At 42.0% G+C, this 121,919-nt stretch overlaps 11 protein-coding genes and 1 long non-coding RNA gene across 39 annotated transcripts in view; 5 read left to right on the forward strand and 7 right to left on the reverse strand.

Annotated features, from left to right (window-relative positions):
- The window catches only part of vps50 (VPS50 EARP/GARPII complex subunit), a 62,587-nt gene extending 26,016 nt beyond the window's left edge, over positions 1–36,571 (reverse strand). For 5 of the 6 annotated variants that reach the window (XR_013297764.1, XR_013297763.1, XR_013297762.1 and 2 more), the window contains exons 1-26: positions 36,423–36,571; positions 35,524–35,592; positions 30,901–31,023; positions 29,817–29,888; positions 28,015–28,068; positions 25,608–25,678; positions 24,920–25,037; positions 24,794–24,829; positions 24,483–24,565; positions 21,286–21,328; positions 20,131–20,229; positions 18,611–18,751; positions 16,536–16,668; positions 13,573–13,664; positions 13,410–13,504; positions 12,816–12,914; positions 12,528–12,618; positions 12,241–12,423; positions 11,572–11,690; positions 10,674–10,780; positions 9,872–9,993; positions 7,802–7,879; positions 7,243–7,323; positions 1,874–2,022; positions 1,572–1,668; positions 926–1,084 (exon numbers count right to left, since the gene is read on the reverse strand). Coding sequence is in view for 3 of the 6 variants with exons in the window: in XM_077590258.1 (XP_077446384.1) it covers positions 926–1,084; positions 1,572–1,668; positions 1,874–2,022; positions 7,243–7,323; positions 7,802–7,879; positions 9,872–9,993; positions 10,674–10,780; positions 11,572–11,690; positions 12,241–12,423; positions 12,528–12,618; positions 12,816–12,914; positions 13,410–13,504; positions 13,573–13,664; positions 16,536–16,668; positions 18,611–18,751; positions 20,131–20,229; positions 21,286–21,328; positions 24,483–24,565; positions 24,794–24,829; positions 24,920–25,037; positions 25,608–25,678; positions 28,015–28,068; positions 29,817–29,888; positions 30,901–31,023; positions 35,524–35,592; positions 36,423–36,455 (2,547 nt within the window). In the remaining 3 variants the exon portion in view is untranslated. The remainder of the gene's footprint in view (positions 1–925; positions 1,085–1,571; positions 1,669–1,873; positions 2,023–7,242; positions 7,324–7,801; positions 7,880–9,871; positions 9,994–10,673; positions 10,781–11,571; positions 11,691–12,240; positions 12,424–12,527; positions 12,619–12,815; positions 12,915–13,409; positions 13,505–13,572; positions 13,665–16,535; positions 16,669–18,610; positions 18,752–20,130; positions 20,230–21,285; positions 21,329–24,482; positions 24,566–24,793; positions 24,830–24,919; positions 25,038–25,607; positions 25,679–28,014; positions 28,069–29,816; positions 29,889–30,900; positions 31,024–35,523; positions 35,593–36,422) is intronic. The other variant, XM_077590259.1, reaches the window with a different exon arrangement.
- Positions 36,572–37,014: 443 nt separating this feature from the next.
- Positions 37,015–44,137, reverse strand: hepacam2 (HEPACAM family member 2). Its single transcript, XM_077590732.1, has 9 exons — positions 44,022–44,137; positions 40,491–40,850; positions 39,379–39,666; positions 38,902–39,201; positions 38,570–38,695; positions 38,464–38,485; positions 38,083–38,108; positions 37,790–37,863; positions 37,015–37,705 (listed from the first exon to the last, which is right to left on the reverse strand). Exons 1-9 carry the CDS (start codon positions 44,083–44,085, stop codon positions 37,595–37,597), a joined length of 1,371 nt encoding a protein of 456 aa, XP_077446858.1. The 5' UTR covers positions 44,086–44,137; the 3' UTR covers positions 37,015–37,594.
- A 5,249-nt stretch (positions 44,138–49,386) lies between these two features.
- LOC144067112 (uncharacterized) lies at positions 49,387–58,577 on the reverse strand. The gene is made up of 3 exons (XR_013297838.1): positions 58,496–58,577; positions 51,449–51,646; positions 49,387–50,929 (listed from the first exon to the last, which is right to left on the reverse strand). It is a non-coding gene; the product is annotated as an uncharacterized LOC144067112 (long non-coding RNA).
- cdk6 (cyclin dependent kinase 6) lies at positions 54,939–74,572 on the forward strand. 4 transcript variants are annotated; one of them, XM_077590614.1, is made up of 9 exons: positions 54,939–55,358; positions 56,124–56,465; positions 58,766–58,901; positions 63,874–64,041; positions 69,528–69,637; positions 72,154–72,204; positions 72,283–72,418; positions 73,092–73,279; positions 73,431–74,572. In XM_077590614.1, the coding sequence occupies exons 2-8, from the start codon at positions 56,242–56,244 to the stop codon at positions 73,242–73,244; spliced, it is 978 nt and encodes a 325-aa protein (XP_077446740.1). In that variant the 5' UTR covers positions 54,939–55,358; positions 56,124–56,241; the 3' UTR covers positions 73,245–73,279; positions 73,431–74,572. The 4 variants fall into 4 exon arrangements, with proteins under 4 accessions (XP_077446740.1, XP_077446737.1, XP_077446739.1 ...); XM_077590612.1 differs by lacking the exon at positions 54,939–55,358 and adding exons at positions 55,677–55,768; positions 55,946–56,032 and having other exon boundaries at positions 73,092–74,572; XM_077590611.1 differs by having other exon boundaries at positions 54,940–55,358; positions 73,092–74,572.
- A 1,042-nt stretch (positions 74,573–75,614) lies between these two features.
- fam133b (family with sequence similarity 133 member B) lies at positions 75,615–79,035 on the forward strand. Of its 2 annotated transcripts, none has more exons than XM_077591163.1 (11): positions 75,615–75,782; positions 76,392–76,489; positions 76,727–76,805; positions 76,877–76,984; positions 77,049–77,075; positions 77,194–77,271; positions 77,364–77,438; positions 77,512–77,553; positions 77,627–77,698; positions 78,163–78,213; positions 78,298–79,035. In XM_077591163.1, the coding sequence occupies exons 1-11, from the start codon at positions 75,759–75,761 to the stop codon at positions 78,391–78,393; spliced, it is 750 nt and encodes a 249-aa protein (XP_077447289.1). In that variant the 5' UTR covers positions 75,615–75,758; the 3' UTR covers positions 78,394–79,035. The 2 variants fall into 2 exon arrangements, with proteins under 2 accessions (XP_077447289.1, XP_077447291.1); XM_077591165.1 differs by having other exon boundaries at positions 77,515–77,553.
- A 435-nt stretch (positions 79,036–79,470) lies between these two features.
- LOC144067245 (progranulin-like) lies at positions 79,471–82,528 on the forward strand. The gene is made up of 5 exons (XM_077590836.1): positions 79,471–79,628; positions 79,706–79,843; positions 79,920–80,090; positions 81,347–81,493; positions 81,836–82,528. The coding sequence occupies exons 1-5, from the start codon at positions 79,533–79,535 to the stop codon at positions 81,977–81,979; spliced, it is 696 nt and encodes a 231-aa protein (XP_077446962.1). The 5' UTR covers positions 79,471–79,532; the 3' UTR covers positions 81,980–82,528.
- An 86-nt stretch (positions 82,529–82,614) lies between these two features.
- ankrd28a (ankyrin repeat domain 28a) lies at positions 82,615–94,522 on the forward strand. 4 transcript variants are annotated; one of them, XM_077590815.1, is made up of 29 exons: positions 82,615–82,770; positions 86,333–86,416; positions 87,184–87,262; positions 87,861–87,931; positions 88,092–88,292; positions 88,368–88,455; positions 89,032–89,174; positions 89,238–89,345; positions 89,413–89,517; positions 89,923–90,001; positions 90,078–90,192; positions 90,271–90,353; positions 90,423–90,486; positions 90,702–90,770; positions 90,850–90,990; positions 91,062–91,173; positions 91,237–91,263; positions 91,522–91,596; positions 91,670–91,871; positions 91,957–92,044; positions 92,119–92,236; positions 92,311–92,530; positions 92,606–92,693; positions 92,764–92,847; positions 93,197–93,345; positions 93,417–93,499; positions 93,566–93,648; positions 93,718–93,809; positions 93,870–94,522. In XM_077590815.1, the coding sequence occupies exons 1-29, from the start codon at positions 82,744–82,746 to the stop codon at positions 94,166–94,168; spliced, it is 3,177 nt and encodes a 1,058-aa protein (XP_077446941.1). In that variant the 5' UTR covers positions 82,615–82,743; the 3' UTR covers positions 94,169–94,522. The 4 variants fall into 4 exon arrangements, with proteins under 4 accessions (XP_077446941.1, XP_077446940.1, XP_077446938.1 ...); XM_077590813.1 differs by lacking the exon at positions 82,615–82,770 and adding an exon at positions 84,958–85,548; XM_077590814.1 differs by having other exon boundaries at positions 90,271–90,486.
- btd (biotinidase) lies at positions 92,992–99,919 on the reverse strand. Of its 13 annotated transcripts, XM_077590821.1 has the most exons (10): positions 99,153–99,514; positions 98,692–98,841; positions 98,454–98,605; positions 98,206–98,383; positions 97,455–97,985; positions 94,557–94,830; positions 93,854–94,478; positions 93,686–93,766; positions 93,178–93,402; positions 92,992–93,113 (listed from the first exon to the last, which is right to left on the reverse strand). In XM_077590821.1, the coding sequence occupies exons 1-6, from the start codon at positions 99,351–99,353 to the stop codon at positions 94,561–94,563; spliced, it is 1,482 nt and encodes a 493-aa protein (XP_077446947.1). In that variant the 5' UTR covers positions 99,354–99,514; the 3' UTR covers positions 92,992–93,113; positions 93,178–93,402; positions 93,686–93,766; positions 93,854–94,478; positions 94,557–94,560. The 13 variants fall into 13 exon arrangements, with proteins under 13 accessions (XP_077446947.1, XP_077446959.1, XP_077446948.1 ...); XM_077590833.1 differs by lacking the exon at positions 99,153–99,514 and adding an exon at positions 99,770–99,919 and having other exon boundaries at positions 92,992–93,402; XM_077590822.1 differs by having other exon boundaries at positions 92,992–93,402; positions 94,166–94,478.
- Positions 99,383–100,216, forward strand: LOC144067249 (distal membrane-arm assembly complex protein 1-like). Its single transcript, XM_077590841.1, is given in 2 exon segments — positions 99,383–99,960; positions 100,020–100,216. Coding segments are annotated over 2 exon segments (294 nt in total). The 5' UTR covers positions 99,383–99,778; the 3' UTR covers positions 100,132–100,216.
- Positions 99,949–114,268, reverse strand: snx13 (sorting nexin 13). 4 transcript variants are annotated; one of them, XM_077590818.1, is made up of 26 exons: positions 114,131–114,268; positions 112,212–112,298; positions 111,014–111,215; positions 106,882–106,994; positions 106,720–106,822; positions 106,562–106,651; positions 106,129–106,250; positions 105,945–106,063; positions 105,781–105,885; positions 105,603–105,691; positions 105,443–105,526; positions 105,239–105,377; positions 105,088–105,176; positions 104,916–105,021; positions 104,655–104,848; positions 104,414–104,518; positions 104,185–104,355; positions 104,046–104,115; positions 103,719–103,861; positions 103,454–103,561; positions 103,271–103,381; positions 102,836–102,997; positions 102,692–102,763; positions 102,324–102,538; positions 102,145–102,257; positions 100,281–102,011 (listed from the first exon to the last, which is right to left on the reverse strand). In XM_077590818.1, the coding sequence occupies exons 3-26, from the start codon at positions 111,023–111,025 to the stop codon at positions 101,776–101,778; spliced, it is 2,871 nt and encodes a 956-aa protein (XP_077446944.1). In that variant the 5' UTR covers positions 111,026–111,215; positions 112,212–112,298; positions 114,131–114,268; the 3' UTR covers positions 100,281–101,775. The 4 variants fall into 4 exon arrangements, 3 of the variants coding, with proteins under 3 accessions (XP_077446944.1, XP_077446943.1, XP_077446942.1); XR_013297873.1 differs by lacking the exons at positions 111,014–111,215; positions 112,212–112,298; positions 114,131–114,268 and adding exons at positions 99,949–100,096; positions 110,695–110,912 and having other exon boundaries at positions 101,097–102,011; XM_077590817.1 differs by lacking the exons at positions 111,014–111,215; positions 112,212–112,298; positions 114,131–114,268 and adding an exon at positions 110,695–110,912 and having other exon boundaries at positions 100,281–101,349; positions 101,762–102,011.
- Positions 114,269–114,291: 23 nt separating this feature from the next.
- twist1a (twist family bHLH transcription factor 1a) lies at positions 114,292–118,338 on the reverse strand. The gene is made up of 2 exons (XM_077590837.1): positions 116,694–118,338; positions 114,292–115,891 (listed from the first exon to the last, which is right to left on the reverse strand). The coding sequence occupies exon 1, from the start codon at positions 117,361–117,363 to the stop codon at positions 116,737–116,739; it is 627 nt and encodes a 208-aa protein (XP_077446963.1). The 5' UTR covers positions 117,364–118,338; the 3' UTR covers positions 114,292–115,891; positions 116,694–116,736.
- A 604-nt stretch (positions 118,339–118,942) lies between these two features.
- Positions 118,943–119,936, reverse strand: LOC144067248 (fer3-like protein). Its single transcript, XM_077590840.1, has one exon. It carries the CDS (start codon positions 119,444–119,446, stop codon positions 119,177–119,179), a length of 270 nt encoding a protein of 89 aa, XP_077446966.1. The 5' UTR covers positions 119,447–119,936; the 3' UTR covers positions 118,943–119,176.
- Between the last annotated feature and the right edge of the window lie 1,983 nt (positions 119,937–121,919).

The raw sequence follows: 121,919 nt of genomic DNA on the forward strand, positions 1-121,919 counted from the left end.
TATTTACTTTCCGACGGCCTTACAATAGTTTCTTACTTCAGCATTTTCTCAATGAACTCATGTGGAGACTTCGGCATCTCCATGCCACTTTAAATGCAAATCAATGTCATTGTTGACTGCTAGTGATAAACCTGAGCTCATGAATAAAATATCCCCCCGCGTCCAGTACGACAAAAAAAAAAAAAAAAGTCGGCACGCTAGTTTCAATCAATGCTCACGGCACAATTATGTATGTGTATGTGACAAGTTGTTAGAGGGGGTTATTAGCACCCTTTGGGGTGGAAGGTACATGCTAGTTGTAATATGCACCGTGTCAGTCCATCAAGCAGATCGAATTGACACCATAAGGGATTTTGGTCCAGACTGCGAGTCGGGGATTTGTACCCGAAGCATTTAGCCGCGGGTAAAATTAGCAAGGCTTAAGTTCTGCCAACCGTGCGGGAATTCAAGCGGTGGCTTGAAGTTCTTTTTCAGGAGGAAAATAACGTTTTGCTTGGAGTGGAATGCTTTATTATGTATGATTCTATTCATAAATGTATAATCTACAGACTTTTAGGGAGGCTGTGTGCTTTGTGACCTTTTGTGACCTTTGGTTCTCCGCCAACCCCAATGCAAAATGCATGATGTGAAATGCATATTTAGTGGGTTACTTTCAGCAGAAAATGTTCCAAGTTTTACCTGTTATGTTCACTAATTGGTTGCCGTTGATGGAGATAGATGAGCGACTTGACTTTTTTAAGACCAATTAGAACAATGAAACAATAAAATCGGATACAGACATTTTAAATTTAAGGAATTCAAAGTTCAGCAGAAAAAATGAATTTTTTTAAGACACTTTAGCAAGAATAGCAATTTTGCTAGTTACAAGTAGCTGAGCAAGACAATAATGTTTTAAAATAAGTCCACATTTGATTAGGATCATTACCTTTAGTAGGACATCCACATATATGTTATGCTGGGACATGATCTCTCGGATGTCCCATTTGACGCCCGACATCAGAAGTAACATCTGCTCGTAGTCAATGGCTTTGGCGGCCACGATCCAGTAAATGGGCTTCCGCAGTTCGCTGGCTGTAGACACAGTCTGGCAAGAGGAAGAAATTATTTCAATTTATGGCTGTCTGTCATAAAAAACTATCGGCGTCCAATCCATTTGTCCTCTACCAGTTCAAGTGTATTGGACGTTTATTGTCTTAATTGGTGGTTAATGAGTTAAGTGGGTGGTAATTTAGTGACTTTCCATCATTTTAACAACTCAAATGTCAAACACAACTGGATGATTTTTGAGTGACGTATCACGCATCGATGATGATTTCTCCGGAAGAAGTTGGTTTCTTGAAAAGCAACAACTCTTGTGGAATAAATGTCTTGGAGAAAGCAACCTCCAAATACAATATTGTGCAGGTGCACTGGCATTTAAAAGTCAAATATATCATGAATAAAGAAAGGTGTGCTTGATCACTCAGCTTCTTTTTTCCGCAATGGGAATTTCGCTCAACTCATCTGTTGTTGACGCTAATGCATATCATTTACAATAATAAGGCAAAAAAAGTGCAGGATTTTATGTGTACCTGGGAATAGAACTGCTGCAGAAAAGGTTTCTTGGCAGCAGGCATCATGGTGTCCAAATGGGACTGAAGCGACTCAAATTGCTCAGCCAAAAACACACTGGAGGAAAAAAGAAAAAAGGATAAATAATGTCACTTTTATGACCATATAATTCACCTTTTATAATGCCCTTTGGAACTTCTTTCTTGCTGTATATTGTTTTTGTAAAGATGTACCTGTGCCTGGTGACAGTTTCATCTTTAAAAAAAAAAAAAAAAAAAATTCCCAGCCCTTGAAAATTAAAATATTTTGTGGAGGTACGTACAGTGACTCCGTGGCGACCACTCTCTGTGCCAGTCCATACAGAGTATCGCTGTTGCTGAGGACCACCATTTGGCTGAGGTGGGGGCTCGGCACTTTCTCCTTCCTGTCTTCTGAAGTACCGTGCATAGCTGCATTTTCATTGCTAGCCTCCTGGAAGACAAACGCGTGCAAATGAGTATGTTGTCAACAGCGAATATTCGCATTGTTTTCATTCACTGCCATTGACGGTAAGAGATATCTAATCCATGTTGACGGGTAGAGGCTGAAAACAAACTTTTTTTGCTGCTCCTGCATTTAATCTGGATTGATCTGGCCAAAAGGGTTGACGATCATTGAAAGGGATTAGACGTCTATGCCAGCTATTGACTTGAAGAGCTTCAAAAAGATGAATTTCACCTTGCCATGTTGAAAAACGTTCACCGGTGATAAAGGTATGGATTTCAAGTGACACAATCAAGACTGTGCAGAGAACTGAAAAGAATGTCAGAAGAGGGTGGAAATTGTCTCTAGAAAACGCAATATGGCCACATGATAACCTTTGGTCTTTTTGCAAAAGAGCCTCCGGCAGATCAACGGCAATCACGCGACTCTTAAACAACTGTGAGCTGCGTTGCAATCATTCGTATTCACTTGTTGGCATCCTCTTATTACGCTCACTTCAGGGCGGAGTGGTTGAAGTTCTTTAGGTGACCACTCCAAATGCAAGGTAGACTTTTAAACAAGAAAAACATTGATGTCTCTATATTTGTAGTAGCAGTAGAATAGTAAGACATTCATAAAAAAGTTTTGGAAGTTTGACAAACCAACATTTTGCTGACAGGAAATAGATTTAGTATATGTAGCGTTCAAAGTCACGACTGGGGAAACTTTAAAACTGCAGGGTTTATTTCTTAATGTAGGCCAATAAACGGATAGTATTGAATTTCAATGAGTGTTCTTTTAAGGGTTAACAGTTTTATAGACAAATGCAAATCATGTGTGGCACTTTGCTTTTGCAAATGAAATCTTACTTTAGATGAAATGCTCCATTGGATGAAATATTGATGATAAACGTCTTTCTTAATCCTGTTGTATTTATGAGGAATGCAGTTGCATTTGTGGGTTTTGGCAAGAATTAAGTGCAGTGGCTTCAGACTTTCCATTTAAAATTATTTGTTAAAGTTAATTTTAGACAAACTACCCAGTTTGAATTAGCAAACAAAACAGAAAAACAAATACTTGCACGATGTACCTATCTCTGTGTTACCATGGATTTTGGTCTATACAACTTTTCTTTTCTTTTCTGTGAAACTGTACTTGATTTACACGAAGCAGCTGCTCAAAATATTACATAGGATTTCAGTTCTTCACTTTCCAAGAAAGATGTAAGTTGTTTTTCCCATAAAATTTGTACATCCCACACGTGAAGAATTCTCAGAATTTTGATGACGATTGACTAACCTGTGGTTGAACTCCTGTCAATTTTTCTTTTGACTTGAATTGTTATTTTATGTTATTCCAAGCCACAGATATTATCGTATTTATGTTAAGCACAGGAGCACTAAATGATATCTTTAAAAAAATCTAAGGTGTTAATTAGTACGATATAAACGTGACATTAATGCATGTTTAGGAATAAATTAAGTACCTTCTACGGTTTCAGATACATCTATGCAATTACTGTAATTATCTAATCAGGACTTGGAGTAGCAGGAAATGATCGCTGATAAGAATTATAATTTAGAATCTTCTTTTATTTGAGTCTGATCTCATTTGAAAGATCAGAAATAAGAAAAATGAATGCAAGATAATTTCTAATATCTAATTTGTATTGTAATCATAGTGCAATATATCCTTATTAGTTTAGAAAACCATTTCCCCCCAAAATATGACACATTTGCACATAATTGGAACAATGAATAACATTCTAACATTAATTCACTTGATGTTAATTGAGGTTTCATCGTCTGTTTATTTTTTTGCAATAGATATCAGAAAGTTCCGTTAGCATAAAATGTATACAGTTTGCTCGCCTGAGCTCCTGAAAACACAGCAATGTTTTCTCCGCAATCGCATAACATCCATCTAAAGCCTCCGTGAAGAATTCTTAACTTGAAGCTGACATCGAGTCGTAAGGAAGAGCTATGTTTCGGTCATTTATATTCCGCAAACGGAGGGAAAGTTGTTTTGTTTCAGTCTGTAGGTATTAATGCTACTCACACATCTTTCTCCCATGTGGACCGCCAGCACTGTAAAAGACGAGGCCATCAAAGCCCAAGAGCTTATCTACACTTGCGTAATGATTAGAAAATGCGGGATTGAACTCCCGTTGGAAATAAAGGAAATATACGGAGAATGCGTGGCGATTGATTTCCAAACCGAGAAGAGGAAAATCACTATATGAGGGAGATCAGAGATGGGATCACGCCGTTCGCCTGTTGTCGTTGGGACTAAAACTGATGAAATGGGAAGGCGGAGGGTTTTGCTTGTTTGAAAAGAATTCTTCAGAAATGCATGAAAGAAAAATAAACAGAAAAACTGTGGGATTTTTTTCACAGCATGGAGAGATACGTGGAATTCATTCCAACGGAGAATCCTAGTTTGTTCGTTAAGTGAACTTCATTACATCAAGTTGGGAGTACTTGGCAATTCTAGTCACAGTCAAATAGCATAAGTATTCAAAAAGGTTTCATCATGGGAGAATTTAATGAATATTTGAAGATGCTTATCTGGTTTTGTTCAGAGTATGGGACGCTACATTTTCCAGTCCAGTTTTGAAACTTGGGGATTATAGTTCTGCATATGTTTGATGTATATATATATATATCCAATGTTGAAAATGATGGTAATTTGCAAAGTTGCATATTCACTCTTGGTTCTGTATCTCTATTCTCCACGTTTGTTCCATTTCTTTTTGAGTTGCATTTTTGAATAAAGAACAACACTGGGTGTGTTTCACACTTAACAAAGAAAACAGCGCCAACCGGAAAATGCATTCAGGCTATCATTCTGTGTGTCCAGGCAGCTAAACAAGCAATTGAACAGGAGTAATTGTATTCAGTTTTCAAATAATAGCTTTTAGCAGGGGATACCGAATGTGATCTCATTGGCCAAGTGTCTCAATGGATCAGGATTGACTGCTTATTCCTCTCCAGCCCATTCCATGGAGAGCCATGGTCTGCGCAAGTGGACTTGCTGCAAGGCAATTACTGCCAAGTGGATCTTTTTGCACTTCTTTATCACGCAACAACTGGAAAATTTACCTCTCATTAGACGACATTAAATGAAAGCCCTTCATTGATTTTGTTTTGACAACCGCTGGGGCCTGGGGGCCTTCTAGAGCGACAAATATTAAGTGGAGAAAAAGGGCATGTTGTTCTACATTAATATCCCAAAATTCACAAAATCCTTTTGTTTATTTAACGGGGCATTGACACTTTTACTAATCTGAGCTAATCTTTGTCTAATGCTTGCGAATGAGAGAAAAACTGTAATTTATTTTGACTATTACATGTGTGTGATGTCTGTTGCTAATCAATTTATCTTTGTAATCAATTACTTTGAATTGATTTGCCTCAAATAAATCTGCCATGCTTTGTTTTTAAGTATTATTGTATTGTATTGTGTCAATCTAATGGTAGATTCATTTTCCTTGAGATGATTTGCAGAGGAACAGCACATCTGTGCAATTGTTCATTGAAAATCCAAGTATGACAGCTCCAAATGTTGCCTAGAGCAATTGGGCTCTCAACAGCTGTCACAGCGGAACTTTCAAACAGGGGCAACGTGGGAGCAGATGGGTCTCGGCCATGAACTTGATTAGGCCGCCTCATGAAATCAGCCCAAAACATCATTGATCACTCCGTTAGTTTACACAGAGCATCTGATCCCAAATCGCAAGAAAATGGCGAAAAGGACTATTGCTTCTACTCAAAAGAGACACACAGAAAGAAACGCAAGCCAAACTAAAGAGCGGATGATTTTTTATTCCAAATGCCTTTTTTTTCCCCCTCTGCGGATCTTCCAATTTAAGATGAGACCACTCTGTACCTGAGCCGAAATGAGACGGTAGGGCACACGTGGGACTCTGAGTCATTACCGACGAGCTAGCTTACGGATCAAACCGCTGCAACGTCAAATAAGGGGAGCAAAACCGCAAGGATTTGACAGCTCGATTGAAATGCAGTGTATAATTAACTTTATAATCTGCCTGCAAATGAGGTCCACCCCTAGCCAATCTCTGGAGCATGCAGTGGATGTATTTGCTTGCAAGCACAAGTACCCTATACAAACTATATCATAAAAAGTAGGATTTGTGTTCACGATGCCAGATTAAAAAAGACACGTTTTTGTGGAGAACTTGTAGAATATTTTATAATATATTGCAATCATGTCGACTATACTATTTTTTAAGTGTGTTTAGGTGGCTTCTTTATTTTTTGTTTCAATTTGAAAGTGGTCATTTTCTGGCGCCTAAAATATTGCAGCAAAGATTTTAATGGCTGAAGTGAACATTTTGACTATCTGGCATATTCATGTGACCCCCCCTTCATTTTATTTTTTCTGCCAATTTAACATTTTTTTTTCTACACCTTCCTCCTGAGGGCCTCCTGAAAGCTGCGAAGACTGCAACAAAGTCATCAGCATTGCTATCACAGCAAAATGCCATTGTGCTGCAAAATCAAATGTTTTTTCAGGCAAAATAGTCCCTATTCCATTTTTCAATATAGATGTAGGGAATTTGGGTCAGAGCAAATAGATTACGTAGACTTGTGTATTTTTGTATAAACACATGTTTTATCTTGTAAAAGTGTTTATCCCACTCCTCCAATTCCTTTTTCAATGGTGTAAATAAAAATGTATTGTTATCATTTATACGATATGAAAAATGGTTGAGGAGACCTATAAAAATAACAACCATTATCATTGGACACAATCAAAATGTTACTAGAAGTTTCTATTTCAAAAACTTCCGTACAGCGAAAAAAAAAATGACACCAGGGTCATGACGGTAGGGAGTGAAAAAAAACAAAAAAATGGTATTAGGAGGGTAAGCCCAGCATTAAACTAATTGTCATCATTGAAGGCCCTAATGGAACAACACGTCCAAATCCAACCTGCTCTGGTCACTTAGAGGAAGGGAGCTACGCGTGTGTGAGTGACCACCCACCACATAATAACGACCCGTAATGTATTTGGTGGCAACATTGGCTGAGGCTTTCTCGCCAAAAAGGCCACGCACATGGCCGGGGGACGTGACGCGAGAGTAGTGAGGAACGAGCATAAAAAGGAGAGAAATGGACGGCGGAGCATGTTTGTGTCAGAAAATGAGGTAATGAGCAATTGGGAAACAGAGAGAGGAGATGCTGCATTTAAGTGTTTAAGTCCTACCATGTCGATGAGGCTCTCCTGTATCCGGTTCAGTGTGGTTCGCAGTCTACTGCTGATAAGGCCCAGACCTGATGATTCATACTGCGGAATATAGATTCACATAATGTTAGCGTCAGCAACACCTTTCCTACTGGATAGCACGCACTTCAGAGAAGTGTGAAGGCATGCCACACGTGTACACATCTCATGTGGGATGGGGAAAGGAGCGTCTTTTACTTTGGGCTTCAAGCTGACTCCGTGTCAACAGGGGGATACATTCACAATAACGATCGTGGATGACAGCGGTGGAAAGTGAAGGGAAACATTGCAAAAACAACACAAAGAAAAGGCAACTTCTCCTAAAGGTACTTTCAGATGCACTTGGTGTTACTTGAGGGATCACACACAAGTACTGACTACACTGTAATAAATAAATAAAAGTTACATTTACTTGGTGAACAAGTATATGTAATTTTTACAGACGTTTGTTAATTTGATGGTTAACCTTTTACGGTTTTCACGTTGCCAGTATTTACTGTAACTTTTTTTTACAGTGTAGTGTGTGGAATTCTACTCTTACCAAACAAGCCGGGCCCACCATACGGGCCGTGCCCGACTCTCTGCCACTGTGAGTGGGCAAAGATGGGCTTGGGACAGACTAAACATGGCGGAAAAGGATCAAAGTAAAGCACAAAAAGAGAGTCAAGTTAAAACTTGAAGGCTGAAATTAAAACTGCAAAAATTGGAGTCCAATATGAAGGGAGAAAAATAAAGGAACTCAATTTGGAATGGGCCTTAGAGCTGATTAATCATAAAGGACAAAGACAGTTGGTGGGCTATATATAAAGTTACATAATCCTTAGAGAGAGCAAAAATGGGCAAATAAAACACTCTGATCAGTTCTGAAAACCTATTTCGGAGTTAATGGCCAAAAATAATTATAATTTGAATATCATTTACAAGTTTATTATTTCAATAAGAATACAGAAGAACTTTGCCATCTTTTGAAATTCAGAGTCTGTATGTTTATGGTTTCAAAATCCGTTGCACCATCTGTTTCTTAGGTGTTCCTGCCAAAAACTGAATGCAAAACAATTTCACTCCAAGTGCTTCTATGGTCATACAATAGGCTCACTGAGTAGAAATGACAAATATTTATACATATTGAATAGTTGGTCATCTCTTTTCCCAGTGTACATGAATGCACTCTCATCTCAGTTTAGTCTGTAATTTGTCTCTCTCCAATGAGAATTTCAGCAAAACATCCAAGTCTCAACTACCGAGTCCAAAACTGCCTTCCCACTAAATCCAAACAGATGAACGCCTGATTATTTATGAAGTCTCTCCTGAGAAAATAATGCAACTTTAGCATATGTGTGACCAGACTTAGTTCAGCGGTTTCTCCCAGCCAATATAAACACATAGTGGGCTATTTACCCTTTTGAATATTAATGCCAGCCGTGACTCTTTAACCGGAGAAGTCAAATAGATCCATCTTCATTCCGGCAGTGACGAAAGAGCAATTACCGGGTCAAAAAAAGCAGCATATGCACGTGGCATAGGGGCTGTTGAAAGATTCATAGCGGGATTAGCATTTTACCATTGAGGCCTCACTAAGTGGGACTATTAATGAAATGGGAACGTTCATGAGATTGCACTCAATGAGGACACATGACGGGAAGGCTGTGTAGCGCCGGGCACGAGGAGGACAAGATTCGACGAGAATGACTTCTTTTAGCTTCGCATGACATGCGCACAGCAGCGTTAATCATTTCTATTAGAGCAGCCCCTGTGGAGCGTTCATCCTCTTTAAGTCTTCCACACAATAGGCTAGAAGTCATTTTGTGCTCGCTAAGAATGGTGAAAACACACAATTGTCTTTTGTTTCGTTGAGAAGGCCACTCTACAGTGTAAGAAATGGCTGGGTTGAGAGACTGTAACCTATTATTTAGATGGAATGTGTCGGAATAAACATTCGGATTTCAGGCTCTAGGGAAAATAACAGTACGCCTTCTGTCGTCATGTTTTATGACCTTTCCATTATGTTAGCCACAGTAAATTGAAGTTATTTTTGAAATCACATTTTTTTATATAGGGATTAGAAGGGATTAAAAGGTAACAATACAAGCACCATTTTTTTGGCGTGGCAGTTTTTCAAATTTGAGTCTTAAAGGAGAATAGACACCAAAGTACTTAAAAACATGATAGTCAGTAATTCACTAACGTTTTGAAAACAAACATCTCAATGAATTACCGAGTTTTGCTATCTTGGCCTGTCAAACAATAATTTCAAAAACCCAGATACTTGATTTTATTACTGAGGTACTTTATTATATTTAAATATTACACATTTTTGTTTAGGTTTATGCTCCTGTTTCTCCTAAAGTCAGTATGACACTACAGAGCCAAAATACAGACTATAGTCACTATTTTTGGGAAAAATCTATAAAACAGACCAGGGAATTCTCTCTCACTGTCGTTCAAGCGCTCAAGCGCTCTCAGCGGGGCTACTGCTACAGATAAGGCATACCAATCTGTCAAAATGAAAAAGAACCTTCAACTTGCCCTGTCAAATACTCAGTGGGTAGGGAAGAGAATATTCAGTTCCCTTTGCCGCAGGGTACTGTATCAAGCTAAAAAGTCATTTTACCATGTCATTTCTTCCAAAGAAGGCGTAAACAGCGTAGAGGTAGTAGTCAAAAAGCTGGGACACGCAGTGGATGACATCGAAGGCGATTGGCTTCAGAATGCTCATCATCTGCATGTATTTGCCTGGTGGGAAATATACACAAAAAAACAAAAGCATTTAGAAAGTGTTCCAATTTTGTAATTGTAATTTTTGGAATAATGTTTTTTTATAATTAAAAGGTAATGGGACCGCGAAATATTTGAGGCAATAAATATTTTATTTTATAATTTTCAAAGAATGAAGTGTCTCATGTAAAAAACATAGGACAGTAAGTGGACACCAATAATACAATTTGGGTTTAAATTTTACCTTAAGAAAGAAAAAAAAAATGTTAAAGAAAGTTTTGTGCCCTTGACGGCAATATATGTCCAATCATTTTGGACTGGCAGTGAATAATAGCTGCCAGCCTCTCTGAGTCCACAGGGATTCAACATCATTTAATCGAATTTGCAGAAAATTAAAATTGTAAAATTACAATAAATGATATGCCGGTGGAGCAATGGGGACCTTAGCTGGAGCCCGTTGCATTTGCATACTTAGTAATGTCACGCAGACATTTAAGCACCTCTTTAAAAGAGCTGGGGGCAAAGGCTAACTATTATCATTGCTTCTCAGTCACACGGGCAGCAGCCCAGAGCGCAACGTGCTCATGTGTGAAAGAGTTAATTAGCCAGAATAACGGCAGACACAGAGGGGTGAGGGAAATAACTAAATGGATCTGAGAAAGAGAATACCGATTTAAATGCTTGACAAAAGGACTCACCTACGAGCCGGATGACGTTGAGAGTTGTGTTGGTGAGGATCGGGGCGTTGGTCTTATTCAGGTTGTAATCGGACCGCTTCTTGCTTTTTATAGTCTCCCGAGACACACTGAGAAAGGGAAAAAAAGGGTTCCAACCAACTTTATTATTCCTTCACTAAGGAGCGGAAAAAAACAACTTTAGATGGGTTTGAAATTGTTCTAATTGATCCATCAGAACCCATAGGGTGAGGAAACGGGACCCCTGACTTCCGTCATTGAGCTCAACATTAACCAGCAATCATTTAATTACTGAACGAGACCACCGTGACCTATTTGATAATTAACCATTAGCTGTCCCTGTTTAAAACAATCGGGAATTAGCATTTTGGTAGCTGGAGGCTAACGTACGTGAGGGAAACCGTGCTGGGAAAATAGATTGCGAGTTCGATTCAACTTGCCACACAAAGTTTAGTAAATGTCCAATCTATTTGAACGGAGTCAGTGCCTACGTATTTCAATAATAGAATGGAAACAGACATTAAAATGCAGACAAAATCATTCAAACTTAATTTCCAAGAGAAAAAAGGGGGAGCGAACCATCTTGAATATAGCAACAACAGTTACTAGCCCCTTATCACTAATGTGGGAAGAAAGAGAATTTTTCATGATTTCATGGTAAGCTTCCTCCCCGCTGAGCGGGGTTAAGAGGAGGTGAGCTAAAATTAAACATGGAAAGCATTTAAAATTGAACCGAACATACCACTTATCCTCATTAGAGCGGCTGCTGAGCTTGACCGTCTTATTTTTTGGCATTTCTGCCAGTTAATATCAAACTACATCTAGCAGAAATGACAGACACCTAGCCCTTATCATGAAACGCCACTGGTGTCACCACCCGGCTTGGAACAGTGTGACTGACCTCTTGAGGGGGACGTCTCCCGTCTGCTCGTCCACGTAGTCCTGCTTGAGCTCCTCGGGGACGTCGCTGTCGCTGTCGTAGTCTTGATAAGCGCTCTTCTCCAGCTCGTCAGATTCGTACTTGAGAAAAGAAACGACAAAATGGGGAGACCATGATGAAAAAAAGGAGTGATACAGTAAAGAGGGAAAATGCCAAATTGATAGAATTCAAAAGGAGGATCAAGTGATTGTGAAGGTCTAACATTTGGAATGTAAAACATTAGACGGCTCTTGCGTCAATGGCCGCCAATGTTAAAACCTTTGTTTGTCCATTACATTGAAAGCCATTGAAAATACACCTCTTTTCAAATTTGAATAATCCCGCAGCGATTTTGCACCAATTAATCAACTTGTCTCTTTATAAACACAGAGGTGAATCTCAACAGGTCGCCTCATTAATTAGTCATAGCCATCTCAGTAATGTTGATGCTGACTTGACTCATTAGAGGGTAGAAGCTGTAAAACTGTCAACACTAAACAATTGCAGATGCTCTATGTACACGATGTACTTTATATCATACAGCTTTAACTATTTATACAATTAGAGTGCTATGGGTTTTATTCAAACTAATTACGAATACTCTGAATAGAATACTTTATTTTCTTTCTAGGGTTTTTTTTTGGTTCTCACCCCAGATGCCAGCACATCCTCTGTTTCTTCCTCTTTCTGCTCAACATGCATTTCAAAGGGGTTTCCCTCTTGCAGGTATTGCTGGAATAATGAGAGCTCTTCTTGAATCTGGATGGCAGTGGACTCATTCTTTCTGCTTGGGGAAAGCGACGGGGAGCGACACTTGTCCATAAATTTAAACTCCTAGGTTTGGAAAGAAGCGACAGGAAAGCAATATAAGAATGCGCAGACAAACCGGAACGCTTGGTCGGAAGTAATAAATGACCAAAAGGAAAAAAAAAACCCACATGTAGCTGCGAGATGTTAAAGTTCGACTTGACAGGGCAGAGTTCCCATGTTTCATTTTCCAGAAACATCCGCAGCTCCTCCAGCCGTGCCCTGAAAAATTGGAAAAGCAAGTCGAAAAAAGCAATAAGTCACAACTTTTAAAGTCTTCAAAAATAAAAAGCTTTTGTTCATTCGTTGCTAGCCCTTCAACTTCAAATGTTCACTTTTGGCAGGTCTTGGATTCGCTAGCGAGAGCACAAAAATGCTATGGGTGCAAGCAACGTTAGTTTTTATTATGATTAAATTACCTGTGATAGTTTTTAAAGTAGTTGACACTCTGGCGTTTTATGGACTCTTGCAGGACCTCTGATTTACTGTTGCAGAATTCCTCACCCACCTGCATCAATCTAGGAAACGATACAAAAATAAGCATTTGGAACTTGATTGATGACTGTAACAAAGATAAAAATGTGAATGAATTATGAAAGTGTCATCCAGGAGTATTGTTTAATTTCCCTACTGATGTGTGCATGATTGACTTTGCTGTCAATCATGCACACAACAAACAGAATTTGCAAGTTGTCACTCCAGTTATATATAAAATTAAGATTTCTTGCTGCAGAAACACACACAAATGAATTCTAGTTATGTACAATGTGATGATTTTACACATTGTCATACACAAGATATCAAGAGCTAACCTTTTTCTCTGTGAATCTATTAATGATCTTTAACTATTGCCATGAATACCAACAACTCCTAAAGCATGTGACCAGTATTTGAAACACTGAGCGGTTGTGCGCATTTCTATTCTCTCTCAATTAAATATGATTAAAGTTAATTAACAGATAATAATGTTTGTATAGCCGCATTGTTGTATCCGCACATGTTCAACAATTTACCTGCTGATCACATCCAATACCACAATGAAGTCATCATATTTAAAGTTGGACATGTCAGTCCCCAGGATGTAGGCCTTCACTTTTAACTGGACATCCTGAGGAAAAGCGACTAGACGTCATTTGTGGTAACAAATGGAGTTTATGAAGAAAATCGGCAGCCGACCTGCCAAATTCGTGTCAGTCCGTGCTCCAGCTTCTTCTTCACGTAGCCGCGGTCTATCACCAACTCATCCGACTCTGCATGGGCCGCATCCTCTGCGCATTTTTACAAACAGATTTCCTCACTTTAATATTGTTGGGTTGTGTAGTTTCAAAAAGCTTTCCATGACTGACATGCGCAAGGCTGGAATGACAGTCGTTTAAGTTGCGTTTGTTGTCAGGCGGTGCAATGAAACCCGCTTCTTGTGAGTCTAGACCACCGCCTTGCTTCCCATTCCGAATGGTGAGGCGAGGTGAGCAAGAAGCACGAGTGATTGATGAGAGGACCCGAAGATGGGTCTGTCAAGGTCGTTTTCAATAAGCGAGCAAATTCGCAGACCAGAGAAACGGAGTGAAACCCTGCTTCAGAAGGGATCATTGAGATTTCTTTTGATAGATTTCTCAAAGCCCACAGGAAACATTTGAGGTTCTCTCTGATGCTAATACTAAGAAGAAGAAATATATATATAAAAAGAGGGCCAATAAAAACCAGGTCATTGGGAGATATTTTGCCATATTGTGCGCAATGACAATGCTGCTGTCATATGGTATAATAGGATTTAAGCACGTATTGGTCGGTATATCAAGAGAACACAAAAGAACAGACATGCATGTTTCCTTCTTTCCACTAAAAGATAACACACTAGATACATATATACATTAAAAAAAGATCAATTGTGCCAAATCAACCAACAAACATCCTCAGGGTTCTCTTGCTTCACATATATCTTCAAAGTATAACTGTAGTTGTCACATATGAGCAGGCCAATGTAATCCCCACTGAACCAGAGTGAAACTCTGTGAGGAATACAATTAACAGAACAAAAGATCTCCTCCACCTTACTAAAGATTCCAAACCAAATTAGTTGGATTCTCAAGATGGATCAAGTCTGATGTAACAACTTCGCATTGGTTGAATTTGTTCTGATATCTTACAAAGCCTGTCAAAATTTCTCCTCGTCCTCTTATTGACCAATTTTTAAACTTTTTTTTTTTTGAAAATCATGTTTTTTTAGACACTTGAGTAGGCTTCATTCAGTATGAATCAGTTTCAGGTTTGTCCATTTCTTTACGGTATCTGCACAACTATTTATCATGAAAAACAACAGGAGTAATAATGCCAGAATTTATGCAAATGTGGAAAAAGTCCATTACGGTTCTATATAAAAATATGGATTGACACAAGGAGCAAACAGCATGTAATAGAACTATTAATATTGTGGATTTCCTACTTGTTGTTACTTAACATTGACAGCCATTGACAATGATTGATGTCTACATAATCAGGTACATAACTGCAATGACATTATTACAACCCAAGCATAACCCTTTATAGGTCATAAATAAAATCCGAGGCTTGCGTTTCGTGCGCCTGATCCTTTTTGTCGGTCAAACTAGATCAAACGTTTAGGCAGCCAATGAGTTAAGGGTTAAAAGGCACCTGCCAGAGGCCCGTAAAGCCAAACATGCCACTTTTATCCATCATGACACAACCTTGACCTCTAATCCTGCTGGCCTTCATTGCGAATGAAACAGATAGCAGTGATAACCACAGTGTCAAATTGATCTTGTCAAGAAGGAAGATGACCCTGACTGGAGTAACGTCCAGTGACAACCTCTCCTTTCATAGCGCGGCAAGATGAATTAGCCCCACATTACAGTGAACAACTCAATATATTAAGTGCTAAACAGGACGGACAACGGGGGAGGAGCAATCTTTAGAAATTGCGACTGTTATGACACAGGTGCCCTTTTAGGGTGAGCTGGAGGTCAAAGTCACCTCAAAACGTGGTCGGATAAACGACATGGTACGTGCGCAATCAATCGCTACGGCGACATAGGATGAGCGCATTAGCGAAGACTGTAAATGCAAGACAAAGACTGGGCAGGGACACCTTTATGCAGAGGTGAAAGCCAAACAACTACTGAGAAGATTGATGGCACTCTTGGCAGGAAACGGGGTGACTGTCCTTTCTTTCACCAAGATGATGGCATGGACTGAAATACTCAAAGGATGTTTCTCAAATGTTTTGAGCATTCAGAAGTAACATGGAAGCAAGTCATACTGATGTTATGTAATCCTTGGAACTTTTTGTGAACTCATTCAGTGGCATGGACATCAATGGCAGTAGATGATGAAAGTCATTGAATTATTTTATAACATTTTGCAATGTAGACAACAATAGCAGAACTGACTGCGCATTAAGATTAAGCCTACGATGTACAGGTCCACATTTTTAAGCATTAATAACCATGAAATACGTCAGAGCGAAATCTTCTGATAACATTAGCATGAAAATGGAACAAAGGCAAAGTCGCCCGTGACATATTTAAAGACACACAAAAAAAGAACTGCATCATTCCAATAGGTATCTAGAACACAAATGGGTCACTTCCATTATGGTAGTCATTTATGTGCACTGGATCTATATTAGGACTAGACAGAGAACAGATCTAACAGACCACTGCTCATTGTTAGATTTTTGCATAATATACCTATTATGTATAACGTACTGACATGCACTGTCTTTTATTTTTATGCAAAAAAAAGCCTGACTTTAACTCTTTATTGTTCAATAACCTCTAAACCAAAAGCAGCCATATCACAATTCTTGGTAAAAGTACACAGACAATAAAAGTGCTTAGAGTGACTCGAGCTTGGCTGATTATTCTCTTCGAGCTAAGACCTGGCCAAGCTGTGTATAATGCCAACATCAAACAGGCAGAAAAGATTAACGTTCCGCAGAGTGTGAATTGTGTGTCAATCTGACCCCATTTTCACCAAGCCTTTGACGCCAAACTGATTCTATCATTTACTTATTGATCTTATGTTACCGAGACCAGATTTGGGCTTTTTAAAGATCAATGTCAGAAACGATGACGAAATTATAGCTTGAAAAATGACGGTGCTTCAGAACAGAAGGGTACCTGGTGTGGCCGTCGTGGCCTGCTTGTCGTGCTCTTCGTGCCAGCACATGGTGCGGTGGTAGCTCAACATCACCTCCCACAATGCTTTGCATAGATCAGTTAAACAAGGAATGTAGCTGTCCAGTGTGATATGCTGCAGACAGACAGACAGCACTGTCACTAAAAGGTTATAAAACTACTTCCACATAGCCTGAAGGAAAATGGAACACACATAGTTGAAATAAAATGCCTACATATGCTAATGCATTTTATATCACATCTAATCAACGCTCGTTATTCCGAGATACTGTAGGGAAACATCTCATTTCTGTGTCATGACCAACGTGCTGATGGAGCTAATAAATGCGTGGGCTTGTTATGATATGTAATTAACCAGAGAGCCAAATGAGTCTACATTTGATTTGTTATTCCGGTGAGGAAAAATACAAGATTTTCCAAATGGTTGCGAATGAAGTACCTTTCAAAGTGAATTAAATGAATTTATAGGATTATTGTGGGGCATTATAGAGAATGAGAAAATCACAGTCAGATTAAATGTTAGAGAGAAAAAAAGCTGTACACAGACAAAAAATGTACTAATATGAAAAGGAGGTTAAAGAAAGAACCAGATGTGCCAATTGATGCTCCATAGTCTTCACAAGTCAACCATGTCAGCAGCATGTTGCCAAGCAACTGGGGCACTGGGAGAGGTGTGAGCGTAAATGGATCTGTAGTGTTTTGATGAGAAATAGAACCTCCGTTTACAACTGCTGAACACAATGAAAGCCGGTTTTGTTGCTTGGGTCAACCTTTCTTGACAACACCATTACAACCAATAAAGCTAACAGGTTTTTTTTACAAATTCTGTACAAACTGAAAACTATCCATCCAACAAAAAGGATGAGCTGACATTTACAGAGAAACAATTTGGATTATTTAAGAACCTGAAACGTCAATTCATCATCTAAATGCTTTGATGATACCTAAACCAGATTAGAGAATTGGTATGGATATGGAGATTCTCCATGGGAACACAGTTTTCAACTATTTATAAATTTAACAGGCATGTCTCCGAAAATCATGAAAAACAAAGACATCAATTTCCATCAAGATAAAGAAAAATGCTGATCTAGGCGCTTGGCATTTTTTAATATGAAGAAGTCCATCAGCATGAATAGCAAAGCCTGTCAGTGACTTCAAGATAAAACAGGTCAATCTTATTAAAATAATGACAAACAGCAAAGACTGGATGTCTGTCAATTAAGATTCAAATCATTTGGAAAAGGAGGGTGGGCAGCCATCATTTGCCGCTAGCATCTCAGTCTAAATGGTTTAAACGTCTATCGGCATGCATGACACTCAATACGTTGAGTGATTTGACTCAAGTACATCCGTTACAAATTATGGAATTGAATTAAATGATTGATGTATACTACATATTAATCACGAAAAATTGACATTGATTCCAGATGCAGCCAATGTTGTGACTTGGACGTCAATTGGCGTCAATGACACCGAATGAATGTATTATTAAAACTCGAGAGTTAAAAGTAAAAGAATTTCCAGTCGATTGCCTTCCAATAAATGGAATAGGTTAATGTCAAACAGACCATGGGATTGCTACGGAGTCTGGCCAATAATAATGAGACAATGATGTAAAATTAATGCAGCCTTTTCCATAATCCTGGCCTCTCAGAGGCTTCCACTTGCCTTTGAATTTTAAGTCACGTAATTATAAAGGCGCGTTTAGAAGGTATAGCGTTAGCTCAACCTTGCTTATCATCGGAACCAAGAATCAACGTGTTGAAAACTACTTTTATTTCTGTGCATTCAGAATATTGAGTGTGAAGAGGAAAACGATCACAACTCAAATATAGCGTGAAATGACACTGAAACAAATTCTCCCCCAGCCAAAGGCAGAAAGAAACTCTACATATAACCTTCTTCGGGTTATTCTCTAGGAGGGTATCCAAGCAATTGGCCCCACTAAATTCCCGATAAATTGACCATAGCTATGGCTTCTAAAGCTGATTTTTTTTGGAAAGTTTAAAGCGCAGACATAAAAATTGAAATTGACATAACGGATATTTTCTTACCGTACATAGATCTTTATACTGCATTTTCTGAAACTTGGTATCGGCGTTGCCAGCACAGAGCTCGACGTATCCCAGCACCACTTGGAAGACTGTGTTGTGGATTGCTTGGGTGAAGTGCATGTGCAGCTGGTCCATAGCCGTCTGCAAAGAATGGCAAACACAAAGTTAGGAAACAATTAAATCAAGACTAGATTTTTCATCTGCCTGTGTGCAATGCTGAAACCAAATTGCCATTATGTGACATTGCCAAGCAAACTCCACAACAATAACATTGCCCTGTCGTGCACTAGTCTTTCCTGTTCTCCCTCTAAGTTCCCTGTGACTAGATTGTAACGTTACTTATAGTCAGGTAGAATAGATATCTAATCATATTTCTGTTTCCCAATTATGTCGGTCAACCCTTTTCCATCCTTTTGAAATAAACATACAATAACTATATAAATTGAGTAAAAAAAACAGAAAAATGACCCACATTGTAGTTTCTAAGAAGAAGACATTTATACATAGAGAAGAGAAAATTGTTATGCAGCTACTCATTACAAAAGCATTGGCATTTCAGTCAACCCCTAATAGCTTTTTCTCCATGGCAGAGATGCATTATTGTCCAAGCCCTATTAAAAAGTCATCAGCAAGCGACACTGTTGTGACATATTCCTTTGTTAAGATGACCATGGCCTCTGCTGCTTTCCGTTGGCTGCTATTGACAGCGATAGACGTCCAATCCCTTTGGACAAGGTTAGCTGGCTGAAAGTCGTCCTTCACTTACAATTTAGATCTCTGAGCAAAGTAAGCTGCCATCGTTTTTCAGAGAGGATTTAGCATTTTATGTCCATTTTTAAACATTTATGTTTTACATTACACGGAATAGCCTTTAGGCTGTTCCTAGCCACGTGCAGTGAAGCAGATTGATTTTACTTTCTTGCGACAGATTGCTACTGAAATAGGTTTTGCTTAATTTGACTGCCATAGATGGGGATAGACGTCCAGTCCATTTGAACAAATGGGTGTTGGCAACGACTGAACTGGTGCAAATGATTTGGATGTCTAATACTGGCCCAAAAAAGCAATCAATTTTGGTTCAAACCATTATACTTAAGCTGCACAGTCGTGTTTCTATCTTAAAACGATTTCTGACACTTGTCGAATATTCTCCCATCGATGCCTCATCAAAATGTCTTAGCAATTAAACCACTGAGTCTATTTGTTCAACTATTGATCCAATTAATTGAAGCTATTCAGATGAGACATTTTTTTAAACTGAATATACATTACATTTTGCGTGCAAATATTTATTGAGAGAATAGGAACTCTTGTAAAGATGTTTGGATGATTGCAACCTTCTGCTAGACTATTAGCCCAACCTTGCGGTTGTCATTTATCTCGCAAATACCGTGCATGACATTCACACTCAATCCAAATTAATGGAGGATAATAAGTCAATGTTGAGGAAGAAACAAGGATTAAGCACTCGTCAGTTTTGGACCATTTCCACGACCTTGAACTAAAGGGCGCCAACTCACCTGGGTCTTCCCCAAAAGTGTGTAGGCCAGCTGCACTTTAGTATAGTGTGAAACATCAAAGTGTTTGCAAGTCTTTGACAGGGCAACGTCAAGCTGCTCCTGGAGGTGGAAACAGATGAATGACAAAAGGTGGGGGAAGAACCAGATGGATGACAAAGGGCAGGGGAAGAAACAGAAGGGGTTAGCCACATTAAGACCTGGGATTTTGAGAGATGTGCAGATGTGTGGCTCAAACACAAAGCGGCGGATACGGTAATTGGGTGCGGATGAAAGTGGCTGCGTTTGAAAAAGAGGTGTAAAGATACAAGGAAAGGGAGGTGTGCTAATAATGACCTGCCATACTGATCCGACCAGTGCTGACAAAGGCAAAATGTTCTATCGATTCATGCTTTAACACTGCGTATAAAGCTCCAAAAATAAACTAAAGTCAATTTCTTTGTAAATAAAAGAATAAAAAGCTTTGAGTAAAATCAACAAAAATTATCAAAACAACTCACTGCCATTGGCGGCACAAGAAGTTGAATCTATCTTCATTTAGCACGATTAAATTATCAATAGATTAATCTGTTTTTTTTTACTTAATCCGTAACAAAATTTGAACAGTTAAACTAATAAGATTAACTTGCTTGCTGCCATCAACATTCACATGAGACTGTGTAAAATGTGTGTGTTCTGCAAACACATTCCACAAAAACTCATCTAAGTGATAATTTTTCTTGTACAAACTGATTAGTGAAATTAGTCTTAAGGATTTTCCTTTATTTATAACCAAAGCTGACAGGTAAACAACATGCAGTTCCACCGATGGTTCTGCAATATTTGCGTCCTCGCTTGCATTCATTTTTTTGTGTACAGACAAACCAAATTGATCTATTCGAGTGCAGAAGCAGCGGTGCACAGCAAATTGCTTTGCATATCTTTTATCACACTGGAATATTGCAAATAACTGAAGCTGGTATCATTTACATGCTTTTGTACTTGACTTTTGGGCCAGTCAATATTTGGATTGAGCCAGAATTCAACAGTCAAAGCTTCATCTGAATGGATAACTTCTCAGAAAGTTAAAGCATCGATCCAAACACTTTATCAGGTCAAAAGTATTTGAAGTGTTATTGGTTTTAATAATTCAACTGTACAAAATAATTGAGAGAGTACCTCTATTTGCTCCAGAGTGTCTTGTAGTTTGGAATTCAACTCACTGCGGAGAGAAAAAGCTGAATATTAAATCTGTAGTTCATAACGAACTAAAACAAACAAAGAAAAAAAACATAACACCTAATTTTTCAGTGGCATAAATAGGGATAAACATCTTTGATTGCAATTCTATAACCGTCAATGACAGTCAATAAATTAAAGTAATGCGATAATAAGTTTAGAGGATACAAAAGATTGGATTGGTCATCTATCTATGGAGTAGAGTAAATGTTTTAGAATACTAGTGGATTTCCTACTTCATAACGCTTCAAAATGTCGTGCGGATGACAAACAAACGCCTACGCAACCTTGACTTCGGTGAAGCTGTTATTTAATAACAGGGAGTGCTTTCAACTCAAATGTAAAGAAGCAACATCATATTTTTCTCATCCCAGGACACCCCTATAATCCCCTTGTGTCCCCCTTACCACGCACCCGGTCGTAAATATCCTTTGTTCCAAAGTCTCCCTTCTTATGTCCCTGCTTTTTTGGGGTCTTTTAGGGGTAAGGCCGTTCTTGTGTTGGGCCTTCTGAGACCGCTAGCAGCCTGGAGGAGAATGTGTCCTTAATGAAATTGCTAATTAAGCTTCGTCGACAGCAAGTGAGAAAACTTCAAGATTGCGTCCTTACACGTTGCTTTGATAGCATCGGAAATAAATAAAAGGATTCCAAAACTTGCTATTGGACAGTTTGAAACTAGTTCAGAGTTGTCAGGGGAGAAAGGGCACCCGTGAAGCTGAAATAATCAGCAGTCAGTCCACCACCACCGGGCACATCAACACCGGTGCGACATTAGCTGTGCTGCCAAAATCAAGAGGGATCAAGGTTAATGAGTCGCTAAACAAGACAACAATGTCGAGAAGTTTGGCTGTGCCGATCAATAGCCATGACTACTGAAGAACTTTACATCTAAGTGCCCACACTGAAAACCCCAGAGTACACTTGGCTATGTTCGACGCAGTGGGTTCACCGTAGCGAACACTCGTGCAGGATTGGAAATATATGTGAATAATATAGTCTTTCTATACGTATTTAGATGCCTACTTACATAGTGGGACCATTCGGTGATCGCACGGAATGCATAAATAACAAATGAGAAGGAAAACCTAATTAACAACCGGTTCCCTGCAGGGAACTCGAAGATCGAGACGTAGTCATGAGCGCATAGGAGAGGTTTTTTTTTACACGCACATTTTCAATTAGAAGAGACAATACAGTAGGTCTGGAGGCGAGTCCCTCACCGGTGCACTGCTGACTGGATGAAAAAAAAGGATATCCGTGCCTTTAAGGTACTGGCCCAAAAGCTGGTTGCTTACGAGAATGCATTTTTTTGCAGTGGTCAGGAAAGACCCTTTCCGTATCACAATTCTTTTTTTTTTTTCATCTAATAAACACGGAACAAATAAATGTGAGTCAATTAAACACCGAAAAAAATAAGACAAACAGGAAAGTCAAGGCCAAATGTAATCTACTCCTGAAATTGAAAGCAGAAATGATATAAAAGGAAGAAAACTCTATTTCACCTTTTAACTGCATTGAAAAAAACTCCATAGAGAGGAATAAGAAAACAGTACAACCATGAATAACTAATTATTTTAGCGCTTAGGGATAAATGTGTTAAGTAGTTCTAAAAAAACTGTGAGGCACAAATAGATGTGTCTGATGCTTTCTTAACACAATGAAACCATCAGCAAAAGTGGCTTGCTAAGCTACGTTACAAAAATACCGTTGGATTTGAATTCCAATTGCCAATTAGGCTACACTAACCGACAGCATGAGGGTTCCGACTTTAGAGTCACTCTGTTGGCTTTAGGGAACTCTTCCCCTTCCCCTTCGCCCCCGACAAAAAGCAATTGATGAAAATGCACCCAGACAAATCACTACGCACTGGAACAGTGTTCTTCCAATAACAATATTGAATTCTAAAAGGCAAGGGACACAAACATGGCGGGGGCATTCGGGAGGCAAAATCCCCACGTAGGACATTCAGTGGCGCGTAGCAAAGTGTGCCTACAAGGTTAAATCAAATTGCAGTTGGGTGGGCGGCGCTATTAGAGCCAGAAAAGTTCAGTAAAACATGCAGGATAATAGTAACTTTCAAATACTCATGTTGAAGGTTTCTATTTCACTATTAAAATCCATTCTTCGCATAACACTAAGGAAGATTTTGGACCTTCACCAAGCTTTCACAAAAAGGATTGCCGTGTTTGCGTTTCTAATTACAGCACCGAACAGAAATATCAATTTCTAATCAGCGACAAGTCGACACCCACGCGACTTTAATCACATCAGTATCAACTACATTTTGACGCCGTGAAAACCCTTGGTGGCCAATACTGTATTGGACTATTTAGTATGCGGGCACCTCTTGACCATATAATCTCAAAGGATTCCCTTCTGCATTCAATGCCAATAATGACAAATTAATGTCACGGTGAAGACAGAAATAATTTCCAAGCAAAATAAGAGCAGATGCAGGGAGAGGAGAAAAGGGGCGAAGGGTTTGGCATTGTAATTTCCAGTGTAATGTGTGCTTACTGATCATTAGTCATCTTGTCACTTAAGCCCAATTGTTATAACTAAAGTGTTCAAGTGTAGTGTTTTCTGCTTGCACTCTTAGTGTTTGGGGTATAAATGATATGTTCTCTTTTTAATGACAGCAACTAATATTCAAAAAAAGGACATGGACCAGGATTTAGTCTTCACGCAGGGAGATATGAAATTTCTTCACTTATCAGCAGCTGCACTGAAACGAAATCTCTTTTGAATAAGCACATAAAGGGTAATAAACAATAGTTGCAGTCTTGATAGCTGGCCAAAAAAGGACTTTGTGGGGAATATGAATAGTAAATCAGCACTGGATTAAAAGAAAACAGAGTTAAACGTCCATTCTATTTTGATTGGGGGAGGCTCATTGGCTGCTTCTGCAATTAATCTAAATGAATCGTGATTAATATTGCAATACATTAATATGATTAAACATTTTTACCTTGTGACCAAAATTTGTAACAGATGTAGTACTTAAAAGTCAAATCAACACAAAATATGAAATAAAAATGGTCAACTGATTGGCTGCCATTGACGGATCGCATTTTGACTGGGAGTCAAAATGGAGATGACTTCTGTGGCCGTAGCAGACAATGTTTTATGTGCTATACCTGATGCAGCTATAATGTTTGAACGTGCTCGCAGCCTTCTGACATTCCAGACAAAGTTGAATAGCACCAGGATAGTCTTCCTCCTGTGGAGAAATAATGCATCCGTAATTACAAAAACAATTTGTCAAATTCTGGTACTTTTGAACAGCTTAACATTTGACAAGTTACAAATGTCAGTGGCAGCTATATAGATTTTATTTGCTCCAACTGGTCTAAGTAAAAACAGGTTGCAGTATTTATCAGTGATTAACTGTCAATCTAGAATCCAGCTACGATTGGCATGTGTGTCAATGTATGTTAGGCGCATTTACCTCGAGCATTTCGCTGAGACGTACATCTGTTCTTTGCTGTCATGGGAAGAATGGTTAATGTACACTTTGCTAGATTTCAATGTGGTTATAGGGAGTATTCTTGTGTTGAATATATATATACTTTACCAGCGTCTTGATGGTCCTTAAAGACTTGAGGAGGCCTGTTAAGAGCTGTCTCTTTCTCTGATTGGCTAATAAGCCCAAACATGCTTCTGTGAATCCCTCCTTTGACACACTCAATTGCCTTAACAGAGAAAAAAAAGTCACAAGACAACATTAAAGGGGAGCTCATTTGCTTCATTGTATCACTTTGTTTCAGCTATAGAATCCTACTTTTAAAAATTGTTTCAAAAGCACTAACTATATTTAGATGGGCGAGCTATGTTGTAAACAGAATGAAACGCACAGCTTTATTTGCATATCAGATAGAAATCCAACCCTGAACAATAAGTCAAGGATCTTTGATTGCAAGGCTGATTGTGCAGTTATTCTAGTCAACAACAAAGTGAGAAACATTTCTTTTGTACTGAACATACTGTGTAATTAGCATTCTTATTTAGCCTCGGGGTCTACTGTTCATCATTCTGCCCAAGAGTAAAAACAGTACTGTGACAGTTTTAATTTTGTTTTCAATTATTTTTTTCCATTTATGGTAAGCATATTGTGTGCAGCTGTCCTGACTTAACACAATGTCGATAACAAATTGTCATCTTAAGCTTCACAAGCCGAAGAAAATCAAAGACGGCGAGAGAACGCAAGAGTGCGTTTGTAGATTTAAAAATGAAGATGAAATATGATCAAAGCACACCATTACCTTCTTGCATTAGTGCAAATGACAGCGGCTAGTTGTAGGTTAGTCTGTAACGCCGTCACTCTCTCCAGTTCCTGGCAACATAAACCAAAAGCGCTTCACACTTCAAGTCCTCTTAAATGTTAAGAAGGAGCCTGAGGCAAAAACATTGATTCCTCTGATGCAGCCATTTATCAAACACATCGCTTCTTCAACTCTCAACTGCAATGTAAGCACACATTATGACAGACGGGATGATTCCCGCTGAGAATGCATTGAAAATTTGAGCTTTGACACCATTAGAGCAAAGGAAACTAAGTGCGGACTGAAACGACAATTACAGGATTCTTTTTTGTTTGAGGCTTTTCAGACGTTAATGTGAAAATCAATGAGCGTCTTCTTTAATTTTAAATGGTACAGCAAAAACCTGTGAAAACAAAAAGTTAGTTTAAAAAAATGCATAGCTACCGGCAAAATTAAAAGTACTAAATCATGCCAGAACACACAAAGCTTTTATTGGGTTAGCTCCATTAGGAATACCAAAAATATTATATTTAAGATGAATAATCATATTCAAATCAACTTCAAAAGATTCACTACCATCCCTAAAATGCCTTTATGACCTGTGATTAGTATATTGTGATTATTTGTGTTTATAATAGAACTACAGCCACATCAGACGGATTGAAAGCCTATTGCCGTCAATGGTAGAGAGAACGTTAATCTTTTTAATTCGATTTCCTCATGTTGATTTGACTAAAGTAAATCAGTTACAAAAAACTTTAATTACATCGATTTAATGGTAAATTAAGAACAACTAATTGAGATTTATTTCTCAAAATGTGCTTTTCCTCTTGGTACTTCTCTAATCAAGCTTTCTTTGCTTCATGGCACACTGCAATTAATAGATGCAATCAATATTGGCAAATCATTTGTAATGGTTGCCTGATAATCTAATGTCTACATGTTGACTAAAGTAAACCATTACCAACCTTTTTCATAACATAAAATTGAATTAGATTCATCTACGTATTGCTGAATCAATCTCAATCAACGTTATTCATAGCTTTCTGTGTTTTACGAAGCACTGGGCGATTATTTGAGCCACTGTTCCAACCCGCTTCACACGGGTTGGAAGCTTATCACCGATAATAGCAGTGAACGAGTTAAAACCTCAAACAGTGAAAGCACATGAATGACAATAGCCCCGCCCGGCCTTCACGTAACCTTCCATTCTTTCCGAGTGCAAGCGGCGGGCGCGTGTAGCTGGCGGGCGTCAAGAGTGATCAGACCGAGCCGGAGCAGAAGGCTACTCCCGCCGTTCCTATGAATCACATTAGATGCTTAGCAGACCATCATTCTAAGCTCCGAGCCATGGGTTTAAATGTCTGCACAAATTATGTTTCCACTGACGGGCGATACGCGGCACGCGAGCCACGGAGAGAGGAAGCGCCGTGGCCGCGGGCTGCCCATTTTGAAGCAATATGCATTTCTGTTTAGACGGTGCAAACGATCGTATAGACTTGATAAGAAAAGATCAAAGAGGTGGAAATGGTGGCGGTAGAAATAAAATGGCTAAACATAGAAACAGAAACTGCCTTGGCCATTTAACATGTAATCCTAAATCGTGAGAAAAAGAAATCCCTTTTTTGGCTCATTTTTAAATGAATGCAAAGGATGTGGAAGTGCCCTCTGAACTCTGGAGCTTATTTTGGCGACCATCTTGTGTATGAGGGCTGAAATGGGGGGAGGCGAATGCCCAGGCTAATAAGGTCTGCTGTCATTTGGACGCAGCCAAATCACCGCGAGGGTCACAGAAATAATGACGGGTTTACTATTCACAGACTGACGTTCGGATGGCTTTGCAATAGGAGTCATCAGAGTGCATTCGCGCAATCTGGACCAAAAGACTCGCTGACATGAGAAATGGAGCTGATGGCACTAAAAGTGTGTATATTAAAATAACTCATCAGAAAATATAGTCATGTTAAGCCTTACCAAAATGACTTAACTCATTCAGTGCCATTGATGGTGAGAAGACATCAAGGAGGGAGGATAGGAAAGACTATGGTATAGCAGGGAAGGATGAACGTGAGGTTTTAACTAATAGGTCACCATTGAGTGCGATGGACGTTCAATAAATTTAGACGGGTAGGAGCCGGCAGCAATTGATTGTTGCCAGCTCTACCAGTCAAAATGGATTAGATGTATATCGCTGTTAATAGCATCCAGCATCAACCCCTTGTAAAAATAAAAAATAGCATGGAAGTCCCTGTGGTGAAAATTACAAAAAGGAATAAAGTAGAAACAAACATGTTTGGGGTGAAGACAGATGAAAGTCAAGTTCTTCGTTTAATAGTCCTTAACAGACTCCATAAAAATGGCTGGCAATGAAATAGTTGAGGAATTTTTTTAAAAGGGTTTGTTTTACCTTGACATAAGCCGGCTGTTTCTCCAGAATGAGATCTGCAACCTTTCGAGAAACCTAGAAAGAGAAAGAGCAGAGAATTAAAGCAGAAAAGCTTCTCCCAAATGTCAGCAACAAAAACAAATAAAACCGATATCCAGGTTTGAAACTGCCCTGAAACTTTTCTGACGCACCTCACACATGCATTGATTGCTTGGCCTGAAAAGTCGTGTGTATGCCTTCTCACGCAAGTCCTTACTAAGATTCATGGCTCAATTAGAGCTAAATTAGCTGACACTAATTAGGGAAGTGAATGTATCCAGCAGCTAAAACACTCGAGCTTGGTCGTGATGATAAGACAGCTCGGAGCACAGCAAGAGAATCAACTCCATGCCCTTACAGAGCAAACAACTGGTCCATTTTAGATATAAATATGTTGCCAAATTCACTCTTTGTCAAGTTCCTGTAATGCAGTTCAATACAGCCAGTGAGTGCATAAGCTCCACTGGTGTAATTTACTGATTCAATGGTTCACAGTTTTATATAATGACTTCTACTCTCCCTTAAATTGTACATTTGGCGTCGAGTCACTTCACTGCCCCTCGCGCACTAACTTGAAATTCCTATTCCGAGGTGAATTTGAGCAAGCAGACGGGCTTCAGGCGACGGTGTCAAAGTTTTCCCGCGACATGAGAAGAGATCGGTTTTACCGGCGCCTTATCTACTTGGCCTCCTCTGGTATTAGCTCGGCGGCCGTTTCTGTGGAGGAAGTCAAAGTGCATCTCCGGATTACGCCAGTTTTCGCAGCGCCTGAGGTTTCACCGGGCGCAGAGGCAATTAGCTCAGAGATGAACCTCTGCTGGGATTGAGCCAGAAATGCCAATTAAGCTCCGATGCAGACGAGGCAGATGTCTCCCAAAAACCACACGCAACAGCGGATTTGCGTGAAATGGCAAATGCGCGGATCTGTCATCTAGGTTCTGACGAGGGGGATCCTTTAATGCGAGCGCATTAAAACGGCGTCATCACTTACAGCACATATTTATATAGAAGCTCTAACTGAACAATAGGGCTACCGTGTTACGTCGTGATTGGTCACTGCGACAGTTGCCATGGCTATTCGCCTGAGGTGTGGGCAACCTGTGTGTGTAAGATTACGGGGAAAGCTACTACTCCAAGTGTTTACCAACATTTACCTGTCGCTAAGCCACAGGCCACAAAGTCGGTGCTTTTCTCAATTTAAAAAGGCTGCCTGGCAACTAACATGTCAAAGCCACGGGAGGGAGAGTGGCTTCAAAAGAGAAGCTTGATGGGAAAGGAAGAGGGCAGTAGCAAAATAATGGGCGTAAATGAAAGCAACAACCGAGCAGATTGTAAATGTACGTGTAATCTTTTTGGCCTTCCCGACTCCTGTGAAAAAAAATATTTAACAAGTGCACTGGGATTGTTTCTGGCAGTACCACCAGTAGGGCTTTTAATTATAGATGTCAGATTTAGTGTGGCCCACATTGGCTTTCCTTCTAAAATACATTGCTTTCAGATTTCATAACTTTTTAAGGAATGATATATTTTTTTTTAAGGATTTAATTAATGTCAGTCCATTGTGGGTTCAATCGGAATTTGTTAAGATTAATTCCAGATAATGTGTATTTCTTCTGGCTAGTTCCTTCTGAAATATTGAATTTTATCATCTATGGCAGTGAAACATGATCACTAAATGCCGCTCAACAAGTGTCAGTGGGAGTGAATGATGAAAATATTTAAGATAGCCATTAATTTTAATCACGATTTTGATGGTATACATTAAAGGTGTGTTTGTAACTCACCGCTGCCTGTTGTTTCTTGAGTTTGTCTCGGCACTCTTCCAACTCCAGCAGCTTCAACTCAGTCGGGAGTTTCTAAATAGGCACAGACAGGCAACAAAACTTTTTTTATCATGCAGCCGGTGACAGACACATTGCTGTTTTTATCCTTATGTATCCTGCTGCTTCAAAACAGATCCTCATTAGAAAAAGTTTGAACTGGGAAGAGGCAGAACCCACATAGGAGTTATCTTAATTCAAAAATCTATCTCGTGAAGCATTCAAATGAGCTTGGGATGCTCTCGTTGATCTGACTTAGTCAGTGGAATGTAAATAATTAGCTCAATCCGTAGACTTTGTAAGATCGTGTGTAGGATGAGACGAGAAGGCAAAGGACATTTATTTAGTAAACAGCAAACAAACTCAGCTCGGTAAAGAAGATATTACAATTCTATGCCCCAGAGGATGATAGGTAATTACTTTCCCCTTGATTGAGAGTCTCATTTCAGGTAGTGTGGTTAGACCAAGATAAATCTAATGAGATTTCACACCCTCCTTCTGTTCAGTGGATACAATCCATCAGTCTGGGCGTCAAAGAGGAAGTGGTGGCAGCTCAGGTGAGAAAACCAGGAAGCGCAAGGAGGCGGCGCCGGCTCACAAGCCTTGCAAAACTGTATTGCTATCGGTGGTCTTGATGGAATTACCGAATCGAGGGGAAGTGGATCCCACGGGCCCACCTCGACATCAATTTTACAGGAGAGTGACTTGTCATTCATTCCGTTAGTCGAGCGCTTCAAAACAGAGACTATTGAAGGATGTGGGAAAACAGACGAGAAGTCATTTCAAAGTTTTAAACTGCCCCCGAGAACGTTAAAAAATGGAGACGTAGAGGTTGAACAAAGAAAAGATGCACTAGAAATCGGCACATTGAATAGGGAATAAAAACTGGCTAAAAGGGGGGCTATTGTTTAAGAGGTCTGAGCGAAAAAGTAGTAAACGTGTTAGGTTTTTAATTACACATACGTCATTTTAGTATTGTTGCAACATTCCAATAAGCATCCAATGAGAATTAATCAACTGTATGTAAGTGGGTGAGTTTGAATACAACCTCCAGTTCGTGCTGCACCATGTCAAAAGAGTCGTCGGAGAAATAGACCTCCTCGATAGCGTCGATGATCTCCTGCTCGGCTTGAGGGTCAACGGGTTGCTCCCTTAGCTCTCGCAACTCCTCCTGAAACACCAAAACACACACAAACACATCTTCAGAAAGTTCCCACATAGCAAAATGTCACAATGTCGTTAGAAAGTAAGAAACAATGAATGAACAAACATTAAAATACAATGGGAAAAAAGGACGAGAAGGCACTATAAAGAACATTGGAGTTACAAAAGGAGTTTAGCAGGGGTTAAGGACGAAGTGAGAAAGAGGTTGAACAGAGAGAAGATGGATAACAAGAGGGAATATGCGTGCGCTTTGGTGGAAGATTACATGTTATTTCACTGGGCTGCTCTGGTGAGTGACGGTTATCGATAGAGGTTGTGAGGAACAATGGAAGGAAATGAAGGACTAAAAAAATACAAAAGGAGATTCTCTGAGAGAATCGTAAATGCTACTGATTAACATGCAGTGCATCCCGGAACAAAATTATTTCAGAGTCGAAGCACTCTCATTTGACTGTGTTAATGAGCCGGCTCTTTGTGGAATAGTTTGCCCACCTCTAGATTCAACTCATTTCCCAAATAATTTCGATTCGTCCTCTAAATTCCGCAGATAGTTGCGCCACGGCAAGCTAATCAAACAACTGTCACTACAAAGCCAAAAATGTCAGTTTGCTAGAGGTGACGCTGATGAGATGAATTAAGTTTTGAAGCCCATAGAAAAACAAGCGCATCTGAAACCCATACATTTGAGCACCCATTAATAAAACATCCCACACATTGGAAGGTAATGCTGACTGGGACTTGTTTTATGTTTGGAATCAATACATCGAGGCATCAGCACATTCCGATATACCACAACTAAAAGTGGACTTGGGAAAGTTGGAGGCGGATTTATGGGGGATGCATGCTATCCATTCCGCAATTCCTATTTGATTAATTTATTCACGGGCCATCACGATTGATCGCTGCCAGAGTCCCAGTTCAAATGGATTGGACGTCTGTCGCTGTCCATGAGGTCATCTGTTTGTTCTAACTTTTTATGTTCGTTTAAATCAAGTAATGGTCAATGGCATTGAATGAGTTAAAAGGTACAAGCAACAAATCAATCAGATAATATTGTAATATTTATATTTGCGCAACATTTTGCTGAACAAAGATAGAAATGTGCAGCAGCAGCAAAAAGGTCATGAAAACCACAACCAATGGAACTCACTTCATCACATTGGATAGATTTTTAAATAACTTTATTCATGGCTAACAAAATACGGAAATTCTACATAGGTTTAGTTCACATTTATTTCAATGTTGTCGTGTTTTGCCTGCGTTTTAAGTGACTAGCTCCATCTAGTGTTAAAGTTGAGATGTGAAAAAGAATGTAGGCTGTGTGGTTTAAAGATTCAATGACATTTTCATACTCTGCTGCCAGCCAATAAGGACTGAGAAGCGGACCGCAGTTGACCCACGAGCCATAGTTTGGACACCCTTGATTTAGTCTTTGTTTGAGTTGATTTAATGCGAATAAAGCTGTTACTAAGTTTAGTCTATATTTGAAAATACATTTTAATCACCTTAATTTGTTCAATTAACTGATAAATGACCAACCCCCAAAAAATGCATTTTCCCTGTTAATTAAAAGTATCACGTCAATGCCAGCCAATGAGTAAACAGTAAAGCTCATATCAAATACTGTGGAGAGGGTGTGTGACTGAGTTAAGAAGTGAGCAGCAGCCACAAGGGAAATGTGTGGGTGAGTGCATGAGATTGGAAAGGTACGGGAGATCACGGTCCGCCGTAAAAAAAAAGGTGGGTGGGAAATCAACCCAAATGAGAGAGAATGCGAGGGGGGACGGTGGGAGGAGGCGATGACTCATGCCTGCTGAAAGTTCTAGTAGAAGGATGAGACAGAGGGATGAGCAAAAAAAATTAAAGTGTTTTTTTTTCATGTTTTTTTTAAGGCTTCAGCTTCCCAGACGTCTCTAACTGAATGAATCAATAGGATGATTTTTTTTTTAGGCTATACTATGCCACATGTGAAGGGAAGCTTTGATCAGATTCAACTATGAATGAGAAGCAGCTAAAAAATCAAAGACAAAAAAGACCATCCTCGTTGCAAATCAATGACATTCACATCTCTTTTTGGATGAAAGTTAGAAATCTATTTGCATTCAAATTGCAGGCGATATTAAAGATTCAAAGGGAATATCAAAGTGAGCTGTAAATGACAACAATCAAGAAAGGGATGAAAAACATAAACAGAGACGCAATTTTCAATGAAATGAAACCAATCTTCAGACATTTTATGGCGAAAACTGAAATGCGAAATCACAAAAAACCTGGAGTAACTGACATATTTTGTAAGGACAATTGAATACTCGTGTGAATTTGAAATAATAAATGCAGAAACTGAAACTATACTAGCAGCGCGAGTAAGGCCAGCCATCTGGTGGTGAAAGAGTGTAACTGCATTTTACATGTATAGATTTTTCCATTGTTTTTAGTAATTAATCCATTGCCGTTGTCAGTGACATAAACATTTTAATAAAAATCTATATTTAAAAAAATGTTTATTGTTCTTAATGTTAGAAAATGCTAAAAAAACAATATTAAAAAAGACAATTATTAAAAAAAAAAATCCTATTATCCTTATTAGGGTGGCCATTTAATTACCTTAGAATTAAAAAAAAGAATAAAATCAACTAAGGAGTGCTATTGGAAGGCATAACCAGACGTTAATTTCATGAAATTGATGTTTGATTAATTTACAAAATGTATAAAAATGAAAACAAATATATAAATTTAAAAAAGATAACTCATGCTAAAAACAACAATACTAAATATTCATTTAAAAAAATATCTTTAAACAATCGTAATTAGCAGATTACTCGATCAGACGTAGCAGCACCATACATTTAATTTTCAGGCTTAACCAGCGTATCATTCCTTGCTTAAAAAACTTGGAATCATCCTCCAAGAGATTCGTGCCGCATCATTCATCCTCCATCATTGAGCCAGATGTCGCTCTCAACTCCTGGTGGCGGCCAAATGCTTCCAATCGTGACTCATAATGCAAAAACGCTGCCAAGCGGTGAGAATTATGAAAAATAAAAGGCAATTTTGCAGCCATATGGTGTACCAGAATAAGAATCAGCGCTTGCCATTTTCCCTACGGACGCACCCAAGTCGCGCTTCAGGAAAATGAAAGCTGCCGGCAGCCTCGGGATAAAACAACGTCGGGTCTTTAATGCACTTAATAAGCCTTGTTTTTATTTTCTTAGGCACGTGTCTCAATCCCAGTTGACCTGGAGCAGAAAAAGGCCGTCTGTCCATCGGGAACACTAATGCTTCTTCCGCAATAAAAGTCAGATATTTAATTACTGCCTGCGCTGTTAGGTACACATTGTAAATGAAACTCTGAACAAAAAGACAGCCATGCATTTTGTGAGTAGATATGTGCTTATTATAAGCCTCCAATTACAATCTACAGAACAACCATAGCAGATCAGGCAATGTTTGTTTTGTGTAAAACAGGTTTGGCATGTTGATAATAACATGTACTGATAGTTTTTTTTTAACTCTAGTTGGTTTGAATGAATAGATAGTTCTAGTCCAAATGGTTAATGATTTATTACTTTTAGTAAAATTTAGGGTTGCCCAGCAATGAGTTTATTTTAGTTTGGAATTTTAAAAAAAATCATTTGTTCTAATTAACGTTGTCTCAATGACATATTTTTGCATGTAACCCCAACTCACCTTATTTTTAGGATCTACCAAAACTTTTTTTTTGCAAATCAGTTGCACAGCACAAAATAAGGTTGTAAAAAATGTGACGTTTAAATCATTTTTTCACCAATAAACGTATCTTTAACAAAATACAATACTAAATACACTGTTAAAAGAAGAAAACATTTGAAAATCCAAAACACAACATCCAAACTGTGCTAACTGCATTACAAAATCTTAGATTTGACATTTTTACACTAGTTCCAAGCTTTTTCACTTTTTTATCACTAGTTCTAATTATCAAATATTGGGAATTAAAAAAACAGCTTGCACTCACTGCAAACTTGTTAAAAAGTTGACTTTTCAAAATAGGTTTGTTCATTTATATTGAGCATTGTACACAATAGAGGGGAGAAATCTGCTGAGTCACCTCAAGTGACTGTGACCGATTGTGTTAGCATTCTAGCTATAAAAAAATACGTGCTAGAGCAGAACTTATTTCACACTATGAGCTCTGATAAAAATGTAGAAGACTCCTTAAGTCAAATAAATGTGTGCCTTTAAGTATAATAAATGTGTGCCTTTAAGTATAATAAATGTGTGCCTTTAAGTATAATAAATGTGTGCCTTTAAGTATAATAAATGTGTGCCTTCGGTCTCTTTTATGTCAAGGGAGTGAAATGTAATGAACCACAGCAGTAACAAGGTAACACTTATGCAACAGAAGTTTGGGTTCATATGACATTGTTAAAACCTCACAAGTGTAAAACATTGTGCATTTTTATTGTACATTGAGAGAATAAGGAATGAATTATAATATTCCTGGGTTTGATTTCAGAGTTAAATTTACCTTGCTTGGGATGCTCAAGTTTTCCACAGGACTGATGTCTGTTATGCTCTCCTGGGGGCTTTTCAGGCCCTGTAAAAAAATATACAGTCAATATAATACAAAATAGGGAAGGACAATTGTTACATATTCTGAATTTATTCGAGTTTATTCAGAAAATGTTACCTTAATGAGCTCTGCTCTCTAACAACATGGCGGCCGAGTAGTTTCTTTACAAAAGCACAAACCCTGTCTAAAGACTTTTTTGACAAATGAGTCTACTTTCTGCTAGTAAATGGAAAATATGCTTTTGTATTTTAAGCGTATGACAATAAACTATCGTTATTTTAGGTTACAAGTTGAATTTGTTTTGCCTGCTCATAACTCTATATTCTCCTACTTCTCGAGAATGAATGGAAATCAGTTTTAAATTGTTCCAGCCGGTCCAAAATACGTAATGTAAGAGAAAATTCGTTGAAGAAACCCAATAATATTCTATACTTGTTTACAAATATGTAAATATAATAATAAAACCATTCAAACATAACTAAAGGAGGAAAGTTAGCACTTCCTCGTGGCTTACATTTTACGTCTTTGTTGGCTTTTCGTCGTCTTCAAATTCCATAATAATAATAACATTAAAAAAGCATTGTGACTTCTCTTGATGAGTTTTGCTGTCTTCGAACTACAGTTAATATTACAATTCAGCTAAAACAAAACGTGGTTCGGACATTTTCTGTCAAGATTTTTCCAGGTATAACTTCAAAGAAAAACCGCTCCTACGGCGGCAAAATGTGTCATTTGATTGGGTGATAAGGCCACCTGTCAAATTAGCTACTAGCCATTGGCATGTTCTTCAATAAGCTTGCGACAAACGCCAACCGAGAAACTTTAAATAGATATTATTAGTTTATATGACTTACCTGGCGAGTCATTAGAGATTTTATCTTCTGCATTGTAGCGCTGGAACGTAAACAAGGAACGCAGAAATGGAGGCAGCTATGTTTTCATGTTAGCATTGCGTCTGCATCAGTACGAAAAGGAAGCCGCGGTCAGGGGTCACGTGACTCGGGCGTTCCAAGCATTCTGGGAAATGTAGTGTTTTTTTATTCGATGACGATATTTTTGGGCGAATGTCAATTATAGTAGCTTGGAACTAGTGTCAAAATATAAGATTATATCAGGCACTTAGCATAGTTTTTAAGTTGTGTTCTGAATTTCAACATATTTTCTTCTCTGAAGTGTGTATTTATTCGTAGAAAATGTAAAATATAGCTAAAACATTTATCTTTTTTTTAAATAATAACATCAAAATGACTGGAAACTGGGGGGAAAGGCAAAGAAGTAAATATGTAGATTGAATTACATGCAACAGCACATAATTTGAATTACTGCATTACTTTTGCTTTAAAGCAGCAGACAACAACGATGTTTAGTTCCTGGTTAATGAATCCCCAGCTATTTCCCAGTCAAATGAAGGTGAGGGACCTCTCCTTTAGGTATTCAACATTCGTGTTTAAGAGTAAAACTTCAAACTGTCATTTTTATTCAAATAAAACTTAGATGTGTATGCAGTGTATATTCATTTTAACCAATCATTTCCTCTTTTTCAGCTTTGCAGAAAATGCTACATTTATAGAAACAGGGTCTAAAACAGGTATAAATAAATCTGAAGGAAATATAGAAAAAGGACAATATACGTAAAATCAATTCATGTACAATATTTACACTTTGTATCACACATATAAATTACAAAAATACCTAATGAAACACTCTCATAAAATTCACCATCTTGGAAAACAACTTGAAATTTTTCAATAACAAATACTGTGCGTGTATTCAATATCTTAAATACAAGCCCTATGCTTTTAAAAATGAACATCATTATATTAAAACTCATCTTAATTTTTCATCTTCATCGGACGTCTATAAATGTGAAAGAGTTGATTAAATATCGGTGGTAGACAGCTCACGATAGGATTGACTACACACTTGTACAATATCTCTCTCGTTTGTGCAAATAGAGTCACCGCAAACGGTGCCTTTGGCTTTGACGAGTCCCAAACACATACACAAACAGCCCATTTCTTCAAATTCACTGGAGCAAATTGTGCCCGGGGCTTTCGGGAACGTGTCGGATCACATCGTAGATTGTCGTGTTTGGATCTTGAGTCGACTCCAGGCGAGCCAGAGATCTGCACGATGCCTGCGGAATAGTCAAGTGTGAATAAAAACAAAGCTAAAGAGATATTCTTGGGCAAATGTACTTGGAAATGACATGTAAAATTACCTGGGTGGATTCCCTTCTGCCAGGTGTAGTGATGAATTCGTAGATCCCAAAGTCTTCGCTAGCATCCTCGTGGCCTGTTAAAGAAAATAGTGGAAAATCCGAATATGATTAAGCAGCATTTAAGTCCTATAAAGTAAACCACTGAGTAATTGCTAAAAAAAATGTATTGAGGATCTAGACTGAATCACAGATTAATGATGTATGAAATAGCGCAATTAGAATTTTTCTAAATGCATATTGTCAGGTAAAATGTATGTTGGTGTTGGTGGGTTTTTTTAGAAGTAGCGTCTTACCTGATCGATGTGGATCTGAGATGGGTCTGGCAAAAAAGAATCATCGTCAATACAGTTTTAAAAATATAATCAATTATTGTCATTTTACTGGGGAAATAAATAAATATTTGTACAAGTCACAGGCCAAATCATACTATAGGTGCAATTCACAGTAATAGGTTTGATTCAAGAAAAACTATATACTATACATATATAAAAGAATGATAATAATAATGTGGCTTTTTATCATTAAGACAGAAAGATTTTTTTTTTTAAATTACCAAAAATAGTGAAGATTAGTAGTACAGAAAACTACTGACTGAGTCATTTGTCCTAACAAAAATCAAATCAATTGGAGGAGTATCCTGGCAGTGAATTTGAATTCCCACAATTCCCGCTTACCTTTTATAAATCTTCATGAGCACTGCAGATGAAAACACAGAATTATGTGTTTTAATAACAAAAAAATACACCATGAGTATGGGGGAAGCATAAAAAGCCACCCAACCTCTTTTTGGGTGACAATCTTTCCGAAAAAAGATGAGCAGCATGCCGCCAATGACAAACAAGGAACACAGCGCGATCACAGCTAGCGGTGACACAGAATTCTCCCCCTGGGTGTGCTTCTTCTTCCCTGCAAAGAAAAGAAATAAAATTCCGGTTAAAGCCTAACCACCCGCTTATCAACCGAGCCTTTCGGCGACATCGCCAAGACAACCCACTATCGATTCAACCCGCAATAAAAGCCGCTTCACGTATACCACAGCTGTCATGCAGTGTTTACTTTCCCACACGGGCCTAGCCACAAAGACAAAAAAAAGGCACGGGCCGCCCACGTACCTGTACCCAGACTGGCCACCACTAGGGTGAACTGGGTTTCGTCTTGTTTTTGGGTCACGTTGTTGAAGGCCCGGCACAGGTAGTCCTCGGCCTGGGCTAACCGGTGGGAGAGAACCTCCAAGCGAGGGCCTTCCGTGATAATCTGCGTGGCGTTGGCGCTCTTGGAGATCCACACGTAGCTGTTGGGGGGGTTGGAGTCGGCCCGGCAGTGGAAGAAGACCAGTTCTCCGGGGTTGATGGTGAACACTTCGCCCGTTCGGAGGCCCTGGTCGGAGTTGACTTCCAAATTGTAGGGACCGTCTGCAAAGCATTTCACATTTTTAAATGAGTCTTCATTGTTTTGGTTTTAAAATCGACAACAATTTGATGAAGAATGGCTTTGTGGACAAATACGAGAGCAAAAAAAATGCATTTCTTAGCATACAATTACGAGTAATGTAAGGATGTCCTGTTTTTTTTTAACGAATCTTTACTCACAGTAGACTGTAAGTTCCACAGCAGTTTGGGATTTCTCCCGGCTGATTGGGTTTTTAGCCTCACAGCGGTAACTCCCCTTATCCTCCTTTTTGACGGGACTGATGAGCAAGGTGGATTTGTCTTTGGAGAAGTGATATCTGTCACTGACACCCAGAGGCGTATTGTCTCTAGACCACTGAAACACAACCCTGGTTCCTCTTTCCACCGAACACGTCCACGTCACGTTGGCTTCGTCCTCCACCACAGAGTAAGATGGGGTCTTTTTAATAACCGGAGTGGATACAGGAACTGAAAAACAGTTTTTAAAAAGGGAAACATTTAGAGCACAGGTGTCAAAGTGGCGGCCCGGGGGCCAAATCTGGCCCGCCGCATCATTTTGTGTGGCCCGGGAAAGTAAATCATGAGTGCCGACTTTCTGTTTTAGGATCAAATTAAAATGAAGAGTATAGATGTATATTAAATTTCCTGATTTTCCCCCTTTTAAATCAATAAGTGTAATTTTTAATCCATTTTTTCTGTGTTTTAGTTTAAAAAAATCATTTTGTAAAATCTAAAAAAATATATTAAAAAAAAGCTCAAATAAACATTGTTTTAGATACTATAAAAAACTGAATATTCAGGGCTTTTAATCCAGTTCTTTTAATCCATTTATTTAAAAAAATCTAAATATTACATCTAAAATGGTCCGGCCCACGTGAAATCAAGTTGGCGTTAAAGCGGCCCGCGAACCAACCCGAGTCTGACACCCTTGGTTTTAGAGGGTGGTGACTTTCAAGTACCGTATTTTTTGGACTATAAGTCGCTCTTGAGTACAAGTTGCCCCAGCCAAAGAATACACAATGAAAAAAATATGCATTGGCGTTTTAGTCAGACTTTCTTCAAAGCAAACATAATACATTAAAGTAACAATAGAGAAATGACAGGCTAAATGGGCATCTGTTAGCATAACGTTTCAAAAATAAATCAAACAACATAACAGGGTGTCGGTGGTGGGAGAGAAAAATAAAAACATAAATCGCACGTGAGCATTAGTTGCAGGCCCAGCCAAATTATGAAAAAGGTGCGTCTTATAGTCCGGAAAATACAGTAGGCAGATTGACTTTCGAACTTACCATCAACCGTGACGTGCACCGTGGTCTCCTCTTTGAAAACCTGCCCCGATTGGTTGAGAAACTCAATGTTAAGGTTGAGGTTATAATCCCCCTCGTCCTCCAGGTTCAATTCCCGTATCAGCAAGGTCATGTTTGGCGCTCTGAAGACCACGTGGTCGCGGTGCGTCATGTCCGTGATGGCCGAGTCCTTGGTGAACGTCACCAGCGTGGTTCGGACGCCGCCGGGGGTGGTGTGAGACCAGGTTCCTTGGATGTCGGCCTGGTCTAAATCGAAATATGTCTGCACCGGGAGGAGGAGCGAGCTTCCTTCGCTGGCGGGATACACGGACCAAGGGATGTCGATGAAGATTGCGTTAATATCTAACAGGGAAAGACAAAAATAAATGTGATTTCACTTTTTTAAACAGTGTTTTACCATTGGCAAGTCCTCTCAGTTTGAATGAATTGGACATCTATTATTGTCAATGGCAGGCAATGAGTTAAATTATTTATAAAAAATGAACTTAAGATTGTTACTAGGGGCTGTAACAAGCATTTATTTTTGTTTTTATTAATTGAATTTAGTTTGTATTAACATTGTATTGAAACAAAAAAAATATCATTAATTGTCATTTTAAAAATAATAATACACATTATGATAAATGCTCATGTTTGGAAGTTTTGACCAAAAATACTCAAAAATAGTAGTTACTGAGTGACCACTGTCCCTGAAAGGGTTAAATAGAGGTCGAATGTTTCAGAACGAAACAATAACAAATCGAGATTGCCTCTATCTACTATTAATTAATTAATATAAATATTTAAGTCAAACATTGGCTGTTGACTAAGAAAAAAAACAGTGCTGAGCTACTTCTTATTTGAGGAAATTCAACATCCAAGGCCCAAAAAATGGACACGTCGAGTGTAGTCTTTATTTTTGTAGTCTAAAAATGTATACGTTATCGGATCGGTATGGGCAAAACACATCTTGAAAAAAATGGAGTCCCTAGTCTAAAGTGTTATTTGGACTTTCTGCATCCTTTTCTCCATCTTGTCCAGATCCTCTAACTGTAATAAGTTAATATTGACACAGCTCAATCCTGCCATTGTTGCGTGACGAGTGCAAGACCTGTCTTTCAAGCTATCTCCGCGCAAAACAAACACAACGCGCTAGCTGCCGAAAGTGGCCGGATCACCGTTGATCCGTGGCACCTTACCGTCGAAGGTAGTTGCCACGAAACTGTCGCTCAACGACAGTCTTAACAAGTCAACAAATCATGTTTCGAATAACGTGGCCCGAAAAACCCAACATTTGGTCCTTGCGTTACATAACTTTTCACCACTAATTCTTTCCACGCCGTCCCCTAAGTTGGAAAAGTGACTTTTTTGGATTGTGTTGGGTTCCAGGCTGAATTATGAGCAGCATGTGAGGGGGTGGAAGTGCGACAGTGAGGCATTAAATTGCAAAGAGACTGGCTGTTTTCTCACAACGAGGTCTCGGAATTGTGCTTTTGTGTGTTTTTGTTTCATTCAAACGGGAAAAAAATACGGTGTTTTTGCATGGGTTTGGTTAACGTGAAATATTTAAATGTAGGCACTGGTGTCGTATACGATAGAGCATTAGTTGTGGCACATTTTGATCGCCATGTAGGCCTATGTGGAGTTTGTATGTTCTCCCCGTGCCTGCATGGGTTTTCTTTGGGTGCTCTGGTTTCTTCTTACATCCCAAAAAACACTAAATTGTCATCAGATGTAAGTGAATGGTTGTTTGAGCAATGTGGTATTTTCTCCCCCTATTTATCACGTAAAAATTAGATTAGATTAGATTACTTTATTCATCCCATATTTGGGAAATTTCACTGTCACAGTAGCAAGAGGGTGAGAATACAGACACAGCAAAATACATAGGTTAATAAATAAATACATAAAATGACATGAAAATTATATTTTTGATGTTTTCAATTAGTTTGTTCATTTAATTTGAAGTCAATTATTTATTGCTTTGTGTTTGAATGGATTTATACCTGTTGTTGGTTCAGTATTACGATACATATGGTCTACTTCATCATAAAAATAGATAGTATATAAGATAACTAACTTCTTATAAGTAAATAATTGTTGCCAATTGTGAGGTGCTACATACTAGTAGTATTTGAAAAATATTAAAAATTCCAAACATCAAGCACGTGTCATTAAATGTCCGCTAACTTCCATTTTACAGTTTACGTATGTATTCCCTTCTTAAACCTCAATTGATATAACAATACACGAATAAAAGTATAACATCTACGTCACGGAAATGAACCTTTTCTCGTGATCGACTCAAAGGTGAGCATTTACCACAACGTTCACATAGCTTTTTTTTTACTACCTCTACTTTCCGTTCTCCTTATCAACCCCTCGCTAGCCGTTAGCGCTAAATAATAGATGCGTCCCCCACACCCCTACGACACGTTCTTCCAGGCCCACAGGCAACTTTTTGTTTGGACGTGGTCACAATCAGGCGCGTGGCCGCGTTGACGGCAGCTGCGTTGACGCGCTGAAAAGACAAAATGAAGAGAAGTGTGCCAAGACTGCGCTTAACTGTTGTCCCCAAACAAAGTGGTCATTGTTGTGGTCATAAGCTGACAGCGATGGTGGAGATTGCGCCACACGCACGCACGCACACACGCACTTTCAAACAATTGGTTAGTAGAGGCCCGTACATACACGCACGCACCTGCCTGCTTCTTATCGCCCTCTTGGCTGTGGAAGTTGTTTGGATGCTAAATAAAGTCAGCCGGTGCGTAAGATAAGGAAGGAGCATCTACTTAAGGAATAAGGATGTGGATGTGGCTACACTTTTTTATTTAATTATTTTTTGGAGTATTTGTTCACATCAAAATGATGCAAATAAACATAGGCAATGTTTAATCATATCCAGACTTTTAATTTCCTCATGCAGTTTTTCACAAAGGGTTGAACTTCATCATCATCAATGTCAGTGCAGGAGCTCTTATCTCATTGGCTGCCATTGACAGGTAGTAGGCATTGAATAGAGGGGCTGCCATATTGCAGCAGTCAAAATGGATTGGACGTTTAGCAATGGCACTAAAAGTTCCAAAAAGCGTCTTCTTACACAAAATGAGGTCAATCCATCTCATCTCAATTCGTCACCATTATTCTCACAACCAATTCATGTTGTCGAACAGCTTTTTAAAATTATCAAATGTTTGTTTCAGTCAAATAAGTCCGAAAATGTACTTGACTTTGACAGAAATCGACATTCAAAGCACTTGACTGAGAGCGATCCAATATAAAAGATATCAAATAACTCGCATACAGTACGAATCAGTAACTAAAATTTTATTCTAACCCTGACAAGTAGTGAAAGAACTAATTTTAAAACATTTTTTGGCTTCTTATTTCTTCAATACATCATATATAGTCATCATCAACACTGACACTTCCAAATATTGCTTCTTGTTTACCATTTTTATGGCCAAAACACGCAAATACTTCCCTCATTCTTTCACCCCCGCCGCTCGACATCATTCCGACAACAGCGCTTACCTGTCAGGAGGACTAGAAGGAGGCAAAGTTGTAACATTCTCCCTTTGGCCTCCGTGGCCTCCATCTTATTCTCATGGGACTTGAGAGAACTGAGGGAGGATCTCAGGAGGCGCCGGAGCGCCAAAAGTTGAGGGAGGAGAGAAGTGGCCACTCCATTTGCCAGGGAAATGAGATGAGCAGGCTCCGCCCACCTGAAATCAGGTGGGGGTAGAAGAAGACGTCCACTTGGAAGAGTGACAACACCCTACAGAAAAAAAGTCCTGCCCGAGGCTGCCGATGGTTTCATTTCATAGGCGAAACTCAAACGTCAACGTGTAAACTGATCTGCTTCGGTTATAGAAGAAGAAAAAATAGGGGACAGACGGCACGCTTGTTAGTGTGAAATTTTGTTTTGTTAGAACTACGTGAGGAGGAAAAAGATACTCTGCCCGGCAACATGGTTTCATCGCCTTGGGAAGTGAAAAATATCAAAAGACTAAATGATTTTTATTGTAAACTGTCTGATTGAATTGGGGGAAAGCTGCATAGGATGCTGGGTAAATTATTTTGTGGAAAGAAAATGGCTGTCTTTGCTAGTTTTTTGCCGTCATTGGCAGTGGATGAGTTGATAGAGGCTATGGAGGTCAAAGGTCGTCAATGAGTCAGTTATTTGCAACAAATTTATTTGTGTTTATTTGACTCAAGTAAATCCGATGCAAGGTATCTGGAGCTTTAAGTTAAATCCTATTAATCTGTTGATAGATTAATCACATTAAAAGCAGTTGCAGTATGTCGCCATTATTAAATCTTGATTTCATCATTTACATGTTTTGATGAATCTCCTGAATTAAATGTTGCAAGCCGTCTAAATACTTTATTTAATCGCAGAGTGACTTTTTGAAGACATTTATAGATCATAAATTACAAAAAGTGGCCAAATGTTTCGGTCATATTTATGTATGTATTCGTGTAAGACTAGTGCAGCCAACTGCGAGTTGCAATTTCACCACTAGAAAGAGCCATTGCACCGTCTCCATCATATCCAAACTATAGTAAGTCTTCCGTAGTGAATTTCTTAAACTCGTTTAGACTAAGCCAACTATTTTTATGGCATTCCACGCTTCGACGTCAGCGCTTTCCAACTGAACATTTTATTAGAATCAAAGCTTGGAAAGTTAACTTTATTTATAATTTCATCATTTCCTGATCTTGTGATGCCATGAGATAAGCTATAAACGCTTAAAAGGCATCCTGCTTACTTTTATTTGATCTTATGACTCTAAAATGACACCCACTATCCATTCTTGAGGTTTAATTCGCTATTTATTGAGTTTTTTTTAAAGATGGGTGTGAATCATTTATGGCTGAACAATGGCCTCCCAGTTCAAATGGATTAGACGTTTATGTCCGTCAATGAGTTCAAGAAATTGAAATGCGTCATGAAACGACGTTAAATTCCCATAAAACCCATACGTAATATTCAGAAGACTAATTAAGACATATTTTTAGATATCAATTCACGTCAATTGCAGCAGAATTATTGAAGTTGACACGCTGTAGGAAACTAAACTTACATATTAACTCACATAAACAATGTATTTAACCCATTCATTGCTATTGGCTGCAATGGAATTCCAAGAGGGAAGACAGGAAAGACTAGAGTATGTCAGGGAACGGACCAATCCGTTTTGAGGGGGAGGCCTAACAAAGCCCGAATCAAGTGACTGCGTTTGGGCACATTTCGGAAAAACAGATTACGAAGCGTCCTACTCCTCTGAAGGCTTGATTATTTTTTTCCTTTAATTAACATTGGTCATGCATTTGAACGTCACTTCACTTTAGACAAATGGACCTGGACTGGAATGACCCCGCATTTCTGTCCCAGGCGAAAAAGTCCTTCAAACTCGAGCGGCCCGAACTTTTTCTCCTTTGTTGATCCTCGCCGTCATTGCCGCTTACTGGAAGCCTTGGCGTGCATCTGCAGGCGCTCTTAGCAGACACAGCACAGCAGCCCACATCAAGGCCACTCTATTGGCACGTGGACTAGTGTGTGTGAGTGTGTGTGTGTGTGTGTGTGTATGTGGTGCAGTCGTTAGAGTGGGGCCACATTGGGTGTCACTGGCCCGCTGCGATACGGGCCTGCATATCTCTGACGAGTGCGGTATATTTTGAACAAATGGACTTTGATTCCTGTCGAAGCGAAAGCCAGCTCCAGCGCGGCCGGCTCGCCGGCAAAGAAGTGGGGTGGGAACGTTGGCCTGGAGTGCGAGCGGTTCGATTGGACGCCTACGTTCCATTCACACGCTAAGATTTATAACAGACGGAAACTAGCGACGCTGTATGCACATGTTGCGAACTGCGTGGGTGTGTGTGTGTGTTTGTGTGTGTGTGTGTGTTTGTGTGTGTGTGTGCATGCACTTAAGTTTGCACAGGAATGACACTTTGTTCAGCGCCGCCGCATTTAACCTTTGTCACTCTTTCAAGGGAGGGCGGCTGCTTTCATGAAGCCAGGATAAGGAAGTCAACTTCATTCATAACTAGAAATGAATAGTCAAGTAAAATGATGTGGCAAAATGCTGAATCGAGTGAAATAATGCACAATGTTGCTGGCCAAAGTGAAACAATGTGGAATGTTGTTGAACTGAGTACAATCCGAGGTACGGTTGGATGAATTGGAATAATGTTGAAGGACATAGAATAGTGATGAAGAATGTGGAATGAAGTGGAATAATGTTGAATGTTGTGGAGTATTGGTGCGTGAAGTCAAATGATGTGGAAAAAGTTTGAAGGGGAAATCGTGTGGAAGTATATGTTGGCTGAAGTTAAGTAATGTGGAATAGAGTAGAATGATGTGGGAAAATTTGAAAGAAATGGAGTAATGTGGAAAATACATTGTATTCAAGTTCAATGATGTTGAATAAAGCGGAATAATGTGGAGTAAAGTGGAATAACGTTGAATAATGTGGAATAACGTTGAATATGTGGAATGATGTGGACTGATGTTGACTGAAGTGGAATAAGTAATAAAAATAATAATGACTAATAGAATCATGATGATTGCTGAAATAATTGCAATAAAGTTCAGTAGTGTGGAATTATTTGGAATAAATGTTGAATGAAGTGGAATTAGTTGGAATGAATGAAGCGGAATAACGATGAATGAAAAGGGGAAATGTGTTGAATGACGTGGAAAAAAACCAAGTGTCTTAGAATAACATTGATCGAAGCAGAATAATTCTAATTGAGAAATGAATTATGTGGAATAGATCATTTCCTGTTGATTTAGTGTCACTTTTCAGTCGATTTTGAACAAATGCCAGAGTTAAAAGGCAAGGGAACTCATTTTTTAAAAAGCCCAGCAACTTTATTCATGCTAATCTGCAAGTTTCCTTTGTGCAGTCAAAACAAAAACATATAAGTGACCTTTTTGTACTTTTTCCTTGAATCCAAGATGCACGCACAGACGAACATGCGCCCAGCTGTGAGTTTTGGAGTGTTTTTGCGCGTTTGACAGTGTGAGGTGGAAGAAGCCGAACCCTTTTAACGCATTCCATTATCTGGCGCCCACGCACTCGACATGTGACATGCAGCCAATGACAGGAAGTAAGGCAATGTCAACTTCTGGCTGTCTGTAACTCAGATCCTCTTCTGTGCAAGTGGCCAACGAACTATGGCGAACGGGTTAACCAACGTACTCGCGGCGATGACTCACAATCAACAATTCATGTCAGTCAATCAACATAATTGCTCATTTGATTGCTATCATTTGAAAACATGGTTTTGAATTTCAGAACAGATTTTCTGACAGATGAACATCAGCAATTAAAAAGATGAACTCATTTGCTGCATGCTCATTCCATCCAATCGTGATGATGCCAACCCTCCCACTTAAAATGGATTGCAACCCTGCTAGGACTCTTACAAACGTTAATATGAATTTTTTAAAAGGGTTTAGCCAGTGGAATATAGTTTCAGGTTACTTGCGATTAATTAAAATTAATGGTTGAAAATGTCTTCCTGGTTCGAATGATCGCTGCCAACCCCCCTAGTCGAAATGGATTGGACAACAATCACGATCAAACAGTTTTGGAAGCAATTTCTATTTTATTGACGATAATTGGACTGTTATCATGCTGTATTTAACCACATAAAGGAGATTAATTTTGCATCCATTATGGTTCCTTCTTGAATAGACTTCCATCGCCGTCAATGGCGGCCGATGAGTTCACGGTAAACGTTGGGTCTCGCACTCGATGACCCAGCGAAGAAAGTGCAAAAACAAATGTCCTCACATGGCGCAGGTGTGTAGCACTCAATCTCCTATTGTGCAAAAAGGCGCAGCTAATGAGGAAGCGGCAAAAACGCTCAACGTGAAGTGTGGAATGCCTTCGTTAACATTGACCTCACGCGCAGAAATGAAAGGCCACGTTTATAAGCGATTTCCCCGTCGGCCGACAAACGCGAGACGCCTTTCATCCGACGCGCACATTTCAGAAAAATGTGCTGTTTACCTCACAAACTCAACTGGCGTGTGTTTGTGCTCGCCTGGCCTGGCACGTGTGCGCATAAAGAGGCGAATGGACACAACCACCTCTATGTTCGCTCCTGCAATAAACTGGCTGCTAAGACACGCTTGGAAGCCGCTATTCGGGGCATTCCACATTTAGAGGGCATTTTGCCTTTCAAAGTCTTCCAAAATAAGGCTTAGCCTTTCACTTTTTTTACCTTAAGGCTACATATTCATTAAAAATGGATGATAAAATGTCAATCTGCGTCATCTTTTACAGATTTGGGAAGCTAGCGGATTAGCTCGCTGTTCTCACCAACAAGAAACGCTTTAAAAAGTTGAGAATTTTACAAATAATGACAATTGTAGGTGAGTGGTTAGGGTTAGGGTTCAATCCTACGTGGGTTTTGAGATTCCTGTGTGGGGTTTTGCGTGGGTTTTCTCCGGGTATTTTCTTCCTACATCCACCCAGCATGCATGCTAGGCGGATTGGACGCTCGAAATTGCCCCTAAATGAGTTAGCCACCGAGTCAGTGTGTCCAAAGTCAGCTTGGCTGGGCTCCAGCACCCCCTGTGATCAGTATAAGGATAATTGGTACAGAAAATGAACGATTTAATATTGTCTTTTTCGAGTCATAGGCCAAACAGTGTTGCTAAACTACAAATGCTAGCTTTTACCGTACAAGCTAGCTTGTTGAATTCATTTGAATGACTAAAGTACAATAAATGTATATTGCTTTTACTGACCCTTTTCTTCATTTATCTAAGGATTTTCCGTCTTATTCTGATCAAAAAATACACAAAATACAGTATAAGTTTTGCTTTTATTGCAATATTTCTGCCCACGCCTTTTACTAGTTAGCCCAGCACACTCCCCAAATAAAAGATAGCATCGTTCCTGTAAGAAAAGACATGAGCGGATAAGGAATTCTTCTTGTGAAATCATAAGGCTTTTCATGTGTGGAAAATAAACATCTGATTTCATCAGTCAGTGGTGTTAAGTCAATAAAACACGCCATAACGGTTGATATCAAGAGTTTTCTGCCCATGCGCGGGTGTCACTTGAACAGAGCCCGGGGGCATCCAAGTGGATCGAGACAGCTGGAACCGAGGGGGGACGTGGAGGACAATGGCACTCTCGGTTAATCATTCATTGTCTTAATGAACGGCAGCGAAGGTTCTTTTTGGCCGAAAATAGGTTTGCTAACTCGTTGTGGCTTTGTAACTCTTCAATCCGCTCTGACTGGGAGAGTTTGACATCGACCATTCGCTAAAAACAAAACAAAACATCATTTACTACTTGCTAGGATTCCAATCACTCATTTGTACCTGTTCTTAATTAATAAAAAATGCTTAACGTTGAATTGCTGCTAGCTGAATGGGGTTTGGGTCATAAAATAATGAATGCCAACAAAAATACAATATTATGAATTCCTAACATGACAAAGTGTCATAATAATATTAAGGACAGCCCTGTTATAAAGGTACATTCCTAATAGAATATTAATCCCATTCACTAGTTTAACGTTAGAAGATCATTTGAATACAATCTATTTACAATACGTATATTGGGTTGATACTGTTGCTAAGGTTATAATCCAAACTACGCTTTATCATATTCAAAGATAGTTCTCCTATCTTTCTTAGCAGCAACAATATGGTTCATTCTAATTTCTAAAATCTACTTAACGAAGTGGCCGGCGAGTGTTTGTTGACCGTTCCACCTCGGTTACCAAGTGGCAATGATTTGGGGTTACTACATTGGTTACCATGGTGACCAGTAAAGCACCATAACACATCTATACTGTCTTTTTTAACCTTGTATTTCAACCCGCATGATTTCACTTAATGGACTCTCAATACCAAACGGGACCAACCAGATCTTATCTAATAATGCCATATTCCACTGCCTTGAATGATATCGCTCGCAATCGCATCCAACTTTTTTATCCGCGGATGTCGTCAGCGGCGGCGGAGATTTGTGTGTATGTGTGTGTGTGTGTGTGCGTGTGTGTGTGTGTGTGTGTGTGTCCAGTTCTGGCCCTCCCCATCTCCGGAGGCGGCAGGTGTTCCTGTGTCCCCGGCAAAAGAGCAGGTTTTTATGTCGCCTCCTCTAGCTAGTGGCTTGGTTGTCATAGCGATGGCCCAACAGAAAGAGGCTTGTGTCTGGGGGCCTGCGGAGGGACGAACGACGAGGACAAGGGAAGAAGAGAGAAGGGCCTTTGCTTTACGTGCGCCACGCACTCCAACAGAAAGCGCCAGAGAGGAAAATCAAGCCAGGGAGATGCTCAAAAAAGCACAGATGGTCCACTGGCGTCCCGTCAGAAGCTGCTGCTTAGATCAACTCCGTCGTCCACGGCGAGAGACGTTGTCCAATGTGTTTGGACTGCCATTGGGTGATCGATCATCTTTCAGCGCCGATCTGTTTTCATGGTTCATATATATAAGTAAGCAAGGGGGAAACTGCGCATTTTCTGCAATTTAAATAAATTCATCTCAAACTACCTCATTATTAATGAGGTTTTCATTTTTTTTAAATTCAGACCAAAGCATGGAACAGTCAAATCCACACAAATAATTAATACAATGATATTCTCCAATTACCGTATTATGCTGTTTAATATACCCCCCCCCCCCCCCCATTTAATATTCCTGGGCATATTAAACGGCAGGGGTATATTAAATGGCGCACAAACGGGAGTCTCAAAAAAGCAAAAATCATTTAATATACCTATATATTAATATATTATATATATTAATCAGCATAATACGGTAATGGCAATGAATCTAACAATAGATTCACGTGTATAGAATAGTTAAACAAATTGCAGTGCATCCAATTAAACTATGAGATTAATCTACCAACTATTAATTTGATCCATCTATCAAATGAATCATTTTAGGCTCATTTTTAAAGTCACTCTGGCTCTTTTCACACTACCTGTTGCAAAGACATCCCCAATCCAAGAAAGACCAAAATCCATCTCCCCTCTTGTCCGCACGCCAGCGCCAGCGTGTGCAAGGAGATCTGGCAGCGACTGCGAGTCACCTGCCCCTCATTGGCTTCTGCGGCCCCCCCATGGGAGCCTTGTAATTCTCTATTGGTTGAGCTGATGAGCAGCTGCCACACGCGTGCTCCCTAGAAACACACACAAGGATACAATAAAACACACATAGCGACTGTCTTTGCACTTTGGGTTAACTTTCCATTATTGACTTGGACAGACGAATTAAGACAAATGACAACTGTGGCACATTTTAACTAGGAAAAAAAAAGACTTTTTGTTATCTTGCTAAAACTTGTACTGCCACACCTAAATTAGGGCTGTCAGATTAAATGTGTGTTTTACTGAGGACAATGTATTCATTCATAATAGTCACATCATTTATTTGGATTTGAACTAAACTGAACTCTCTTGACCGCCATGATGTATGTATATATTTTATCAGTGGTGTTCCGTCAGTTAGCTTCCTTTCATTGCTTTTCCCCCTGGTTGCACTGCTTCCAGATGTGTGTTTTCATATTGAAGCATTTAACCAATCACATTTCAGCCATTATTTGTTGACAGGGTCAGAAATCTGCCTCAAGGCCTTCACAATCAGTTCTGCAGGCTCTGCTGCATTAAACAAGCGTTGATAAGACTGTTGCTTTAACCAATCAGAATTCGATTTGGTGACACCAAGGCCTTCTCGCAGGCATAGGGATACGTCATCGCTTTCACCAACTATGATTGGCTAGTGATAGAGTGGACTAGCCAGAGCTAGCAAGCTGTATCTGTAGCGAGCTGCACAAGCAAATATATTGTTGTGTTGATTTAATAGCGGTTTTGTCAACCCGCAATGGCTGAAGGAGGAAAATAAATGGATTTGTTTGCAGATTTACTGTCAGAGCCGTTTTCAAGACGGACTTTTCAAGAAAAAAAAGCTGGACATCATTAAGAAAGGTCGGACAACTCCAAAGCAAGCAAGCCTGTCACAACCGGGAACGAACATTTTCAGCACTAAATCGAATAAAAACGTATGCCAGAAATACGACAGGACAGGCTCGACTTTCAGCATTAGCTTCGATGGCGATAGAAAAGGAGGAGGAAAGAAAGGAGGATGGATATTGTGTACAGTTAAAAAAGATTTTTGGTGAGTAAAATATGGCTATATTCCTAAATAATATTTCAATTGTATGAGGTTATTACTGATGCGACTTTATGTCGCAGCTGTAGCTGCAGTAGAGGTTTTATAGCCATAAAATAGTTTTTGAGGGTTGGATTGATTCCGATAGCTGAAGGCGTCACTAGGAAATTCACGGACCGCCACTGTATTTTATGTATAGAGTGTGACAAGCCCTGGTGTCAAATTATTTAAATAAAAGGCCAGCTACAGGCGTGTAAGCTGCAAAAGCATGGGAAGCATTTACTGGATGAGAACATCACTCCAAAAAGACACGAGAACAAGCTAACCGCTAGCTCGAGTTGGTCCATCTTGTTAGAAAACCAGACAAATTAGCATGAAAAAGAGCAACTCACAATGTACCAATTACTGTAAATGTGCAAATTTACATATTTTTCCCTCATCATTGTTGCAGGCAAATCCTTCTTGATAGCCATTCCCCGGCTTGAATATATTAGCACGAGGGATTCTTTTCTCGGGCTGCAAAACAAAACAATGATCAGCGCTGTGTGTGGTAAAAAGACCTCAAAACGTTTACGCTAACACATTGCGAAAGCCAACGTTGGATATCATTTCCCACATCGACGGCCGTGTCACTGTTTGACAATGTAATATATTTTCTATCGACTTTCCGCAGTCTGTGTTTATCTTGTGAAAGATAATCGCTTTCTGGAGAAAAGGGGGGTGGGGAGGTTCTTTTTAGGGGCTCCCTGGCAATAAGGCCGTGAAAAGTATTACGGATTGATGATACAATCTGTCTTTTCTTTTACATGCACATCAAAAAACTGCATTCAAATAAATGGAAATGGGCGCGTTGCAATCTCCCGTAAAAATCAAAACAAGAGAAAGTCATTCCAGAAGTGTGAAAGTGTGTATGGTCAGTGATAGTCTATCAAAGATCTAAAACACTCCCATACGCAGTTATGAATCAGAATGCATGTTGCTGCAAGGCCGCATTTGGCAAATCAGCTCCGTGTTGTGAGAATCTGCCACCGGCGTCCCTCGCGTGGAGGAATGCTGTTTGACGGAGCCACTCCTTTACATTTTATATCAATGTAACTTCAAAAATCTCGTGCGCGCGCACATTTTCTCACAGTCAACATTGGCTTCGGCCTCTTTAAAGGTGTGCTTGTTTCCTCTGAAAAGCAGAAGCATAGACACATAGACACCTACATTTTTAACTGTCTCAGTGCAATGCAAAATTGACAGTTAATGAATTAATTTTCATAAAAATGATATTTCACGGCCAAAAGGAGCAGCTTTGCTAAGGTGGACATGTTTGCATGCAGTTGTTCACAAATTGGTAAACCTTCATTTCATGTGCCGTGCAAAGGTCAAGGGGGTGCTGGAGCCTACGAGGATTGATTGCAAGGATGGGTCTTTATTCTTTATAGATAGGTCCATTTATGAAATGTTGTCGCTAATAAAATTCATTTCCTCGTTGAAAGAAGACCAAAGATGACGGAAAAAAGGACAGTCGAACCGTCGTCCAATCAGTTTTGAAGCTTTCTCTCGTGAAAAATTGGATCAGTTGGAGCTCGGCCAGATGGATATGAGTATTATCATCGTAGCGGATATTTGGAACAATCAATCTTGCGTTCCAGGTTAGGGTGCGGCAAGAACGGAAGACTAATTTGGATCTCATTTCATGATCAAGTCTTTGATTTCTGTCCATCATTTCAATGTCACTTGCTGTAGTATTTCATAGCACCTTTACGTTTGTTTTGTTTTGGTAAATTAGCCAAAATTGACACTAGCCTCCAGAACGTAAACACCGATTTAGCGGAAGCGACCTCGTGTTTGCAATTTTTGTTACGGGGGCCCAATTGGACTTTTTTTTTAAATGACAGCCGGGGCAGAGGAGCGTCCCCAAGTCACAACCCGAGCCCCCTGGGCCTTGAACCTGACCCCTTCAGGAACATCCAGGTTGAGCGCCGCACATCGCAGCACCCCGCTGGCGCATTGTTTACCGCCGCAGCCCCTCAATGGCAGCTCGGGGGAGATAGATAGTGTGGCCGTCCAGCCAATAAACCTCCGCCGTCCCCCTCCCCGACCCCTGCGGCGCTCCGGAGTTTGACACGGGAGACAAAACCCGCCGGCGAGGAGGACTATGAATGGTAAAAGCGCCGAGGAGGCCGAGGGGAGAGCAAAGAGGAGGCGGTGTGCCTTTGTAGTCGGGGAGGAATGCGGAAATGTCCCCGCTCCGTGTCAAACCTCTCTGAAGGGGGTCAGGCCACATTCAGCCGGCGTGGGAAAGCCAGGCGGAGACGGAGCTCACACGGCCGAGCGGCATGGGCCTGTTTGGGGGATATACGCTAGCGAAAAAGGGGGGAACCTAAAGAGGAGCGTGGCTTCGGAGGGCTTGTATCACGCGTTTGCCTTTGTCCCGCGTACCCCTGGTTGAAGCGAGCTTTCGAATAAACCCTCCTCCTCCTCCTCCGCCTCCGCCTCCTCCACCCCCGCACCCTCCGCCTCCTCCTCCCCGCGTTTGTGTGTCCCTGCTCGGGCTGGTGCAGTTTGAGGGATGGGGGGTTAGAGCATGCACCGTCCGACGACTACCTGTGTGGCCCCCGCATGGAGGACAGTGGACAGGGGATGCGTTTGAGCGACTGCTTTTTCGGTCGGAGACCCCAGTGCCTCCTCACCTTAGCGGACATGCCGACATATTGTTGACAACATTAAACGAGGTAAACACGGAAAGTTGTGCTCCATGTGATACCAAAGTCGCCTTTAAGCGTAGCCTCGGTTTCCGGTAATGTTATCCGAGCAAAAGTGAGCATTTGAACGCAGCATTTGAATTTATTTTAATTTTTTTAAGCAATTAAATTCGGTTAAACAGTCGTGGCTGTTATTTAAGAATTCAAACGTGGCGAGTGCAATTATGGAAGTTATTAAATAAGGCTCGAGGTGTAAAAGGTGAGTTTTTTCTGCGTTTTAAAAGGACTTGAGGCTGTTGAAGTTTAGACAATGCAGCCTGGAGACAGCCACGTGCTCGTTACGTTTGGGTGGCCTCAGTGACAAAGTTTGAGCTCCAAGCAAAGTAAACTCAAATCGGACCTAGCGCAGTTATCGACAAACAACACTCCAAACGAGCCAAGTGCGGGACAAGTATTTTATTTTTGGCCTGTTATCATCAAATTCGCCCTAATTCCCTTTAACATTTCGGCCAGCTCGCGTCTTGGACGCGAGTCTTTGAACGCACCAGTGTTTAACATGAAGCTAGCATAAAAACGCTGACTTTTTTGTGTTTTTGGTTGTTTTAACATTGTTCAAGGAGGAGAATATAAGTTAACGCCGCGTAACAGGAGCAGGAGTGCGAGTTGGGAATTAACGAGACTGCTGATAGTCGGAATGAAACATGGTGACAGTGCCGTAATTGCTACCTGGGGCACATTTTGACCAACTGTGACAAAGATGGTGTCCACCTCCATCCGTGTCTCTCTGTCATTTAGGCATCGCACGTGCCGCTTTCCCCCGTGAATATGGCTTGGTGAGAAAGTCTGGCTCGTCAGCCTCGCCGGGAATCCCCGCACTGTTTTCAAGAAGAGAGGAGGGGAAAACTAAGGCAAAATGGACAAAGAGACGATTGGTACGCAGTATGAACCCGTGGCGGAGATTGGAGAAGGTGCCTATGGAAAAGTGTACAAGGCGAGAGATTTGAAAAACGGGGGCCGATTTGTAGCCCTAAAACGAGTTCGGGTCCAGACGGAGGAAGAGGGGATGCCTCTCTCGACTATCCGGGAGGTGGCAGTACTGAGGCAGCTTGAGGCCTTTGAGCATCCTAATGTCGTCAGGTAAGTTTGGGGATTCAAATATTGTCTATGTTCTATGAGCATGTGTGGACTAAATACTCATTTTGACTCCTTGGCAGCCCCTGGGGACGATGATAGACGTCCAATCGGTTTGGACTGGGAGATCCCAGTTGAAATGGATTTGATGCCTATCTCGACAAACGATTCTGTTTCCCCCTTGATCTATTTATTTGTTCACTATTTTCATAATTTGACTCTTTGAAGATGGCCACATTCAATTTTTGTTATGCGAGGGAGTTGAGATGAGTTTGTCGTCAGTAGATGTCCAATCTATTTCAAGTGGGAGAGTTAGGTGCGAATCAATGTCATTCGTTTTGAGTTTAAATTTTAAATCCATTGGACGTCTAGCGCCATCAATAGTAGACAATGACTTAAGGGTAGTGATTGCTTTACATTGCAGGGGATATGCAATAATAATAGTATTTAAAAAGAAGTACGTTTTACAAAAAAATGGTATCATTGCTAAATTATAAGAATCTATTTTATGTCATTAAAGTGGCAATTTGCACATTTTATAACATGACTTTGGGAAAATCCTAGTCATGAAAAAAATAACAAACCAGCATTGTGGGGAATGTATATTTTTGAATTAATATTTAATTCTTGTCTTTGCCACATATTGTTACTCCTTTTCCAGTAATACTAATCAATCCCAAGAAAAACTCACTTTTTCCAAGTTTGACCAGGATTTGAATCATTTTTGGCTTCGTCAACCATTACAAATTTCCATTTTTTCCCCCCATTTGTCCCATACTTCACCCTTGTATTTTTTTTTTTAAATTCCATTGTCAATTCCACACTGAGGCCATTTTGCTTCAAACAATCACCAGTCATTTATCTCTGCCTGTATTTTTCAACGGGCAAATCCTCAAAGGACCTTATACTAGCACGTCATGCACTTTCATGTCCCAAACAATCCTTCCAACCGCTTTGTCTTAACACAATTTACCACAGTTTCAAAAAGTTTTCAGGATTTGACGTTCTCTATCGCAATTGTTTAATTGCCATTGAAACCGGTTTAAGCCAAACGATCTAATCAGGCAGCTCCAGCTCGTGAGGGTGCGCGGTGGACCTTGCGCGAGACTCCCGGCAACCCCTGGATGTTGGTAATGAGCTCCATTATTCATTCCATATGTTGGGTGTCTGCTGAGAGCCCCCATTGTAAGCCGACAATCGAGCGACGAGGGGCGTTTAACCTCAACGGCTATCCTTTGACATCGCGTCGATTGCTGATACCTTGAACCAATCACCTCTCGTACTCGATCCCTTGCAAATATTTTATATAAATTCACTTTTTTATCCCGAATTTGTCAGTAGCATCCTTGTTCTTAAACCCCGTCTAATCCTGTTTGCCTTTTAGAGGACTTAAAGATGTCACCATTTCAAAAGTGAAGACAGATTAAATAGTCCCTGCCATGTTTTGCTGTTTGTAAAGTCATATTTAATCATTTACTTTGACCGAGCTAATATTTGCGGATGATTTTAAAACAAGACGTAAGCGGACACGGTTTTACAAGGTCATGCCGGTGAAGAAACGGTGTCAGCAGGTTCTGTAATGGTTCCTTTAGCTTCCAGCGCTACGGTGGCGGAAGATGATGCCCTCGCCGCAGCCGCCTGGAACGTGCCAGAGAGCATCAGGAGTTGTCGTAGTGCGGCATGAGGAGGAATGCTGCTTGTATTGAGGCTTCACGGCATAGTTTTTGTTTTAGCTTTTCACCAAAGCCTCTTTTGGCAGGTTTGCTGACATCGTGGGGATTCTTGGCTTTTGCTTGTTGCCGACTTTGGCACCATCGTCGATCCCCACGTTTAGGGTTTTCTGGTGTTTAATGGCTGGAAGCTTTTTTTCCCCTCCGATACGTCAGTTTTACTATAAAAACTGACTGGCTATTGCCATCCATGCTAGCAAATTAGCTAATCTATTTAATTCAATTTCTGTTGATGAGATCTAAGTCAATCTTTGCTCTTAAAACAACTTAAATCGTGTTCTATAAATAAAAAAAAATGCTTTTTACCTTAGCGCATCACCACGTTCACCGTTTCCCCTAACTTAAACTACATTAAGCACCACAGAGCAACCCGCACACCCAAGAAAAAGCCAAACCCATTCACTGACCGAATCCTGCGGATGTTCATCCCGTGCGAGGAGAACTCACGAGATTTGCTGACGTCACGCGCGAATTCAAACACGAAGCGTTGAACTTTCCCTGCTGTGTGCCTTTTTTTTTGTACGCCGAGCCGAGCACAATCCGCTGTATTGATGGCTGATTTTTATCCTCTCGCAGGCTTTTTGATGTGTGTACGGTGTCTCGGACTAACCGCGAAACCAAACTCACTCTGGTCTTTGAGCACGTGGAACAAGACCTGACCACCTACCTAGAAAAAGCCCCTGACCCCGGCGTGCCGCCAGAAACTATCAAGGTAACGACCGTCGACTGCTACTGTATTTTCAGGCATATTTGTCACCAAAAAATATGATGACTGAATATGCGCACCAATTAGTCTTGACATGCACGAAATTGCAAGGTGACGAAGACCAAACGCCATAACGCCACACAATGTGGCCGATGCGGTCATTTATTTCAAAATAGAGAAAAGATAAAACGCAAAGCAAAATTTATTTTGACATCTATGAATGAAATTCAAGAAAAAAAACTCACTTGTGCTTGCCATTGCTCGCTCAGGGCGCCGCCATCTTACCGAGCGAAGACAACCTAGACCGCTATGGACACATTTCCTGGTTGTACTGCTCACCTGACCTCCTTTTAGAATTTTTCTATGTTCAGGCAACACCATTTTGGAATTTGCAATCCAGCAGACGATACTTTCGATTCATACAGTATCTAAAAAAATTCCATGTGTGATGATTTTTCTTAAGATTTTCCCCTCAAAGTAACACATTTCTACTCCCTATTAAAACCATACAAAATAAATTGTATAATTCAACGATTCTAAGGCTTATATGCGAGAAAATACGGTAATTTGACTCGCCGGCTATCAAAATCAAAGCGTGCTTCCTCTGGAGTTCTGACTTCAGCTTCTATTTTAGCTCCAAAGGGAGATCTTTGCTGATCTTCTGCGGCTCGCAGGACCACAGACACGTCTGTTTGGTCGCGACTGAACTTTTTCGAGCAAAGCCACGAACGGCGCAGACTGGAATTCTTTGCTAAAGCCCAACTAGCGGGGCGTTCTTTTCTGGAAGGCCGGCAACATGTGGCAAACGGGCTCCAAATTAAAGGCTCTCCCTTTTCACCCAGCCTTCTTTTTTTGCGAGATTCACGTCGGTGCTCGAAAAAACAAGAGTGTAAATGAAACGCTCCAACTCAAAAGCTTTTTGATTCCGACCTCAAAGTTTGACTTTTGGTCGCACAAATTACGATCCCGAGGAAGTCCCTTCGTCAGTTATTCGACTCGGTGTTTACTTACAATTTGCCCAAAGGTCGGAACTGGACGCGCCATTAACATCCACCCTGACTGCCTTCTTTTATATTTTAATCTTTCCCACAAACCACTCTTTTTTTTAAGGTCTCTTAATCGTGTTTCAACCCCGAGGTCCTGCAATTTAACGTGGACAAAACCAGGCAGTTATAGATCCTTTTTTAAAGCCTATAAGTTTAAGTGTCAGTTTTGAAATGGAGAACTCACGGAAGTAGAGTATCGCTAGTTTTTTTTTCCCCCCGCCCCGAGGTCAAGTCAACTTGTAAATGTTCAGTAATATTGTCGATGTAGTATGTATGCATAGGTGGATCTGGCCTGACGCCTTTATCGGGATTTTAGTTAGGAAAAATGGAGTGTCTATGTGAAAAAAGAATTATGATGGTTAATAGTATTGTCAGATGGTTATTATCCTATTTCAGTATTTTGTGTTTAACTGATTGAGTGATCACCCGCTCAATGTAAAACCAGATAGGTGCAAAGGCAAAAGAATGTTTCGTAAACTTAATCTTACTTTACAGCACTCGCATGTCGCACTGTGTCCTACCCTAGTCCTCCCTTTTGGTCAAATATGAATAAAAGAATCATTAGTTTACACCACATGTGTCAAAGTGGTGGCCCGGGGGCCAAATCTGGCCTGCCGTATCATTTTGTGTGGCCCGGGAAAGTAAATCATGAGTGCCGACTTTCTGTTTTAGGATCAAATTAAAATGAAGAGTATAGATGTATATTAAATTTCCTGATTTTCCCCCCTTTAAATCACTAATTGTCATTTTTTGATCATTTTTTTCTGTTTTTAGTTAAAAAATCATTTTTAAAAATCTAAAAATATATTTAAAAAAGCTAAAAAAAAAAACATTGTTTTAGATCTATAAAAAAACGGAATATTCAGGGCTTTTAATCCAGTTCTTTTAATTCATTTATTTTAAAAAAATCTAAATATTATATCTAAAATGGTCCGGCCCACGTGAAATTGAGTTGACGTTAACGCGGACCGCGAACCAACCCGAGTCTGACACCCCTGGTTTACACCATTCACGGTTAAATCCTTAAAAAAAATTTAACATCCCTACATGTTTAAAAAAAAAGTCCTCTGAAACACCTGACACTAAGCAACCGGCCGGCCCACTCCCCGGCAGCAGTCGGTCCACCTCTGCCCCCACCACCCACTCAGCCTCAAGACCCACCACATGCTCATTGATGAAAGAGGCCCTCCTCCAGGAATTAAATGAGCTGGAAGCACATCAAGCGTCCGAGCCGGCCCCGGGCCCGGCGCGCCTGGCCTCGCCTGGGTCCGGGGCCGACCCGGCGCTTGGGTGCCGCCCGCCCGCCCTTCTCCGTCATCCAGGCTACCACAGCTCTATTCTCTGAGCCTATAAAGGGGGAGGTTAATGAAGCATGGGGAGGGAATTACACTAACGCTAACCGGCAGATGTCCCATATTGTGCCTGGCTACAATCAACAATATGGCCGCCTTTGGCACATTTGCATTAGAAAAGGAAGCATACCCAGAAAGCCATGTTGTGACTACTTTTCCCTCTTGCTACTCCTCTTTTCAAGGGGCCCGTGGGGGGGTCAAACCTGTTGCCTTTTTGTGCCATGTTATCCTGTTTTGGATTTAGACGTATTGACTTGATGTCTGTTTCAAAATAACTTCATTTTATCCTGGCGAGCACGGTTCGATTGGACTATTTTCTCTTTGCCAGGGTGCGATTTAGCTCCAGTGTCAATTGATATAGTACAAGAGAGGAAGGTGCTTGGACTGACCGGGACAAGGCGGCCATCATTGTTTGTGTGTTTGTCCAAGAGTCACACTTGTGAGGTAATTAGTGTTTACTAGCAAACCCTGCTGAAAGGAAGGACGCTGAAATGGTTATTTAAAGCAGAGAGGAACTGACTGGGGGGTGCTATTGTGTCACCACACACACACAAACACACACACACATACACACACAGAAAATAACCAACTGCCTCCCTCTGTTCTATGTCCCTGTCTGTCTGCTACCCTCCGCACTAGGTCATGGCTGGATGGAGATGTAGAAAGGAAGGTCTGTTTATGCATCCTGCCTGCCCTCGGTCAGGAGCCCCCCGCGACCCCCCCAAAAAAACCTCCTCCTACCCCATACACCAACTTTTTTTTTTTGCACGCGCAAACTTTGACCCTGGCTAGCTGAGGTGCACACAAATAGAAATGTTGCGCAGCGTGTTTACGGGGACAAAAGGAACACGCGGTTTGTGTATACAAACTGCGGTTCGGGGACGTCGGCGCTACACGGCGGGGCGCCCCGTCTCCTGCCCCGCGCCGCTTGCTAATGTTTTCTGCTTGAGTGTGCAGGCCTCTTTGACTCACTCACCAGCTGGTCAACCCGTGAATAGAGCCGTGGGCTCGGCTCCATGTCACTTGTGAGGTCTTGGCTGGGGTCTTTTTGGGGAGGGTGGGCCACTGCTGTGCTAAGGGGGCATGTGTGTGTCTGTGTGTGTGTGTATGTGTATTTACAGGACAGAGTGTCAATGTAAAGGCTGGGATAAGACACTGGACTCCCCCAAAAAGGCTTTCACACACACACTATACGTCCAACGAGAGCTCCCTTACATCATTATTTTGACAGTGGATTGTTTTTGCGCTTGGTTGACTAATTGGTTCATGTATAGATCACCAAACTTATTATATTATAGATGGAAATGTGCATTGAAACTATGCACGGATAGACTTTTTTTGCAAAGAAAATTTTGGGGGGGGGATTAATGACCAATCAGACTGCTTCGTGAGAGGACAACAGCTTTAAAAAATACATTAAAAAGTAAATCATTTTTAAAAGCCAAAAAGAATGTTTACTTTTTTGTCAGTTATGACAATATTAGGAATAGGCTAAAAAAGCACATTTGGACAATTTCTGTTCAATAATGTCTATAAATGGTGAATCGACTGTCATAAATGAATTATTTTGTTAGGCTGTGAATTCGTGTCTTTCAATGCCATTGACGGGAGTAGACATCCAATCCATTTTGACTGGGCGACTGGTCGCTGCCAGCCTCTCCCAGTTAAAATAGATGACACATCTAGAGCCGTCAATGGCAGTCAACAAGTTAATCATGAAAACCCTATCTTCTGAATTTCGACATGTACGCTGTTATTTTTCTTTTAAATACCATACACCATGTCAAATCAAAGCTCTGGTGCTTTTTTACTTAAAAAAGAAAATAGCATTTCGTTACTTGTTTACAGGTGCAAGACCTGTTTTAGGAGCAATTCAGTTTGGGAGGAACAAGTCCATGCTGGTTTTTACATAGTTGCTTTCTCCCCTGTGCTAGTTTACTTTAGCTGAAGCGTTATTGATTCAGTGCCTATGGCCATTTCTGAGGTCAGCCTGTGGTCATAAAATGAGAGGGAACGCCAATTAACTCCAGCGCAGCAGCTGCTAGGAAACAGAGCTCCGTGCTTGTGTCGAGCGGGGCTTTGTGTGTGTGTGTGTGTGTGTGTGTCAGTTATCAAACATCTGCCATGGTCCACTAGAAAAGACGCAGGCCTCCCCCTTTAACTCCTTTGCTACCAAACTGCTATTTTAGTGACGCCAAATTTAATTCATTGGTACTATTGACCATCATAGGTGTCCAATCTATGCCAACGCCAGGCCTCCAAGTCAAAATGTATTAAACATCTATCGCCGTCCATGTCGCCGGCAGCCATTTTAGCTTTATGCTTTAACTCGCCATGATTTAACTTCTAGTTAGTTATCATATTAACACAGTCAATGAATGCATTGTGAGTTCAAAATGAGCTTTTATTTAAAATACATACTAGCCACATCCATTCAAATACATCAAAATTAATACTAAAATGCATGATATTGTGGTGCATAGGGATTTTTGGGATTAACCCAAAATCAATTGGAAGAACTATTTACAAAAGCAACAAGATTGTCGTCATTGTTTTTTTCTTCTGTTTTTTGTTTTCCAGGATATGATGTATCAGCTGCTCCAGGGTCTGGACTTCCTGCACTCGCACCGTGTGGTTCACCGTGACCTGAAACCCCAGAACATCCTGGTCACCAGCGGAGGACAGATTAAACTGGCCGACTTTGGTCTGGCTCGCATCTACAGTTTCCAGATGGCGCTCACGTCTGTGGTGAGTCCAAATCTGACACCCGGTAACCTTACAGTTGCTTACCTTGGGAGACCAACCCCTCCATGATTGACTTTCTCGGCGTAAAGTGAGAGTTAAGACTCCCATTGGCTGTCCTGAGGAATTCCTCAATGGCAATACGCGGATTTCCCACTTTGAGGTCGTTTCGCTGAGCTTCTGGGTTTCTGATGACCAGATAAAACGGAGACGGCGGCACTCTTTAGAAGTCCTTGAATTAGGGAGAGATGAGACGTCTAAATGTAGATCAGTCCTTTTTTTGTCCTCAATTATCTAGCCCTATTTTCTTACCAGCCTCCCAGTCAAGACTCTCCAATTTACATCATGTACCACAATGGGGTTTTTCTTCTAGGCCTTCCGACTGACAAGGGGACCAGTTTTGAGGTTGCATTCTAATAAGGGAATTCACCCTGAGCTTTGAGTGACACAAATGCTGACTCATAAATCATTGGCACCCACAAAGGCATTTAAAGTTTTAGCTGGCTCGCACACACGCACTCATTTCCTTCCTTGATTATACAGCAAAGGCCACAATAATACAAGTGTTTGCGGTAGGCTGCAACTCTTGGGTTCCAGATAAATGTTCCCGTGTTTCAAATTCCCTCAACGTCAATCTCCCAAAAACACACACAATCTTGATTCAGCCATTTTGTGCTCGTAATTGACACGAACAGAAGATAACACGACTAGAAAATGTTCTAGGCGATCTATCCCCCCCCCTCTCCATTGCCCAACACAAAGCAGTTGCGGATTTAGTCACCTAATGCCACCGTTATTGGCAGACAGATGGGTTATGGAGAACTACTGTTGCTTAAGGGAACTAGACACTTCTCTCTCAGTGATTCATTTTGCACTTGTAAAGTGACACCTATTTCTGGTGCCTTCGTGTGCAAAAGTTGTCAAGTCTCCATTTCCCTCTGACAAAGTGAAATTTTCATTTTGACTCAACGGAGAAAAGATGCAAACACCTTTTTACGCCTCGGAACGGTAACCGAGGCTTTGCACTCGGCTTTTGCGTGAAATCTGACAAGTACTTGTAAATCTGCTATTCGTTGGGTTATGACACCAAACGCGTGGATTTAAAAGTAGACACGCATGGTTGAAGATGACTGACGGGTTCATTGAAGCACCGTTTGACTACATTTTGCATATTTTGGGGCTCCCTGAGAGGTAAGAGGGAGACCACCCATTGGGTTAGTACATAGGCCTCCATTAGGCTGCCTCTAGTAGTCCCGAGGGGCCACTTGCTTTGTTAATGGTATTTTAATGGCTCAGTGTGCCTTGAGTGACAAGCAGATGGGCCAAGATGACATGTCAATCTGACATGCCATTAAAAAAAACAGGAGGTATATCGAGATGGACATGAAGAGAAAATGTGGCCCTTTAACTAACGTCAACATCAAGAATTCTAACCTGTATTCGGCTTTTGGTGGCAAAGATCAGTCAAAACGTCCCAAATATTCTGGTTTCCTGTTTTATTTTGTCTCAAAGGACATCGCCACCTACTGGTCTGACACTGGTCTTAATGCTTCTGGCGTGCTCAAAGTATCATGTGACCACATTTAAGATTTAATTTCAGGGCTGTCTTCACTGTTCACATGCATTGTTAGATTACATTCTGATGGGATTTGTTGAAGCAATAAGATCCCTTTCATATGTCATGTGCAAGTTGTTCCTTGTCCAATGGGATTGCAGCCTCGATCACTCTGTTTTCTGCTTGGTCTGGGGGTCGCGGCATTTAACCGAGGCAAGATTATCGCCGTTACTCAGATAGGATCGAGACAAATTCGACGACACTATCTGCCCGCGATTTTTAATAAGGAACTGGTTCTCCACGAATTGATCGGTTGTGCTCCAATGCATTTCTGCTATTTGTAAACGGAAACAATGAGGCAGGCTGGCAGGCACCAGGGAGGCGGGGATGGGAGGGCAATTCAGGAGAGCACGTGTAGCGCTCTCTGGGATTGTTTAGATATCGCCTCAAACAGCTCCACATGAGGAAAAAAAGGAAAAAGCCTAGTCTGCGGCTGAGAGCAAAGGATCTGCCCCACAATATTCATTTAGCCAGCATATTGAGTTCAGTACACTCGCACACGTATATCAAGGGTGCACTGGAAAGCCGACATTATGTTGGCGGCTAACTGCCCTAACAAGGCCTAAACTATATTAACCCATTAGCAGGCTAAGAATTAACTTGCAGTGTGTTAACGCCTTGGCTTTGGATAAACATCAAATCCTGTCTTGTTAATACGTTAGCTAATAAAATTTGGTAAATCACGCTAGTTTATTTTAGTTGACGCATTTTGTGAGATAACGCATGGCGAGTTAAAGCATTGTGAGTTAAAGCATTACGAGTTAAAGCACGGCGAGTTAAAGCACGGCGAGTTAAAGCACGGCGAGTTAAAGCTTTAAATGGTGCTGCCGCAAAGCTTTTTTGCGTTAACTCTCCCGTCGACGACATTATCCACCGGTTATCACCACCAATGGTGGCCATCGACTTCTAATCTGACGCCAACCTTTTGGCGCGGCTGCAGTCGTCCGAGTACGAATCCTAAACAGCGGGAACCGTGCATGCGCACACCATAGTGCAACGGGATATGGACGCTGCGTCCGTCCGTAGCAGGAAGGGGGGCGGTGGGAGCGCCCGAAAAAAAATGACGGCATATATCTGGAATTTTCCAGCTAATGATGTGCGGATGTGGTAGCGCAGGGGAGAGAGAGCCACTGACTGTGCTGTCTTTGTTTCACTCGCTGAGGGCCTCATGCCGCATTCCTGTACGTTGCGCATACTTTGGCAGCGGCCGCTTTTACTGTACACAGTTTGTCTGCCGCTCAAGCACTTCTCCTTCCAGCCATGTATCCGCCTGGCCTTTAATCTCTCTTTTATGTCCTTTCTTGGCCAGGTGCGCCGCCATTGTTGTCGCCGTAAATTACGGAACGAGAGGGAAAGTCGCGAGCCGGTCGAGAAAATGGCGTTACGAAAGCGAGGGGGGCCGCCGGTCGGCTGGCCGTAGACTAGGTTTTTCCTCATATTATAATTATTTCTATATCCTCTGCCTACACGCCCCTTTCCTCTGAGATGCACTTCAATTTGTGCCGAATTGCTCTCAGGAATGTAATCGCGTTGGGGTCGAAGACTGATAATACGGGTTGGGAAATGTCAAACGTTTCCTGAAGATTTTCCGTAATGAATGACTAAATGCTTTCAATCTTTTTGCAGCTGCTAAAAGATAAATCCATAGTGCCCTGTAAAGCTTCAAAAATGTCTATTTTTGAATGTCTGCCCACGTTTTAGAGAACTGGCTTTTATTGCAAAGCCACATAGCAACTGATTTTCAACATATTCATCCAGGATAATGTGGGTGCGCCAAACGCCCACACACTGGCACGCACACACCCGATCGTCGGGGGGCCGCGGAGGTCTGACCCGGGAGGTCCGGAGGTCCTCCGGGGCAAAGATCTCAGCGGTGAGAGTGGAGGACAGTGTCGGTCGGTGGTGAGGGGGAGGATGCGCTCAGCTGAAAGGAATTCTCAGAATGTTGTCCTTTAATCTGAAGTCAGCCTCTTTCACCACTCTCGCACACACACACACTCACACACAGACTGGCTAACTTTTGAGGTTTTTCCTGCCTGCGCTTTGTTTGACCCCCCTCTGGTGTTTGGATTTCCGTGTAGAAGAAGGGAATGAACCAGTAATAGAAAGACAAATACATCAGCAGACTCCAGAAATGACTCTCTACTTCCTTCTTCCTGTGTTCTACCAGTCATTCTTTTTTTCTTGCAGCACTCTTTTTAGCTGCCTTTCACAGGGTTTGACTTGAGTCAATCTTTTGCCCAATGTTTGGGGTAAAAAACAAAAACAAAAAACAACAACAGGACTTTAATCGATTGCTAGATTAATCGCAGAAAATGTGCAGTTCCTCTTCCTGATACCATCTGTATTGCCTTCAATAGTAGCCAATCAAATCATTTTATTTGGCTATTTAACTATACAAAAAAATATGTTAAATCACAATGTGCTGCTAGATTAATCATCAAAATAGATTAGACATCTATTGCCATAAATAACCATCATTCGGTGACATCAATTCAAATGGATTTGACATCTATCACCGTCAAAAGCAGCTCAAGAGTTAACTAAAATGCCATTGAAGTCAAATATGAAGTACAAGGCAAAATTCAAAGATGACTAAGACTAAGAAACAGAAAACCCCAAATATTTCTCGCTATAAAATACCCCTATAAAATCTTGTCTTGGCGCAAAACAAGACCTAATTGAAAAATGATGGGCACTTTTTTTCCCAAATTGACAAACACCGTGCCAAAAAGTTAAAGGTCGTGCCTTCAAAAACGATCATAGAACTAATTCAACGTCATAACTGTGGATTAACTACTACAAAAACTCTTGGATGTCACCCCATCTTTCTTCTGGTGCATGTGGGCGTGAGCAGCAATATTTGTGGGCAGATTTTTTTGGTTTTCGAATAACTGAATCGCACTGCTGCCGGATATACTCCGAGCTCCGCGTTTGCGGTTCTTCTTAGAAGGCTCGCCGTGCACGCTGGTGGAGTTTATGTTACTTTTCAATCTGCAAACTCGCGTACTTCATGCCGTGGACTAAAAAAAACACGACAAACGAGGGGAAAATAGCACTCGGGGAACTTCAAGTATAATTTTGCAGACTCTATTTTGAGTGTACAGGCCCCTAGATTTTAAAATATAACTTTTTGAGGTCCCGTGAGTAGCTTTTGGTAGACCGTCTTAGCCAAATTGCGTCACCTTCCGCCCTCACTTCCACCTAAGCAGGAAACAGGAGATGAGAGGATCTGCAAAATGGAGCCTTTAAGTCTATTCATAGTCATTTGAAAGTAAGAATGGAACAAGAACTCTATATTCATGTCTTTTCCAGACTATAAGTTGCTGTTATTTTTTAATAGTGTGGCCGGGTTTATACTCCTGTGCGAATTATTTAGGAAATTATTCAAACATTATTATATCATTTCACAATTTATTAATGCACTCAACTTCAAGGGGGGCGCTCTAGGCTTGTGTTGATCATTTCAAAATTAACGGTGGGTGGGCTTTTGGTTTTTCCTCTTATGAATCGCCACGTTGAACCCGTAGAATCGGCTGTAACTTATAAAAACAAGTGTGTAATTTCTTTTTTCTAGCTTGTTTTTATTTTTAAAAAATATGTTCAGGCTCTTGTTGCCTCTATTCTTTTTTTATTTTTTTATTTTTTAAATGCCTTTGACATGACACATCTGTTTTTTTTTTTTATTTATTTACTTAAAATTCCCCCAAAATGCAACCTATACTACTGTGTGACTTATCTATATATTTTTTTTAATTTTCATTGTGCATTGTTTGGCTAGGGCGACTTATATTCGGGTGCGATTTATAGTCCGGAAAATACGTTAGGTACAATAGATTTTCAAACAAGCTTGTTTTGTTTTCTGTGATATTTTTAGGTGGTGACCTTGTGGTACCGTGCTCCAGAAGTCTTGCTGCAGTCCAGCTACGCCACCCCGGTGGACCTGTGGAGCGTCGGCTGCATCTTTGCTGAGATGTTCAGGAGAAGGTGAGACCAAATGTCAAATGTAGTCGCAAAAAAAACCCCCAAAAACCCGAGCAAGTGACCGAGGACGCACGAGAAGATTCAGATTGTGGCTGCCTAACCTTAAATGACATTTGTCTGTCGGTTCGGAGCACTGACAGTCGAGTCATTACAGTTGGCTTATCAAAACGTTCCAGTAATGACTGTTAAGTCGCTGTGGTTGCAGCACACGGCTTGAGACGCCGCTTCTTGATACACACTTGCCGATTGCTAGTTTGTGGTCTAACTGACTTAACAGCAAAAGATCTTCTATCGTTAGTTCATCCCCCCCCAAAAAGCTGATCGTGACCACTCAACCACTAAATTTAGCGCAATCTTACCAAGAGTTTGTAAATGCGACCAACTGTGGTGAAAAGTCAAATGGGCCTGTAATACATTAAAAAAAATGCAACTAAAAAGGGAAATGAATCAAAAATATAGAAAATTATTTTGAATTTTATAAACTGTACAAAGAGAAAATAATATTGAGGTCTATTGTAGCAAGTCTTGCGTCAAAAAGAGCAACCGTTTGCTCATTTTTGCTTCAATCCCCAAAATGTCGGCGTCCAATCCTCGCCGGTGCAAATGGATCGCCTGGTTTGTCAACCTCAGTGGCAGCAAACGAGTTAAAAAGCAAATGTGCCATTTGAGAAGGCCGTAATGGAGCCGCGCATACGCCCACGTGCGCACTCGGCCGCTCTCAAGGTGATTAAGGTGGGTTTTAAAAGGCCACCTGTTGGGGATTAAAGGGCACCTGGGAGGCGCTGGAAAAGATGGAAGCAGAACAATGGATGCCCATTCCATTGTTTCAAGTCGAACCGCCTCCAAAAATCGCTGCTTTTGACAACTCGGCTGCAATCGAGCACACACCTCCACTCATTCGTCAGAAAAGGCGCCACTTCAATTGTTATTACTAGGACTGGCCCATAATTTTAAAAAATGCAATCGGCTGAGAGCATGGCGATTAATCCCGATTAATCGCACCGCCATAAAATATGTGGTGAGCGCCCCAAAATATCATCCTACATCTTGTTGCATTGCGACAACATACAATAAGTTTTTTTTTTTTATTAATCGTATTGTTATCATGCAATCCGAGAATAAATTCAAAACAAATATACAGCATGTTTATTTTAGACATGCTCATCAAAACCTCCTAAAAGTTTGCTAATTATATTAGTTTATTTGCTATTGAATGAAAAAGAAAATAGACTTGAAAAAAAACATGGGAAAAAAACTTTTATTCCCCCAAAAATATTTTTGGGGGGTAAAAATCATTCTTTCTTGCTGTTTCCATCTCAAATAGATACAAATGTATTACTTTAAAGAAAGCTTTCCAAATTTACCCGTTCACCGTCAAACACACCAGCATTTAATTTAATACCTCCGATAACGACATTGTGGCGAAGAAAGGAATTTGAGCAAGTATCATACAAGTCCACATTTGCATGGCGAGGGATCATGTCAGGGTGCGTCACGGATCCCAGTTGAAAAGGAAAAGAGCAACCTGCCCCATTGTTGACATTCCTCTCATCCCAAAAGGTCGAGCTATGTTGTGTCAGTGGTGGGCTCTCATCCCTGTTGACTTTCTCACACTCGCCTTTTTCTATTGATAAACCTCCAGCACGTGTGCATGTCTTCATGCCTTTTCAAATAGCTCCCTTTTTTTTTTAAAGAATCCGATCAGACATTTTTCTTGCAAAACATCTTTTCCCACCAAACTTGACACTCACGTGCAACCGCACACACACAGCGCAAGCATTCCAGAGGTTGCAGCGGCGGAATGTGGGACAGCGCAATTTTGGCAACCCGAGGAAGCATGAGTCAGCTGACTCACCCACCCCGCTTTATGTGTGTGTGTATAGAAAAGAGGGGCAGTACAGTTTATGCGAATGCATTTTTTTTTTTTACATGGAGGAACGAATGGCACGTTGTGTACGAGCTCGTCGTCCAAAACTGTGCGTCACGGACAAACCGCAGCAGGTTTAAAAATGGCTGCTCGTTTTGGCGTCGTGGCTTTTTAGAACTGATTGGAAGCGGCTGACGATGTGTTTTTCTTACGGGGAGGTTTAAAGAAGTGTCAAATGAGCGATCAAAATTGTGTTTTAGCGTTAGCGATGGCAATAGACTGGGATTTTCCCAGGCAAAACGGATTGGACTTCATTGGTCCTTAATGGCAGTGATTGTGGAATCTTTTTTCATTTGACTCGAGTGAATCTGTTACAAAGATGTAATCCTTTTGGTCTATTGCTATTGTTATGCAATAGATTCATTATGATTAATTGCAGAATGAGTTCATCTTTGTATTTTTTTTACTTTGTAGGTCATGTTAGTGTGAAATAATCTTGAAAAGTAATCAAATGAATGTTCATAGTGGACCGGACAGTTAGTTCCGTTTGGTTTCCAAGGGGAAAAAGTAATCATTGTAGACTATTTCCAGATGAATTGCACATAAATTGAATTTGTAATATTGCTAACTTTACTCTGTTTCTCCTTCGCAGACCTCTTTTTCGCGGGAGCTCCGACGTCGATCAGCTGGGCAAAATTTTCGAGTGAGTACTTGCGTGTCCGTCTGATTGCAAATGAGGGGAAACCCTAACGCTGAGCGGGCCGTCACCCCCCCCACGTAGTGTTGTCGGGGTACCTTCGGCGGAAGACTGGCCCCAGGAAGTGGCCTTACCGCAGAGTGCCTTCAGGCCCCAGCCCGCTAAGCCAATAGAAGACTTGGTTCCCGACATAGACGAGCAAGGACGGGCCCTCTTATTGGTGAGTATGCGCAAACTGGAAAATTGTTGTAGTATGGTAGAACATCTTTGAAACGGTGCCCTGTGATAGGCTGGTATAGGCTCTAGGATTGTTTACATGTGATCACTATTCCAAAAAAAAAAAGCTTCAAAATGAAAGCATTTATAAAAATTAATGGTTATATTTGTACTTGAATTGGAATTATATTATTTATTTATTTTTCTTCACATTTTTGAATGTTTACTAAGCATTAAAAAGTCCCTCAAAGTAAATATCTCACTGGTACAATTTGTTATATTATTGAGAATCTGCTGTTGAATTTTTATCTGGAAAAAAAAGCTTCCAAATGCAAGCATTTATACAAATTAATGGTTATGTTTGAACTTGAATTGGAATTGTATTATTTTTTAATTTTTTTTCTTCCAATTTTCTACATGTTTCTAAGCATTAAAAAGTGTGAATATCTCACTGGTACATAGTCAATTTTTAATATTGTTGAAAATCTACTATAGAATTTTTATCTTTTTGACTGTTTTCATTGTTTTGACTCAAAGTGACTTGGCATGATTGACAATGTTTACATTGAGGCTTTCAACTGACAACAGAATTTGAAACATTCAAAAAAGAAGGCCTCAAAGTGAAGGCGTTTGCTCCCGACAAGTCCTCAATTGCGTATTTTCTGTCTTCCCTCCAGCAATTCCTCGCCTTCAACCCATCCAGGAGGATCTCTGCATTGGCCGCACTTACTCACCCCTATTTCCAAAGCGTGGACAGCCTCAGTCGAAGCGTGTACGCGGCTCAGCCCCTTCCCAGTAACAAGCCCACCATTGAAGAGAGGACTGCCTGAGAGTCCTCGTTGCCCCTCGTCGTGTCCGCAAAAAAGTATTTCCCCGACCCCTCCTCGAATTTTTAATTTTTTTTCCTTCGTGCCCGAGGAATTTGGTTGAAACACAAAATGATACGCCAAATCACAACCCTGTATGCTTATTTTTTGTATTTTTTTTTATTTTTGTCTGTTCCCCTTCATTCACAGGTGGGTATACATACTCCTAGGAATGAAGACTTTCTACCCAAAATATATGCACGAAAGCTATCTCCCCCTATGAACTGATGGATTGAAATCGCTGCTTTTAGGTTCTAAAAATGTTGATTGACTACATTATCAATGCAAAGACAATTGTAAGTCTTGACTGAAACAGTCGAGGGATCGCGTTGGATCGGAGGGCCGTCTTCTCGATACCTAAAATGGATTTTTTCTTCAACTTTCTGGACTTGTCAAGCACAAGCCGGCAAACCAATTGAGTCATGCCGAATTGCCATTTTTTGGTTTTCTTTTTGCAGGCCTTACAAACGTTTTACTGCCATCCAGAGGATGCCCCAAGGAACTGCAGACCAGTAGCAGGATTCTAATGGTCTTGGCAACTTTGGGGGTCAAGCACACTTAGAGGCATTTAATACATTGACGGCGATGGTCGTACAATCCATTTTGGAGGAGCGTTTGTCTCTTTCCGGTCAAAATGGATCGGACGTCAATCGCCGGCAACGGCCAATGAGCACTGCCGTTGACGTTGGTGATCAATCGCCGATGAGGTTCACCGCTTGTGAACTAGAACGTGAGCAAATATACTACCATCTCACTATTGAGAGTAACCAACCCATCAGTACATTCGCCGTCGAATTGTGCTAACATTCTGTATTTAATTTTATCGTTGAGTCTTATATGCATGATTTATCAAGTTGGGTACTTGATTCAGAATATGCCGGAACCTGTGTTAAGGATCGATTGTCAATGTAAGGAATGTTAAAAAAAGAAGAGGAAAAAAAACGAAACAAAAAAATGGGTAGATGTTGTACTGCTTGTAGTGCAGCAATTCTAGATGTTCCAGTTTTTGCATTGTCAACCCTTAGAAACGTCACGGAAACGCATCCAGCTAGCGTAGCGAGGGTCAGTGGAATGTCGTACGGCCAGAGTATTTTGTCAAAAATCTCTGGCGGGTTCTGCGGGTGCTTTTTTTTTAATGCACACATCTTTGGAGAAAGGAAAAAAAAAACATTTTTTTATAGGTATGAAAAGCAAGTTGCAGAGATGTATTTTTCTATATCAGTAGAACAGTAACATACTTTTAACACTGGTGTACCCTCTTAACTGGTCGTGCTGCTCAAACATACGCACACTTTGGCAAACAAAACAAAAACAACTCATTCTTTCTCAGGTTTTTTGGGTGTCCAAACCTTCCGCGCAGTTTGCACATCTTTGGCGACTAACTGACCACATTACAAACTCCTTCAGGTTCTGTCAAATGATCTCATCTTTGATCATATCCTACTGTCCTATTTATCATATACTATGTTACTGTAGTCGTGACTGTCTGAGTATAACTGCCTGTATGAACTGTTTTCTCATAAAAGGTAACATTTGATCACAAATTGGTGGACATAACCGCAATTTATTATCAGCTCGACTAAGCACTGTGTCAACGTTGTGTCTGGAAATGACTCGTATCTGTTGTCGATGACTTTCAATGCAATTGTTTCCATTTATATACAGGTTTTGGGAATGACTGTTTTAGGCTTTTTAACTTGATACAATCACTGTATGTTATTTCTTAGCCAGTACACAAAATCACATTTCAAGTGAATCAAACTGAATTCTACATTTTTTGCTTTTTCAGGTTCCGCTTGATCCGTATTTGTAACCCAAATCACACTCGTTCCTGCGTCACATTTTTTTAAGCACGTACAATTGGGACTTGGAACAAAACAGTCATTATTTTATGAATTCAACATTTGGTGTCTTATTATTGTTTACACCAGCTCAATAAAAAGCCGCTTTTTAAAAAAAGTTGTGGTTGGATTTCATTTGTACGAGACATGCATATCAATTTAACCATTTTACACTTGTTAGTTTAACAAACAGTAATGTCAAAGGAAGCAAAAAAATAACTCCAAAAAGGGGGGATTGTTGCTTATAGTTGTTACTCAACATGGAATGTGCAAGACTGCTGCATTTCTAACGTTAAATAATGATCATTTTGACGCTATCAGTCAGTTATTTAACAAAATAATTATGTTCGTGGATTCCAATCAGGAAAACAATGCACTACATTTATTATTTGCTAGAATGCATTGATAAATAATGTGTTTTTATAAATAAATAGGAAAAAAAAGATGTTTAGTTGCAATATAGAAATGACCACATGGCGGCAGCAACAGTGCTTGCTTGACTCCTTTACAAACGCAGAAGAAGAAACCGTTGCGTGAAAGAAAAAATACTTCAATGTGGCCGTCACTCGCTGGTTATAAATCCATAAAATACAAATGTTTTTGGTCTGCTAAATTCTCCCTCCACACTTGAGCCAAAATGGGCAAGCGAGACAATCGAGTGGTGAGTTATATTGTTATTCTTTTGCATAAATACGACAAATCAATCTTAAGAAAACAGCATAACAAAGCAAGCTAATAGGCATCGATTAATGGCAATCAAACTGCTACTAAATGTACTTTTATTTAAGACGGGCTGTTATTGTATTATTATTTTCACATTTAGGCAAATAGCACCCGTTCAGGACATTTTGTGAGCTTGGTCGAGAGACTGCTACGTGGCCGTAGAACATGCTAACGTTAGCATAGTATTGTGTACACAACAGGGTTTATTCACATCCCCCATAATCCGTAATTTCACCCGATACTTGTTTTGTTAATTTAAACCTTGCTCGATTCGTATGGTGTTATTTGAGATCCGTTTTAGTTATTAGTAAAAAGGTGTGGCACTATTGACATTACTGCTCGATATACGTCGATTTCAGGTTACGAACGAATATGTCGTCACGTAGTCAATGCATAGTGACGTTGACATTGTTCTTTAAATTTACACTGGAATTATAACTGCACCTATATATAATTTATTATAGAGTATTTTTCATGTTTGGTTTGGTTATTGCTTGTGTTGTGTTTCCAAGAGATTTTGTCCAATACCTGATGTTTGTCTTTTTAGGCGTACGTAAACCCGATCGCCGCCGCTCGATCCAGGGGCCCGGTGCAGAATTCCGGACCCACCATACAGGATTATTTAGGCAGACCTCGACCAACGTGGTGGGTACAAGAACCATACACACACTTGCAGTCATACCTATGACCCTATTCATGCAAAACCTCATAATTGACCAGAATTTACCAGAATCAAAACTCCCTGAGGCAAAAAAAATAAATACATAAGAAAATACATAATGTATTCAACCCAATAATCAATCAACTAATTATGAATATCTTTCCACAAGGCATGCTTGGAATACAATTGTTTTTATTATTATTATTTTTTATCTTCTTCAGGGAAGAAATAAAAGAGCAACTTGAGAAGAAAAAGAAAGGCTCGCGAGCCCTGGCTGACTTTGAAGACAAAATGAATGAGGTGAGGAAGGTGAGGATTTTTCCATTAAAAAAAAAAATGTTTTATGGAATGGTTGAAATTTTTGCTCACAGAGATGGAAGAAAGAGCTGGCCAAGAACCGAGAAAAGCTTTTGGGCGCCAGCGAAAAGGACAAAAAGGCCACAGAGCGAGAAAAAGAGGAAAAGAAAGATAAAAAAGAGGTAAGGAATTTGCTCTAGAAAAATCAAAAGATCTTGACTCACTTCAAGTTTTGAATGCTTCCAGAAAAAAGAGAGGAAGAAAAGAAGTAGGGTGAGGGTTGTCCTCCATTTTCCACTCCACTTTTTCTTCTTCTATTTATCTAGTTTGATTTTTTTTTCTACGTTCGCTCAAATCTAACGAAGCCTGCTTTAATTGTCTTCTGCTCAAGCATTCTTCATCTTCTTCTTCCTCCTCCTCATCGAGTTCTGATTCCTCCAGCAGCTCCTCATTGGATTCAGAAGATGAGGCAAGTCTCCCCATTGACGGCGACGAGCGTCCAATCCCTTTTGACTGGGAGGGGCCAATAAAAAATGGCGAATTTGTCTGTTTTTTTTTCAGCTTGAAAAGAAGACCGTGAAGAAAAGGCGGAAAAGAAAGAAGTCGACAGACGTAGACTCGGATGCTGAAAGAAGGGTTTTTCTCCTTTATTTTTTTAACTTGTAATTTGTGAGTAGTTAATCATTCATTCTCTTATTTTTTCTCCAAGAAGAAAAAGAAAAGAATGAAAGAAGAAAGCAACAATAATAAGGTGAAGTGGAGTGTGTCATTGTTTCTTTGATCAAATATGTACATTGATAAAGTGGCAAAATGTTGTCGTCCAGGAGGAAAAATGCCGGAGAAGGAAATTGAAAAGTGAGGCAAAGTCGTCTGCTGAGTCTGATGGAGATGAAATGGTAAGAATTTGGAATTGGGGTTACATAGCACCAATGTCGCATTTTGTGGGGTTTGTTTCCATTTAAAAATGAATTTTTAGTTCTGTTTTTGTTGTTAGATTTGGTAATATTATGGCAGAGCTGGACTGGAGAGAATGTAGTTAAATGGTATCATTACAGTGGTTATTTATTTCAAGATTTATTTAAAATTTAATTTACTCCAATATTTATTCCGTTTTTATACAATGTATTTCCATGAAATACATGTACCTGTCAACATTTATTTTTAGATCTGAATCCTTATTGAAATAATTATAGTAATAGTAACCAATTCAAAGTGTTGAATTATGTATTTCTTTAATATTGGCACTTCTCCATATCAGAGTGAACAAGTAATGAGAGAAACTCCATTCTTGTGAAATGTCAGTTTTACTGGCTGACTTCCTTCCTTTTCTTATTTTCCCATCATTTTTGTTCCCTCTCAGGCTGACATGAAGAAGAAAAAGAAGAGTAGCGAAGAACAAGAGAAAATAACAGTAAGAGTACACTATGCAAAATCCCAGCACATTAAATATCATTTTTCTCTAACCAGACCCCCCCCCAAAAACCTCTCGCCCCAGGAAAAATCAAAGAAAAAACGGAAAAAGAAGCACAAGAAGCACAGCAGAAAAAAGAAGAGGAAGGCGGCGTCTCAGTCCGACTCGGAGATGGACTAGCCACCATTTCTGAGTTAGTTTGTTTTGTTTTGTTGTAGCTTCCTTTTTCTCCACCACCGGGAACACACGGCTCCGATTTGGACAGTTGCAGTGCTGTGCTGGGAAGCCTCCTCCAATCAGGTGCATCCTTTCTTTTTCTTTAGCGGCCGATTTGTTGACAGCGCGCTTTTCGGGTGTTCCGGCCCTTTAAGAAAATGCGGGCTTCATCCTTTGCATGTCGAGCTCGAGGCTTGATGGTACGCCAGCCTCATATTGAAGTTGGACTTGAAGAAAAAATATAACAAATAAACAAAAAACACTTGATTGCTGCACCAGTCAGCGGTAACAAACTAGTATTTCACCATAGACGTCCAATCCATTTGAATTGGGAGGGTGTGTGAGGATGATATTTGGATGAAAGTTGATATTTAGTTAGCCCAACTACCTCCATCAGCTTTGTTTTACTGTTACCCTGCATGTTTTTTTTCATATTTTTTTTCTTCATTAAACTGCTAAACAGTCTGCTGGAAATGTGTAAAATTGTGATAAAGACAATTTGCTGTTTTCACCTTTTAAAATAATATAGAATATTGTTTTTTTTTCTCGCAGTAAATATTTGAAATGTATAATTATAATTCCAAAAATAAAAATACAAGATATCAACCTTTGTATTTTTTTTCTAGTTTTTCCTTTATAAATGAACCAATCTTTAGGAAAAAACTCAACATTCTTTATAGTTAGTTATTCTATCAAACATAAAAAATGGCTATTAGAAATATGGCAAATATCTACAATTATTTTCTTATTCAAATAATTTTCCAAATATTTTTTGACAGTTTTTAATGGAAGATTTGTTTAACGCATTCATTGCCATTGATAGTTATACATACAGATTAAATACTTTTGAACTAGGATGGCTGTCATAGAAGGCGATGGACGTCCTATCCTGTCCTACTGGGGGGGCTGAAAGCGACCGCACAATGGCTGCCGGCCTCCCAGCCCAAACGGACTGGACGTCCACCACCGTGAATGGCAGCAATTGAGTAGAGCAACATGGAAGGAAGGCCTCAAACCAAAGTCCATTTTAAAGTATTGTAAATCACATTTGCGGGTGGAGTTTCAACTGTTGTAATCAGAAGTCACATGACTTGGTGGGTGGGATGTCACATTGTCAAGATTCAACAAGGAGAAGTGAGAAGTTTCATCTGCCATCAACAGATGCGCACCGATACAAATTCAGGAAGCTGCCGGACAGGGTAAGTCAACCAAGATGTATTTTTTCCGCTCACTGACAATTTGGGCTAATTGCTCTTGTATTTATCTCCCGCTCCAGATGTTGAGGTTGGGTTCCTTCCTCATCTTTTGGACCTTCGCGTCCTGCACCATCACGTGCCCCGACGAAACCATCTGCACCGACCACACGACCTGCTGCCAAACTCGGCACGGCTACAGCTGTTGCGGCTATCCCAACGTAAATTGGCATATTTTGTTTTTAACGCACGTTGGAGTACTTTTCATGGTATGTATTTATTTTCTGTTTTCTCCAGGCTGTGTGCTGCCCCGATTTGTCCCATTGCTGCCCTCGAGGGTTTCTATGTAACTTGGCGTCCCAGCATTGTGAGAGAGATCCCGAGTACTGGATGGACGCTCCAATGCTGCTAAAAAGTGCTCGGGAAACTCCCGTTTTTCCACTTCGAGCGATGGAAAATGTAGGACAAGTGAGTGAGGACACCCGTAACGCTGAATTTTGTTGTGTCTTGATGAAAAATCCACCAGACAATATATCAGGCCAATGTATGGGCTTTTTTTTTCTTCACCACATAATACGATAATAATACAGACGCTCCCCTACTTACGAACATACGACTTACGAACAACGGTACATACGAACATGTCTGCAAATTGCGTTTATGTCGAAAAATATTCGTAAGTTCGATTTTGTATTTTTTTCCGAGTAGTGCTTCTTTCCGGCGCTAATACCGACGCCTGGCGCTGTGAGGGCTCAGCTCACCCAGCATCTACCTTCTTCGTTGCAATGCGGAAGTCTGTGAACGTATCTCCAGTGCGCAAAGAACCTTTTTCATTTGTATCATTAAATATCTCGTGCATCCATTATTGAATATGGTTGGTAAAAAGCGAAAGGCTTCTATTGAGGGAGTTGCAAGGAAGAGGCAAGCCATTTCATTTGAAACGAGTGGCAATAATAACGAAGCTTGATGCGCGTGAGAGTGGTGAGCGTTTCACGGGCATACAACTTGAATCGTGCGACCGTCAGTACCATTTTTAAACAGAAAGATCGAGCAACAGGACCCAAATATTGAACGTTGCACAAAGTTTGCAAATCAATTGAATGATGCCATACAGTGCTACCGCATCATTTATGATGGAAAAAAAGAAGAAAACTGTGCAATCGTCGTTAGATCGCTTCTTTCGGCCAGTTTCTAATACATAAATCTCTCTCCATACAGTACTGTACATATTCTCCATTTTATTAAATGTTTTTTTCAGTACAAACCAATGCGTGTTACTTATACAAGCCTTAAACATACAAATGCACTTATATAAACCTTCAATATACTTATATAGGCCTTAAACATAAATTATAATACAAAATATAGCACTGAATCAACTTACAAACAAATTCAACTTATGAACAATCGCTCGGAACCTAACTCGTTCGTAAGTAGGGGAGCGTCTGTATAGGCACATTTTTAGGCGAACTGTTACGATCACATTGTAAATTTGCACCACCTAGTGGTCAGTGTTACATAAGGATGTCGCAGAAGAAATATTTAACGTCTACATTTATAAAATTGCCCAAAAAGTATGTAAGCATTGAATATTTGCTTACAAAATTGTTTTTATGGGGTCAGGAATGGGCAGTGTTTTTTTTTTTTTTTTTTTTTTTACATCCAAAATAATCACATATTGGTCCACTTCTCATCTTGTTTTTTTTCTTGATATCTTGTTTTAGCCTAAGGGACTTGCTGTAGCCGATGGCGTTGATGGCGCAGATGATTTGGGAGTCATTCGTTGCAGTTCACAGTTCTTCTGCCCGCAAGGCACATCTTGCTGCAAAGGGTTGTTCTCCCAATCATGGAATTGCTGTCCTTATCCACTGGTATGTGTTCACTATTGACTTCCATTTTATTCATCTAACCAGAATCAGTCTTATCTGATATTAGCAAGAATCCACATTCAGTGCCATTCTACCGAATGGGTACATTAGCTTAGCTCATGTGCTAATAATTTATGCTGGCAGAACCTAGTGTACGTTTTCCCTCTTATCAAAGCTAACTTCTTTATGGATATTAGCCAATGTAAGTCTTCACTACAACAAATGCAAATCCTGGCTGCTATTAAAATTTAACATTATCATGACCTTTTCTGTTACTAGTATCGCTACAACATTAGTTTTATTTGTTGGAAATATGTACTAACTGCTTGTTATCATTGATTTTAGGGTGACTGTTGCGCGGATGGTCAGCATTGCTGTGAATATGGATACACATGCAGCATCGAACCCTTGTCATGTAGTGGAAAAAAGAGCCCATACAAAAAAAAACATGGCTCAAAAAGCCCGGCACTTAACAATTTTAATTACTGAATTATTATGGCTCTGTACAAGTAGGTATTTTAATACATTTTTTGATGATTGAAAATCAAGTGTTAAGTTTTTCCTGCTCACTTTTTTTTTTATATCTAATTGACTCGTATTGTTTTACAACAACACCCACATATTTATGATTTATATTTCAATGTAAGTCTTCACTACGACAACAACAAATTCAAATACTGCCTGGTATTACAATTTAACATTATCATGACCTCTTCTATTATTAGTATCGCTACATTAGTTTTATTTGTTGGAAATTAACAAAAATTTGCAGGCCACTTGATACAATGAGAACAGAAAGAGGTCACAAATAAGGTGATGCTTTGAATTTGGCTGCATAAGCAGAGTTCTGCTCTGTTTTTTTTATATGATGACCATTATGTAAATCTGCCTTCACAGTGTTTTGACTTGATAATTTACTAACAGATATTTATAATGTGTTATACTTTTGATTTTATTCTTGACACATGTTAAAGTGTGATTGTGATTGATGGCATTTATTTTATGCTATTATTTACTATGCAATTTACAGTTTTTTTTCCATTTTAGGTTAGTTTGTTTTTTTAAGATCGTTTAGATTTAAAAAATAAAAGATTTTTCCATCCATTTTTGGACTGGTGGACGTTCCGTGGCAGGAAGGAAGTTGAGGGGGTGTGCATGGATGGACTTCGGCGTTCATAGGCAATCTTCCCCGGTGCGTTTTTTAGCAATTACCGGGCAGATTTCCTAATTCCCTTACCTATAACATTAAGATTATGGCTGTGATGAAGATACAAGATCAGGTACTGTCAATTTTTCATAGATCTTTGTCTGTTTTTCCATAATTCTACCAGGGTGCTTATTCGTACTTTTCTGCCAAGTTCTGAGCTCCTAGCTTGGATTTAACACATTGCTCCCCTAAACTAAACTGTTTAATAATTAATTATGTCATGAATTTGCTCGCCACGTCGATCTGAGTATTATTGTCGTATTTTTTTCACGTAGATATTAAAGGGGTGTTGTTTGACACGAGTGCTAGCTTGATAGGCTATCAGCTAACAAACATTTCGGGGAATGCTCGAACAAAAGATAATTGTAAATTCATTTATTTCGCCTCTTCCGTTGTAGCACTTATACATGGAATATTTATTTAACTGGATGCATTTATTAATTTAGCATGCGGGGGCGTTATTGTGTCGTTGGCGTCTTTGTTTGTAAACCGCTAGAATAGCGGCCAGCTAACTCGTTAGCATCTGTTAAAATGTTTTACAATGAAGATGGATGAGATCAAATGTCATGTTTTTGAAGAGTCTAACCACAAGGTTTTTACTTTGATAGCTGTTTTTGTGCGAGTGAGTCACCTGTTAACAATGGAAGTACAAGTACTCGTAATTACTCGAGTACTTTTCCCCCCAGTAATTGTGCACGACTATTTTTCTGACGTTTTATAACAGTTTCGAATCATTGGGCTCAATAGTGCAAGCTCAGCTAGCAAAATTGATGCACTTAAAACACTCATTCTCATTGACGTTGATGGACGTCGAATGGATTTGGACGGGCAGCGATTTTGCATTGGACGTCTATTGTCGTCAATGGCATTGAAACATTATTATTCACTGCGAGCCCCCCTGAATTTAATAGTTTGATGCTTCCCCCAGATGTTTTGTATCCTAAAGGCGGAAGAGTTTGTGACTAATTTCCCCATCTTCATTTTGCATTGTTCTCTGCGGCATTTACTAACAGAAAACCGGACTTTGGAATTGGACGTTGAAAGGACAGGAATCGGTTCAGGGGTGAAAATCGGTCATGTTTCCATTAAATTTGTCCTCTAGGGGGCGATATGTGTTTTTTTTGTCTCCTGAAGAGCCTCAGGGAGAAGGATGGCTAGAGACGATTTGATATTTGTCATGCTTTCCAAGCTGCAAGAGTATTGTTTATTTATGATGGCTGGAAGCCAGAGAGCCTCCCAAAGTCAAATCTTGTTTGCGCTAGTACACAACTGTGTTTACTCTGAGGCACGTTCATTCTTTGGGATTTGTTGGAGTTGTTTTGCCTCAAACTGGGCTTTCTACAATTCCTAAGGGGTTGAGTTTTGCAACCAGGACTATAAAATGCCATTTTTGGAGAAATTGCTGCTGTAGATTTTTGGATCATAAACAATCGATGGTTCTCGAGGTCTATTCAGTTTTTAAATGAGTTTTCCTTGTACGTATTTGTGATTTTTTTTGTTGCAGTTTTGCAATTATTTTATTTTTTTAATGCAGTTTTTCCATTATGCAATTTTCTTCTTACTGGTTAACGTGTTTTTGCATGAACTCCATTTTTGAAGTTGGACATAGTTGTGTATTGTATATTTTGGTAACAGGTACATGTCTGTATTTGTTTTATAGCTTGAAATACATTATATAGATACTAGTACAGACAAGTGCTTAAGGATAAACATAGCCGACGGGCGGTGCATTATTGAACAAATGTTTTCTAATCTAAAAAAAAATAGAAGCACATTTGTACACTATCAATCCCGTCCACAAACATTAGCATCCCCTCTTCATTTATTCGCGCCGAAGGGTGAGTCCAATCTACTCACTGGTCGTCATTTGGGTCTCCTCTAGTTTGTCTCGTCTGCGTTACTTCCCTCTGATTTAATGGGTTTGTGCGGCTTGGCAGGCTTGCTCCTTTCAGGATGCGTGTCCAATACCAGGCGGCGTGACGCACGCACACAACAACACGCACAGACTGGTCTTGTTAGGCGCCCTCGCGGTCTCGCAACAGAGCCTGTTTGTTCCACTTTCATAATGAGCTGACTTTTGAAGCTGTGCCGCCCGTAATCCGCGTAAAAATACCAGGAGGCAAATGTAGCGATTTATGCTAGGTCGGCTGGGAAAACCTGTTAAGGTCAATTGGGATTGGAACGTTGACATTTATCATATGGATTCGTGAGCTACGTTGAGCCCCGCACCCCCCCTACATAGGCTTTTTAATGTCTCTCTCGCACCCCCCACCCCCTCTGGTGCCCTCTCCGGAAAGAGCTAGCTTCAGCAGTCTGGCTGAAAAGCGCAGTGCATCCGTCCCCCACACGCGCCGGCGCTCTTTGGCGAGCACATCCGCACCGGGGAGGCGAGCGACGACCCACACGCGCCTGAGTGACGGGCTCTCATTCTGCCGCATGCCTCCCGCCGACATCGTTACGCAGTGGAATTCCCTGCTGCCTCCGCCGCTCGTGTTTACGGCAGTCGAGAGCGAGGAAGGAGAGGAGGCGTGCCGCAGAGCCCCGGGAGCGCTTTGGAATTGACGTCAAGATGTGTGCCGCTTCTTTCCGAGGAAGCTTTTATGGGATTTGTCGGTGAAACTCGGGATTCCCATCGGGCGCCGGGCGAAAAGTGGGTGTTTTTGGGGAGCGCTATATCGGCTTCCGGAGCTTCCCAATGCGGTCGGAGCGGGCCAGCCGCGTTTGTATCGTGGTGCTCGAGGAGGTGGAGGAGGACGAACCTTCCTTTTCGCCTCCGCCTCCTCGGCCCAAGTCGACCCCGGACGGCAGATCGTGTCACGGGCCGAGAAGGGCCGCTGCCCTGGAGGACAAGGTTAGATGCCCTCGTCATTTTTTTTGGAGGGGGGGGTGCTGGGACTTGGTGAATTTGTGAATGAAAATGTTTCCAGTGCCTTAGCGTGCGATGCCTGTCGCCAAGTTAAAATGTGACGTCAGTTATGTAAGTTGTCACTCTGCTAATTTTAGCAGTCATTTAATGAATGAAACAAACGTGGGATCAAACCAAAGCCGTAGTAGTTCTAAACTTGGTCTCGAAACACTGCGGTGCGCCTTGAATGTACTTTGAAGTATGTTCTTTTAACTCTGACCGTGATGGACCAAGCAGATTTCCTCTCCAAATGAAGGGTTTTTACTTTTTTTTTTTACATGAACCGCGCAGTAACTTTAGCTTTTACCACTTACAACATGGAAACTATGGAACCACGTCTTTTTTTACACTTCTTACTGTTTTAATGTTATGAAATGAATGGAGGTATCGAGAGTTAATTGAGGGCCCAGTAACCTCGCAATCGGTCGAAATGGGGCTCGTTAGCATAATAGCGTGGTGGTTAGTTAGCTTGACTCAGATTTTGTTTGTTTGACGTGTGGCGTAAATCTATTCATAAATAGAAAGGCGACAGACTACAATGTGAAGTCACGTCGACCTGTCATGTTTACGTGAGAGCGTTCCAACTTGAGTCGAGCGACCGTGCCTCAGCTGCTTCTCTGTCATAAACAAGCCTGGCATTTGCAATCATTTGTGACCTTCCGCCTGGAATTTCTGATTTAACGATGGCAATAAGAGAAAATAACCAGCTGTGTTGTTGTCGTTGTTGTAGCCATCCCTGCTCCGAGCCATCTTCAACGTGGATCCCGATGAAGTCCGCTCCCTCATATTCAAGAAAGAGGATGTCAACATTCAGGTAAGCTCAAGGCCTGACTTTCTCATCACGCAACGTTTTGAAGGACACCACTTTCACCTTGTCTCAATCAATCGCTGTCTTTCCCGATATAATAAAAGGAAAAAAATCCTCCAAGCTGTACTTTGACGGCGATGCTGAATATTGCTGGGCTCAACACACAAGCTCTTTCTAGCGTCAGCAACTCCGGCCCCCGCCAATTGCAGTCACGTGACACTTGTTTCTAGCCGGACTCGGTCAATTGCTTTCTGCTGCACTGAAATATACAAACCTGTTCTGCGCTGGATAAGAGCTGGGCCATATGACAAAAATTGTTATCAAAATTTAAAAAAAAGATAAATATCAGGATAACTCATCTTTTTTGTTTCAAATTTCAAACTTCAAGCTTCTGTGAATAAGTAAAGAAATGACTTTCCTCCTCATTCAAATATGAAAGTAGCTCTGTTACCTTACTTTATAAGAAAAGAGAATATGAAATATGATGATTTGAAGAAGTATTTTTGTTCTGTCTAAGACAACTCCCTCCTTACACTATGAAAAGTAAAGAATAAAACCTACAGAAAATTTGACAGGCGTCTTTATTTTGTATAAATTATTTCGTTATCGTTTTATCGCCCAGCTCTAATTCAAATATTGTGTCCCAAAAATCCGACTTCTCCTATAGTGCCACTTATGTTTTGGTTTTTTTCCTCTTAATTGTGCTCTTCATTGTGTTCTTGAGCTGGTACGACTTGAAGTCATGTGCATAATTCATGTTGTCTTGGTAACAGGATACGGAAAAGCGGACACCGCTCCATGCCGCGGCCTACCTGGGCGACACGGAGATCATTGAACTGCTCATTCTCTCAGGTAAAGTTACACTGTACTCTAAAATCCTGTTGGAATGTTCAAAAAAAAAGGCCATTATCAAACATGACCGTCATTTAGTTAGGCCGAAAAACTTGAGCCTTGATGCCGAGGCAACCCATAAAATCGGATTAAGCCACTCAATTTCCTTTTTATCAAACTCCCCCGAGCGGAATGTCTTGTCTTTCCATCTTTTTGGGTCACACGCTTGACTGTGGAAGTTGACTCATTGCCCCGTGACACCATTTGAGCGCGTCCGATGGCCACGGATGACGCCTGGTGATTTCTTGGTTTTCTGTAAGGCAACACTGGCGCGACAGTAGAACAGCGCGCGCACGTGTTTACTACACGTTTCTCGGTCTTGGGGAGAGAAAGTGACAGGTGCAGTTTCGACGCTATTTTAACCTCCGAAGCCGTGTCAATGAGGATCATAGGAGTTTCAAATCCTCCAGGCGCTATTGGCTTAAGAGACCCCGCCGTCTGTCACCCACATTGATTCGATTTTGATTGTTTTAATTTTGGGCCCTCTAAGTGCAAACAAAAAAAGTAATTCATACATGAAAGGATTAATATTAATCTTGATTTTTTTTTCTTTCCCAAGGAGCAAGAGTTAATGCCAAAGATAACAAGTGGCTGACTCCTCTCCACCGAGCTGTGGCCTCATGTAGTGAGGTAACTAACTCTTCTCTAAACATGGATTTAGGGTGTGAATGAGGCTGTGTGGAATTTGTAAACACTTAAACTAATCTAAAATACACAAATACTTGCATTATTAGTTTTACTGCTATCTTCTGTAATGATTTATTATAATTTTTCTCCTGAACTCTGTTAGGACGCAGTGTCGGTCCTCCTGAAGCACAGCGCCGACGTCAACGCCAGAGACAAGAACTGGCAGACGCCGCTCCACGTGGCGGCCAGCAACAAGGCCGTACGCTGCGCCGAGGCGCTGGTGCCGCTGCTCAGTAACGTCAACGTCTCGGACCGGGCGGGACGCACCGCTCTGCATCACGCCGCCTTCAGCGGACACGTGGAGGTGGGACTCTCGCACTGTGCTTCACAATGTGGATGGTAGAAGTGGACTTTTTTTTAATTTCCTCCTGGGTTTTAGATGGTGAAGTTGCTGCTGTCCAGGGGAGCCAACATCAATGCTTTTGACAAGAAGGATAGGAGAGCCATCCACTGGGCTGCATACATGGGTAGGTAACATTAGAAAGTTCATCATTCAATCTGCCTATTTTACTACTATTATTAAAAGGGGGACCAGATCACAGATCACAGACTATCAAAACATTTAATGGCCTTGGACCAAAATGCAAGCTACGAACCATCTAGACCCCAAGGTTGTCTGGAACAATTGCGTGTTCCAATCAATAAAAACAAATGTTCCTGTGGAACAAATGAGCTCAAGGTCGCAAGTCTGCTTAAAAAGTTAACTCCTTTAAATCAGGCCTAAAAATACTATTGTTTACCACAGTGTATTCATAACTGGTTCAATTCCACACTGCACGACTGTTGCTTTTTTTTTTCCTTTGATTGGTTTCTTTTCAGTTTTAACTGTTGTTGTATTTAATTTAGTGTGACTTTCATGTATCTTTTTTTAAAATAAATAAAAAAAAAAAATTGTCTTTCTATTTCCCAACTTTGAATTGGTGATTTTCCTGTTTGAATGACCTTGCGTTAAATTGGGCTGTACATAAAAATAAATAAATAAAAATACATTTCCTAACCCTAAAATAACATAGAGGCTGATGATGGCGTTTTTTCTTTTTTAGGTCACCTGGAGGTGGTCAAGCTACTGGTGAGCAGTGGAGCAGAGGTAGACTGCAAAGACAAGAAGGCCTACACCCCTCTGCACGCCGCCGCGTCCAGCGGCATGAGCAGCACCGTACACTACCTGCTCGGCTTGGGGGTCCAGGTCAGCCCTGGGACCAGTTCACTCACATGACCAAACTCTCAATCACAATGTGCTTTTTCTCAGGTGAACGTGGTGAACGCCTACGGCAACACTCCGCTCCATTTGGCCTGTTACAACGGGCAGGACGTGGTGGTCGGCGAGCTCATCAAGGCGGGGGCCTGCGTCAACCAGGTTTGTGGACTGGCTTTAAAATCCCACCTGAGTCTTTCCATGCTGACCGTTTGTTTCTCTCCTCAAGGTCAATGAGAGAGGCTTCTCGGCCCTCCATTTTGCTTCCTCCTCTCGCCAAGGGGCGCTGTGCCAAGAGCTACTGCTGGCCCATGGAGCACACATCAACATGCGGGTCTGTTCTTTGCACACTTTGGCATTCCTTTCTTTCCAAAAACCTCTTGGCTTAATGCTAAATATAATTGAAAACGCCATTGAAGTGCTAGCAAATTGAGCGTGGTTTCAAGATGCTGCTCAAAACAGCATCCGAAATATACAACACTCACAAGCACAAAAAAGATTGGTCAGTATTTCTTCAACTGCCCCAGATTACTGGATTGATGTCACTCATTAAAAAAGGATCTGAGCACGCGTGGTGACTGAAGACCATGACCATATGGGGCACGGTGGGGGAGGCTAGTGGTCCCCCAGGCGACTTGGCAATTGCGTGGGCGACGCTCTCTCTACACTGCAGTCGAACCTAAATCATGTTTGCGTGCCCTGAAAAAATAGACTCCAATTTCTTTGTCTGTATTCACAGAGTAAAGATGGAAAGACTCCACTGCACATGGCCGCCACTCACGGCAGGTTCTCCTGTTCTCAGGCCCTCATTCAAAACGGTGAGTCAAACGTGGGCGGGCGCCTGCCAACGGGAACGGCGCAGGCGCACCTCCATATTTATTCACGTCTGCGCAGGAGCCGAGATCGACTGCGTGGACGGGGACAGAAACGCCGGCCTTCACGTCGCGGCGCGTCACGGCCACGAGCTCATCGTCACGGCGCTCGTTAAACACCGAGCCTGCGTGGCCAAGTCAGTGGCGGTTTGTTTTAACGGCCATTTTGAAAGCGAGGTCTGCCCGTGACTCGCCGCCGTCGTCTCGTGCGACAGGCGAGGAATCCACGGGATGTTCCCCCTACACTTGGCGGCGCTGTCTGGCTTCCCCGATTGCTGCAGGAAGTTGCTTTCTTCAGGTTTGTCAACACAAACGCTCGTATTATTGCTATCTCGAGAGGACATTGATTATTCCATTTGCGTCTCAGCATTTGACATTGACACTCCCGATGACTATGGAAGAACGTGTCTTCATGCCGCTGCCGCTGGAGGGTGACTTCTTACTTCATTTCTTTTTTTTTTTTAATTGTAACGGTGCTAAATGTCAAATTAATTTAAACTGGGGAAAAAGGCTGCCATCACAACATGAATTGTCATCGCTTTAAAAGAGCGAGCGACCATGTGCAGCCACGCGAAGAAAAAAATTCACATCTCTCGGCGTCAATAACAGCAATTGAGTTACATGTTTTTTTATTTATTTTCTCCAGGAACCTGGAGTGCCTGAATTTGCTGCTCAACATCGGCGCCGACTTTAACAAAAAAGACAACTACGGAAGGTAAGTGACCGCCGCTAAAGTGCCTTAAAGAGACAAATGGTTAGACTTTTTCATGAACTTGCGCTCGGTCCCACGACAGGACTCCACTTCATTATGCATCGGCCAACTGTAATTACCACTGTGTATTTGCCCTGGTGGGCTCCGGGGCGGGCGTCAACGAGCTGGACCAGCGAGGATGCGGCCCGCTGCACTACGCCGCCGCCGCCGACACGGACGGAAAGTACGCCAACCCGCGCATCTTCAGTGCCGAATGGCTTGTTAAGCTGTCCTATTTTTTTGCAATGGCGGCAGATGCGTGGAGTACCTTCTCAGGAACAACGCTGAGCCTGGAGTTCGAGACCAACATGGGTACAGCGCGGTCCACTACGCCTCCGCTTACGGACGAACACTTTCTCTGGAACTGGTATGTTACCTTATGCGGTGAACCCGATGACAAAAGATGGTAAAATATGATGTTTTCTTTTAGATGGCGAGTGAAACTCCTCTCGACGTGGTAAGACCGTTAAGAAAGCCTCCTTGGGTGAAATAGCGCCTTCTTTTGGTGGTAGGGAAAAATCGGGCTTCAGTCCAAAACTAATCATGATTTGATGAAGCACATCGGCAATAAGTTTAGTGTCAGCAATGTTGGAAAAAAAAAGAAAAACTCCAGCCAAATAATTTTTCCACTTTAATCCATGGACATGTATGTCAATCAAAATCCAATCGTCCCCCCGGGCAATTTTCTACTTGTACTATATTTTCTCATTTTCAGCTGATGGAGTCCTCAGGAACAGAGTTCCAGAATGACGCCGAGTGCCAGGGGCAGATTAGCCCACTTCACTTGGCGGTGAGTTCAAGTGCCTCTCTCGGAAGCACGAGCCAAACGCTAGCGCGCTCTTCACCTTCCCGTATTTGCGCAGGCCTACCACGGACACTGCGGCGCCTTGGAAGTCCTTTTGTCCTCTATGACGGACGTGGACGTCCGGAACCCGCAGGGCCGCACCCCGCTCAACCTGGCCTGTTCCAGGGGGCACCAGGAGTGCGTGTCGTTGCTGCTGCACCGCGGCGCTTCGCCCACGGCCTGCGACTACTCGCAGAAAACGACGCCTCTGCATGCTGCGGGTGGGTTAAAAAACAAAACAAAAAAAGTTCATTTATTGCTGAGATTAGATTGATTTGGCGAATACAAATGTCTTTGTTCTCACAGTTACAAATGGACACTCGAGTTGCCTGCGTCTCCTCGTGAGCAACAATGACCAGCACGTCAATTTGGACGCTCTCGACGTCCACAAGCAGTAAGTGACCGAAGCCTAAAATCCTGGCTTCCAAGCCGCTAATCTCAAGCCTTTGTTGCCGTCTCTGACGAAAGGACCCCGCTAATGCTAGCTGTGCTGAACGGACACAGCGAGTGCGCGTACTCGCTGCTCAGTCAAGGAGCCGACGTCCATCTTCAAGACTGCCGGGGCAGGACGGCGCTTCATCGAGGGGTGAGGTCAATCGGGCACGTTTGCGGGGTTTCGACGGCGCCGTTTACGAGCGGCGTGACGCAATTCGGACGCAGGCGGTGACGGGCCAACACGAGTGCGTGGAAGCGCTCCTTCAGCGGGGAGCCAGCGCGTGCGTCAAGGACGCTCGGGGTCTTTCTCCTCTCCATTTGGCGGCCGCCTGCGGGCGTGCGGGGGTCCTGGCCACCATGCTTCAATCGCCCGGCGCCGTCCACTCGCTGCCAGAGCTGGCGGACAACAAAGGCTACACGCCGCTGCACTGGGCCTGCTACAGCGGTACTCGATCGTCACGTGACCCAGAACACATTTCACCTTTTCGTTCTTTTAAACGAATCCCTCCTTTCCTTTTAGGATGCGACGCTTGCGTGGAGTTGTTGCTCGAAGAGGAGGTCTTGAGGAAGATAAAAGGCAACACCTTTGGACCGTTGCATTGCGCAGTGTAAGCTAATGCGCTAATGTAGTTACATATGCAAGTCTCACCATTTGTGGTGTTTGTTTTTATTTTATAGCATGAATGACAACGAAGGAGTGGCTGAGATGTTAATCGAATCGCTCGGCGCAAACATTATCGATTCCATCGACTCCAAAGGCAGGTAAGCAAGTGAAAATTGGTCATGTTATTCATGGGTCAGTCGTAAGTCCCTTAGAATTCAATTATAAATGGTGAGAATTTAGCTAACAAATGTCCCAAGTGGCAAAGAAAAGCTAAACACTCATTGAAGAAGGAACAGCACATATTAATGAACTTAAAACCATTTAATCAAATTGCACTTATGGAATCACGAAAAACAAAATGTTTTCGAACTGATCCTTTAACATATTTACTGCAATTGACAGGCGGCCATAGACAGGAATGTTTCTGAAATGAAAAGGAATACAGATTCTAGCCTTGAACAGATTGACAGCCAATCACCACCAGTTACCCCGTGTGCTTTGACGCAGGTCGCCGCTTCACGCCGCCGCCTTCGCCGACCGCGTCGAATGCATCTCCCTGCTGCTCAGTCAAGGCGCACACGCTAACATCGCCGACACGCACGCGCGCAGGACGCCGCTGATGATGGCCGCCCTCAACGGGCAAACCAACGCCGTGGGTCAGTGCGGGCGCGCCGTTTGACCACTTGGATGGACTGTGCCGGTAGGTAACTCTCCTGTAATGACGCAGAGGCATTAGTGAGCAGCAGCAAAGCGGACTTCGCGCTTCAAGACGCCGACAGGAACACCGCTTTGCACTTAGCTTGTAGCAAGGTACGCTAAATGCCGGGCAGGCGGTGCCCGATTAGTTTTGCTAATGCGCCGCGTTGATTCCGTCAGGGTCACGAAACGTGCGCCTTGTTGATCTTGGAAAAAATACGGGACAAGAATCTGATCAACTGCACCAACGCCGCCCTGCGCACGTACGTAGGCTCGCACGTTCGAGGGATGTGGCCTTACCTCGCTGGTGCTAACGTGTTGTTTTTCCGCAGGCCTCTTCACGTCGCGGCCAAAAACGGCTTGACGGTGGTCGTCCAGGAACTGCTGGGAAAAGGCGCCAGCGTACAAGCGGTGGATGAGAACGGTGAGAGGTTTGTCAGGGCTTAAAGCTATGTATATTTTACTCACTATTTTTGCTTTTCAGGCTACACCCCTGCGCTAGCTTGCGCGCCCAGCCGCGACGTAGCTGACTGCCTGGCACTTATCCTCAACTCCATGATGCCCGCCTCGCCCATGGTCACCATCGCCACGCTACCGGAGTTTTCCCTGCCTCCCGCGGTCATCAAGCGTCACCCCGTGTCCAACCACGTGGCCAAAGGCGTGGCCTTTGAAAGCCCACCCCCTCTGAGGCCCGACCGCGCGTCCCACTGCCGACCCGAGCGCCCGCCGTCGGGTCTCACGACGGACGAAGAACTCAACGACTCGGATTCGGAGACTTACTGAAGGCTACGCCGTTCGTCGCCGGATCAAATTGCCCGCCGGTGACACCGATGGACGTCCAAAACACTTGAACTCCCGTGGTGAGTCAAAAAAAGTTGAGGCACGGTGTTACCCTTCAAAGGTGAAGTTTTAGTCAAGAAACAGATATTCCAAATGGGGACCAGACAGACGGAAGACTTGAGTCGTTATTTTTGGCCGTTGGGAGTTCTTGGAGGAAGCAGACTGAAATTGGAAGGATGGTTGTTGCAACAGCAGCCCAACGGCTTGAGGTATGCTCAAGTGTTGCCTTTCCAGGATTGTGCAAGCACCCTTCCTGTGGAGAAAAGAAAGAATAATAAAGATATTTGTTTTTACTTACGAGCCAAGCCATGCTTTTGTGACGGTCAGTCACCTCGTCATTGGTCGTCCAGGTGATAAGCACGTCCGTACAGGTACGCGGTGACGAGCCCAGCGGCCATGTGGGAATGTTCCATGGTCACCCGTCCGTCGCTTTGCTCCACGCGTCGCGGCCGCTCCAGTGTGTAGCCGCTCGCCAGCACGGACGGGTACACGTGTGGGGTCTTGAACGCGCCCTCCAGAACAAGGTGGAATTTAGTCTCCGCCTCCTCGACGATCTGTCCGCAGGAGGTCGCTTGGGAGCCTGCGCAACGGACCACGGCACACACCTGGAAACACAGTTGGCTGTCAATTGCCTGCTTGTTTTATTAGCTTAAGTGGCATTTATGGTTTTGACAATATTTGTCACTCTTCAACTGCAATGGAAAAATTGTGAGCCAGTCCGAACCAAGTTGGGTGGTGGGTGGGTTAACTTAGCTTTCTAAAAAAAACGACAGGTACCTATGTCGTTTTTTCTATTTAAAAAGACTTATGTTCCTATGTCTTTCCCCCCCCCAAAAACGACAAATGAACATAAGTCTTTTTAAATAGAAAAAAACTATTTTTTTCCCAAAAACCGACTGTCATTTTGGAAAAAAACGACATAGTATAGAAAGGCTTTTTTTTCTTCAAAAATGACATACTATAGTAAGGCTTTTTTTGTTCTTAAAAACGACATAGTATAGTAAGGCTTTTTTTCCTCCGTAAAATCATTTTTTTTCTTCTCTTCTAGTTGTTGCTGTGGTCCAGTGGCAAAGACATTGGGTCAGAATCTGATTTGGGAACAGGTTCAAATCAGGAGTGAGTTCCAAGAGGGGGGTAAGTAGAGGGGAGTCGGTAAGAAGAGGGTAGAAGAATAGTAAGGCTTTTTTTCTGAAAAAAAAACCCGACATAAAATAGTAAGACTTTTTTTATTTAAAAAAACGACATAGTATAGTAAGGCTAAGAGAGTCGAAGAATAAATCTGAATTCTGATTCTTCTCCTTCTAGTTGTTGCTGTGGTCCAGTGGGCAAAGACATTGGGTCAGAACCTGAGGTGGGAACAAGTTCAAATCAAGTGAGTTCAATTCCACTCTTTGCAATTCTCAGATTGTTTATTGAGGTAATGAAAAGGATAGATATAACTTACCATCCTGAAGTCACTGTGGTCCAGTGGCAAAGACAATGGGTAAGAACTTCAGGTTGACTCAAATACAAATCTGGAGTGAGTTCAATTCCACTCTTTGCAATTCTCAAACTGTTTATTGAGGTAATGAAAAGGATAAATATAACTTCCAGTCACATCATTTCAGAAGTCACTGTGGTCCAGTGGCAAAGTCAATGGGTCAGACAGACCTCAAGTTAGTTAGTTTGACTGCCATGTGGGAGACTGGGGTTCGAATCCCGCTCTCGTTTGACTGATCACTACACTAGTAGTTCAGTAAATGGGTAATCCTTTTTTCATTCAAATAAACACTTAGTCATTTTTTTCAGCAAAACAATATTTCCGGTCAGCCTTCGGCTGACCGGAAGACAGTTGGGAGGGGGGATCCCTGGTGGCGTTCGACAGTCGGCCTTCGGCCGACTGCCGACGCCACGCAGTCGTTGACTGGCGACACCGGGACGCGAACCATCGACACCCACGTCGCAGGCAGGTGACTTACCCACTGCACCACGAGGCGGCCCGCCTATACATGATTGGAAGTTATATTTATCCTTTTCATTACCTAAATAAACAATTTGAGAATTGCAAAGAGTGGAATTGAACTCACTCCTGATTTGAACTTGAGTCCACCTGAAGTTCTGACCCATTGTCTTTGCCACTGGACCACAGTGACTTCTGACATGATGTGATTGGAAGTTATATTTATCCTTTTCATTACCTCAATAAAGAATTTGAGAATTGCAAAGAGTGGAATTGAACTCACTCCTGATTTGAACTTGAGTCCACCTGAAGTTCTGACCCATTGTCTTTGCCACTGGACCACAGTGACTTCTGAAATAATGTGATTGGAAGTTATATCTATCCTTTCATTACCTCAATTAACAATTTGAGAAATGCAAAGAGTGTAATTAAACTCACTTGATTTGAACTTGTTCCCACCTCAGGTTCTGACCCAATGTCTTTGCCCACTGGACCACAGCAACAACTGAAGGAAAATGATTGGAAGTTATATTTCTCCTCTCCATTACCTCAATAACATTGGAAAATGATTTTAAAGATGTAAGTGCTGGATTGGAACTCACTCCTGATTTGAACATGTTCCCATTTCAGATTCTGACCCAACGTCTTTGCCACTGGACCACAGCAACAACTAGGAGGGGAGAAATCAGAAGTCACATTTAGCCTCTTCATTACCTCAACACCATTCAAAAGAAGATGAGCTCTCTCAGTGCTGGATTGGAACTCACTCCCGATTTGAACCTGCTCCCAATTCAGATTCTGACCCAATGTCTTTGCCACTGGACCACAGCAACAACTAGAAAAAAACCTATATCATTTAAAAATAAACATGTCGTTTTTTGCTTCAACTTGTCACTCTTCATCTGAAATGGAAAAATAGTGAGGTAAAGCACCTGCTTACCGTGCAAATCCCGCAACCTCCAAGTTCTATGCTCGTTTTGAAGAAAAAAAGCCTTCCTATACATAGGAATTTTAAAAAGAAAGCTTTACTGTACATGATCATTTTTTAAAGAAAAAGCCTATACTACATCAGGGGTGGCCAACTCCATTCCTCGAGAGCCGCTATCCGCTCTGTTTTCCATATCTCCCTCCTCTACCACACTTAAATCAAATGATCGACTCATCAGCAGAGGACCTGAGTTGGCCACTCCTGGCTTTAAAAAAATGTCTTGCTATATATTGTCATTAAATGGAGAAAAAAAAAAAAAAAAAAAAAAAAAAAAAGAGTATTTTTTTGGGCATATAACATACCTGCACAGCGTAGCGCCCGTTGACGATATGCAATCCGGCAAAGGCTCCCAAAGCGTAGAGTTCGTCATTTTCGGGAAAGCGTCGGAACGTCAGGCGGCAACACAAGTCGCCGTCGCACACCTCGGCCTCGCCTTGGCTGCCGTTTAGGAGAGTGAATCGAAAAGGATCGTGCATCATGGTGGCCGTGAACGTGGAGGTGGAGGACGACGGCGGCGGCGGAGGGGACGGGGGACAGCCGTCGCGGAGAGAGTATCCCCCATGGGCGAGCGTCCCCGTCACGGGCCCCAGAACGGGGATCCTCGCCACCAGGAGCCGGCCCTCCTCGGGGTCCCCGCCCCGGGCGTGGTGGTAGGTGGCGGCGGCCGAAGGAGAGTATATGCCGCTTCCCGTCATGGCGAGCTGGTCGCTCCGGATGTTGGCGGCGAGCAGAGTGACGCCGGCGCCCAGGCTGAACGCTGTCTGGAATTGAATGGTGTCCAAGAGGGGCAGCTGGTTCATCCAAGCGGTCGGGAAGATGATCTGACGGATGCCCTGGAAGGAGAGAAGAAAAAAAACGACGATAATAGACAATAGATCGCAAAACTATCATCATGATTTGTCCAGAAATTACATTTACTAGATATTATTTCACATTATTTATATATTGACTTTGTCAAATGGGGGCCACAAAATATTGACCCACAATTTTGAAACCCTTCCAATATGTAAAGTTATATTTCGGGAAGAAAAAATCCAAATTGGTACATCTTACCATCTCAAGCAAGTTGATTTTGGGCTCATAGAAGAGGATATCAAAGCAGGTGATGAGTCCAAACCTCCCAGCGAAAGGTGTATCAAAAGTGACCGTCTCGCCTCGCGCCGGTTTGTCGAAAGCGTCTTCAAAATAGAGGTTGTGCTTGTGGTAGCGGGCCACCAACAGTCCGTCAGACCTGCCCACCAAAAATAAACGTTCAAAATCTCACGTACGCTTCAAGAGCGCTGAAGGTTGACACGTTGCACCTGAAAACCACGTTGGTGTTGAACTGCCAGCGTCCGTCGGCAGGACAAGGAGAAGTCGGCTGCGTCTTCGGGGGGCACGGCTGCACGCCGGCCATGTTGGCCACCACGTAGAGCTTGTGGCGGCGTGCCAAGCAGCTGAGCTGCTGCTGAATCTGCCAAACACACACTGGAGTCAAGGAAAACCAAAAAGTGTGCGCGTGGGCGCTCTTCAAAGTCTAAGGAAAAACTAAAGAGTCACCTCTGTGTTATTAAACCTTCCTGGTTCCGTGCATGGGTTCCACATCTCCTCACGAGGGTCAGGAATGGTCTCCAGGTAAGCGGAAATGGACCCACGGGTGAAGTTGAAGCCGTGAATGCCATCTTCTGGAAAGACCAGAATCTGAGCGCCCTGGTAAACATAGAAGGGTTACTTACACAGTCTTATCCATTGCGGCTGGGACGGAAAATCAATTGTTTGGTTTAAGTTGAACTTTCCACCATTAACAGAAAACTCCTTGAATAAGTAAATATTTTTCTTGTGGAATTCTTCCAAGTACGAAAAAAACCTGATTTATTATTAACAGAGTATGTGCTGTGGTAGTTAGTTTGACGTTGGTTATAACTAGTTTCGGTACAATTTACGGGAATAGACGCCCAATCGATTTTTGAAATGGTTTGAATGTCGCCAATAAAGGAATAAACGACTTAATCTTACAATACCTGCTCTGCGGCCAGGGCGGCTTGCTCCTCGTATACAGCCAAATTCTGCCGCATGTGTCGGAGTGCATCCCGACGAGAAAGTGGAATATGGGGTGACGGGTTCAAAATCACTCGGTGTTCATACACAGCAGCGACATAAGTGGAATCCAGCGTCGCATAAACCCGCACGGACGCCAAAAGAGCCCAATAAAGCAGCCACATTGCTCCCAGCTTGCTCAAAAAAAGCAGTCGAGAGGACCAAAGTCCTCTCGTAAAACGAGGGGTCGTGTTTAATTGCCACCTGGTGATATTTTAACACTTAAAGTACTACTACTACACGTGCAAAAAATATTTTATGTTGAAAGGGTCCTAGAGGAAAGTTGCGTTAGCCGGAAATCAGGTGACATGTTAAAGTGACGTGTTAATGTCGCGACAGTGTTTCGTGTCGCAAAATGAACTCGTGTTTACCAAACATTTACATATAAATTCGTCCACTACAAACTGGAATTAACGAGCGTTGGTTTTACTACAAATATGAAACGGGCGGAATACATTTTTTATATTTTTTTCTCGTCATCTTTCCACCCCTTGTATTAAATCGCTCCAGAACTCTTCCCAACTCGCCTTAGCTCACATACCTTGAGAAGATGGCGACGCCCGTGGCACCACCAGAGACGGGAGAAAATCCTCCAATGTCAAAGTCCATGCAGAAGTTTAAAAGCTGCTGGAGCTGTCGCCTCCTCTGCGGCAGTGGTCTCATCTTGTCCGGGTGGTACGTGTTCAACGCCGCCCGCACAGTGATGCGTCTCGGGGGCCCGACTACGATGGGGCAGGTGGCCCAGATTACATTCGCCGCAGGTGGGTTGGACGTAATGTCATCAAGGCGAGCACTTGAACTCAAAATGTCTTCCAAATGTTTTCATCACCAGGTTTAGCTTCATGGGGAACAGTCGTCATCGCTGACCCTGTGGGAAAAGCCCAAAGGATAGACGGCAAATAAGGACACTTGGCAACGAAGCTGGACTCTATCTTGTTGTGGAGATATTTCGATATTCGATTTGTCGCCATTAAAGCATTTGATGACACTCTTTGCTTTTGCTAACTACCACAACACATGCTCTGATGGGTCAAATCCACAGGCACCATACATTGTCAGTTAGTCCAAGTTACCTTTTATTAGTGTTATACTGATGCGAGCACAGTAGCTCACAAGGAAAAGTTTGTCGGTAAGTGAAGGTGGGGGTCATTTTCAGTCGTAAAGTCATGACATTCTCATTTTTAGGTTAAAGTAAAATATGAAAATAGAGTTGACAGTACATTTAGGCACACTATTGACAAACTGTACACATGAACATTTAAGTATATTTAGGTTTTAAAAAAGCAACAAAAAGCCTTCCTAGATGGACAGGTGTGCAATTACAGGTGACTTTTCACCAAACGAACAATTTATTTAGCCAATCAAAGACCACCGTGACTGAGGTTCTAACCAATAACCGAGAATGGGGCTCCATTTCAGCCAGTTATAAATTCTCACTCATGGTTGCTACGTTAAGCGCCAAATAGTAGCGCCTCCACTTATTGGCTAAAATTAGCTAATAAAAGCTAAACTGCCCAATGTAGGGGAAAACATGCCCAAAACAAAGGTGACTTATAAAACAAGTCTGTAAAAGAAAACAAAAAATGGAATGTTAGGTTGGTCTAAGGATGACAACATTTCATGTTTAAAAAAAACAAAAATCATCTTTCACTATACAATTCAAAATGCACATGCGTCTGAGAATATTGCACAAAATTCAAGACCTGATGTCTAAAAATTGATTAGGGGTGTTTGTCCATATATCATAAAGTTCAGTCAAGGAGGGGATCTTCTCGTGGATGTTTTAAGGCCAACTCACTCCCATTTTTTGACCACACGCACACACACAAACACACAGAATACATTCATTATTGAGTACATAAGATTACCTTATTGACCGCTGTTGACGGCGATGCACGTCCAATCCATTCTGACCTGGAGGGGGCGAATAAACGTTCGTCCCCTCCCGGTCAAAGTGGAATGGACATCCTTCCCCTTCAATGTCAGTGAAGGAGTTAAAAATAACTCAAACGTTTCAACGGCAAGTTCGTCGTTGTGGAACAGCGTGAGCTTTGGTCGTCTTGGGGTCTTTGATGGACACTTCTTTGTGGACGCTGATGCAACGAGGCGTGAAAAAATCCCCTGAAAAATCCATTTGTCATTTGATCAGTCACATTAAAAAAAGAAAAAAAGAGCGCCTCGTTAGCCATTGCTATTGACAAAGAGTGCAGCTTTTGCAGTTTTAAAACGTCTACAGCATTAAAGAGAGGAAGCGGAAAAGAAAGGTAAGGCAAGGGTGGATCTTATCGCTTAAAAAGAATGCAGTAGTACTGGCAGGCCAGCAGGGGCGGCACTGACTGAAATGAAGTTAAAAAAACAAACAAACAAAAAATTAAACCAAAAATTCAATTCAAATGAAAAGAGGGCTAAAACAGTCGTGTGAGTGAGTGGCATGTAATGGGATTTTGTGGTGTGCGCGAGAAGACCATCAAAATGGGGAGTGTTTTCGACGACAAGTCCGCATTGAAGCCCCACCCCGGACGTCCGCGCGCACCTGCTCCACCGCCGTCACCTCTTGAGCGATGAGCCTTTGAGTTTGTGGCCGTAGCGGTGGACGCGCGGCGAGCGCGAGTGCAGCTTGACGAAGAGCTCGGGGAATTTGTACTGAGGGAACATGGTCTCCAAGAAGCCCTCCAGGAAGACGTAGACCAGGCGGCGGTTGGTGGCCTGGTACTGGAACATGTCGAAGACGCGCAGGATTCCCTTGCGCGTGGTGTCGGCGCCGATGATGTGCTTTAGCTCGTCTGGGGGCGGGGCAGAGACCAGTGAGAGTTTTGCAACACACAAATTGTAATTTTACGCTTTTCTCCACAACCGCAAACCAAGAACTTTGAAGCGCTCGCTCACGAAGCTCATGCATTCTGTATCGTTTCTGACCTGGCATGATACCCAGCAAGCTGGTCTTGGCGGCGACTCGCGTCCTCATGCAGATGCTTTTGTCCCGACAGGGCGGCGTCTCGGCCAAAATTCCGTTGGGCCAATAAGAGTCTCTGGAGGGGGTCGGAATTGCGGAATTGAGGCGGGCGCCCGCCACGGCGTGTCTGGCGAGAACCTACCTGAACTTCTTGACGTAGTCCGCCACCTGCTCGGGAGATGTCAAATAGTCCACGTGGTCCACAATTTTCCTGTTGATGGTGTCGCCGTACGCGGCTCGAATGAGCTGCTGGAGGAGGTTCTTGATGTTCCGGCGCAGCCACTGGTTCTTCTCTTTTAGGTCGAACACCTCGTCCATGAGGAGCAGCATGACGCGCAGCGGGATGTTGTCGTCCACCTGCGGGAAATTCCACATCAAAAATGCCAACCGCCCAAAACCACTGGACATTCAGTGCCAGTGCAGGCTTCAAAATCTTTTACCACGGGCGCGACTCTTACCGCACTTTGAGAACCAATGATATAAAAGGCTAAAAGCAAGAGGTCCACTCACGTTGTCGTCCAGCTGAGCCGACACGCGACAGTGTTCCGGGTCGATGTCCGACTTGGGGAGAAGAGGAGGCACCTGGCGGAGTGAGGGGAAAAAAAATGTACCGTTGTCACGCTTGAGTGGAGGCGCGACGGCAGCGGGACGCACCTTGAAGATGGACTGCTTGATATCCTGGCCGAGGCGTTCCATGTTGCGGCCCATGTTGTCCGACACTTTGTTCATGCCTTCGGCGAGACTGTCCGGGAGCGACTTGACCGCGTTGGACACGTTCCTCATGGAGCTCCGCAAGGGATTGACCAACGTGTCGATCTGGCGCGTGCGACACACCAATGAGTCATTGTCTTTGATGAAAATTCCTCTTTTTCAGATAGTAAATCTCTTAAAATATATATATATTTTAAAGGATATCTGGTTTATTAGGACAAAGATACTATTCTGTGTTTATTGAACCTTATGGAGATGTTACTCTTTGTCTGATGATTGGTGCTAGAAGATGAGTGTTCAAAACAGACGGCTATGCCAGCCAGTACTAGGATTTTAAATGCAAGTACGGTGGACACCTGCAATTTGACATTTTGTTACCTTGCGTGCAAAATCGCCTTTGCCTTTATTGTAGGCTTTGTTCTCTAGGAAGTCGTAGACGTAAGGGATCAGCGTTGGACACGCCTTCACCATCTCAGGGTTCAGCAGCAACTATGAAAATGGGCTTTTCATTAATAATGACAGCTGGCGTCATTTTACGACATTAATGTATGATATTAATACTTGTAGGTAAGCATTGAGGTCCTTTTTTCTCTTTTCCAGGAAATCTCTGTCCATATTGTTGAAGGTTTTCTTCCCTGGGAGCTTCAAGATGGACGCAAAGTTCTCAAACTAAAAAGTCAGATTATTGAAAGATGGATTGAAATGGAAAAAAAATAATTCAGAATTTAAAATGGTGGGGGTCAAAGAATAAATACGTAAAAAACATGAATTAAACAAGTCAAATGAATGAAAAACGAAAATAATTGTATAAAGAAAGAAGATGCACCTGCTCAGTGATCCTCATGTGGAAGTCGTGGAAATCGGAGTAGCGCCGATACGTCTTCCAGCAATCTTCGCTCCCGTCCGGATTGCGTCTGAATACAGTGATGGCGTAAAGCGCGTACGTCTTCCCGTGCTCATTGCACACACCTGCGGCGGCCCACCAGCCGGGAATACAAGCGTCAGACTAGCCCACCCGACCGTACCATCGCGAGAGGAAGGGAAAACAGCATGCGGGTGCCGCGTAGAGAAATTTAGGATGCCCACAAAATGGCGTAGCAAATCCAGGAAAAATGGAGCTCGTTGGCAAAAAAGGGTTATTTTGTGTCTTTACCCGTGTCTGAGATAAAAGCGTGAAGCTGCATGGATTCGTCGTGACACGAGTTGCTCAGCTCGTCCAAAGACTGGGGGGAAAAAAAGAATACTTTTCGTGAATATGCAACCGGATGCCCTGACAGGAAGAGAGGCCTCACCAGGTTGATGCTTCCGGTGGGCGAGCCGTTGAAGGATTCGCCGTCGCCGTCGTCGGAGCCACGGTAGCTGGGTTCTTTTAGCATGTCGAGCTCGGCTAGCATGCGTACGTAGAGCGGGCTTTGCTTGAACGAGGGGTAGTAGCATTCGTCGCGAAGCATCATGTCGTACACCTGAGCAAAGGTATCCTTTGGTTAGGATTTGCTTGCCCATTTCAAACAATCGCCTCACCTTTTTCTGGATGTCGTCAAAGATTTCCGGGGTGGGGTCGTCTTTCTGAAGCTTCTCCCACAGCCGTGTGATGGAGTCTTCGTCCACTTGAACTCTGGGAGAAGCCTGGAGAGGAGACAAACTTGGTGTTAAACGCGACACGTAGCTTTGTAGCAACTATTTAGTTTAAGGTGCATTTTTTGGAAAGCGACTGAGTGGATGCTCATGATTCACTTCAGAAGACTGGCGATTTGTGGCTGACCTTTTCTGAAAGATACTGCTCAAAAACACCCAGTGCGGCCGCCCTCAGCAGCCCCTTGGTGGCGTTGGGTTGGCGTTTGCCGTCTTTCTGCCAGCGCTGCATGGCCTCCAGCTGCTGCTGCGCCGTCACCCGGTAGCCCTCCACCGTCAACCAAAAGAAGAGCTCCGCCTGGGCGCCGGCCGCCTGCATGAAGTCTGGAACACAAAAGCGGATGAGAGCGAGCCCGGGGGAACGCTCGGAGGACGCCATTTGCCTTCTTACCCATGAAAAACTGCAAGGCGATGTTGTGGACCAGGATGTGGTCCAAGGGGATGACGCACAGCTTGCTGTAATTGGCCGCCGCCAGCTTCAAGGTGTCCACCTCCTCCTAAAAGCCGTTTTCAGCCGTTTAGCCGTCCAATCTATGCCCCGTCAGTTCAAAGCCGTAGGCTACCTTTCCGGATTTTAGTCTCTGGATCCTGGTTTCGCAGACTTTCTTGACAAATAGAAGACTGTTGATCTGGTTTTTGATGACGTTGATGTCTGAAGCAAAGAAAAAAAGAAATTTCAGATGCAATCCTCGGCCATCTCACAATCTGACCCACCGTCTCCTGCCGTGTCCAATGAGCGCAAATACTGCAGTTCCTCCATCACCTTGTCCTTCACGGCCTCCAGTTCTGCGGGTTTGTCGGTCAATTTCAAGATGTTCATGAAGGCTTCATAGTTACAGCTGGAGTCTCGGATCTAAGGACGGAATCACCGTTTTGGAAATCTTTCCTAAAGGCTTTCAAAAAGGCGTTCCAAATTACCATCCAGATGACAAACTGGTTGATGTAGTCTGGGTCGCTGAGCTGGTTGATGAGAGGAAGCAAGACACCGCGTGCCAACACCTCCTGATAAAACACACCTGGGTGAATTTAGGACGCCGCCGCTGTTGCGGGTTGGCGCCTTCTTTTTCCACGCACTCACCCGTAAAAAATATCTCATGTTTTTGTTGTGGAAGTCGCCGGGAGGAAGCAACAGGTACAAAAGCAATTCGCATAAGTCGCGCAGGAAACCTGAGACAAACACCAGAAACCTCACTTAGAACTAGTCTCGGTACCGATACGGTGCTCAAATGAGGTCTATTTCCAACATTTTTTTTTACCTTCCTCGTCTTTCAGAGAGGTGCACACCACGTCTCGGCAGATGTTTCTTTCCATCTCCACTTCGGCCTCAAAGAACGAGTCGACCAGCTCTTCCGTGATGTCCCCTGTTCACACGGCGCCCGATTACATTTCTGGCGTGTACGCGTCCAAACATTGCGCTTACTCTGTTTGTCCTCCCTGTCCGGGAGACGATCCTGAGCTTTCCGGAAGACGCGCAAATGGGTGGCAAAGTCGTCCACCAGGCGAGTGGTGAAGTAAGGCTGCCAGTCCACATCTTTGGACCTGGACGGGTACAAGGCGGAGTCAAATGGATGGCGTCTATAGAGTAGTTTGCGGGCAAGCGGTACCGCGTGGAGAACTGGACAAGGGCGTTCTGAAGCGTCTGTCGGATTTCCAGTAAGAAAGACTCATCCTCGCTGAGTGTGTAGTACCAGTACTGGATGTAATCTCTCAAAGCAAACTGGATCACCTGTGGACAGGAGGACAAAGATGAAACTGGATACGCTAAATGTCACCCCTATTATTCAATGTTTCTGCTGCCGTCTTTTATTCTTTTAATTGCCTATAGACATTATTTTCTTCATCGGACCATGTGTTCCCTCCCCAAATAGGATTATTTGGGAATTTTGCAATGCTCTTTAAGCCTCGACTGTGGTCATGTGGACCCCCTTAAAGGATTCCCACGCATTGCAATGATGGGAAGCGTCCCTTGGCGTGTCATCTGACCGTCGCAAAGCGCCGCTTAAACGCCGCCAGTCACGTTGCTTTCCCAACACAAACCTGTTGCAGGGGCTCGTCGATGAAACTGGAGCCGGTCAGCCGCCTGTCGATCTTTATGGGCTTCATTTCCAGCTTCATCTCATCCAACGTCTGACAAAATGAGAAGGAATCAATAAAGAGGGAGAAGCCGACAGACAGCAGCCATTAAAAAAAAGTACCTTGGAGATACCGATGGGTGGAGGTGGCAGGTAGGAGTGCTCGCACTTCTCCAAGTATTTCTCCGAGTTGATTTTCCCATAGAGTAGAGTGACGGCGAAGCCCCTGCAGCGGTGGAAAAACCATGAGCTTCTGCATACGCCATGAAATGTTTGTGTACTCACCCTCCAATGAAGCAGAGGATGTAAAAAGCCAGGTAGAAAATGGCAAAGGGTCCGAAGGTGATGAGGAACAGCACAACTCCGAGACTCCCCCATCCCCAAAAGGACAGACTGGCCTACAAAAAACAACAACAACTGACCATGAGTGATTGTTAAAGAAAACATATATATAAATTTAAATAAATTGTATTGTTAAATGATATGAATGTATTTCTAAAATGGGGAAAAAATACAACTGGAAATAAATAAAAGTGGGCCATGGTTACAACTTGTCATTGCGATTATTCGCATGATTCATGACGTGAAAGTCAAAAGGACACATGGCAAGCTAAAACGGTACCACAAAGACCAGTCGGGGCGCAATTTTGCATACTTGTAAGGCACCTCTGATATTTTTCCTCCTTTTGTGAGTGGCGGAAAGAACGCGCTGGATTCCAGCAAGCGAGCCCGCTGGCCCACTTTTCTGGACAAGCCAGTCGGGTCAGATGGCTGCCGACTACCATTCCGGAAAATACCCAGCGCGTCGATTGTTGTCGGAATTCTTGAATACTCCACAAATATTGTTTAGATGGCAAACTTGACGCTTTTTTAATGCACAAGTGGATGCGCCAAACCATTTAACTTCAATGCATTTCTATTTGAGTATAGGAAATAAAGGAAAGAGTAAAGGCACATGATACGTTGTATCTTTGCAACTGTATAATCTGTAAAAGAAGACAATGTTAGGCATTGAGGAAAAAAATAGCTGATAATGAAATACAGCAATGCAGAGTCACAGGAGATAACCATATAAGGGCGATGAGTCATATCAAGACCAAATTGATACATACCATTGAAGCTTTTAAATGTCCTTCAGTAGCTTGGTGACATTTAGCTTTTGTCTGTAATGCTTGGGTAGCAAGCCAAAATCCATATCACAAAAGTGACATTTGTCTAAAGTGCAGAACTAGACAAAAGACTCGAGATTGAGCAAATTTGGAACCCTCGACCTCCCAAAAATGTGACTTTATCCAACGGATTATTCTATTCAATTCTCATTCCCATTTTGTTTAGCAAACAAGAAAAATCAGTTGTTAAGATATTCCTTGAACTTGGCCAACTGCTCTCACCCAAGCAAACATCAAGTCCTTCAATCTTTAAGCTATGTCAGTGCTCAAACAGGCTAGACAACACCTGGAAACAGGCAATTAAAAGGATTGGAGTGCTTTCCATCGCCAACATTGCAGCGATGAACATCTTAAAAGGGCTCATTGTTTTTGTAGCCGGCGAAATGTTTCAGCGTGGCCTGGAACTGCCACGGCTCCATTTATAACCGCGACAATATAGCATGTGACTAGAGAGCACAAACAGAACCTGGGAGTTTCCAAAGCATTATCTATGCATCTAATTGACGTGCCTGAAATGTGATACTCAATGTACACAAACGCTTTCCGCTCTTAAGAACCCGCAGGGAAAAATGTTGACTTCTCAAATCAGTCTCCACAACTAAATCTAAACGCCACTCAATGACGGGCGGCGAGACGGCGTCGAAGCTCGGCAAGATATCAACCGGCAGCGTCCGTTATTACAGATTATGCCGGGTTTAAAACGTGAACCATCTGCTCCACTGATTAACGCCTGAGGCCTCTCGAGAGCACGCAGAAAAAAAACATGGGAAATCTGACACGTATAAAAACAAACTTGAAAAAAATGGGCCAGAAATGAGCATATTAACTAGAAATTGAGTATCCGATTCTGCCGGGAGAATGGAGTTGCTCGACGAGAAGATTAAGGCCAAAGGGGTGCGCGAGTTAACATTTGCGTGTTCTAATAACGGTCCGCCGCGTTACCCAGCTCAATCCTGACACACTTGAGAAGATCTCATGGGTGGCCGCAGTTCACATGCATGCCTGCCCAGAAAAAAAAGCAACATTTTTGTTCATACTGTAAGAGCATGGTTCTCTTCACAGATATGTCCAAATTTGCAAAATGACGCTATTCACATCACGAGGCTCTCAATGCGTGATGATGTTCCTGTGAGAAAGGAATGTACAGATTTATTTACAACTTGCAAATGTAAACAAATGACTGTAAATGTCTAAAAAGCGGTAGTGACATTGACCAGAATGCTGTCTGCATGCAGGCAGGCAGCGTGGTCATTAGTCCACATACTCGCTGACATCAACAACTGGGAGATCCCCACTTAAAGTAAGAGGGAGTCACAGGGACGATGACTAGTCAAGCTTAATCCATCCGGATATCCATTCTGCCAAGAATGGCCATGTGCACCAAGAACGGATGACAACATCTGCGAAAAAAAATAAAAATAGCACAAAACACAACAGAACACTTTCCTCACTCAACCAAATTTTCAAATTTTAGTTTGGGTCGCCTTCTAAACCTCCACCTAGCATCCAAAGCCTTTTTCATGTGTGCTCACCCAATTTCAGGAAGCCTTTATTACGGAGTGCCATTGTTATTTTTGCACACTACACAATTTCCCGATTACGGGATGAATACAGTTATCCAATCCAATCCAAGTCTGACTGCAAAAACCTCAGTTCAAGAAACAGACTCTGATGTGATGTTGCGTTTACTTGCACAACTGCAACCTCAATAGTACTATACATAACCACATCTGTCATTTCAAGGAGCCACACATCAGCTAATGCTATCTTTCTGCGCACGCCGCGAGTTCAAAACAGCCGTCTGAGATTGACCCCGTCGGGTCAATGATTTCCCGTCAGGTGTCCAAGGTGACGCACGGACATCGTCTCATTTGCCAAGGTTACTTTCAATCAGAGTTGGGGTGAACTTTAAAGGAGCAGGTCAAGTAGCGATTGTAGTACTTTCCATGCACAAGCCCAATTCTAAGCGTCTACACGAAAGTAGAAGCAATCAAACAAAATGGCGACCTGGCCGTGTGTGCATGCCGCAGTGGCTACTAAAGCCCTGTTACTGACGGCTAAACGCGTACTTAAAGCTTTGGAGAGTTGCCGAGAAGAATCTCTATCAACTTAATTCAAGTTTATTGCTTCTGCCAAGAAAGTCTCAATTTCATTTACCTCTGGTGGCTTTTTGTCATCACGCAAACAGGACATGTTAAAGATAGAGTTCATTTGGGATGCAGATTTCCAAGTAAATGACCCTGATTGAGAGCCATAGACGGTGACGGATGTCCAATTCATGTAATCTCGTTCACTGCCACAAGAGCATAAATGTGAGAGATGGAAATTGATATTGAAACATCTATTGGCATCAACACGTCCAATCCATTTCAAGTCATCGAACGATCATCATAAGGAGACCGAGAGTTAAACTGTGTGAGGTCATAAAAGATAAAACAACAAAATACACACAGGCTACAATTGTTTTCATTTCTGTCCTAATTCTTTTTTCCAATTGATTACTTTTTGTTGTTGAAATAATTATCCCAGCCAATCATGGGATCTGTCACCAATGTATTGACTTGTGGAAACAAAAATATTGTAACGCATTTAGACGAAATTGTGGGAAAAATATGGTACTTTTAGGGACAATTGATTGAAGAAACGGATTGGTCTAATTTAGCTAGGCAGTCAAACAGGGAAATAATCAAACTCGTACGTCAACATGCCACGGTATATTGGAAAAACAACTCCAAGGGAATACTACACATTTTAACAATGAACCACAACGAGTTGAAACCTGATTTTGGAACAAAAGCTCATGTGACTGGACTGGCAGTCCCTACATAAACCGTCACATCAAAACATATTTGAGGGCTAATTCAAGGCAAATATTTTGGAGGTTTTCCCCCACCGAGACTCACCTGATTCACAATCAACAAACTCTCACCTGTATTCGCTGAGGTGTCGAATTTTCTCGGTGTCGGACGTTTATCATAATCTAAACACTCCCTTTCTACATGGATCCACCTCGAGCTAATTCAAGCAGTGTTGACAGTACGAATAACCTGAGCTCATCGTATTAACCGCGTAATCCCGATTCGAGTGCCCGTTATAGCAGACAAGCTTTGCGAAAACACCGAGACAGTTTGGCGGTGGCGTCCTCTCCCTTGACGGTACTGTTTACCTGCCGTGCTAACGCCTAGCCGCCTAGCATAGTCGGCAAGATATTCAAACTCCAAGCTAAACACACGTCAGCAGTGACTCACCTCTGCGAACATCGTTCAAAAGGCGTCCGGCGGTGCTGGTTAACCCCACCACATCGTAACACCGGAGTGGGACTGCTTTCTTGACGGTTAAAAACGCTCGTGTGTCCAATCTCCGTTTTCGTCTTGGAGCGTCGCCATGTTTTGCGAGGTTTTACGTCTCTGGTGCCCCGTTTGTGGACGCCGTCAGCTGATTGGTGGAGAGCTGATGACATAGGAAAAACGCCCGTGACTGACTGACTGACATAAGCAGAAGCAATCCCTATTGAACAACAAACCCTTGCGTGAATGTGAACTTTGTCTTATTTAAAGTTTTTTTCTAAAATGCAAAAACTCAATCTCACGTATTATAAGGAACCGCAAATTTCCAAAAGCGGGCCTGAAATGTTTGAAATTAAAAACTTTGATAAAAACTTTGAGGTCACGTATGAGGGCCCCTGTTTATTAGAAGCAGATTCGACATAAAAATTAATTTACCAAACTATCCATAAATTAAGTATTAGGGTATTAAGATTTGTCTGATAACTCGTGTAAACATTTGGAATAGTTTGAAAATTTTCCGAACTAAAGGCAACACGTTTCAGAGGAACACGGTAACCCACCCCGTCCAATCACTGAATCCAACCTTCTCGCGTTTCACTTGTCCTACTGTGTCTGACATCCTATCTTCCAGCCAAACATCTACTAGCTTTCTGTCGTATGCTTTCAGAAAGTATTTAAATAATTTATTTTATACATATAATACAACATAAATACAATTCAAGGACTTTTCTAATAATATACTCATGCAGTTAGTAGCAGATGACCGCTAGAGATCACTGCCACTCCATCTTGAGCTGTTTGGAAAGTATAAACCGATGTCAAATAAATGACTTTGTGCGTGATGTCACGTACAAGTGGTCCAATTAACTAAGCCACTGCCATTGACGAATATAGGCGTCCAATTCGTCGTGACGGGTTAGCGACGAATGAACCGATGTTCAATCAAATAATCACTGTCAGCCTTCCTATCTTCAAATGGGCCGCAGCTATTGTTAAAGTAATTCAAATGCAATTTGAACATTGTTCACATTTCTGGGCTGTGCGCGTATACGTGAGAAAATGTTCATGTTTCGTCCAGCGCAGCAACAAAATGATTGATGTCTCTCTCAGGAGTCATTGAGTGAACATAGGCCCAACCTGCAGTAAACCAATGACTGACCTAATGTGTGGCGGTCACGGCAGTTTGGCCCCGAGGAGGAAGACCGGTGTGTCAGAGGTCGGAGGTGATGAGGCGGAATGTGACAACCTATGGAGGAGAAGAAGAAGAAAAATTACCCTAATGCGATTTGGGGATGCTGGAAAATTAGGGGCTTCTTGTAATGGTTCAATTGTGTGCAAATGTAGAAAAAACATGAAAAGTACACGATGATGCAAACCAGAACATTTTTTGAACTGACAATAGATTTCACATGCCACGGAATGGCCTGTTATTACTTCTCACGGACATCAAAAACACACACAAAAATCAAATGGACCACAAAGAAGTAAGTGACCAACACAAATCTCAATGTTCCTTTTGTAGTCTTTTTGTTTTGAGGGGTTATTAAAAGTTTAAACATGTTTGAAAATACTTGCCGATTGATGTGTTCATATTTTCAGCAGCTTCTAAAGCACTTCCCAAATATTTCTAGATGACTTCACCCAGTTATCATGAGTTTTCATGAGTCCTCGCATATTTTGCCTGCGGTGATCGTCAGGGTGGCGCAATACAGATTAGGGGCAAACTTGCCTAAATGTTTGCAGATGAGCCATTGCAATATCTAATCACCGTGGTAACAAGGGTCACTCCGTGGGGCCACCGGGCCAACTCCCCCCAGGCACTTCCCTGTATTTTCACCGTGAGCAGGGCCGGATTTTGCTATGGGCAATGTGGGCGACTGCACAAGGCGCAATCTATTTGGGGGTGCACAAGAGCCCTAAAAAAAATAAATAAAATTGCCTCCCCCTAGCGTGTCACTGTGTCACAAACAGTGGAAATCCAATTTATTTTGAGCTCCCATTCAAAATGGATTGGGCGTCCATCGCCGTCGACGGCACGAAAACCAATCTTTTGTTAACAAAAAATCCACGCCAAGATAAAGATCCTCCCCCCCAAAAAAGTTCCATGTAAAACATTAGCGGGCAGGACGACCGCAAATCTTCAGGGAAGGATGCCAGAAAATATTTCCCGGAATTTGGGGCCCCGCTGAACCGCGGCCAGCTTTTGGGTTTACACGCGCTCTCGTTTTCCAGATAACGCAGGTATTATTTTTTTGACCGCTGGGAAACGTGAGACGAGAAAGGAAAACAACAAATAAGCAAGCTGAGAAAATAACGTGGAGTTATTCGCCCGCCTCGGCCTGATGATGCGCAGGGACGCTTCCTGTGGCTCAGGTTTCGAGGGGGTGGACGCTGCTTCCTGTGCTCATTCCGAACGACGGGACCTTTGGATTTCTTACTTAAGGCGACCGGTTAAATAGAAAAGAGGGGAATTGAAAGGATCCCATCACAGTTCAAAAACGGATTGGGCGTCTAGCACCATCAACGCTAAGTACTGAGTTGCAAAATTTGGCATCTTGGCCTCTTTTATACACCCAAAAACTCTATTAAAGATAAAAAAAACATGCTGCAGATTGCATTCCTTTAGTTTTGCAATTGTTTTTTCATCTTAACTTGAGTGGAACTGTTTTTGTATCTAATCTTACTTACCATGGAAATATGTACAAAGTTAAAGCGGACTTAAGCTCTATCAGAATCAAGGGATAAGTTTACACACCCCAAATTGGACACTTCCATTGTCCTTAAAAAATCTGACATCAACTTCCTGAAAATGTGCGTCATTAGCTGTCGCTGTCTTAATTAAGAAGCTGCGATGGCTCGGGGCGCTTTTAACCACAGGATGGGGGGGGCAAAAGAACAAGGACGTTTTATTAGCCCGATGCCTCTACTGCCACCGCCACGACGAATCACATCCTTGCATTTCCCCAGGCCGGTGCCAAGGCGTCCGTCACGCTCCACCTTTGACCCGCGGCCCACACCGAGGCGACCCCGTGAGTGACGGGCATCGACCCGAACCAAGCCCTAGCGGGAATGCCGTACCTTTGACGTCCGTGGCCGTCGACGGCGGTCGACGAGGGAGGGAAGGCGAGGAGCGTCCGAGTTGGCCGGCGGCTGTTGATCTTGCAGATTGAGTTGGAGACGAGCCTCGGCATTCCAGACAATATCACAGTGGCTCAGCTTGAAAAATATAAACACAGAAATATCAAAGACTGACTCATTAACCTCTCGGTGCCTGAATTTATGTGAAACTACAACAAGAAAACATTGAGGGATACACAAGTATGTGACAACAGTATAAATACCAACATACTAAGTGTAGGTAACTCATTTGGAAAAAAATAGAGTTACAAGTGAAAACATTTCAAATTCAACATTAGGAAAAGTCATGAGGAATACAAGTTATAATTGAAAAGAGAAAACAATTATTGCCTGCTATTGACAATGATTTCTTTTCAGTTTTTTCAATTTTTGGGTTGCAATTGAGTTCATTCATCCTCCAAATGCTGCTTGATGTATTTCTGTTTGAATGTAAATTGAGGCTTGAAGCGGTTCAGTTGGGTCTAACTTTTCGTATTCCGACGGGTGGTCTTGATGTTTTGGGGGAAAGCGTTTGCGCAGACACAGTGATCCGGTGTTATGTCAAGTTTGCAGCTTTTTTCTCTCTCTCCCTCTGTTGAATGCAATAACAGTTTATTGGGGGAAGCGGAAGGAGGGGCTACTTGGCACACAATTCGGGTGGTCCGACTCTTTCTTCAAGTGCTCTCTTTACCTTCTTTAATATGTTGCCACATTAGTTATAGATTAATCATGAAAATCCAAGTCACAACAGCATTGATAACCTTGAAATATCAAATCTGGCAAACCCTGTCATTTCCAGTACCACCAAAGAATGCTACACTATAATGAAAAATGAACAATTACATTCAGATATGATTTTTTTTTTTACATTCAAGAAATGTATTTTCAGAGAAAAAATATTTACACTTACCTCCTATTGTTTGATTTAAAACATATACAGGTTGCTGGAGCCTATCCCAGCTGACTCCACCCTAGACTGGTCGCCAGTCATCAGGTCATCAGGCGGCACTTACAATTAATAGGCAAAGAAAATATTTGGAAAATGTCAGTGTATTTAAAGCATTTTTTTTCCATTTCCAGCATGAGCCCTTTAGTCTAAGCGCAAAAGCACCTGCAGGACCTTCGACTCCAGTGGCCATCTGGGAATATGGCGCAAGCTTCCCGCTAATGACGCTCTTCCCAGATTTCCCAGCGTAAGAAATAAGCGCGGACGGAGTACGCCGTGTTTTCTTTTCCGCTAAGGCTGAAACACAAAAGGTTAACAAAGTTTGCCGACGTAAACGACTCCCGTCAGGTGAACGAAAAACGGAATTGATACTTGTGGCAGAAGTGCACTTTCATTGGTTTATTATCAAATATTTACAACCGTTGCGTGGTAGCCCGCCCCCAAATAAATATTGGCTTGGGGCGAGTGGATTTCTCACCAGTAGAAAAAACAAATAAATACAAATACTTTGTTTGCTGCGTTGCGTGGCTTTGTCTCCGGTTTCAAAGCAGTTCCTCTGAAGCTGCTTTTGTTTGGACAACATTCATCTAGTCGCAGTGGTGTCTCTTCATATCCGTCTTGTCCTGTAAGTGCTCCCTTGCAAACATAACAGTCCCTGCAACGGGAAATTTCGCACATCCCGCTCTCCTCGGAGGAATGATGCCGGCCGGGGCAGATGGGCCTCAGCTGCGCTTTGGCGGGCCTGGCTTGTCACGACAATCTTCAAAATGGAGGATCTGGCAAAAAAAGATGAACAAGGGTTAAAAACGCTCTTATCAATGCATGCCTCAAATGTATTCACTTAATGGATAAATGTGAAATACCTGTATTTTTCATTGACTGATACACTTACTCAATGGTTCTTGACTAAACCCTCACCTTAGAAACATTCACTAGACATTTAAAAATGGTTCATGATTTTTTCTTCTTCAAGTCTATATCTACATTAAACCTTAAATTTAAATTACTAAGTAATGTTGTTCTATCAACTCAATGTATTGCCTTTTTAAAATGGCAAAAATGTTATCGTATTTTTTTGTTACCTTTGATAATTCAATTGAAAACAAATGGTTCAACTTTGACGAACTCATTAACATTGAGGGCGATGGACATGCATTTCCAGTTCAAATAAATTGGACGTCTAAGACAGTCAATGGCATAAACTGAGTGAAATATTACATTTGCCAATACAATGTATTGTAAAGTGTATTTAAATGACATAAAATGTCGTTTGAATAGCTGAACCATTGCAACGACCGCTGGCCCCGAAAGGACCAGATGTGGCCCACGAGCCCTATTTTGAGACTCCGAAATTTGTTTCAGTGCCATTGGCAACGACAGACGTCCATTTTTCTCCCCTCCCAGCCAAAATGCTGCGGATGTCTATTGCTGTCAATGGCAAGGAGTTAAGGTATGCCAAAAGGTTCAAGCCAGTTAAAGGACGTGGTTGTGTGGAAGTGTTTAGGGAGTTTCAGCGTCCCATATCAGAGTAAAAGGGCTCTTAAGTCCGGTCCCTGCGTTGGAGGAAATCCAGTTTACCGTTGGCTCTGTGTCCCGTCCACGGTGTGCCGTTCGTGGGGCGCTAGTGGCTGGTGGCGTCCCCCATCCTCCAGACGGAGAAGGCGTAGCTGAGGCGCTCGTGCGCCACGTAGCCGCAGCTTGCCCCGGCTCCGGCTCCAGCTCCGGCCGCAGCTCCGGCTCCGAGCCCGGGCCCCCTGGCGTCCAACTCGTCGCTCTGCAGGACCTGATACAGGAAATCGATGTAGCGCGCGGCCAGCTTGAGCGTCTGGATTTTGCTCAGTTTGTCCGAGGGCAGCGTGGGGATGATCTTGCGCAGGGACGTGAACGCCTCGTTCAGCGACTGCGTGCGTTGCCGCTCGCGGATGTTGGCCATGACGCGCTGGCTGTGGAGCTCGTCCGGGGAAGAAGAATCGGAGCGGGTGGTGGTGGCGCAGGCGGTGGCGCTCACGGGGCTGCCGCTGGCCTCGCTGCTCCAACTCCCCGCGGCACAGCCGCTCTTTCGCCGTCGCTTCTTGGGGAGCTCCAAGCTTCTCTCCCCGCGCTCTTCGGGGCTCCTGCGAGTCACCGCCGCCGCGGGGCGCCGTTTCCTGGCGCCTCTCCTGGGCGCCTGGCGCTCGGTCTCCTCCTCGCTGTTCCCGGCGCTGTCCATCGGCGTGGATGAGTAGTCGTCGTCGTCGACGTCCCGCATTGTCCGATTTGACAACAACCCGATCGCTCTTCTGTTGCTGATTTATTTCCCCCCCAAAGAACGTGGAGAGAGGTAATTCCCACTCTCTTATAGTGGGGGGGACGAGATGCGGGATTTTTGGGGAGCCTTGTGATTGGGTGGGAAGGGGTGTAACATAATACCGGGGCAGGAATAACTTGTGTTAATATCACAGAGTCTTGAAGGCAAAAAGAGGGGGGGCTGTGTTTTTCTAACTTTGTGTGTGCTAAAGAGGTTTTGTGGGCGTTTTCTGTTATAGGGCATTTTGCACAAAAACTTTTTTTCCTCACTCAGACGACCCAGTTTTGTCAAAACATTGTTTCTTCGTGATGAAAGGGGGTTCAAAGGGGCCAGTCGTCAAGATTTAGGGCAATAATGGTTCAAATGGGTTGGACGTTTATGACAGTCCATGGGGGTGATTCAATCAAGGCCGTTTATTTTGTCTTGGAAATGATGGGGAAAACACATTGTCAGCTATCATTAATAATCATTTTTAGAAAAATGGATTGGACGTCTATGTCTGTCAAAGGGAGCAAACTAGTGTGATTTTAAACTAAACAACAAACATTTCATTTTTAAGGGACATTTTAAAATGGTTTTGACGTCTATTGCTGTCAATGGCTTCCCAATGAAAAGTGGAAAAGAGGATTTTTACTAGTCTAGACGCGCCAAAAAAGAATAAAATAAAAATAAAGGCAGTGAAACAGGAGGTCGTAACTGGCAGGGGGGGTTCTCCTCCGTTCGATCGTAACCAGAGCGACGTGTTTATTTTCCCGTCAGCGGCCCCGCGTTGAGGTATGCGCTTAGCCTAAATGGCTGCGACCCCCGCGGGGACGTCCACACCGCGGCTCAGGTTTAAAAGACGTCCCGTCCCGGGGAGCTCTCGGGGCGGATCCGCACTCGCAGCGGGGTCGCCGACGAGCCTAATCCAAACAGTGGAGGTGCTGAAGGCACCCGTGAAATGAGGGAAGAACTCGACAAAGGTTCTTTTTGGGGGGTGGTGTTGTTGTTTTCTCAAGGAGGTGCCAATTGAAGACTATCGTGAAAGCTAGAAAAGTGTGCAAGTGGCGGCTCGTGGTGGGGAAATGCAAATTTGGCGATAACACTCATACAGGTGAGACGTTTACGTGCGCCCCTCTCCAAGGTGCTGAAAAAGTCTCACCTGCCGGGTTGCTAATGACGACGTTAAAAGAAGTGGGAGGGGAAAAAACAGGGCTAAGAGAATAAAATCGAAAGATTAGGAGGATTGTTATACAATGAAATACTATCAAAGTCACCATTTTAAGAGGAAAAGTGATGAGAATAAAGTAGGATGTAATATTAAAAGATGATAGGCATAAGAGGATTAAGTAATATGATAAAAAAACATTAGTAGTTAAGATTACAACTACTCTCTTAAATTTGGCTTTTTGCCCCTCAGAATTTTACGACTAATCTCATATTACAATCTATGATTTTCATTTTTCTAATGATAAAAATACTCAAATGAATGAATGTTCATAAATTGAACAAACGTGAAAGTTACGGCTCAATTTTTTCCCCTCATAGTACTTTTGTCATTTCACACCTTTGACAGCAATAGACGTCCATTTTGTTCAGACTGGCTGCGAATGCTCACATTTCAGAGCCATGATACGGCTCTAGAGGTCCAATCTATTTAGGTGAAATGGCTGGAAAAAAAGAAGGTAAATGTTACGGCTGCAAAGCCTACATTGAAAAGCACTAAAAGCTCCAGATTTGTGGCATTTGCTCAATTTTGCAGTTCTCTGGAGGCTCCCGACTGGTGGAGGGGCCTTCAAGTGTCCTCCAAAAGATCCCTCATGAAGGAGATGTAGACGATGGCCAAGCGCAAGGTCTCGATGCGCGAAAGGCGCTTCTCGTAAGCGAAGGTGGGCACTTTCTTCCTTAGCTCGTCGAAAGCCTCGTTGAGGCCGAACATGCGATTTCGCTCCCTGACGTTGGCCGCCTGCCGCTGCACCACCGTGATGATCCGTCTCCGCTTGGACCTCCCGACGCCGCTTGATGGGCGTCCGTCCGGGTTGTCTCGCGCTTGCAGGAAATCCATCGTGTTCACATCGCTGACCGAGCGGATCGACGGCGACTCCGGGAGACGCGAGGGTGGCTTTATATCCTGATGTTGGGTCGAAATCCGGATGGAGCGCCGCGGGGTGAGATCCTATTTGGCCCGGGTCCAATATGACCCGCGTGGAGGAGGTTCAGCGCCTCTTCAAGTGTGGCCGCGTCCTCCCGGAGGCCAATTCGAGAGCTTACGGGAGGAAGAGGAGGGTCGCCGAGTGCTGTTTGCTCTTCTTTTCATGGCTTGAAGACCAAACAGAACATTCCCTAACAGTGTGCACACAGCAAAAAGCTTTCTGTTGCAAATTTGGGCAAATAAGTGGCAGTTCCCATGGGAGAGGAGTGTGGAGAGGGGCTGTTGTTCCTCTTCAAGAGAATGTTCCGATGTCCTTCCAAAGATTGGTTTGATATTGTTTTTTTTTTTTTGGAGTGCAAGTTCGGTAACGCTGACACAAATAGACGTCCAATTCATCATTGCGTTTCGCATTGCTCTACTGTGAATAAACTCTCACTTCAAACACATTCACTGCCATTGATGAAGTCCAATTAAATTTAGAAGGCGAAGGATGACAACGAACATTTCCTACATTATCTTGAAATTCCAGTAGTGGAAATTTCTCTTTTTGTTTCTACTTATTCACAAATACTTAACCAACAAAGAGTAGTAAAAGGCAATTCTACTTACAAAAACTTCAAGTCTTGTCAAATAATACCTGAAATAAGAAAAAAAGAAGTGAGAACCCACTCCTAAGAAATTCTGTATTGTAACTGTAAATATTGACATGGCGTAAACAACAATAAATCAGTTAACTTAAGATATATTTATAACCGAACTACAGTATCCATTATTAGTCTCAGATTTCATCTTTACAAAACTCAAACAAACTCAGCATTGCAACTGTACATAAACTTACATGGTGTAAACAACAATGAATTAACTTAAGATATATTTATAACCTAACTACAGTATAAATGATTATTCTCAGATTCTATCTTGCTAAAAGTAAAGCATGCTAACGAAGGTGGGAGTCGCGCGAGGGTTATCTCGGATACTTACACGACTGGATTGTCATCATCCTCCGTCGAGTGTTTTTTTTTTCTTCCTCCATCGGGGCAGATAAACATGATGGGGCATTCCGCCGGTCGTCGTGGAAACGCTGAGAACGAGCAGCTGGGTGGTGGAATATGAGGTAATCTCACCCCGGGGCTGCCGGGTAAATATTGGTCTTAAATAAGGAGTAAAGCCCCCCGAAAGAGGCGCACAAACACACCTTCGAGGCTTGGAATGGCAGAGGACAAAGTTATTAAGTGCTGAAATCAATGACTTTTTGCCCTGACTAAAAGTTAGTGGGAGTAAACATTGGCTAAGTGATGCTAGCTAGCATTGATATCTGGAGTAGAAACAAATAAATATATAAAAAGACTTTAAGACTGATTTAAACATTTCTAAAGGTACTTTAACTTGTAAATACTACAAGATTCGGCACCTGAGGAGCACAACGCACTAAATCCCTCTTTTATTAAACGTTACTTTCATATTGTACATCATTGCTCATGCTAAAATGGGAGTTGGAAAGGACAACTTTATTTGTAGCTTCTTTTGTTTATGGTTGACAAATTAATCCTTGCTTCAGATACGTTCACTATTAGATGAGCGTTAACTATTACGTTAGCTTTCATTGGAGTCACTTTAGAACATTACGACAAAAATTTCAAGATCCAAAAAACATCACTGTCAATATTGTAGTGCCTTGACATAAAAGTTTAATTTGATCCATGGCCACAAAACATTAGTTTTCTTTACGTTAGGGTTTAAGGAAGTTGTAAAACACAAACCCCCCCAAAACTTTTTTTTACTGCTCAAAAATTGTGTGTGGTCCTCACAACGCATAACGCATACATTCAATACACAGCCATGTTGTTATTGGCTCTCCATCACCTACAGGCAAGCTTTTTGCAATCACAAGGAGTCATTAAATCGACGCAACCCGACACATGCTCCAAGAAATGTTTTTGTAGAGGCGATTAAACCGAGAACCTGTTCAATTAATTTGCTGTCGGACTCAAAAAAGGGAGGGAGAATGAAAGCCGTGCGTCATGGAGATGCGTTTAACTCCTGACCAATGGACAACTTGTTAATGTGTCACCTTGAAGACAATCCTTCATTCCCATCTTCGTTTTTGCCGCAAAGTGACTCATTGGTCGGCTCGGCTCGGCTTTAACGGCGTTCGATTGGCCGATGGGGACGTGTTTATACAGCCGGTGGGGGGCTGGCGCGCTTGGTCAACGTTGCTGGCGTGCTAACAGCCAACGCTATAGTAGTGGATCTGGGCCGCGACACCCGGCAACCTTCCGTCTCGCTTCCCTCCCTTTTTATTCCTCTTTTCTGGTCTTAATCCAATGCCGGAGCGCTCTGCCGAAAACCCCTTTGCTGTCCCACCCGCCGTAGCACAAGTCAACAC

The sequence above is a fragment of the Stigmatopora argus genome, chromosome 21, assembly GCF_051989625.1.
Source record: "Stigmatopora argus isolate UIUO_Sarg chromosome 21, RoL_Sarg_1.0, whole genome shotgun sequence".
NCBI classification, from domain to species: domain Eukaryota; kingdom Metazoa; phylum Chordata; class Actinopteri; order Syngnathiformes; family Syngnathidae; genus Stigmatopora; species Stigmatopora argus.

Excerpts from the sequence above, each read along its gene's own strand:
- fam133b (XM_077591163.1), top strand. The coding sequence starts at position 75,759 with ATGGGCAAGCGAGACAATCGAGTG. Across the intron at positions 75,783-76,391 it reads GCAAGCGAGACAATCGAGTG|GCGTACGTAAACCCGATCGC; the intron begins GTGAGTTATATT and ends TTGTCTTTTTAG. Across the intron at positions 77,699-78,162 it reads AGTCTGATGGAGATGAAATG|GCTGACATGAAGAAGAAAAA; the intron begins GTAAGAATTTGG and ends GTTCCCTCTCAG.
- twist1a (XM_077590837.1), bottom strand. The coding sequence starts at position 117,363 with ATGCGGGACGTCGACGACGACGACTACTCATCCACGCCGATGGACAGC.
- cdk6 (XM_077590614.1), top strand. The coding sequence starts at position 56,242 with ATGGACAAAGAGACGATTGGTACGCAGTATGAACCCGTGGCGGAGATT. Across the intron at positions 56,466-58,765 it reads GAGCATCCTAATGTCGTCAG|GCTTTTTGATGTGTGTACGG; the intron begins GTAAGTTTGGGG and ends ATCCTCTCGCAG. Across the intron at positions 58,902-63,873 it reads TGCCGCCAGAAACTATCAAG|GATATGATGTATCAGCTGCT; the intron begins GTAACGACCGTC and ends TTTGTTTTCCAG.
- LOC144067248 (XM_077590840.1), bottom strand. The coding sequence starts at position 119,446 with ATGGATTTCCTGCAAGCGCGAGACAACCCGGACGGACGCCCATCAAGC.
- hepacam2 (XM_077590732.1), bottom strand. The coding sequence starts at position 44,085 with ATGGAGGCCACGGAGGCCAAAGGGAGAATGTTACAACTTTGCCTCCTT. Across the intron at positions 39,202-39,378 it reads TGTGGAACTTACAGTCTACT|ACGGTCCCTACAATTTGGAA; the intron begins GTGAGTAAAGAT and ends AATGCTTTGCAG. Across the intron at positions 37,706-37,789 it reads GCAGAAGGGAATCCACCCAG|GCATCGTGCAGATCTCTGGC; the intron begins GTAATTTTACAT and ends ACTATTCCGCAG.
- snx13 (XM_077590817.1), bottom strand. The coding sequence starts at position 110,742 with ATGATAAACGTCCGACACCGAGAAAATTCGACACCTCAGCGAATACAG. Across the intron at positions 104,116-104,184 it reads CCACCGGAAGCATCAACCTG|TCTTTGGACGAGCTGAGCAA; the intron begins GTGAGGCCTCTC and ends TTTTCCCCCCAG. Across the intron at positions 102,764-102,835 it reads TCAAGCAGTCCATCTTCAAG|GTGCCTCCTCTTCTCCCCAA; the intron begins GTGCGTCCCGCT and ends TCACTCCGCCAG.
- ankrd28a (XM_077590812.1), top strand. The coding sequence starts at position 85,393 with ATGCGGTCGGAGCGGGCCAGCCGCGTTTGTATCGTGGTGCTCGAGGAG. Across the intron at positions 90,193-90,270 it reads CACCGAGCCTGCGTGGCCAA|GCGAGGAATCCACGGGATGT; the intron begins GTCAGTGGCGGT and ends CTCGTGCGACAG. Across the intron at positions 92,694-92,763 it reads GGACCGTTGCATTGCGCAGT|CATGAATGACAACGAAGGAG; the intron begins GTAAGCTAATGC and ends TTTATTTTATAG.
- LOC144067245 (XM_077590836.1), top strand. The coding sequence starts at position 79,533 with ATGTCACATTGTCAAGATTCAACAAGGAGAAGTGAGAAGTTTCATCTG. Across the intron at positions 79,844-79,919 it reads GCTGTTGCGGCTATCCCAAC|GCTGTGTGCTGCCCCGATTT; the intron begins GTAAATTGGCAT and ends TGTTTTCTCCAG. Across the intron at positions 80,091-81,346 it reads CGATGGAAAATGTAGGACAA|CCTAAGGGACTTGCTGTAGC; the intron begins GTGAGTGAGGAC and ends ATCTTGTTTTAG.
- btd (XM_077590823.1), bottom strand. The coding sequence starts at position 99,353 with ATGTGGCTGCTTTATTGGGCTCTTTTGGCGTCCGTGCGGGTTTATGCG. Across the intron at positions 98,842-99,152 it reads CCGCCCTGGCCGCAGAGCAG|GGCGCTCAGATTCTGGTCTT; the intron begins GTATTGTAAGAT and ends TATGTTTACCAG. Across the intron at positions 98,384-98,453 it reads AACACCAACGTGGTTTTCAG|GTCTGACGGACTGTTGGTGG; the intron begins GTGCAACGTGTC and ends TTTGGTGGGCAG.